This window comes from Choloepus didactylus, chromosome 20 (assembly GCF_015220235.1).
Source record: "Choloepus didactylus isolate mChoDid1 chromosome 20, mChoDid1.pri, whole genome shotgun sequence".
Taxonomy (NCBI): Eukaryota; Metazoa; Chordata; class Mammalia; order Pilosa; family Megalonychidae; genus Choloepus; species Choloepus didactylus.
The window spans coordinates 36,586,414-36,730,592 of NC_051326.1; the positions used below are offsets into that span (position 1 = coordinate 36,586,414).

General features: G+C 44.4%; 1 protein-coding gene across 4 annotated transcripts; it reads left to right on the forward strand.

Moving 5' to 3' along the window:
* Positions 1-7,602: 7,602 nt before the first annotated feature.
* BLK (BLK proto-oncogene, Src family tyrosine kinase) lies at positions 7,603-84,672 on the forward strand. Of its 4 annotated transcripts, XM_037812720.1 has the most exons (15): positions 7,603-7,801; positions 27,355-28,883; positions 29,262-29,316; positions 64,013-64,121; positions 66,519-66,570; positions 68,431-68,524; positions 69,562-69,660; positions 70,577-70,680; positions 74,995-75,141; positions 75,565-75,717; positions 76,922-77,101; positions 78,299-78,375; positions 81,387-81,537; positions 82,782-82,913; positions 83,751-84,672. In XM_037812720.1, exons 4-15 carry the CDS (start codon positions 64,014-64,016, stop codon positions 83,954-83,956), a joined length of 1,503 nt encoding a protein of 500 aa, XP_037668648.1. In that variant the 5' UTR covers positions 7,603-7,801; positions 27,355-28,883; positions 29,262-29,316; position 64,013; the 3' UTR covers positions 83,957-84,672. The 4 variants fall into 4 exon arrangements, with proteins under 4 accessions (XP_037668648.1, XP_037668647.1, XP_037668649.1 ...); XM_037812719.1 differs by lacking the exons at positions 27,355-28,883; positions 29,262-29,316; XM_037812721.1 differs by lacking the exons at positions 7,603-7,801; positions 27,355-28,883; positions 29,262-29,316 and adding an exon at positions 32,897-32,920.
* Positions 84,673-144,179: the final 59,507 nt, after the last annotated feature.

The following is a 144,179-nucleotide window of genomic DNA, read 5'->3' on the forward strand; positions in this document are numbered from 1 at the left end:
TTACCCTTGAGCTGGTCAGAACTCCAGAGAAGACTTTTCCACTCTCCTGCTTGGAGACATAAGCCTGGGTGCCTGTGCTTTGGATGCACATGAGGAAGAAAGCTGGAGTTGGGGGTTCCCAACCTTGGGTAGGCAGATACTCATTTATTCCCTGATTTCAGTATGGTACCCATGCCCTCAATTGTGTGTGGAGTCTCCCAGCCCAGAGTACCTTCTATTGTAACCTCACAAGACAGTAAACATCCAGGTCTGCTGGTGTGGGGAGGGGCAAGTGCCAAGCTATAGTGGGTAAGGAAGGAAAAGGGAAGGGAGTAGGGTTTAATGGCTTCTTTTTTAAAAACTGATGTTCCAATTCACCTTAGACTCCACCAGTCTGAGAACTACCTTGGGTAATGGGCGTTAGTTATAGGGAAGCACACAGGAGACAGATGAAGGCAGGTAACTGATGCATGAGCAGTCCACACAGTTGGGGCAATTGTAGGAACTAAGAATTGCCACGGTAACCTTCCTAGGAAGCAGACCATGGGAGCTTCATGACCCTCTATCCAGCATTTATAATTCTCATTGCAGGGTCTCTCATCATTCTCAAACTAATTCTTCTGGAATTGGCTTCAAGTTCCAAGATAAAGATGCCCACCAGGTACTGGTATAAAAAGGTAGCAGAATGAGCAGATCATCATGATAATTGCAGTCAAGATTTTGACGACTAGAGCATTTTTTTAATATTATCACTCTTTGGAAAGTATTACTTTAATAAAGGACTTTTCTTGTTACACAGAACTAGTAGCTATCCCTCACCATACTATCCCAAAAGGTTACTTTTTTTTTTAATTTTTATTTTTTATTAGAGAAGTTGTAGGTTTTCAGAAAAATCATGCATAAAATACAGTGTTATGCATTTTATATTACCATATATTGTATGTTGTGTATAGTGTATGTTACATATATTATATCACCGTATATATCTGATTAATAACACCTTACATTAGTGTGGTACACTTGCTGCAATTGATGAAAGAACATCTTTATAATTATACTATAAATTATAGTCCATTGTGTTGTATAGTCCTATGCATATTTTTAAAAACTTCTATGCTAATAACATATATCCAACCTAAAATTTCCCCTTTAAACCACTTTCTCATATACACTTCAGTATTGTTAATTATGTTCAGTGTTGTGCTGCTATCACACTGTTTCTTAAGCAATCTTTCACCAAACATGCTGTTTTTAGCATATCTTTACTTCTGATTCCTAAACCTCTAGGTATTCTTTGATGAAAATAGGTCTTCTCTTTTCTTTTCATCAGTTTAACTAAAGGTTTATCAAAACTGTCTTTTGATTTAATTGATAAACTCTTCTTATTTCTTTGCTGTCTATTTTATTGATTGCTGCTCTGATCTTTGTTTCTTTTCTTCTACTTACTTTGGATTTAATTTTCTCTTTTTGATATGTTTCGGTCTAGATATATCACTCTGTTGTTTTCTAGTTGTCTCATCTCATTTTTGTTCCTCTGTTTCTCCTTTTTTGCCTATTTTCATACTAAAAATAATTTTGGTACGCCATTTTAATTCTGTTTACTTTTTAACTATGTTTCTTTACATTTTTTTCCATAGTGGTTGCTATACAGATTACAAGATGCATCTTCAACTCATCACAATCTACTTTAAATTAATACTGATCTATTTTTGGTAAAAATTAGAAACTTTGCGTTAATATAGCTCCATTTTCTTACCTCTCCTCCTCTGTGCAATTATTGTCAAAGATTTTTAATACATGCCGTAAACACACAATATGGTGCTAAAATTTCTGCTTTGAATAATCACGTTTTGAAAAAGCTGAGAAGAAATAATGTATACATATATATTATATTTTATATTTATATTATTATATTATTTATTTACCTACTTGCCATTCCAAGTGCTTCTCATTCCTTTCTGTGAACTGGTTTACCATCTGGTATCATTTTCTTTCGGCCTGAAGGATTTCCTTTAGTTTTTCTTGCACTGTAAGTCTGAAGGAAACAAATTTTTCTCAGTTTTATCTGGAAAAGTATTTATTTCAGCCTCCATTTTTGAAGGATGGTTTTACTGTAAAATAAATTCTTAGATCACTGTGCCACTTTGGATATATTATGTCCCCCCAAAAGCCATGTTTTGTTTTTGTTTTTTTTAAATTCAGTTTTATTGAGAAATATTCACATACCATATAATCATCCATGGTGTACAATCAACTGTTCACAGTACCATCTTATAGTTGTGTATTCATCACCCCAATCTATTTTTGAACATTTTCCTTACACCAGAAAGGAATCAGTCAGAATAAAAAAAAAAAAAAAAAAAAAAAAAAAAAAAAAAAAAAACCCAGATCACACACAACCCCATCCCACCCTATTTTTCATTTAGGTTTTGTCCCCATTTTTTCTATTCATCTATCCATATACTAGATAAAGGGAGTGTGATCCACAGGGTTTTCACAATCACACTGTCACCCCTTGTAAGCTACATTGTTATACAATCATCTTCAAGAGTCAAGGCTACTGGGTTGGAGTTTGGTAGTTTCAGTTATTTACTTCCAGCTATTCCATATATTAAAACCTAAAAAGTGTTATCTATATAGTGCATAAGAGTGTCCACCAGAGTGACCTCTCGACTCCATTTGAAATCTCTCAGCCACTGAAGCTTTATTTCGTTTCATTTTGCATCCCCCTTTTGGTCAAGATGTTCTCAATTCCACGATGCTGGGTCCAGATTCATCCCTGGGAGTCATATCCTGCGTTGCCAGGGAGATTTACACCCCTAGGAGTCAGGTCCCATGTAGAGGGGAGGGCAGTGAGATCACCCACCAAGGTGGCTTAGTTAGAGAGAGAGGGCCACATCTGAGCAACAAAGAGGCACTCAGGGAGACTAAAAGCCATGTTTTTTAAAGCAATCTTACGGGAGCAGATTTATTAATCTTTTTCATTAGGGGGTGACCTCTTGATTGAATGTTTCCATGGAGATTTGACCTCACCCATGCAGGATAGGCCTTGATTAGTTTACTGGAGTCCTTTAAACAGAGTTCACACAGAGACAGCTGGGAAGGACATTTTGGATAGCAGATGAGAGAGACTTTTGGAGAGATACTTGGGAGCTGACAGAGATGTTCAGAGATGCTTGGAGTTGTAGATAGAAGGACGTTTAGAGATGCCAGGCTAAGGATGCACAGGAGCTGAGAAAGGAGCTGAAACATAACCCAGGACCAGCAGATGCCAGCCATGCGCCTTCCCAGCTGACAGAGGTGTTTTGGATGCCATTGGCCTTTCTTCAGTGAAGGTATCCTCATGTTGATGCCTTAGTTTGGACACTTTTATGGCCTCAGAACTGTGAATTTGTAACTGAAAAAATCCCCTTTATAAAAGCCAATGCATTTCTGGTATTTGGCATAATGGGAGCACTAGCAAACCAGAACAGTCACCGTCTTTTTTCTCTTTCAGCATTTTAAATATATCATTTCATCATTGTTTTTGATGAGAAGTCAAACATTAATTATATTGTTTTTGCTCTGAATGTGATACATCTTTTCTCTTGCTGTTTGCAAGATATCTCTTTTCTTTGTTTCCAGCATTTTGACAACAATGTGTCTAGGTGTTGTTTTCTTTATGCTTATCTTACTTCAGCTTCATTCAGTTTCTTAACTCTGTAAATTAATATTATTCACTAATATTAGGAAATTTTCAACCCTTTTTTTCTTCAGATAATGTTCCTGTGACTTTTTCTCTCTCTTCACCTTTTGGTACTCCTCTTGCATTTATGTTTGAACATTTTACATTGTCTGATAGGTGTCTAAGTTCGTTTTTCATAAATCTTTTTGCTCTCTGTTCTTTGGATTTGACAACTTTTATTGCTCTATCTTTGAATTGACAGGTTCTGTCTTCTACCATATCAGATCTGATGTTGAATCCATCTAGTAAATTTTCTATTTTAATTTTTAGTTCCATAAATTCCATATGATTCTTTTTACAGTTTACATTTTCCTGTTGAGATTTTTTATTTGTTGGCCCACTGTTAATGTATTTTCCTTTAAATCCTTGAATATAACTGCTGCTTTGAAGTCTTTGTCTGCTAAATCCAACATCAGAGCCCACTTGGAGCCAGAATCTATTGACTGCATTTTTTTTTCTGAGTATGATCAACGCTTTCCTATATCTTTGCATGCCTAGTAATTTCTAGTTGAAAACTGGACATTGTAGTGACTCTGAATTCTGTTTTATTTTCATGGAAGTTATGGATTTTTTTTGTTTTATTAACTTTTTCCTGGGCTTAAGTTGCAGAATCATTCTCCTCCATGGTGTGCAGCCACTAATATCACTGCTCAATTGATATTTTTACTATTTTACTTTGTTTTTAAACCTGGTTCTCCATAGGTCTCCTCTGTTCCTGCATTGTTTGTTGGTCAGGCAGACATTATATTCAGACACCTCGAGCACATAAGTCTTCCACCCTCTGCTGTCTGAGCCATGTGCAGCTGGAAGAACGCATTCAAATCCACAGGAAATTCTCAGGTCTCCCTTGGCTTTCACTGTCCCATTTTCCCACTCATGCATATTTTAGCAGGTAGCAAGGGATGCATGGAGAGTTTATTTCAGCCCTTTCATGCCACTCTTATTTCCAAGATTTCCCCCACTAAATGTCTGGCTAAACTTCTGCCTGTCCTGAAACCAGTAAAGCTTTAGTTTTTTGCTTCCTGTCTAGAACTGACTCTGTGACCTTTAACCTGTAAAACTGTAGGCTTTCATTTCCCCACCCAGACCACCTTTAGCTGGTAAAGCTGCTGGCTTTCTCTGAGAGCCCGCAAACCAAGTCCACCATTCCCACTAGCAAACTTGGTTTGCAACATCCAATCTAAGGGGTAGAAGGATCCCCAGGCGAAGAAGGACAAAGACTCATAGCCATTCTGATGCAGTAGCAGTTTTTCAAGTTTAAAACAGTTCTCAATTTGTTTTTCTGCTGTCCTTTGGTCATTTTCCAGTGTCCTGAAATTGTTGTTTTTGACAATATTGTCTACAATTATCTTTATTTACTTCAAAGGAAAGTTGTTCAAACTTCTTACACTACCATTCCTGAAGTGAATCTTGGACTGCATTATTTTAATATTTCATCCACTCAAATATTCTATCACCTACAGCTTTTGATTTTGATCAGAGATGTACAGCTGTGAAGAGGCTGCTGTAGGGACATGGAAGGAGAGCTCTGAATTTTGCATAAGTTACCTCAAATGTGCAAAAATAAGTGGGGGAGCCAGTGAGGCTGAACACCAAACTGGGAGTTTTAGAACTGAGGTCTAGTCTCCGTCCAGCCCTGAGAGGCCTCTCTGAGGTTCCCTAACAAAAGTCTCTAACAAAGGACACCCCTAGCCTTACCTAGCATGCCTCACTGCTTCCCATCTTCTCCCCCGGGTCCTTTCCCTGCTTCCCCTCTGCCTGTCTCATGGATTCTGTGACTCTCTGGGGGTGAAAATGGCAGAAACTAACTTTCACTTCTGCTCAGACACCTGGGGCCCAAGAGTGAGGTCATTTCCTTGTTCTCATTTGACTGGCTGCTGGAATCCATTTTGTTTTCATTTTTGTTATCCAACCCCTGTCAGTTTGGGGCAGACAGAAAGGGGAAGGTTTTTTTCCAGGTCACACAAAAGCCAGCACACCTGAACCTCCCTGCAAACCCCCTCACCCCCTCTGCCTCCAACCTTAAATAGATAAGCCAGAGTCAGATTTGGATTTCCTCCTCTTTCTATAGATATCCTCTGTAGCCTTGTGTCCAAATACATAAAATTTGTTCCAAAATCATACACGTTAGCCCCATTGACAAAACATTCAGGCAGCACTGCAGGATCCTTGTTCAGTAAAATGTTCAGCCCAGTAAAAGGATGCCTCTGAGAGTTTTCAGGATTCTTAGTCACAAGTTCCATTCAAAGCCGTCTCCTTAGTTAATTGCTGCCTCCTGCATGCTAATACTCTGCCTTGTTGAGCCTTCTGTGCTGCACTTAGCAGACTGCCATTGCAATTGCCTGTTTGCTGGGCCCCCTTCCCCAGCTCCTGAAGGCTGTATCCCTCAGAGGAGGACCACTCTTATTTATTTCTGTATCCCTAACCTCTAGTGTTGTGCATGCTGAGCAGGTAGGCAGTCAAAAACTGTTGTTGTGTTCACTGAATTGAAGTAACAGACCTGGTACTCTCATCTCAAATGAGTAACTTTTTAAATCATAAATTTAAGGAGTTTGAGATTCTTTCAACTTGTATTTAATGCTTAGATACAACTATTGGGTGTCATCAGGTATATATAATAATAAATTAATAATAGGACCATTATTGAGCACATTCAGCATTCTGAACACTGTTCTGGGCACTTTGCTACCAAGGACGGAAGAAAGACAAAGCAGTTTTAAAGGTCAGATTTGGGGCTTGAATTAGGCATATTAATGTCAGCTACCAGTTTTTTAGAATTTACTATGTGCTAAATACTACAATAGATATTTTTTACACATTTATCCATTTATTCCCACAAAAGTCTTTTGGGAAAGTGAGCAGACTGTTTCCAAGTTGCCTTAAAACTCAAGAACTCTATGCTGCAATTGCTCTTTCCTGAAAGCTCTTTCCTACCATAAATTCACAATGAATTATTGGCTTGGTCCAAAAATCTGAGGAATGAAAGTGCATGGGGAAACTGAGATTCTGAACTGTGATCCTAGGCCAAGAGTAGAAGCACATCTGTCTGACCCCCACACCCAACCTCAGTATTCTCAGACAATAAAGGGGGTAGAGGAACCTACCCTTTGGCCCTTGGTGATTCTGCTGGATCGGAGAGCAGGTGACCCACAGTGGCCCACAGCGGCCTGAGGTCATCTCAGTCCCTTCTTATTCCTGTCAGTCTCTCAAATTGTATAAGACAGAACACCACCTCAAAACTGTAGATGTTGGGGTCCTTTTCTCCATTGCCTCCAAAGTTCTCTGCTCCCTGAGTTTTCATAGCCAGGTGAAGAGTCTCGTTTGAAGAGGCTCTGAGATCAGAATCAGCATTAGCATTTATCAAGAGCCAATTCCGTGTCCATCATTCACACCCATTTTGCCATTTAATGCCCAGAGGATCCTGTGAGCTAGGTATTATTAGCACCATTTAAAAGACAAAACAAAAACAAGGCTGAGAGTAGCTTGCTCTGGCTCACACAGATGGCAATTGACAGAACTGAAGCCCTTCCCATTATGCCAGGCAGTATTCGTCAGCAAGGCAGTGTGAAATATCTTATAGAAATTAGATTGGAGGTTTTCTAACTCTGCAAATCTTGGGGCAGGAAAGACACCAACCATATTGTTAAAAAACCAAAATCCCATAAGAAAGCGTTTTGGTGGCAAAGGGGCAGTGTGACAAACGTGGCTCAGAGCCAAGAAATGATCGGCTGTCCTTGGCCCTTCTTCACCAGGTTTTCTTGGGCAGAGGGATCTGATGGCCCCAGGGAGCCCCACAGGTGCTTCTGAAGCCCTGGGCTGGAGGGGCGGGGCTCATGTCGAGCGCTGAGCTTGCTCCTTGGGGCAGCTGGTGCAGCCCAGATCACAGACCGTGGAAGCTGCCACCTCTGCCTGTTGCCTGCTGTCGACAGGAAACCACCAGCTACATAAACTGATTGAGATGAGAAGAATTCATCTGGAGATGTGCTTTTTCTTTAGGATTGCATCAGGGGATGCTGGTTATAACTAGAAGGCCCCTCCACCGTCAGTGCCGTCAGGATTAGAAGAGACATGGTGAAAAGCCACTGAAGCACTGCCAAGGTAAGGCCCTGCATCTTCCGGTTTCTTGACCACCTCATTTCTTTAAATTGGGCAAATGGTGCTCTGAGGCCCAGAGATGGGAGGACCAGGCAGGAGCACCGTGATGGAGATAATCACTAGAGATGGAGGGAATCTGTGGTCTTTGCTGCAGCTGTGAACAGATTGCCACATCATTGGTTTGTTTCTATTTTAGAGAGCTTGTTTGATTTTAAAGAGTTCTCTGTCTAGGGTAGAGTCTGCTTCCTGGTCTTTCTAAGCCGGAAAGTGCAGAGAATACGCCACAGAGGAAAGAAAGGACGTGAGTTATGGGACAGAGAGACTGGGATGGAAACTCGGCTCTGCCAGCTAAACCGAGGCTTGAGGCAAATTACTCCACCTCCCTATAAAAGATGGTAATGATACCTACTGGGCAGAGCTGATAGAGGGTTAGCAGTGTCTTATGGGGAGTGCATGGCTCAAGATAAATGATAGGTTGTTGTGAGTTGTGGTTGTTGGTTTTGTTTTATTTATGTATTTATTTTAATGAGGCTGCTCCAGTTTTCAGACCTTGAGAGGAGGTGGGACAGACTAGATTGAATGATGACCTTTTTGGCTGAGATATCTGTTTTGCCAAGAAAGGACAACTGTGAAAAGGAAAGAACAGTTGACAATATATATTTCAAAGGGATTTTTTTAATTCTAGGGGCTTTGACAAACTTTCGCATCATTTTCTAATTTGCCATTGGTTTCATCCTCAATGACTCACATTACCAAGGAAATAAAAAATTGCTGTAATTATGTTTTGGGTAGTTACGTAGAAGAATTCTGTATAATACTTGTAGATACTACTCCTTGCAGGAGGTGGAGTTTAATTTCCCTTCCCTTCAGTGTGGGTTAGATTTAGAATAGAGCATGGGAAGGGAAAACAGTAACTCTGTAGGAACCTGGCAGACATCACCTTAACCAAGTGGTCAAGGTTAAGATTACCGATGACCAATCATGAACCCTTTGATACAACGTGATGAGGACACTTCACCTCTGCAATATTCTTCTCTCAAACCCATAAACCTAGTCTAATCATAGGAAACACCAGACAAATCCAATTTGAGGGACTTTTTACAAATTACCTGACCTTCAAAAACTGTCAAGGTCATGCAAAACAAGGGAAGACTGAGAAACTGTCACATACCAGAGGAGACTAAGGAGAAATGAACTCGGAATGCAATGTGGGCTCCTGGAACAGAAAAAGGACATTAGTGGAAAACTTGGTGAAATCTCAATAAAGGCTGTAGTTTAGTTAACAGTATTGTACCAATGTTGATTTCCTAGTTTTGTCAAATGTACCATGGTCAGTAGGATATTAACATTAGGGGAGGGAATTCTCTGTACTAACTTTATAACTTTTCTGTAAATCTGAAATTATTCCAAAATTAAGTTAAGAAAATTATACCCATCGTGACTTAAAGCGAAAGTGGTCAAAATCAGGATTCTTGGGAAAAACTGGCATCTGTGACCCGGTGATTTTATGCCCTCTATTTGAATATTCCCAAAGACCATCGCAGGCCTTGCATTTTTACTTTTCTTCCTCCCACCCCCCACCATATGCCGGATGGGATGGCTCTGTATTTCCCTCTCTTTGTGGCATTTCTTATCAGCTATTTTTTCATTCAGCACACGTTTGAACCCTCACTGTGCCTGGAGGCACATGACTAAACACACCCAAGTCTTCCCAGCAAAGCTCCCTGAGCTGGGGCGGGCTCTTGATCCCCAAGCTCATGCCCAGCCACTCAAACCTGACCCCCTTGGGTAAGGATGCAGGTCGGGCAGGGGTCAGTGAGCATCCACCCCCCCTGCATGGAGTACAGCACCCCCATCAGGTGAAAATCTGTGCCAGCCAAGCAGCTGTGAGTTGAAGGGTAGGAGTGGCTGCAAAACACTTCTTCCCTGCATGGGAAGTTCGGCAGGAGGGATATAGAGTGGGTACTCAAAGAGCCAGCACCTGTTTGCGTGATAGCCCTGGCCTGGGAACCCTAGCCACAGCAGCAGTAGGTGCCAGCCGTCTGCAGCCAGCATCCTGCTTATCAGGCTCAGGTGTATGGAGAGATAACACCAAGCCAAGGAAGCCTGAACCACCCCCTCACTCCCCCACAACCGCCTCCACCTCCGGGCTCAGCAGAACAGGTGTGTCCTTGTTTAAAGGTGACGCCTCTCGCAGATTACAGAAATGCTTCCGAAACAGATGGGAAAGAAGAAAGAATTATAAAGTCATAGGGAGATAGCAATTAGATGAAAATCACAACACTTAGATGAAAGTCACAACAGCTGGGACTAAAATATCTGCCCTGTCAATCTCCTGCACCCCCCACTGCCAACCCATGTGCTTTGCTTACACAAGCCAATCACTGTTCCTGGAATACATGACACCTTTTCTCCTGCTAGTCCCTTTGCCTGGGGACTACTTTCTCATCTAAGCAAATCCTACTTGTTCTAATGTTCAGGGCCAGTTCCAGTATCTTCTCGTCTGTCTCCAGTGCCCCAATCCACCGATGTTCCCATGAAACTCCAGCACATGCTTAGGCTTGGATGAGAGCTCTTGTTTGCAGTTGGCCTCTCCCACTGGACCTGGGCTCCTCCAGGAGAGGGACACATCCCACACTTTTCTCCGTGCCCTAATACCCCGCACAGTGCCTGGCACACGGTGGGACTCCATCAAATGGTGCTTGAGTGAGAGAAACACAGACAAACCCTTGCATGCAAGTGAAGATTGATTCTTGAAGAAGAAAGGACAAAGGAGGAAAAAGCATGTAAAATTCAATCAGTCTCTATTTCTTTGCTGACACATCATGGCATTGTAAGAATTCAATGCAAAAGCCCTAATTCTTGGTTGAGTCTAAAGTGAAGAACAGGCAGTATTTCCATTCTTCCAGATCCCATTTAATTCTCAAATGGGAGGGTGTAGGATATATAAGACTCACCAGGGGAGTGCTTGTAGATTGAAAAGGCATGTTCAGTATTATAAATCCTTGATTTATTTTTATTCAATATTTATTTTGAAATCTCCAAAAGGAGAGTGTGATTTTCTTACGTTTCTCAAAGGAGGAAATAGATCTTTAAAAGCTTGAGCAAGGTGAATCTAGGTATTTTGCAATTTTCCCTGGGTTCAAGCAGGTCAGCGTGTTTGGGTCTCAGCGCTGGGGCCATTCGTGAATTGCGTTCACTGACTCAGCCTTGGAAATGTCTTTCTCGACGTGGGCACGCTGGCATTGGGCTTGGGCTTAAGGCGACTGCAAGAAACAGAGGTGGGGAACCCATTAAGGCATTTATTGCTGAGCTGCTGAGGCCGTGGCCCACCACTCCATCCGGGACCCCCTATAGGAGAATTTCAGACTCTAGACCCAGGAAATCCACGCTTCTGTCTGGCAATGCATGTCCTACAGACACTGTAACTATTCAAACTGATAATTTTCCACTCGTTGCTTTAGGTTCTAGGAAACATAAAGCCCAGTTGGCTTCTAATCATTAGCCATTGTGCAGCCGCTCACAGTCTGTTTTTCTGTGCACCAGTTTTGTGCAGTTTTTTTTTAATTAAATTCAGTTTTATTGAAATATATTCACATACCATACAGTCATCCATGGTGTACAATCAGCTGTTCACAGTACCATCATATAGTTATGCTTTCATCACCCCAATCTATTTTTGAACATTTTCCTTACATCGGAAAGAATCAGAATAAGAATAAAAAATAAAAGTAAAAAACAACACCCAAATTATCCCCCCATCCCACCCTATTTTTCATTTAGTTTTTGTCCCCGTTTTTCTACTCATCTGTCCATACAGTAAAGGGAATGCGATCCACAAGGTTTTCACAATCACACTGTCACCCCTTGTAAGTTACATTGTTACACAGTCGTCTTCAAGAGTCCGGACTACTGGGTTGGAGTTTGACAGTTTCAGGTATTTACTTGTAGCTATTCCAACACATTAAAACCTAAAAGGTGTTATCTATATAGTGCATAAGAATGTCCACCAGAGTGACCTCTCGACTCCATTTGAAATCTCTCAGCCACTGAAACTTTATTTTGTTTCATTTTGCTTCCTTCTTTTGGTCAAGAAGATGTTCTCAACCCCACGATGCCGGGTCCAGAGTCATCTCTGGGAGTCATATCCTGCACTGTCAGGTCTCATGTAGGAGGGAGGGCAGTGAGATCACCTGCCAAGGTGGCTTAGTTAGAGATGTGCCCAGTTTTATTTTTCTGCCCTAACTTACCATTTTTTTTTACCTGGTTTTCACTCCTATTGTATTTTATGTATTTTCATAAGTGGCCCCAAATCTTTTTGGAAATACCAGGAAATGAATACACATATAAACAAAAATAAGAGAGCATTTCTGAAAATGCCTGGTGTGGATGTTCATTTGGAATTGGGAGCCAGCCTATGCTGAATAGTATCACTGGAATTCTATTATAGTTATACAAATAGCCTTAGTTTCACTTGCTTATTTTCACAGATATTCTGCATTACAAAAATTACATATAATTATTTCATTTTAATATTCTTTCTATTCTTGCCATTTCCGTCATGCAACCAGATTTTTAGAAATAAAATAAATTCGTTTTTAAAGAAAGTATCTCACATAATGATAGGATCAAAAAGAGTAACCCATTTTCAATATTTCAGTTAAGTGTCTTCATGGGAAAAGCTGACCTCTCCTTTTTCTACAAATTAACATAGAAAGAGTTATTTCCATTTTGTGGTGTCTGTCTGTGTATCTGATGTCTCCTTGGCACATTTTGGTGCTGAGGGGAAGTGTTAGGTCAAGATAGGTATCTTATCGAGGACAGCAGTGGTAATACCAGTAAATGTTTAACAAGAAGCTTTCTGGGAAAATTAGGACACATATGTACATACACACATAAAGTTATCATAAATTTTACTAACATAAAGGATGTGTAGCCCATAATCTACAAATAATAACAAAATGTACAATATTCTTTATTATATATTCCATATGACCAATTGGTCCTCATAGAATGCTTTCACCAATTTTTGTGAAACGCTCTTAACCATAGCCAAGCTGTGGCTGCAAATGATGGACAAATGGACTGTTGGCATGAACATTGGGTAATATTTTCATTTATGTTAGAGAGTTAGGCCAAAGTGAAAACACAAAAGATGTAAATTGGAACTGTGCTCATTAGTCCCCGCCATGAGTGACTTTTTGCCAAATTGAATAGTTTTTAAATACTCAAAAGACTTCCTCAATATTTTGTGCTATTCAGAGTATAACTGCTACAGACAGTACACACTTTAAAGTTTAATCTGCATTGTTAACATTTTCTCTATCACTTAGGTCTAGAAAATCCACAAAACAAACCAACCCCAGATTCATAGCATTTACCTATTTCTTGGTATAAATTCTCTCACTATGGCCAATTTCAAGTCACCAGCGTTCCATGGCTAATCGTGGAGCTGGGTAGAGTTGCTGTAGCATGTCTTCATGTAGTACTCTCACCCCACCGAGGCCAGAGACATAAATCACCTCAAGAGCATAAATAAGAGTAAAATGTAATCAAATAATTAGGAAGTGATGAGGTTTGTGTATTTATCACCTGTGTTAAACAGAATTTATTTAATTGTAATTTTATATAATTTATTTTTTATAATGCATGTGCCTAACAACCAGCACACAAAATTCCTGAAAATATAACAGTTGGCTCTTAAAAAACAGTACAAGCTGACCCCAGCACACCGCTGACTGAGAGGCAGAATATCTTTTTATTTTTCCAAAATTTTTTTAAGCACCATTCTCAATCTTGAAATAAAGTTCTAAAGATACCCAGTTAAAGAGATTTTTATATCTACTCATGTTACTTTGAACTATTTTTCTCCCTCTAGAAGCCGTCATCCTTCTAAAGCTCATGCCATCCAGTTCTAGTACACGCAACCCCCTCCCCACACACACACACACATACTTTTAAAAAATATACTTTTCATTTTAAAATTTCCAAAATTTACAAATACTGTATGCTCACCAGCCACCAACTCCCATTTCCCTGCTTCCAGAAGCCTCTAATCTACTCTCTGTGAGAGGCTGCTGAGCAGGGAGGAAAGCAGAATGACCCGAGTGCTGAGCCTGACAGAGGAGGCCCAGGTGCCCGCTGGCCCTGCTGTGTGCTCGGTGGCAGGCAAAGGGGAGGGTCCCGGCCCCAGATGGAGACCTCTCTCCCCACAGTCATCCCGCCCCTGCCCAGGGGCTGCCAGCTGGCCACCTGGCTCCTAACCAGGAAGGCTCGAGGCTGCAGACAGGGGAAGGATCCATTCTGCAATTCTCCCATGGAGAAGGGCTGCTTTTCTGTGTTCTCCTGAACCAGAGTTTCCTCCTCCATCCTGTGCTCGAGAACCCTGTAGGTGACCCTCTCCCGAGAGGTCTTTGCTCCCGTGCCAGCTTGAGGGAAGAGGCCGAGCGATTCCTGGTGGACCAGGGCTCAGCACGGAGTTTGAAATGATCAGAGGGGGCTCTTTGTTGACTGTGTGAGGGCTGAGACGGCGAGGAGACCCCTACCTACTCGTGCCTCCTCCTGATGACCAGCCGAGTGGCCCACAGAGGAGGGAATAGAGACCCTGTGTCTGTTCTGCTGCCTCACCCCAGCTGCAGCTGCCCCCTCACTGGGCTGTCAGGGAAAGGGACCCGCTGCCTTCCTCCCTTCCTGGTCCAGTGCATCTTCCTAGGCTCTTTCCCTCCACACTGGTACCGAGACCAGTGCCCTCTGGGAACCAGGAGGCTGAAAGCGAAAATTACAGCGTGAGGGGCTCCCGGCTCAGAGAAGAGGGGCAGTGCCTTGCAAGCAACGTCTCCGCAGCCTCCCTCTCACGCTCGGCCCCAGCCTTTAGGGAGATCTCATTTGCTTCCCCGTGCTTACCTCCCAGAAGGGCCACGCTCCTTTGTGGAGTAGGAAAGAGTGTGAAACCTTTTACCACGAAGCCCCTTGATGAGAGCGAGTGGTGGTTTGCGTGGACGCTGAGAGGCTACGCCATTCATTTTCAACGGCATCAACCCCCATTTTAAAACCGGGTGCCCCTAACTGCTGCTTTCCCACGAAACCACTCTCTTGTCATGTGCACTCCACCCTCACCTTCTTATTTATTTTTGGATTGTCAGAAAATCCAAAATATGCACAGCCCGCCACAGAAAGACTGCCTGTATGTACAAAAATTGGCAGTGTGGATATTTGGTCTTTCCTCTCCTGTTGAAAACCCACTGACAAATGAGTGAAAAGGGCAGAAATAAAGAATGGGGGAGAAATATGCGCCTTTAACAGCTGTTTTTGCCCATATGTATAATGCTGTCATAAAAAATTTGGATTTAAAATCTTAGTTGTTAAATACTTTAGTTAAATGCAGGTAGAAGTAGCTACTAGCTTGGCCCCACTAGAGAAAGCGCTCAAAAAACGTTGATACTGGTGGTTTGCTCCTCAAGGACCCATCTAAGTGGCCGCGAAGTGCAGTCCCCCACCCTCACTCCCGGGGGACATTAGGCCTGAAAAGGGAGTGTGGTAGTTTCAGCACTGGGTACACTGGAGCTTCACCAGCAAATGGCACTGGGGGTAAGGGAGTCCACTTTGCAGCCTGTCTTAGGGAGTTTATAATTAGGAAAAAAAAAAGGTGGGGGCATCTCTGTAGCCATATCCCAGGCAGGGAGTTACTGCTCTAGGGCACGCACCCACACGCACACATGCACACACACGCGCACACACGCACATCCCTGTAAAAGGCAACAGCAAACCACCCACTGCAACAAATACCATCGCCAACAAAAGTAAACTAATAACTCCCTACTATAAAGAGATTCCCAAGCCTCATCATTTGGTAGAAATACAATTGCTGGAAAGTTATATATCTCAAAGTTATTATTATTTCTATTATATTATTTCTATTATACAAAGTTTCCTGCTCCTCTGCCTTCAACTATTCCAAATGGGTTGTGAGAAGGGAGATTGTGCCCACTTCCCATTCCATTCAGGCCAGTCCCAGCAGAGCAGGTTTGTAGCTGGCAGTTCAACCCTGGGGTAGTGGGGGGTGAGGGGGAGTTGGGGCAGTGTGAGAAAGCACCACAGAGCCGCAAGCAGTGGAGGACGAAGGAGACAACGAAGATGCCAGACCTTGTGTCTCTCCCTCCCAGCTGTAGGGACACAGAAGAAGCTGAATCTGAAATCCTTGGATCCTACCTCATCGTTTACACCTCTGGCAAGAATGACTAATGACCTGGGCATTTCCTGGAGAAGGCTTTGTTCCTCATAGAAGAAATCGAAGTGTGGGGGAAGCAGGAGTTTTAGCAAAGGCAGAGGAAGACCTGGAACGTTGGCATCTAGATGAAGAACCTGACCACAGCCTTCATCCCGTTCCCCTGAGCGAGGGCCAAGCTGTGACTACGTCTGTCCCCCCTTCCTCGCATTTATCCCCAATCTTCATTGGCTTAGTTCAGGTCCCCCATACCCCTGGCCTACGCAATTGCCACATCCTCTGAACTCACCTCTCTGCCTTTAGTCTCTTCCATTCCAATTCTCCGACATGTGGCTGGCAAGGTCTTTCTGAAACTCAATATGGCTGTATCACCCCCATAGGGTCAAACTTTTGCTGACTCCTGAAAACAAAGTCCAAGCCTCCTGTCGAGGCCTCCAGAGATGCCCACAGTCTGGCTCTCCTTTTCCAGCTTCTCTCCCAATGACCTTCCCTAGCACTCTGGGCCCAGCCCAGCCAGCCTTGGAGCTCCATCACATCCAGAGCTTTTGCCAAATGCTTCTCTCTGCCCAAAATGCCCTCCTCCCCCAAAGAACTCCTATTTGTACTTGAAGGTCCAGTCCCAGTGTCTTAGCCTCCTTGAAGCCTTCTTATCTTTGTTCCTCTCTGCCCTGCCCCCAGCCTACCCCGGCTTGACTGATAGCTTCTTCTCGGCAGAAGCATGAGGGAGAGTTGAAAGGACTTTGGGCTTTGTGCCAGGTGGACGTGGCTCTCCATCCAGTTCCCCGTTCACACAACCCGGTAGTATAACCAGTTCCCAGTCACACACCCAGAATGGCCGGGGTGTGTTCCTGAGGTCACACAGATCTAGTGGCCACCCTGGCCCTGAGGCCTAGGCCTCCTCACCCCTCACTGCTCTCTGGCCATCTGTCTGCCAGGCCAGGGGGTGTATCCCTCTAAAGCAGCTTCGAAACAGTCTGCTTGCAAATCTAAGGGGAGGGCAACTCAAATGCTGCATAAAAAGGGAGCTTTTTGTCTGATTTCTTTATTCTCTTTTACCTTCCCAAGGTCATGCAGCAAGAGAATGCTCAGGAATATGTATTTGGTTTATTTATCATTTTTTTAAAAAAATGTGTTAGCAAGAATAATGATGCTAAGTGGAATCTTCAAAATTGTTGACAATGACACTAGCTTCATAGAAAATGGAAGAGTCAGTCAAGCAAGTTTATTACCAATGTGTTTCTAGTCTTTGGAAGAATGTCTGGTGGGTTCAGGTAAATCTGACAGAGTGTAGATTCATGTGTGCTGGGTATGAACCTGTCTGCAACTCAGTTTGTGAAAAATATAACATCTATTCTAATACCTTAATTCCTGCAGGAGGAGTGGAAACCAACCCCAGTCAGTTCAGTGTTCTCCCCCTTTTCTCCAGGGTTGGTCCAAGTTCAGGGGGCGGGGGGGTGGAGTTTAATGATTCTCAGGACCCTGGGGGTGGTTTCCCTGCTGTGTGTCATTAATTCATTCAGGCTCCTGCTGAGATGTCTCATTCCAGTCTTGGCCCTGGCCAAGTCCTTTCCCAGAACTTCCGTGCCACATCTCGGGGTGTGGGAATCCTGACGCCATCCTGTGCCACACCAAGCTGTGAAGATCTCTGTGATGCCACCTCAAACCCATCTGCCTAGACTGACTCAGCATTTTTCTTGGCTGGTCCATGTCCATGTCCTCTGGTCTAGGCCAAGAATTGCCTTTTGTTTCTACTTTCTGCTTCCCTGTGTCAGCAAGTACAGAATAATCTCAACCCTGTGACTGGGCTCAAGTGTGGGGAGGGAGCAAAATGACAGACAAATAGAAGAAAGAAGAAAAATCCATTAATATCTCAAAGAACAGGTACCTGCTCTACATGCTGACAGAATGTGTAAACAACTTTGGGCTCGTTGCTTTGATCGTTTTTCTAAAATATAGTACAAATGTAAATGTATATATTATGAACTCTGTTTATAAAGTTACTGGGTTGTAGGGACACGTTTGGAATGGGAAGAGTGAAGGTGCCAAGGGAGTCCAGGTGGAATTAGGGATGAGGGATGGTTTGTAAATTAGGTGGAGTTGAGGGGAAGGGTGGCAGGGATTTTAGAAGAAGAAAGCACACAGGATGGCCTTCCTACCTGTGGTAAAACCCTTTCCCTGTGAATGAGTCTAGATCTGCAGTGAAGCTGACCTGGAGCACCCTGGGGAGGTTGAGATGCTGATGGATGCAAGTGGCTCCCGCCAAGAAGCGGGATATTAGTCTGAAGAGGAGCAGGTGTGGCTGCCTGATTAGAGGTGAAGACACCACCCATATTTCTAGGCTGCTGGGAGCTTTTCAAGGGCAGGGAAAGTCAATCCTTTAAAGGATCTTTAAAGGAACAAGAACCTGGTTACACCAAAGAAGGTAAAAGCTCCAGCTCAGGAGGCTAGTGGAGTGCTTGGAAATTAGAGCTGGCTAATCAGAGAATGCCTGTGGGCAGAGTTGAGGGTTTAGGGAGATTCAAGGATCCTTTTATCTTTATATAAGATAAAGCTGAGTGGTGCCGTAAATCAACCAGGCCTAGGGGTACGGATAGGACGGTGACCTCAAACTAGGACTGCAGGAGAAGCCTGAAACCAGGATGGGGAAGAAACTAGAAGAGCTGGGAAGAGATTGCTGAAGGGTATTGGCCTGTGCTAAGCTTGGTTTGTCCCAGAGATTGAGTTTCTACAACTGGGAGCTGACCTCACCATCTTAGGTGGTTCCCTTGTTCTCTCCGGACTTTAGATTTTAACTTTGAAAAGCATGACAGGTAGACTAAGTGGTCTCTGAATATTCCCTCCAGTCAATCCTTTGATGGCTTACTTGGCATATTATGCATTCTGATGCTGGTCAATTACGGAATAGCTGCCATTACTTCTATTTGTCCCTCCCCACACTTCAGCCCAAGTAATGTGCCAGGAAATTTTCCGAGAAATGTCCTAGGTGCTTTGTGCGTGTGAATTCATGTGATCCCCCAAACAGGCCGTTGATTCAGTTGTCAGGAACCGGCCCAAGGTCCCAGGGCTGGTGAGGACCAGAGTTGAGACTCAGTCAGGTCTGTGTGACTCCAAAGCCAGTGCTCTTAACTCTCCGTTAGTTGGTCTTCCTTAACCACCCACTGTGTCCAGGGCATTCACCCGGGCTCTACAGCAAGGCAGGAGTAACTTGTCATTGAGGTGATGGTGAAACATGCACCGTGAAATCTTGCACAGCTTTCAGACATCTGCACAATAATCGAGTGGCAATCACGGGATAAAGACCCAGGATCTCAGAGTGGTGTCACTCACATGGGTACCATGTGTTGGGTGACTGGAAGGCATCTGGGAAAATCTATGACTAGGAAACTTCTATTCTGCTAGGAGGCCTCTGGCACAGTTTGCCTGAAGAAATGGCCTTCTAGAGAATGTCCCTTTTTTCCTGTGGGACAATTGCATGGCAGCCTTCTGTTTTGCCTTTCTTAAAGAACATCATCCCTGTCTGCTCAGTAAGTCAAGCCTTGTCATCATCTTTGCTTTCTCCGTTGTTCCCCACATCTGTTGACCTTACATCTGAAATGCTTTTAGGATCAGTCCACTCCCTCTGCCTTATAGTCTCCTGGCCCTGGAATTCTTACTAGTCAATTGGTATTTATTGTCTATGCTTGGTAAATCAGTCACAGTACTAAGACCTGAAAGCACAGAAATGAGGAAGATGGTATAGAGAAGGGTGTATAAACACATAATTTCTATACAAATCAGACTTTGAGGAGAATTATCACAGAAGTTCCAGCGTGCTTTGGAAGCTAGCTTATCCAGAGGCCAGAGAAGTCTTCTCAGAGTGGCTGGAGGGGCTTTCACGGGGTTCAGGGGAAAAGCCTGCCTGCTGGCTGAGGGTTTCGGGAAGGAAATGCAGCTGGGTGCAGGATGCGAGCCCCTCTCGTTGCTCTGACGATTCATATCCCCCCCAGCTGCGGGCGCGGGAGCGTCAAGATGACAGAGAGTCGGTTAGGTGCTCAGCCTGGGGGAAGTGAATTTGGCCCCTGAGGTAGAGCTGTGATGCAGCTTGCACTGCTTTTATTTAGGAAGCTTCATATTCATGGTTAATGTGCTGATCTGGGCATTAATGAGGTCACTGTGGCTTCCTGATATTTGAGGCTGCTAAACCTCCAGCAGGTTAAAATGCAGGAAGATTTTAGATAATTTTCTCATGATGGCTCTTGCTCCTCTCTGGGAAGAGCGAACCTCACAGCTCTCATAGGGATGTTAGGGCACCCCTATTTGTTTCTAGCAACAATAAATGGTAGCAGAAAGCCCGGCTGGGCCCCAACTTTGCAGGGGAATGGAATCTAATGCTGTCCCACCACTAACTGGTTGTGGCCCTGCATAAATCATTTCCTTCTGACTCTGCATGAGCTTATTCGTAGATGACATGAATCCAGAAAATCAGGGGCTCAGATCAATTTACACGTGGAAATTCATCGCTTGCATGAACCAGTCTCTCAATGAGCCCAGTGATGACCTAAACTTTGTAGGGTCTGATAGGAACCAGTTCGGGAGCTGGAAATGATGAGTGTGCTCTGATGCTCTTTTAAATAATTCAGCCTTGGGTTTTGTGGTTGTCTGGGTCTGGGGGACCTCTGACCCAGGCTGCCATGGCCAGGCTTGCCTTCTCTTAGCCTAATCATGAGGGAAGCCACAGAAGGAGCTGGAGCTGGTTAGAGGAGACTGACCGCAGCCATTTGGAAGAACAAGCAGATTTTCAAATTTTTCATTTGTCTCCTTGCTTTAAAACTATAATAATTATATAATACTAAAGGAAATTTTGGAAAAAAAAAACAAAACCAAGCCATCAACAATTCTACTGACCTCACATTTTTACATAAGAGCTATTAGTCTTTGTTATGATAATGCACAGTATTTCATTGCTGGAGTGATGGGCACATAGCACTTTGGATTCAGCTCCCCTTCCCTTTCTTCTTTCTAGTATGAAATGAGCATCTTTCCCATGGCTACATGGTCTTCAAAATGATCGTTTTAGAGACTGCATAATATTTCGTTGTGTTCGTTTTATTTAGCCGTTGCAACCGGACATTTAGTTTGCTTTCGATTTTTCACCATTACAGAGGGCTATGATTAACAACAAAATAACTTGCAGCTTGCAAAGTGGTTCTGAACTATGTCATACAGCTGGAGGCTCTTCTTTCCTAACACCACCAAGGAACGACAATTACACAGGAATATGAAATGATCACTTGGTGGGTGGAGTAGGGTGGACTTTGAATTGCCTTTTAAGTCATGGTGATAGTGGCCCTGAGTTTTTCATACTGTCTCATCTAGCTCCCTGGCAACCATATTTTGCTGGCCAAAGCTACTGATGTGGTCTTTGGCCACAGAATAGACCTTCCTCTCTGTGAAATGAAATGACTCAGAAGGAAACAAAATCCCATGGCCTTGGTTTCATTTGACCCATAGGCTAAACCAAGGGTTCTTTTTTCTTTTTAATTTCAGTTTTATTGAAATATATTCATATACCATACATCCACGGTGTACATCATATAGTTATGCATTCATCACCCCAATCAATTTTTGAACATTTTCCTTACTCCAAAAAGAATAAAAATAAGAATAAAAATAAAAGTAAAAAAGAATGCCCAAAGCATTCCATCCCCCCCAATCCCACCCTATTTTTCATTTAGTTTTGCTCCCATTTTTCTACTCATCTGTCTATACACTAAAGTGCATGTGAGCCACAAGGTTTTCACAATCAGTCACCCCATATAAGCTATATAGTTATACAATCGTCTTTAAGAATCAAGGATACTGAATTGCAGTTCAACAGTTTCAGGTATTTCCTTCTAGCTATTCTAATACGCTAAAAAGTTAACCTCTAGAATGACCTCTCAACTCGTTTGAAATCTCTCAGCCACCGAAGCTATATTTTGTTTCATTTAGCTTCCCCCTTTTGTTCCAGAAGTCTTGCTCAATCCCTCGATGCTGGGTCCAGGATCATCCCTGGGAGTCCTGTCCCACGTTGCCAGGGAGATTGACAACCCTGGGAGTTATGTCCCATGTAGGGGGGAGGGCAACTGAGTTCAACTGCCTCATTAAACCAGGGGTTCTTAAAAAAGAGGCCGAGGAATTGTGTAGGGCTTTACAGGGGGATCCTGAACTGGGTGCAAGATTTGGCAAATATGTATGTGAGCATATTTCCTGGGGATAGCACCTGTAATTTCATCAGATTCTCAAAGGAGACTGTGACCCCAAAAATGTAAAAAAATAACTTGTCTAGCATGCTCTTTCCTTCCCTCCTTTTTTCCCTCCTGTATTCTGGGGTTGAAATGAAAGAATGTTAAATCCAGTAATGGTATGGGGAACAAATTGTCCCTATTCTGAGGATGAGAAAGGCAAAGCTGCAGAGACTATAGTGAGTGTATGGGAAAGCTAGGATGTGAACCCAAGTCGGGATCATGGCAAAGTCTGGGTGCCCATCCACTGAAGTGCCTCATGGTAAAAGGGTTGCTCCTATATTTTCTTCTTAAACCAAAGCTGATTGCTAATGTGTTACAAGTAGATTTTGCTATGATTATGGCCATCTGTAGTTCTTAACAAATGGAAATGTTTTGGTATTTTTTTAATGGATTTCACACTAGGGAGTCAGGCTGACAGACACATTTGGGATGGTTTCATTGTTCTTTCTTACTACGAGTATTAGTAACCGTAGGAGGTAAACTGCATTTGTCCAAATACTTAAGGCTTAAGGAGCCAAAGAAACTTAAAAATTCAGGAGATTTCAGCCTATTGATTTTCTGAATACAGTTGGGCCTTTCTCTTCAAGCAGATGCTTTTGTTAACAACAAAATATGTGGCACCAGTGAGTGACTTTGACTTCCTAAATGTGTTTGATTTCCTTTCTCTCTTAGTAATCCTGTTCTGAATCTCACTAAACTCAAAAGTGAGCATCCCTGGAAGCAAAGAGAATGGGGCATGATTCAATTTCATTTCTCTTGGCTTCCTCTGTGAATATCTACTATGTTAACCACTTATTATTATTACTGAAAATTGACAGCTGCTACAGGGGAAAGATTTCCTGAAATAGAGGAAACAATCATGCAATAAAAGAGAGCAAATTATATTTTCATGTGGGCATCTCAGATGTATTGCTACATTAGACGTCAGATCAATAAGCCTCATTACCTGAAAGTATTGGTTAATGGTAAACCAGTATATAAAAGAACAGCTTTTTTGGTTTGACTGATAATATCTTTCTCCCATTGTCCTGGTAAATTAAACTCTTTACTCTTTATGGCAATAGGATGTGTGGGGATGTGTTTTTCTTATGTTTGTGCCTGCCATGATTAATTGATTGATCCATTCATTCATTCTTTCAAAGAAGAGAAAGATTTACTGTATAACTACTATTTTCCAAGTACTGAGGTGGGCTCTGAAAGTTGAAAGAAGAAAAAAAGAAAAATAGCTCTTACCCTTGAGGAGCTCACAGTCTGGTTTAGAAGGCAGACATTAGACAGCAAGACCAATACACTGCGATTTCTGCAATGCTGGGGGTCTGTAAGAAGGACGGTGGGCACAGAGGATGGAGTGACTTCAATGGGTGCTGGGTGCTGGGAAGGGCTCCCCAGAGTTGATAATTCATGGTCTGAGTCTTCAAAGGAGACTAGGAATTCATCAGGCAGACCCAGGAAGGACACCAAAGAATATAATGTTGAATTTTGGCTGTTTTCCAGAATTTATCATTTCTTAACATGGTCTAATCAGTATCATCATTAGCATGTAAAAATTCCTGCTCAAACCCTGCACTGAAATCACTCTGACAACACGCCAGTTCTCTGGCATGTTTGTGGGTGGTTTCAAAGACAAAGGGTTCTAAATTTTTAGATTTTATGACTTTGGTCTCAACAGAAATTTTTATATGGGACTTCATAATTTACAAATTACTTTTGCATATATTATTTAATTTAATCCTTTAAGGCAAGCAGAAAATAGATTTCTATCCCTATTTTATAGATAAAACAAGTAAAACTCAAAGAGCTTTAAAAATCTGCCAAAATCCCATAGGCTTCTAAATTGGTAAATGTAATTATTTCTTGATGACTCCAGCATCACCACTATAATATGTAATTGTGCCATGCTAGAATAACAACGATTAACATTTATTGAGTGCTTACTAGGTGCCAGGCACTATTCTAAATACTTTGTATACTTTAGCTTATTGATGGCAAAATTATTCAGGAACTTGCTTTCATAAAAGCTTTTTTGGCTTTTTTTTTTTTTTTTTTTTTGACTTTGCCTTATCTTATAGTAAATTGAGTCCAGATTATTCACTTTGAAGGACTTCTGGGCAATATAACATGATTGTCTTTCTAAAAAAGTAATTATTCAGCAGAGGCTGAAGCAAGGTTCTCTTGAAATTATTTTTGCCCCTGAGACAATCCTTACTTTCACTGTTTTACCATTCTACCTGATCTCTCTCCTCTGCCCGGCCTCCTGGATCAGGCCTCTGGCAATGAACTCAGCGGCACACACCTAGATCCAGGGCTCCTCCTTCATGCATCGGACACTGGGTCTCTCTGAGGCTGGGTGAACACACACTGTGGTTGGCTTTGGAACTGAGACCTCCCAGATCTTAAAGTGGGTTTCAACAGATGCGGAGGTGGGGATGACAGAGCAACGGAAGGAAGATGAGATGGACTGGAATGAAGATAGAGGTGATTCATGCAGAGGGAGCGTTGAGAGGGGAAGGGAAACCAGACAATCATCCCTAATGGGAAATCTCTCCATGCCATCACCCTGGGCTCCTTTGGGACACTAGAATACAGGAGTTGGACCATCAACGTGCTCCATCTTCATTTTGGCAGCTCTGAGCAGAGTCCAAGTTATCACCTAGACATTGTTGTCCCTCAGCACCTCCCTAGATCTGCAGGAGAATCAGGGACCCACTGAATGTAGGGCTGGAGAGAGCTGGGAGATCATCCATCCAAAGCCTTCATTGTACAGACGAGGGGACAGAAGCAGATCAGTACTGAATTGATCACCAATGATTCAGTGAGGCCCTTCAGGCACTACAAGATCTTAAAGTAACTTCCAAATACAGTCAGGATGGGCTTGGAATGGGTTGGGGGCATTTATTCAAGCAAAGTCAGTTGCATATGGTATATGGACACTCTTATGAACAAGGCTTTTTATAACCAGAGCAGCCTACTACCTGGCCAAGCTGCACTATGCCTTGAAAAGCATTCAACTCATTGGCCTGCCTTTGTGAACAAAGCACGTGATTGGAATTTTTTATGGGTCACAGTAGGTATGGTATTTTAATCATCTTGACCTGGATAAAACCTGTAATGACCTAGGATCTGCTGAGATGTCTACCTTTTCTAAACTGCTGGTACAATGGGCCATTTTATTTTAGTTGCTCAGGAAATAACTCCAGGGAAATCCTGATTTTTTAGTGAATAGAGTCTGGGCAAATTCTCTTTCCTTGATCACCATGAGCACTCGGCCAACTGCTGAATCAAATGGTCATTCCAATTCAGCATAAAAGCACAACTAATAAAATAGGGTTTGGTCTTCTATGAGGTGATGCCATCCACTGCTCAGCCATTAACCAGTTAAATTTGAGAAAACTCAGCTGTCCCTTTAAGAAGGACGCCTTTAGGTCTTAGTCTCAGTCAAATGGCATATCATAAGCAGAGCACTTAACATGGGAGGAAGAGTGTCTGGGAAGCAAAGGCAGAACCACCACAATGCCCTCCTTTAGGATGCCTGAGACCACATAGGAAACCCCAGGTTGCCAAGCCTTATAAGGCCGCCAGAATTGAGGGCCCTTCCAGAGCACTGAGTTTCCCTGGGGAAGCGGCCCTGGCTGCAGGCAGCTGCCCTCATGGGCCTTCTCACCCACCCACCCCCTGTGACTGTCCCCTCTTCCCCTTTCTGGGCCGTTTGAGATCCCCACTGGGTGGATCACTGTCTCCTGGTGGGTTTGCCCACGGGGGCTGCAGGTTGGCTGAGGAATGCCCCTGCGCAGCAGGGATGACCTGGGGTATGAGGGGTTTCTGCTTCAACCCTGGCTGTGCATCAGAATCCCCTGGGAGGAGGACAGTTAAAAAATACAGATTCCCGGCCCTGCCTTGGCCTTTTGGTATCATCCAGGGAACCCAGGAAGCTGTTAGACTCCCAGATCATTTCTAATTCCACCAGCCAGCAACCTCCACCCACACAGAAATTGGGAGCCACAGACCTCAGCCCCCTTTCTGTTCCTGGCCAGTTCCCATTCCAGGGACATGCACACGTGGTCTCCGCCTCCTCTGGAGCCCCCTCCTCTGCCTTCCCTCTCCATTATGCACTGGGAATCCTTCCCTGATGCATCCCAAATACAAATGCCCACAGTTGATGGTGTGTTTATAACTCCCTGCTGCACGGGTCTGTATGTGTTGATTTATTTGCCAGGAGGCCTCACGAGATGGCAAGCTGTCTGATGAGGGAGAGAGGGCCCCCCTGTGAGCCGCCGGGTGGAGGGGGCTGCCTGCAGGGTGAAGATGGGAGACAGTGGCACCAGACAGGGCTGGGTTTGGGTCCTGCCTGACTCCTTACCTGGCCAGGGACCTGGGGCAAACTTTACCTCTGTCATCTACACCTTCTTATTTGAAAAGTGGGGCCATCAACCCTGCCTTCCCAGGTGGTTGTGCCGTTTAAATGAGAGCGGAAATAGTGCCACGAGGCCCCGGCTTCTCCCCCTCGCCCCTGGGGCTGGGCTGAGGCGCCTGGAGCACTTCCCTCTTTTTTACTTCTGTGCTTTCTGTCACCCTGATCTGGGTATCTGTCGTTATTTTCTCTCCTCCCTAACATTTTGTTTGGCTTTATTCTTTTTCTAACTTCTTAAGCTGGTCACTTACCTGCTTAATTTTCAACCTTTTGTCTTTTCTAATATCTGTAGAGGCATTTAAAATACACCTTTAACTTAAAAGTGCCACTTTAGCTTTGACACTTCTTTCTACATCGTATTATACATAGTTTTGTTGTAAATGCCATGTGGTTGGCAGAATATAAACTCCTTGAGGTGCTTTACTCACCACGTTTTCTTTAGGGCAGTGTTTTTCAAATTGGGAGCCCCGACATTTTAGTTGTTTATAAAATGTATTTAGTGGGTCATGGCACTTTTAAAAGTGAAATAGAATAGGATAGAAAATACCCATTGCTTCAGGTAAGAGTAAGAAATGTTTCATGAACCTTTTGTTTTATTGGCACCCACATGCCAATAACGTGTGTGCATATGAGCACGTGGGTATGTTCTATCTTGCAGATGTACAAGGTGTTCCTTACCGATGGCCACAGTGAAAAAGAAAAAAAGTTTGACACACGCTGCCGTGAACCACCCTAGACCACGCGGCTCGGGGAGATGCTCCCAGCCTCTGAGGTTCATGGGTCCCCTCCCTTCCCCTGTGGTGCACCGCGCAGAGCGGCTGCTGTTGCTTTATCATTACTTGCCGAGGATGCTCCTGATCTATTCTGGAAACATTCACCAATCATCCATTGAGTGAAAGATAACCAGCAGGTATTACACATTCACCATCTTCTCCCATTTTCCCAAAAACCAAAACCAGAAAACCCCGTGGATGTGGAGGAGAAGGGAAAATAGCAATTATATACTCAGTAACTTTGGAAGGATGGAAGGAAGGAGGCAAGCAAGAAAAGAAGGAAGGCAAGTGAGAGGGGGCAGATAGATGTGGTGTAGATTTCTAAAAGACTTGCAGATTGCTTATTTATAAACCCTCCCTGATTCCATGAGGCTAAGAGGCTCACTGGAGGCCTTACCAAGCCTTGAACTTGGATCTGGAGATCACAGGCCTATTCTGCAAAACCAACAGGGAAGAGGATGCCGTTCTGGGCCTTCATGAGACTAGTGCTTGAAGTGGGGCAGAAGCTTGGTTTCGACCATTTAAAGTTTGAGATGTTTCCTAGAAACCTAAGTGCCAGTGTCAGCGGAGACATTGTCAGCTAGTTTTCTGAACTCTACCAGCCCTTTCTCTGGCCCTTGTGAGAGTCAGGGACCTCCCTCCCACCAAGCACACCTGGAGCCTCCAGATGCCTCTAGGCTCATGCCCTCCTCCTCCTCACCTGCCTTTCTGAGTGGTACCTGAGTGAGAGCCTTCCTCAGGTGTGCAGATGGGAACAGGAACACGTGGGAGCAGGAGACAGCCACGCGGCCCATGACAAGGCAGGAAGCTGCTTCAGCTCCCGAGGATCGTGCTCCTTTTCCAGCCAGGCCAGAAGGCTTGGAGGCTGCTGGAAGCAGTGAGCCAGCTGTCAGTGGGCCTGCCCGCCTGTGGTGCAGCCCCTGGTTCTGTGGTCTGAGCTCCTGGCCCTGTTACATGGTGGAAGCCTAGTCTCTACGAACCCAAGAGTTTGAACCCGAATCAAAGGGCATCTCTCAGACCTCAGATTGACTCCTCTAAAGCCACAGAAGTACATTTTCCCCTGTAGCATCAACTGCACCTCAGCCCTGTGCCATTGAGGCAAGAGGGTTGGAGCTTCAGAAACAATTAGAAAAATATATGGGCAAGGACTTGCTTGGTTGGACTGATTTGTTATTAAGTGCAATGGATCCCAGCCTCTCAGAACTCACTTTACAGAAGAGGAAACCAAAGCGGGGAGAGGATGAGAGAATGCTCAGGGCACATAGCCTGTTCATGGTTGAATCAGGACTAGAACCCAGTTCTCCCGATTTCCAGATGAGCTGTCTGCCCCCGCCACCCTTGGGCTTCACACCGAGACTGGAGACTCTGTATCCACAAGGTACAGACTGACTTTCAAGTCCAGGCTTCAGCTAAGGTGAGACAACAGCTGATTGCTCTTTAGGCAGTGGGCAGACCAGATTGAATATTCACTTCTGTGTGAAGTACACTCGATTTTTTAAAAACTTGCCTGTCAAACCTGCTGGATTCTGGGTTCCAATACTGAACACAGATATCCCATAGCAGGGGACGAAGCAGCAGAAGATTCTAATTCTTCAGGAGGGTTGAAGGCTACGTCTTGCCCCTCCACAAGACAGCCCCTCCCATATTTGAAGACCACTGTCACACTGTCCTTGACATCTCACCATTTCCATCCCCGTCCTTGCATTTCCACTGACAACACTCTTGTTCTAGCCACAGTCACCTCTCACCTCATCTACTGCAGTAACCTCATAACTCGTCTCCCTGCTTCCAGGCTCGTACCCTGCGAGCTCGTCTCTGCACAGCAGCCAGAGAGCTCTTTTTAAAAGGTAAGTCTGCCCCTGCTTAAACCATCCAAAGGTTTAACACAGCATTTTGAAAGAAAGCCAAACTCCTTTCCCTGAGGATCTCTTTATCCTCCCCTCCTCCCGCCCTCCCGGGCACACTGTGCTCCAGACACGCGGAAACATGCCCGGGGCAATCTGTCTTGCTGTTCCCTCTGCCCTTCCAGAACTTGGAAAAGCTGCCTCTTTCTTGTGGTTCAGATCTCAGTTCAACTATCCCCCCAGGAGAGGTCTTTCCTCCTCTCCTGAATAACCTTATGCCTCTGCAGTTATTTGATCCCATCATCCTGCCTTATTTTCTTCACAGCACTTACCGCTATTGAAAATTGTCTTTCATTTATTTTTCTTGTTTACCGTCCATCCCTCCCTTCAGTCCCCTGCACCGCGTGAATGAGAATGTGTGCTCCTTGGAGCAGGAACCTGGAGGGTCTGGTGTATATGTGTATATCATGTATTTATATATATATGTTTGTGTGTGGATATATACACTGTAGAAGAAAAAATTTTAATCGTGCTTATAATAAGTTTGGAGGACATGAAAAGGTTTAGGATATAGTTTTAAGTGATAAGAGGAATACAAAGTGCATGGCCAGCATAATAATTGTTAATATTATTTAGAGGCTCAATGCCCAGGCACCATGACAGGCACTTTACTCATATTTCCTAATTCTTGCAACAACCCTGTGAGGTAATTATTATTATCTTAATTTTACCAACCGGGAAGGTGAGACTTAAAGAAATTAAGGAAGTTGACAAAGGCAGTACAGTTTATAAATTGTAAATCAAGATTTGAATCCATGGCTGTCTTACTCAAAAGACTCCATTTTAAACCATATTTCCTACTGGTATGAGCTTTGTAAGAAATTTATAAACATGTATATTGCCCCCCTAAAAGACTAACAAGAAATGATATTTTTTCTTTATATTTTCCTATATTTAATTCTTATTATAATCAGCACAGATTACTTTTATATAAAGTTTAAAATTTGATTAAAAATAAATTGTCCCCCTCCACAAAATATTATAGAGAAATTTGACTTACCTATATAAAAGCAAAAGTACTTTAAAAAAAAAAAAAGCATTATGTGTCTAACGTGATAATTATGTTATGACTGAGTAGAGTTACTTCCATGACGAAAGGAGAATTTAACGTTAAGAAACATATTAGTGCAATTTATTACATCAGTAAGTCAAAATAGAAAAGTAATTGTTGGCTGTCCTGATAGGTATTTTAGAAGACCTTCAATAGAATTCAGCTACATTCCTGTAAGAGCTCCTTGTAATCTAGAGAAAAAGGAAACTTCCTAGATATCTATTTCAAGCCAACAGCCAAATTCAGGATTTTTACCTTTGTTTTGGAAATTCTAGCCAAACAGAGTAATACAATATCTACATAAAGAACAGGCATAACATGATCTATTTGCCTTCCTGGGAATTCTAAGACAAGTAACTGAAAAACTACTAGAACTAATAAGAGAATTCAACTAAGATGGACACTGACAAAATTAACATACAAAAATCTATAGCTTTCGTTTTCCAGTAGTAACATTAGCAATACCAATTCTCTGAAAATAACCTGTGAATTTAAATGCAATACCAATCAAAATAAATGCAAGATTTTTTAACTTGTCAAAACTATTCTTAAGGCATATTACAAAAATGAATGAGAAAGAATAGTGAAGAAAGGTTTGAAGAGAAGAAATTACACTGTATCATTAAATGGGAACAATTCGTATGTGTGGTTGTGTGCAGGAACAAATAGAGAGTCCAGAAACAGCCCACGACTATGTGGGAATTTAGTAAGTGATAATGGAGGCCTTTCAAATCACTGGAGAAAGATGGGTTATTTTTTGTTAATTGTGTATTGTATAATATTGGATTTTGATTTTATAAATATTTATTGAAGAGCTACTATTTTTCGGATGCTAACTATTCTCTGTCTCTAATGTGTCAATGAATGAAATGGTGAGGGACTCAATATTTGGGAACTTACATTATAGTGGGGTGAGGTAGACATAACAGACACAGTCAACTTTATAAGTAAATAAATTCTGTAATGTCTTAGAAGATGTTAAGCACCATGCAAAAGGGAAAAGCAGAGCAGGGTAAGGGGGACAACCTGGGAGAAATGGAGTTGCAATTTAAATAGGGTGCTCAGGGGAGGCCTCATGGAAAAAGTCACATTTGAGCAAAGACTGGAAAGAGGCAGATGGTAAGGCCGATGGACACACTTGGGAGAAGGGCAGTTCCGGGCGAGGGAAGAGCCAACGGGAGGGCTCTAAGGCAGGAGCACCCCTGGGCTGCGTGGGGAACAGCACCGAGGCCAGTGTGGCCACAGCGGAGTGGACAAGGGAGCTGGCAGTAGGAGAGGAGGTCAAAGAAGTCAAAGGTGGGCCAGAGCTTGGGAGGCCTGGGCAGCCATTGTGAGGACTGTGGCTTTTGCTCTGAGCAAAATGGGAGTCACCATGGGGTTTGGAGCAGAGGAAGGATGTGACCTGATTTACAGTTTTAAGGGATCATGATGGTTCTTGAGGAGCAGTGGGATAAAGGTAGAAGACGGGAGACTGATTAGAGGCTTTTCTAGTGGAGAGGTAGAAGTGATGACAGTGCAGACCCAGGTGGGCACAGTGGAGGTTGTGAGACGTACTCAGCTGCTGGACTTAGTTGGAAGGTACTGCCAGCAGGATCTCCAGGCAGTCAGGATGTGGAGTGTGAGTGCAGGAGAGTCAGGCAGGGCTCCAACGGTTCTGGACTGAGCAACTGTAGGATAGAGGAAGACTGCTAATGGAGTAAGCTTGAGAGGGGAGACCAGGAATTCAGTCTGGGACGTTGTTGGGTTTCAGTTGTCTATTAAATATCCAAGGAGACGGGCTGAATAATCTGCTGTGTGTGAGACTGGTACTCAGAGCAGAGGTATGTACACATTGAGAAACTGAGAGTTGTCTGCACACAGATGGTATTTAAGCCATGAGACTGGATAAAATTACCAGGCGATTGTGGGTGGAGAAGTCAGGGGAACCAAGAACCAAGTGCTGGGTACTCTAATATTTAAAGCGGGCCAAGGGGGAGGAACAGCATACAAAAGCATGTATGTAATATATACGTAAGGAAAACAGAGTAACAAAGTGAACACGGATGGACTCATGAACCAACTTAAGAAGTTAAATGTCACTGTAGTGGTTTGGCTGCTCTGTCCTCCAGAAGAACATGTTCTTCAACTTAATCCATTCTGTAGGTGTGGACCCATTGGAAATAAGATCTCTTTAAGATGTTGCCTCAGTTAAGGTGGGGCCCAAATAGATCAGGTTGGCTTTAATCTGCATTACTGGAGTCCTTTATAAGCAGAGCAAAAGTCAGACAGGGAGAAAAAAAAAAAAAAAAAAAAGGCCAGAGGGAAAGGCCAGAAGCTAAAAGTCAACAGAACCTGGCAGAGAAAGGAGAAGCCAGGAGAGGCCACCATGTGCGTTGCCACGTGACAGAAAAGCCAAGGACCAAGGATGACTGGCAGCCAGTCCCAGAATGCCACAGTCTTCTGGAAGAAAGCATCACCTTGAGGACATCTTGATTTCTGACTTCTAACCTCAAAACAGTAAGCTAATGAAATCCCATGGTGTAAGCCTATCCATTGCATTGGTAATTGCATGGTATTTGCTTTGGCAGCCAGGAAACGAAAACAATTACCATATATACCATATACCTATGTCTCAAAAACTTTGTTGTATCACATATATATAAACAATATGTTGTTTAGTTTTGTTTGATTTTGAGCTTAATTAACATGTTAATCCATATGTAGTCTTCTTGGAGTTTTTTCACTCAGTATTTTATTTCCAGATTTTTTTTTTATTATTAACAATGCTGCTATATGATGATTCTTTTACGTGAGTCATAGGGCACTTGCCTCCTATATACCTAATAGGAGAATTACTGTGTTTCAGAGTATGGAAGTATTCATATCCCTTCATTTTCCAAAGTGAATTTGTATCCATTTACACTTCCTCCAGTGTATAATTTGTTGCAAATCTTAGCTAATACTGTTGTTGGATTTCTTAATTCTATAGCCAATTTAGTGGCTATAGAATGGTATCTTATTTGATCTTAATTGTATTTCTCAGATTACTAATGAAGTTGAGCATATTGGCATGTTTTATCAACATTGGTGTTTCCTCTTCTGTGAAATGAGTATTAATGACTTTTGCCCATTTTTTTATTGGGTTGTTTATCTTTTTCTTTTCAAGTTGTAAGAGTGCTTTTATATAGCGCAGATAGTAATTATTTGTTGGAAATACCTTCTCCAAGAGTGTAGCTTGTGTTTTTACTTTCTGTGGTGTCTTTTGATGAACAGAAAAGTTTAATGTTAATGTAAGTAAATTTATCAGGATTTTATGGTTTGCATCTTGTGTTGTATATATGTGTACATATGTTCTATATATGTATCAGGTTCAAAAGATATTCTTCTATCTTTAAATCTTTAATGAATTTCAAATAGATAGTTTAAGATGTCTGTGAGGTAAGGATTTTCTATATGGAAAACCACAGTCCCAGCGTCATTTGTTGACTGGATCATCATTTCCCTGATGATCCTTCTCTCCTGACATTTATCATATTTCCATGAGTGTGCAGGTCTGTTGGGGGCCCTCTAATCTGATTCCTTGGTCGAATTGTATATTCCTTTGCCAATACCACTCTTAAGTACTACAGCTTTTAGTGTATTTTGATATATGTAGAGGACGCCTCTCTGTTTTATTCTTTTTCTTCAGAGATATCTTTACTGTTCTTGGGTCTTTCTTTGCTCATCCATAAAACCTCAGAACTAGCTTGTAAATTTCCTTAAAAACACCTGTTGGAATTTGACTGAAAATAACATTCAATTTTTGAATTTTGGTAGGAGAATGTACAACTTGGTGGTATTAGGTTTTCCTAGTCATAATCAATGTATATATCTCCTTTTATCTAGAAGCTTTTTAAATATCTTTCAATAAATTTATATATCTCCATACAAATTTGCATACCTTTTGTTAATTTATTTCTAGGAAAATTATATTTCTGGTCTATATTTAAAATGAATACTTTTATAAAAAGCTACATTTCTGTGTGGTCAAAGGATATGAATAGGTAATACACAGAGGAAGAAACCCATATAACCAATAAGCATCACAAAAGTAATTAAGGAAAAACAAATTAAAACAAAAAAGAGTCCATTTACCATCCATCAGATTAGTAAAAATTAATGCCTTAAATCATTTTTTTAAAACTTTATTTTTGTTTTGGTAAGAATATGTGGGAGATGAGTACTCTCAGGTATTGCTGGTGGAAGTGTAAATTGGTAAAAATCATTCTGGAGACCATTTTGGCAATCTGTGGTAAGGCTGAAGGAGCACATCCTACTGTCCTGTAAGTCCACAAAGTAAATTAAAGTAATGTTGTTCTGAGAAACTGTCACATACGTACCCAAGGAGACATATAATAGGAGGTTCATCACAGTGCTATTTGTCATTAGGAAAAAGTGGAGACAATGTTGCTTAGTAGAAAATGGATGAATAAAACAAGGCATATTCATTTAATGGAACAGGATAAAGCAAAAAAAAAAAAAAAGAAAAATTTGGGATATAGGTATCAAAATGAAGAAGTCTCAAAGACACAATATTGGGTGGAAAAAAAGTAAGTTGCAAAAGGTTGCAAACATTATGAAGCCATTTTTGTAAATGTTTAAAACATACAAAACTGTATATATTGCTTATGGCTGCTTATATATATATGTCATAGAAGTACAAAAACATACACAGCAATAACACTTGCTAACTTTGAGATAACGGTTACTTTTGGAGAGAGAGGAGAAAATAATAAGGGATCAAGCTTTAGTTGTATCTGTGACATAAAAAGAGAGGGGAGAGGAGAGAAAGAGAAATGAAGCACATGTAACAAAATATTAATATCTGTTTGATATTGGTGCTGTTTACATTAATTTTGTGCTTTTTGTACATTTAAAATATTCATAGTTAATAATGAACATGTTTTTAAAAAGTTGTATATTTCTATAATCTTGGGAGTAGGGAAGATATTTGTGTAAACACCAAAAGCAAAGATTGATAAGAAAGATTAATAAATTGACTAGATAAAATATAAACTTTTATACATAATAAACACTATAGGCAGAGTTAAAAAGCAAAAGATAAATTGAGAAAACTATTTACAACATATATGACAGATTTACATGTAAATTAAATATATTTATCACATAGTTTTATACATCATTAAGAAAATGATAAACACCTCAATGTAAAAATGAGCCAAAGACATGTTCAATCAAATCATAGCAAGAGAAATACAAATGGTTAATAAGTACATGAGAAATATTAATAGAAAGAAAAATAAATTAAATGGTGGGGTTTATCATTTTTCATTTATCAGATTGACAAAGATTTCTTTTTTTAATTTGATAAAAGCCATTGGGGTGGAGCTGGGCAATGAGCCTTCTTTATCGTGGTGAGAATGTAAATCAGGTTACCTTCGCAGAAGTTGATTTAGCAATACAGACCAGAATCATTTAAAACGTGCATATTTTTATGGAGGCTTTGACTTGTAGAACTGGGAGAATGGGTAAAGAGTTGGCAAAGGCTATATAGCTTGTTGGAAAACAGCTTGAGATGCAATGGGAAATCCAGATGGACAGAAAATCTAGGCCAGAATCATTTGTATCCTATCTCTAACTCAAACTTGATCCTGTGGATCCCCTGTGTTTCACTTGCATCAGGAATTCGTCTCTGCCTGTTTATTTATGTGATTCAGCCATGTGGAAAAACCCTACTGTCTCTTCTCCTTTTTCTCAAAGTCCTATTTTTCCTTCAAGGACCTGCTCACATCCCATATCATCCAACATACATTCCCAGTTCTGCCCAGTTGCATGCTTTTCTCTCTGATGTGGACTATTTTTCTTTTTCCAGAAAACAGAAGCATGTATTACGGTGTCTTAGTTTGCCAGTCCTGCTCTGACAAATACCACAGGCTGCTTGGCTTAAACAACAGAAATTGATTGTCTCACAGTTCGGGAGGCTAGAATTCCAAACTCCAGGTGTTAGCAGGATGACTCTTGGCCCACGTCTGTGGTTTTCTGGTGGTTGCTTGCCAGCTGTCCATAACTCAGTCTCAGTCTTCGTCACCTGGCCATGGCCATCTCTCTCTCTCTGTCTCCTCCTACTGTGTCCAAACTCTTCTGCTTATAATGGCTCCATCATGTTGGATCCAGGCTCATGCTGTTCATTGTAGCCTCTCCTTAACTGATGACATCTTCAGTGACCCCGTTTACAAATGGGGTCCACACCCAAAGGTCTGGGGGTTAAGACTTGAAAGTGCTTTTTGGAAAGCAGGGATAATTTTCTTATTATATTTGCTATCCCTAGACTGTTTTGCACCAAAGACGCACACTGTATATGCTTGTCAAATGTATTATCTTAAAGGTGGTTAGAAAAATAAAACTAGGGATTATGTAAAAGTTCAGCAATGTAGACACATTTAAACATATCTGTGTGCATGTATAATATTAGATATATTAGAATAAAAATGAGCATATATCTTTAAATATTGGACATGCAGCTAAATATATATTTTACAAGGATGTTTATTTCAGGTTTGTTTATAATCATCAAAGGTTAAAAATAACTTATTTGACCAATAGTGGTTAAATGAACTAATGGTAAATCTGTACAATGCAGGCTGTGCAGTTAATATTGCTTTCAAAATTGCATTTACTTATATACAGTTTACTGCTCACTGAAATAAGCAAGTTATAATACAATATAAAGAGTAGGCCCCATTTTTAAAAGTGTATATGTATATATAAAAATTCTGGAAACACATATACTAAAATATTCATAGTAGTTTTCCATGAATGTTAATACTGTGAGTGATTTCTATTTTTTTCTTTGCATAGATCTAAATGATCTGATTTTCTATCCATCTGTATTATTTGTTCAACAACAAAAAAATTAGGTTAAAAAAATAAAAGATAACTTTTTAATAAATTAATTTAGAAAAGATAAAAAGAATAATAACCTATGTTAGAGAAAGTGCAGGGAAATATGTACTCATATCCTGCTGCATGAAATTTCGGAAGGACAATTTGACAAAATGTATCAGAAGCTTTCAAAATGTAATGCTCTTTCGCCTAGCAATTCCACTTCTAGGATTTTAACCTCAGTAGAAATTAATCAAGGACATGGGCAAGGATAATGTACCTGAGCAAAGGAAATCTTTGCAGCTTTGTTTGTGACATTGAAACATTGGAAACAACATGGATATGTAACAAAAGGAATGGATAAAACAAGTGTGGAACAGTCTTAAGATAGGATGCTCTGCAGTCTTAAACGTGATTCTACAGACAAAACAAGTAATGCCTGGAAAAGATGACCATGATAGACTTTTTTAAAAGCAGGTCACAAAACAGGATGTGGATAATGATCTCATTTTTGCTTTTTTTTTTTTTTTTAAATGGTAATGGAAAGATACATACCAGAATGTAAATAGTGGTTAACTCTGGATGGTGTGGTAGGTAATTTTTATCTTCCTTTCTATTTTCTGAATTTCCTATAATAAAAGCAAATTGCTTGAGGAAGGAGGAAAGTATATTTAATGTGATTCATAAGTGGAGGCTCAGTTCTCCAAGCAGGGACTGAACACCTAAAGGCTCGGTTTTTGTCTGGTACCTCTGCTTTTCTCTAACATTGCTCAGGGGGACACTGCCCTAATTTTTTTTAGGTAATTGCCTGTTTTTTTCCTTCTAACTTCACATTTTATAAAGTCATTAAGCAATATAAACTTATTATTTTTTGTTTGATTCAACCCATACACAGATAAGTAAAGCAAGAAGTTAATGTCCTCCAATCCCTTTGCCTGCAAATTCCACACCCCAGAGAGGGACAGTGTAAGTCTGATTACACCAAAGGCTTCCAGACATTTTCTTTTCATATGCAAATATATTTGCACACTCCCTTTTCTTTTATACAATCAGGAGGAACTATTTTACAACACATTCTGCAGTTTACTCATTCAGTTGACAATAATACATTATGGGTATTTTCTTGGTCAGTTCAGATTTCTTTATGAATTTATTTATCTGTCCATTTATTTACTTAGTTAGGATTTATTATTATAAAAGTTACCCATGGATATTGTTTCTAAAAATCTGAGAAGCCCACAAGGGGATAAACTGAAAAATAAAAGTGTGCCTTCCCTCCCCCCACCACCACCTGAGGCCTGCTCCCCAGAAGCAGACAATAACAGTTATTTTAAAATCTCCTTTTGGTTCCCTTCACAACTTTAATAACTACTAATATGTTTATTTTACATATATCTCAGTGCTAGTTATATTGATCACCACTATGAAAGACTCAGAATGCATAATGCTACCTCCTACTATCGCTTTCTACCTATCTCCTCACCTCTCCAAACCCTGTTTTATAGTTTTTAATCCTTCTAGTGATTGACTATATGATTTTAAATAATACATTTAAATCTTTATGTCTTGATTTATCAAACTTAGACAGAATCCGTTGACAATCCTCTCACACATACACTCTTTCCATCTCATTCTTATTTTCTGTTATATTATTATTTTATGTATTTAAGGCTTAAAACATTTATATTTTCTTCTGTGGCTACAGTAACTTTACTTTGTCTCATCAATTGGTTAATACTCAAAATTTTAAAAATTGAAAAGCAGTCATTGCAATAATATGATGATGTAAATTTTTTTCCTATAGAAATAGAGTAATTGGATAAATAGAGAAGCATATATATAATTTTATATGTCATTAAAATTTGTCATTTGAAGGAGAATTTCCCAAGTATCAAGATTTAATGAAACCTCTATTTTCCTCTATTGATTTGGGATCACACTCAGCTGCCACTATTTCTAATATCTCATTCTATACTCTTTCTTGGGTACTGTATTTTCATTTTTTTCTTCAGTGCATCTTGGCATAATTTATTTTCCCTAGTGTATATTTCTGTGCCTATGAATGCAAGGGGAGCCTTCATTGACTTTAAGATTTAATTTAGAATGTCTAGGCAGGAAGGGCCTTTTTTTTTTTTTTTAAACCATGTTACAGTATTCAACATACAAAAGAATATGCAATGTTCAACATCCTTCAATGACTCCCAAATGTTGTCTTTCAAAAATCAGTTTTAATGACATATAAATAACATTCAACAAAATTTACCCATTTTAGGTGTACAATTATGAGTTTTCATAAATACCTATACTTGTGTAACCCCACCACAATTAAATCATAGACCATTTCTATTACCCCAGAAAGCTTCCTTAAGCCCTTTTTGTATTCGGTCCCCTTGCACCACCACCCTGCCCTGGCTCCTGGAAAACACTCATCTGCTTTCAGTTACAATAGTTTTGCCTTATGTAGAATTCCATGTAAATGGAGTCACACAGTATGTATTCATTTGTCTTTACCTTCTTTCTCTTAGCACAGTGCTTTCGAGATTCCTCAGTGTTGTTGCAGGTATGGATAGTCTGTTACAACCACTCTTTGTTTATCCATTCAGCAGTTAATGGACATTTCAGTTGTTTCCAGTTTGAGGCTAATATAAATAAGCTGCTATGATCATACATGTACAAAACTTTCTGTAGATCATTGGATCAGAAGTTCCCAAACTATTTTTCTGTTGCATTTCACATTGCCATCAGCATTGCATGAGTGTTCAAGTTCCTCCAAATCCTTCCCAATATTTAGTTTAATCAGTCTTTTGATTTTAGTGATTCTAGTGGATGTTTAGTGGTATCTCATTGTGGTTTTAATTGCCATTTCCCTAGTGACTAATATATTGAGCACTTTTTCATGCGCTTGTTTGCCACTCATACAGCTCAAGTTTTTTTTTTCAAATTGAATTTTTGTCTTCTTTTATTGAGTTGTAAAAGTCGTTTATGTATTCTTATATCAGATATATTTTCCAAATATGTTTTCCCAGTCTGTAGTTTATGCATTCATTTTCTTAATGGTGTCCTTTGGAGTTCAGAAGTTTTTAATTATGAAAAAGTCCAATTTATCAATTTTTCTTTTATAATTTGTGCTTTCCTAAATTAGAAATGTTTTGCCTAAGCCAGAATCACAAATATTTTCTCCCACATTTTCTTCTAAAAGTGATAACTTTACCTCTTACATCAGGGTCTCCAATACATGTTGAGTTGATTATTGTGTTTGGTGTGATTTAAGAGTAGAGATTTATAATTTTTTTCTTTTCTGCATATGGATATCCAGTTGCTTCAGAATCATGTGTGGGGTAAATGATCCTTTCCCATACAATTGACTTGGAATGTTTATAAAATTATTTGACCGTATCTGTTTTATTCTATTTCGTTTCTCTGAGCCATATGTCTATCTTTAGCCAATTCCACACTGTCCTCATTGCTATAGCTTTAGAGTAATTCTGAAAAAAAGGCAATGTAAATCCTCCAACTTTGTTTTACTTTTCCAAAATCATTTTGGCTATTTTAAGTCCTATTTTTCCATATAAAATTTAGAATTTGCTTGTCAGTTCCCTTCTTTTCCTAGTTTTCTGAAAGTTTTTAATCATCAGTGGATGTTGAGTTTTGTCAAGTGCATTTGCTGTATCTTTTAAGATAATCATGCAGTGTTTCTTTTCAAGTATTTTGTTATGGTGAATTACAAAGATTAATTTTCAAGTGTTAAACCAATTTGCATTCCCACATTATTGTGTAATATTCCATGTTATGCTTTTTAAGTATTACTGGTTTGGATTTGTTAAAAATTTAAGAGAGACCTTTTGCATCCATGTTCATGAGGGATACTTTGTTTTCTTATAACCCCTCTCTGATTTTGTGTAGAATTGGTGTTATTCCTCCTTAAATAGACAATAGATTTCATTAGTGAAGCCATCTTAGTAGTGGCTTTATTTATACATATTTAATTTATCGGTATACATATTTAATTTGTCAATTCTCCCTTCAAATAATATCACATATGGTGAAACAATCTGACAATAGCATACTTCCGTCTCCTCTCTCCCATTCTTTGTGCTGTTGTTATACATTTCACTTCAATATATGCTATATGCCCCACAATACATTGTTACTATTTTTGTTTTAAACAATGATCAAAGAGATTAAAAATTAGAGAAATAATCTTTTATTTTTAACCACAAAATTATCATTTCTGCCATCCTTTGTATAGATCCAGATCTCTATCTGTTATCACTTTCCTAAATAACTTTAAAATTTCTTGTTGTTCAGTTCTGCTAAGATGAATTATCTCAGCTTTTGTTGGTCTGGAGAAGTCTTTATTTTGCCATCATTTTTTAAAGATACTCTCACTGGATATAGAATTCTGGGTTGATTTTTTTCTTTCCTTGATTTATAGATTCTGGTCCATTGTCATCCGGCTTTCATAGTTTCCTAGTTTCTGACAAGAAATCTGTGGTCGTTTTAATTTTTGTTCTTCTATATATAATGTCTTTTCCTTCTAGCTGCTTTTAAGATGTGTCTCTTTATCATCGATTTTTCTTAGTTTTATTATGATAAACTTCTGGATTTTTTCATTCTTGGAGTTCCTTGGATCTTTGGATTTAAGTTTGCATCAAATTTGGGATTTCCACTTGCCATTTCTTCAAATAATTTTTCTCTTCCATCCCCTTTCTGATAGTCTAGCTACATGTTTTTTGATGAATTAATATTGTTCCACAGGTCACTGATGTTCTGTTCCTTTTTATTTGTTCAGTTTGTTTCTCTCTGTGCTTCACTTTGGATAGTTTCTAAGGCTATGTCTAGAAGAAGCTCAATGATCTTTTCTTCTGCCATCTCTAATGTATTGTTAATCCTATTCAAAGTACTTTTAAAATTTCAGATATTATGAGTTTCATTTCTAAAATTTCCATTTAAGTGTTTTTAATATCTTCCTTTTCTCTTCTCATTGTGTTCTTGTTTTCAGTTATATTCTTGAGCTTATTTATGTAATTGTAATAGCTATTTTAAGGTTCCAGTCTACTAACTTAATAATGTCTATAATTTCTGGTTCTGCTTCTATTGATTGATTTTTCTCCTGGTTGAGAGGTATATTTTCCTGTTTCATTGCATGCCTAGTAACTTTTGATTGGATGCCAGACATTGTAAATATTACAGTGCTGAATGATGAATATTGCTGTGTTTCTCTAAAGAGTGTTAGACTGTTCTGGCACACTAAGTTCCTAGGGTATCAATTTGATCATTTCAATGTGTGCTCTTAAGCTGTATTATTGTATGTTCAGAGTAGTCTTTTGGGGGGCAAATTTAGTTGCTCTACTAAGGCAATACCCTTCAAATGACTTTACCAAATGCTCTGTGTATTATGAAGTCTCTCTACTCAGGCTGAATGGGAATTTGCACTATTTCCAGCTTTGTGTGAGCTCTGGGAATTGATCAACTTATTGCTTTCTGGTGTTTCTTTCTGCTTGTTTCACACATGCACACATCATTACTCAAGGGAGGTCAAATATTTGAGGGGGCCCCTCTTTAGATCTGTGGCTCTCTCTTCCGCTTCCTCTCTGTTTCTCTTTCTCTCTCTCTCTCATCAGTTTCCTATTGTCCAGTATTCTTCCTCAGAAATTCTATCCAGCATGGCCTGTTATACTCTGATTTCTGTTCCCTCAACTACTGTGCTCTGTTTTGGTTTTTCCTCACTGATTTTTGACTTGGGAACTGCTTTCTGGCAGTATTTGGGGCAATCATAGGGTTTAGGCTCACCTCGTCTGCTTCCCTTCCCTCAGAAAATACAGTCCTACACAGCCTGTTGTTATCCAATACCTGAAAATGGTAGTCTGTCCAATTTTCTAGTTGGTTGATGGGGAGGGGGAGATTACTGTAGCATTAAATATTAATGGGTGTAAGTGGAGATATTTAAAAGTATATACAATATATGGTTGGTGAATTTTCTGAATTGCTATATGTTCAAAAATTTCTTGGCCCTCACAGAGGATTGCCATTTTACTAAATATCAGATGGCTCTTCCAATTTTGAGATTCATTTTTTTGATTCTTGGATATTTCTTTTATTATTTATATTATATTCCCTTTCATCTACTGTCTTTATTCTCTCTCTCTCTTTTTTTTGTACTCTAATTTTATGCATGGTGGAACTTGTAGCGCTATTTTCCTTTTTTCAATTTCTCTCACGAGTTTGCCCAAATATAGTCTTTTTACAGTATTTTCCATATTTTCTTGACTTTATATTACAGATCACCAACTTGAACTTCCCCCATGCCCATCTTATTATTTTTATATCACAATTTTAATTTGCAAAATTGTACATTTTTCTAATTATTCCTTTTTGGCATCAATCTATTCCTTTTTAATTGCATACTATTCTTTAGAATGTCTCTGAGGATGCTAATTATTGTTGGGTTGTGGTATTTTAGTTATTTTGTGAATTTCCTGTTTGTTCAATTTGGTTCTCTTTAATGTTGTTCATTTTCTTACAATTCTTTTGACCCTTGGTTGACTGCGATATTTATGGATAAAGCACTGCACATTTCTTTATTGATAGTCAATGTAGGTTTCCTCTGCAGTGGCGTAGGACTGTTTCCCCATAGGGCCTCTTCCCTTAATGGAAGGACTGGTTGTGCATTTTGTGTAAGATGTGTAGGCTCTTCTGAGGGTGTAAGAAATAGATAAGAAGGTAACAAGATTAGCTTTTTAAAAACAAAAAAGGGAAATAAGGTATATAATGCTAAAGTGCCTGGCACCAATAATCACATTAGCTGTTATTATTGTTGGTGGTAGTAATAGTAGCGGTTCTCAGATTTGTGAACTTATCGTCAACTGGAACTTCTAAGAATTTTTCAGACAAAAAATGCTACATTAATGAATCATCCACTATATGCCAGCCCCTTATATAGAGTATCTCTACTACTTATAGTAAGTATGCAAGATAGGCATATTATTTGCATTGTACAGATAAGGCACAATGTCAAATATTGTCAAACTTCTACCAGGTGTCAAATCCAGGATTCAGCGTAGTTTTGTGAGGTTCCAAATTCACCACACTCACTGTGATAGCCTTCAGCAACTCCTCTTGGGTCATGTTTCTCTCCTATGGTGCTACTGGTTGTTTAATTGAGCCTAAATTGCGTGCTTTTCTGTTCTTATTTTAGTCCACTTGTTGGTTTCAGGCCAACTTGAGAGATCTTCTCAAATTCTGGCTCTATTAGTTTTCCTTCTCACTTTATACCTTCTCAAAATTTAATGAATGAGAGTTTTATGTCTGCATACAAATTGATGATATAATATTGATTAATTAAAACTGACAATAGAGCCCTAAAATATATCACTACAGACCTTCCTTATTGTGTGATTAATCTATTATTCAGCACCATTTGGTAAGGTTGCCCACTCAGATAAGTCTGCCTGGCCCCGTGATAATAAAACAGGCCCAGACTGAGAATTACAATAATAATAAATGAAAGAATAACATGAAAATCTCCGAGACTCTCATCCTTTTCTAAAATCCTACTATTCTAACCCATTTTTACTTATTTATCATTTATATATAATTTTCTAGTTATTTTCACATCCTTCAAAGATGTCATCACAAGTGCTATATTTTCATTACTTCACATACTTTGGCATAGAATAGAATAAGTGAGACCCAAGAGCTGATAAAATTTGCTTTTGAATGTAATTTCTGTAACTTAATGTGTGGTCTTGTGCAAGTGCTTTAACCTCACTGAGCCTTAATTTCTTCATCTGTAAAATGGGAACAAATATGTTTGCTGTTAGGGCTAGATTTAATTACACTTACATTTTATTAGCTATAATACATGTAAAGCACATAGCTTGGTGCCCAGCTTTGTGTAGCAAGGAGCATGAGGCACTTTCCTAAAAATTATTATTATTCATGATTTTATCTAATGGGCAAATCCTACAACAAAGAGTTTTGCAAGTTAATTTTAAATCTCTGTGTTTTTAGCTGGACATCTGCCTCTAGGTCTGCTCAGTACTTACAGTTAGCCCAGATCTAGGACTATCAGTTATTTTTTTCTTTCTTTTTCTGTTTATAACCTTTTCAAACTTCATGAGATTGAAGCATAAAATCGAGCCAATATTTCCAGTCCAAATATTCTCCCACACCCTTAAACCTAATGGAGGCTGCTTCTTTTCACAACCTCCTTTTTTTATATACATTTCTCCTTTGGTTTGTGCTTAACAAACATTGGAAAGGTGGCACAGGAGAGCTGAACGATGGAGAGTACCTTTTTAAGGAATTCAAGTCATGAACAGATGTGTATCTGGAATAAGATACCTTGTGAGCCTCAGTAAAAAAGAACAAGGCTTTGATATCAGAGATGTGACTCAAATGCCCTCCCGTTCTACACTTCAAAATTTCTTCTCCTTTCTGTATTCAGTCTCCTATCTGTTGGATGTGGGGATGTGGAGGATGATGATGATGATGGTGATAAAAATGATGAGTCTGTCTCTCTCTCAGGGTTGTTTTAAGACTCATAACATACATACCGTGTGAGAAAATGCTTTGTAAACTGACAAGTACCATAGAGATGCGAGTTGTTATTATAGGAAGGTAACTGATATCCCCCATGTCAACAAACTATGCATACATATATTAATGTGTGAGGAAAGGTTGTAGAAAGGGCAGGAAAAATTCATTTTATTTAGAAAAAAGAGGATCACTGGCAGTAAAATCTACCAGCATTTTAAATGAGGGAGTCATATGAAAAGAAACCCAAAGTTATTGCAGGACTATCTTTTAATCCTTTTTTCAAATCATACTCCAGAAATGCAACCAAATATATGAAATGACTTAATGAAAGGGGGTCTATGACCTGCCTACATCAGCCTCACCTGGAGCTTTTGTTAAAAATGTAGATTCTGTCTGGACCCAGCAGCATGGGATTGAGAATATCTTCTTGACCAAAAGGAGGCTGCAAAATGAAACAAATTGGAGTTTCAGTGGCTGAGAGATTTCAAATGGAGTCGAGAGGTCATTCTGATGGACTTTCTTATGCACTATACAGATAACGCTTTTGAAGTTTTGATGTATTAGAATAGCTAGAAGTAAATACCTGAAACTACCAAACTCCAACCCAGTAGCCTTGACTCTTGAAGACGATTGTATAACAACGTAGATTACAAGGGGTGACAGTGCGATCGTGAAAACCTTGTGGATCTCATTCCCTTTATCTAGTGTATGGATGGATGAGTAGAAAAACGGGGAAAAAAACTAAATGAAAAATAGGGTGGGATGGGGGGGATGATTTGGATGTTCTTTTTTACTTTTATTTTTTATTCTTACTCTGATCCTTTCTGATGTAAGGAAAATGTTCAAAAATAGATTGGGGTGATGAATGCACAACCGTATGATGGTACTGTGAACAGTTGATTGTACACCATGGATGATTGTATGGTATGTGAATTTATTTCAATAAAGCTGAATTTAATTTTAAAAGCATTCAGATCCTGGAGCCGGACCCTGGACCTGTACATCAGACCTGCTGGAGGTGGGGCTTGGGGGCCTGTGAGGTCCCTGGCAGCCATAATGCTAACTAAGGTTTGAGAACTATTGTGGTAAGAGGCAGCACTTTACTTCTTAGTAATGTAGTAGTAAAGCTACTTCCATTAAGAAGTAGTAAGCTTATAATTTAAATGTTTTGTTTAATTTTTATAGATGAAAACAATGGAAAAAAATTTTTAACTGAAAGATAGGCTAAAGACCCATAGTCCATTAACCAAAATACAACTACTATTAACATTTTGGCATAGCAGTAACATACTTTAATTATCAGGGTTTTTAAAAAATACAAATTTACATAGTGTCTTTAAAAAAAAAAAGGAACTTTATTCTCAGGCCAGTAATTATCACAAGAATTTAGGTAACATCACAGTGCCATTTGTCTGCATAATTGCCTAACAAATTTCCAGCTTTTCTATGTCAGCAGAATCGAATGTAGGTGTAGTGATCCTGAATAGAAGTGATTTCTCCCTGTTCAGCTCACAAATCACTTTCACCTGGATCTTTCTTCTGTGACGTTTTGCCTACCTTGGATTGTCCTAATTTGGGTGTAGGTCTTACATCTTCATCTTACCATGAGGGCAGAGTCCTTACTTGCTTCCTGTCTACGACTTTCACTGTGCCTGACCCAGTATGTGATTGACAGGTGTGAAGTTTGTGAGTGAATGAACAAAAGGATATAGAATTATAAGAGCAAAAACCTTGTGATTGTTTTATGTTCACATGTGAAGAGATTAATACTGGGGCAAAGGTGAGATAGTTTCAGTCAAGTTGTCAATGATCCTGAAGTTGAGACAAGAAAAATCGGTTTCAATTCAAGTTCTTTTGGCCTCTTCTTTATTTCAGAGTCCTAGGCCTATCACTGTACTTTTCTCATCTGAGAAATGGGGATCGCACTAATGGATTTGTATGGGGAAAGGACTTGGAATGACTGGATATTAACAAATTGCCTCATGAGTGATCTTATCAATAGGAACTTGGCGTCTCTTCATGAACGCTGACCCCCACGATGACCCTCAGGTTTGCCGATAGGCTCCCTGTTCCCCCTGGATGCTAGACACGTCAGTAGCCCACCTGTCCACTCACCTGTGTCTGGCAGGTCAAGTGAGAAAGGTAAAGCTTTCAGTTAGTAACATAGCAAGGATTCCAGATCACAGATTTAAAGGTCAGTCAGAACTTGATTTAAACCTGGCTCCACTGTTTACTAGCTGTGTGACCTTCAGCAAATTGCTTCATCTCTTTAAGTCCCATCTCATCTGTCAACAGGGGGTAGAAATGCCTATCTTACAGTTACCAATGTAGTTATATAGTAAATAGTTATCCATAACTACTTGTGTATGTGGAATAATAGTAAAATATTTATTAAATACGATGGGCCAGGTACTTTTCTAAGATGTACTAACAGCACGTTAGAGCATGCAGCAACTAATTTAATCCTTACAACACTCAAGGGGTAGAGTTAAGTAATTTATCCAAGGACAGACAGTAGAAAATTCCAACCTCAAAATTCACATCTCCCGTGCTACATATACTCTCTGAAATAGGACAATGTATGAAAGGGTGTATGATTCAGTGTCTTGCAAATAGGAAACACTTAACACATGATAGCACCTGCTATTTTAAAAAATAAACCAGGATCAACCTGATTTCCCTGTCATGAAACCATATGCATTCCAGGATTGGTTTGATATATGTGAGTTTTTTTAAACAAATTACCCCCCGCCTCTATGGTAACGTGCATGGTTTCTGGAACACCAGTGCAGACAGTGGGACTCAGAAAGCTAAACGCTTCCCTGGGCTGCACGGTAGCTTGCCTCTCCACATTGGCCTTAACCCCTTTCTGCACATATGCTCACTCCCATCACCAGACCCTCAGACCTAATGGATCCTGGGACCACCTTCTGGCACTACAAAGCTCTAGTGAGAGAAAGTGTCACCCAAGCACCAAAGGTTATCCTTTAGTTAATATTTATTACCTGCCATCTATGTTATCCATTACTCTCATCTTGTTTGAGTCACATGACAACTGTGTGAATTATATAGAGGCTATTTGTCCTTGACTTTTATAAAACCTACATATTCACACATTATATGTCAACAGCCCCAAACATTTCCCACATGTTGAATTTGGACGTGAGCACATCTGCTGGCGAATGGATGTTTCCAGCCATCACATGGTGGTCCTGCCCAACCAGCAACAGTTTGGTCTTGGCAGGACAACCATTGTCATCAGTGCAGTAGTGTTTGCGCAATTGTTTTGATATTTTGGTGCTTTTTCCCCTTATTTTACACAACAGTCTGCTATATTGGAATTAAGCCCATAGCAATGGAAAAGCACATCATCAAAATACTTCTGTGAAAGGCTGAAAACATATTGTGAAGATTTGCCAAATAGGCAAAATGTAATTGAGAATTTTATGATATTGTTTCATTCTGCAGAAACAGAACTCTCCCTACCCCCCACCCCCACCACAATAGAAAAGTCAGTTGTTGGACATTCACTGCTGAGTACGTCTTTTCAGGAATGCCTTATCATTTCTTACCTCCCCATTCTATACACATAATGAGACTGAGACTCAGGGAGGTTAGGTGATTTGTCCAAGTTTGCATAGCCAGTGAGGGGCTTGATTTTGAACTCAGGTTCCTTCCCGTTGGGTCAGGGAGAGGCTGTCTGAATCTCCGCCCACAATTCCAGGGGCCCCAGGAGCTCTACCTAAGGTTCCTGGCTGGACAGGAGAGCTACAGAGCAGGTGGCAGCCCCAAGAGGGGAGACAGGGTGCTCTGAAACTGAGCTTCAACTGTGTTCCTAAGGGAGACAGAGCTCCAGGAGGGGCCACGTGTCCGCCTGCCTGAGGCGCCAAGTTCTGGGCAGCACTGGGGGCAGAGAACAGCCTCCAGCCCCCTCACGGGAAGCAGCCCAGCTCTGGACTTAGGAGTCTTGGGTTCTAGCTGGCTCTGCCCCATCCTTTTCCTTCAACTGTAAGTGAAGATAATTGTAACCAACTTATCGATGTTATCATGAATATCAAACAGATGACATATGTCAAGTGTTTTTCAATTTGTGAAATACCAGCAAAATGTAAATAAAGGGTTTCTAGTTTCTCTATTTTTAATTGCTGCCTCCACCACATCCCCTGTTTGGCCAAGGCTGTGTTTCAAGCTTTCTGCATCTCCCCTGGGGCAACATTGCCTTGGCTGCCCTGGGGGAGGTCTGCTTAGGGGTCTAATCCATTTCAAAGAAACCAACAGCTCTTCACCCACCCCCACCTACACACACTTTTCTCACCCTTGCTAGCTCCCCACTTCATGCTCACATACAAACACACTGCTAACACATGGCGTCCCCCATCTCTCTCTCTCACACACACTCACGCGCACACACACACATTCACACCCTTTCATCCTTTTCCACTGGAAAGGAGCCGTGTCTGCTGAGCGCAGCAAAATAACCTGGAACTACATGCTGCATTTTGCTTTTGCATGGATTTCTGCACTTACTGGCTCTGTTCAACCTGAAACTGCTAAAATATCACCCGGGTTTGGCAGCTGGAGCAGCAGTCACAGCTCTAATAGGCAGCCTCCTGAGTAACGCCAGTCTCCAGTCAGAACCACTGGGATAGAGGGATCCTTGGAGAGCTTACACATTCATAGACCCGCGGGAAATCATCTGTATGCACTGCTAAGCAGTCAAAAGACAAGAAAGTATATGGAGTGGGTGATTTGTTCTTAGGGATTTCAGTTTCTGTAAAGGTAATTAAATGTTCAGTTATATTATTTAAATGGACAGAAGTATTTGCCCAAGAAGCTTAAAATCGGTGACAGCAGGGATGACCAGATTGAGGAAGATGACAGGACTGGTCATTTGGGTAGCAGCGCGAGTCCAAGCTGGGAAAAATGCGGGAGCTGCTCCCTCCTGGCCCTTCTTTGTGACAAGCGGGCTGGGAGAGGTCAGGGAAGCTCAGGCGGCGCGATGCGGACACCCACAAGAACCGGGGGCTGGCCCTGGCCCCAGCCGTAGGCCTCCTCTCTTGCTGGGCAAGTCATTCACATTTTCTTTTTCTTTTTCTGATTATCCAATACTATTTGCCTACTAATAAAAAATTCAAAGGATATATACAATTCCAAGAAAGCAAGTAAAAGTCACATGAAGTCCAATCACCTGAAATAAATATTAACATTTTAGGAAATATATTTTGGGGGGCAACTGCTTTACATTTACACACACAAATACACAGTTTTTAAAAACAACTCTCTCTCTCTCATACACACACACATACTCACATTCACACCCTTCCATCTCACCGCTGGAAGGGGGTCGTGTCTGCTGAACTCAGCAAAGCAACAAGGAACTATCCGGGACTAGCGCATGTTGCAATTTGCTTTTGCATAGACTTCTGCACCTCCTGGCTCCACCCAACCTTTGTCACATATCCTGGAACCTATGTGCATGCTTGCCATTCTGCTCCACTGACTATTTTTGTCTATTCTTATTCCAATTTCATGCCGTTTTGATTACAGTCTTCTTCTCCATAATTGTAAAGGTAGGTTCAGACTCTGTTCCATACTGTGAGCCTTAAGATAATTCTATTCAGTTGAAAGTTATATAATTGAAAGTATACTCAGTTTATATTAGGGATGAGAACGAACTCATAGTCAAGAGAAGAGATTTAAATCATTACAAGATGCTACTACATAAAACTTTCTGGCCACAAATTGGGCAATACAGAGGAAATCTAAAATCTCCTATCAATTATATAAATCATCAAAATGGATACAAAGACAAGGAAAAACATGAATAGATTAATTCCCATTGAAGAGATTGGAAACGTATTTAAGGAGCTACTATTTAAAAGGGCCCCAAAAACAGATTTAATTTCTGAGCTCTATGTAACCTTTAAAGAACAGATAATTCCAATGTTATTAAATTAGTCAAGACCATAGAAAAAATCCAGAGGGCCCCCAAATATATTTTACGAAGGGATAATAATCTTAATGCTTATACCTCATAGACAAATCTCATTTGGAAATATAGATTCTAATTCTAAATAAAATATTAGGAAGTAAGATCGATCCATGTGTCAAAAAGAATAAGACCCTGTAACCAAAGAGCTTTTATTCCAGGAATGCACAGATGTTTCAATATTAGAAAATTTATCAATATAATTATTACATCAACAAATTGAGGAAGAAAAATTATTATATTAATAGATACTAAATAGGCACCTGATGAAATTCAGTAGGCATTCCTACCTAATACAGGCTCATAACCCCTTATCCAATATTCTGAAATCCAAATATCTCTGAAAACTAAAATATCACTTTTAAATTTGGCACCCTAATTCATTTGATGGTAAAAAGTTGATTTGAATTAACAAGAAAGAAACTACTTAAATACAGAAAGCATTGTTCTTTACAAATGTAGAGTATGATATGATCTATATTTAAGGCATATTCAAAAAACACTTGTGCATTTCTTGTTACCATAGCTCTCTGTCCTATATTCAAAACTATTATAAACTTTTTCTTTTTTCAAGGTGAGTTTGAGGAGAAATGATAGAATGTGTGTACTTTAAACTGTCTGGAAGAAATGTATTACTGCTTCATTGAATCTAAGACACCACTAATTGGAAGTCTAGCACTTACTTTATGTATCACTGAAATTTTTTAATGATGTTGCCAATTATATTATGAGTCATCATCAATTGTAAGAGTATCCTGATATCAGAGATGTTAAAATGTGAAAAAGTGCATCTCAGCATCAGTGAAATATGGTGTGTATATCCAAAGGAAATGACCACTTGCAACAAAGCCTTTAATACATGCATCCTGCTCCAAGTTCCTTCCTCTTCCTTTATAAACTCATAAACCTTGAGGGTGGGCCAGAGGTGAGGCTGTAAAGTGTGTCTGCTCTACGGTCAGACTGACCACACACCAGCCCCGGCTTTGCCACTAACTGTTTGACCAAGGATAAGCTATTTCATGTCTCAAACCTCAGTACAGGAATACCTCATTTTATTGCACTTCACACATATTGCATTTTTCACAAATTGAAGGCTTGTGACGACCCTGAGTCAAGCAAGTCTATTGGCACCATTTTTCCAGCAGAATGTGCTCACTTTGTGTCTCTGAGTCACTTTGGTAATTCTCTCAATAATTCAAACTTTTTCATTATTATTATATCTGTTATGGTGATCTCTGACCTGTGATGTTACTACTATAATTGTTTTGGGGTGTCATGTTAGACAGCAAACTGAATTGTTAATGAGTGTGTGTTCTGACTGCTCCTCTGACCACCCGATCCCCATCCCTCTCCCTTTCCTTGGGCCACCCTATTCCCTGAGACACAACAATATTGAAATTAGGCAAATTAGTAACCCTACAGTGGCGTCTAAGTGTTCAAGTGAAAGGAAGGGTTGCATATCTCACTTTAAATCAGAAGCTAGAAATGATTAAGCTTAGTGAGGAAGGCATGTCAAAATTCAAGATAGGCTGAAAGCTGGGCCTCTTGTTCCAAACAGTTAGTCAAGTTGTGAATGCAAAGGAAAAGTTCTTGAAGGAAATTAAAAGTGCTACTCCAGCGCACACACGAATGATAAGAAAGTGGAGCAGCCTTCTCGCTGATATGGAGAATGTCTGAGTGATCTGGATAGAAGATCAAACAGCCACAACATTCCTTTAAGCCAAAACCTGATGCAGAGCAAGACCCTAACTCTGTTCAATTCTATGAAGGCTGAGCGAGGTGTGGAACTGAAGAAGAGAAGTTTGAAACCAGCAGAGGTTGGTTCATGAGGTTTAAGGAAAGAAGCCATCTCCATAATATCAAAGTACAACGTGAAGCAGCAAGTGCCAATGGAGAAACTGCAGCAAGTTATCCAGAAGATCTAGCTAAGATCACTGATGAAGGTAGCTGCACTAAATAACAGATTTTCAATGTAGACAAACAGCCTTATATTGGAAGAACATATTGTCTAGGACTTTCTTGGCTAGAGAAAAGAAGTCAATGCCTGGCTTCAACGCTTCAATGGACAGGCTGACTCTTTTGTTAGGGGCTAATGCAGCTGGGAGTTTAAGTCAAAACCAATGCTCATTTACCATTCTGAAAATCCTGGGGCCCTTAAGAATTATGCTAAATTGACTTTGCCTGTGCTCTAGAAATGAAACAACAAAGCCTGAATGATAGCACATCTGTTTACAGCATGGTTGACTGAATATTTTAAGCCTAAAGTTGAGATTTACTACTCAGAAAAAAAGATTCCTTTCAAAATATTACTGCTCATTGACAATGCACCTGCTCACCCAAGAGCTCTGATGATGTACAAGATTTGTGTTGTTTTCACTCCTGCTAGCACAACATCCATTCTGCAGCCCATGGATCAAGGAGTCATTCTGAATTTCAAGTCTTATTATTGAAGAAATACATTTCATAAGGATATAGCTGCCATAGATAATGATTCCTCTGATGGATCTGGCAAAGTCAATTGAAAACCTTCTGGAAAGGATTCACCATTCTAGATGTCATTAAGAACATTCATGATTCATGGGAAGAGGTCAAAATATCAACACTAACAAGAGTTTGGAAGAAGTTGATTCCAACACTCCTGGATGACTTTGAGGGGTTCAAGACTTCAGTGGAGGACATAACTGCAAGTGTGATTGAAATAGCAAGAGAACTAGAATTAGAAATGGAGCCTGAAGATGTGACTAAATTGTTACAATCTCATGATAAGACTTGAACAGATGAGAAGTTGCTTCTTATGGATGAGCAAAGAAAGTGGTTTCTTGAGATGGAATCTACTCTGGTGAAGATGGTGTGAACGTTGTTGAAATGACAAAAATGATTTAGCATAGTACATACATTTTAACGAAACAGTGGCAGGATTTGAGAGGGTTGACTCCAATTTTGAAAGAACTTCTAGTGTAGGTAAATTGCTATAAAACAACATCGCATGCTACAGAGAAATATTTTGTGAAAGGAAGAGTCAATTGATACAGCAACATTCATCATTGTCTTATTTTAAGAAATTGCCCCAGCCACCCCAAACGTCAGCAAGCACCACCCTCATTGGTCAGCATCTGTCAACATGGAGGCAAGACCCTCCACCAGCAAAAAGATTACAACTTGCTGAAGGCTCTGATGACAATTGACATTTTTAGCAACAAAGTATTTTTAAAATTAATATATGTACATTTTTTAGACATAATGCTATTGCACACCTAATAGACTACAGTATAGTGTGAACATAACTTTTGTGTACACTTGGGAAACCAAAAATATGCATGATTCGCGTTATTGCGTTATTTGCTTCATGGCAGTGGTCTGCAATATTTCCTATACTGGAACAGTCAAAACACCTACTCACATTTGTTTTATAGAATTGAAAGAATCGTACAAGATAGGGTTTGTAAAATGCTGGCAAAGAGTAAGCCCCTCCTCCACAGCACCTGCTGGGATGAGGATGACATCGTTATGGGGGAGGGGTGACGGCGGTGGACGCTAGGGTCTTTCCCACGTCTGTTACCCTAAGATTCTTTTTTTTTTTTTTTTTACAAAACAAATTGTACTTTCGATTGTTTACAGTACCATTACATAGTTGTACATTCATCACCTAAATCAATCCCTGACACCTTCATTAGCACACACACAAAAATAACAAGAATAATAATTAGAGTGAAAAAGAGCAATTGAAGTAAAAAAGAACACTGGGTACCTTTGTCTGTTTGTTTCCTTCCCCTACTTTTCTACACATCCATCCATAAACTAGACAAAGTGGTGTTTGGTCCTTATGGCTTTCCCAATCCCATTGTCACCCCTCATAAGCTACATTTTTATACAACTGTCTTCGAGATTCATGGGTTCTGGGTTGTAGTTTGATAGTTTCAGGTATCCACCACCAGCTACCCCAATTCTTTAGAACCTAAAAAGGGTTGTCTAAAGTGTGCATAAGAGTGCCCACCAGAGTGACCTCTCGGCTCCTTTTGGAATCTCTCTGCCACTGAAGCTTATTTCATTTCCTGTCACATCCCCCTTTTGGTCAAGAAGATGTTCTCCGTCCCACGGTGCCAGGTCTACATTCCTCCCTGGGAGTCATATTCCACGTTGCCAGGGAGATTCACTTCCCTGGGTGTCTGATCCCACGTAGGGGGGAGGGCAGTGATTTCACCTTTCAAGTTGGCTTAGCCAGAGAGAGAGGGCCACATCTGAGCAACAAAGAGGCATTCAGGAGGAGACTCTTAGGCACAAATACAGGGAGGCCTAGCCTCTCCTTTGCAGCAACCGTCTTCCCAAGGGTAAAACTTATGGTAGAGGGCTCAACCCATCAAACCACCAGTCCCCTATGTCTGTGGTCATGTTAGCAACCATGGAGGTGGGGTAGGCGAATACCCCTGCATTCTCCACAGGCTCCTCAAGGGGGCACTACATCTTTTTTTTTTTTTTTTTTTTTTTAACTTTCCCTTCTTTTTTCAAATCACCTGTATGAAAAAAAAAGTTAAAAAGAAAACAAACATACAATAAAAGAGCATTTCAAAGAGACCATAGCAAGGGAGTAAGAAAAAGACAACTAACCTAAGATAACTGCTTAACTTCCAACATGTTCCTACTTTACCCCAAGAAAGTTACCTAATATAGCAACATTTCAGTGAACTTGTTCCTACTACAACCATCAGAAATTAACAGACCATAGTCATTTCTGGGCATCCCCAGAACGTTAAATAGCTTATCTGTTCTTCCTGGATTATTGTTCCCCCTTCCTTAATTGCTCTCTACTGCTAGTTCCCCTACATTCTACATTATAAACCATTTGTTTTACATTTTTCAAAGTTCACATTAGTGGTAGCATATAATATTTCTCTTTTTGTGCCTGGCTTATTTCGCTCAGCATTATGTCTTCAAGGTTCATCCATGTTGTCATATGTTTCACCAGATCGTTCCTTCTTACTGCCGCGTAGTATTCCATCGTGTGTATATACCACATTTTATTTATCCACTCATCTGTTGAAGGACATTTGGGTTGTTTCCATCTCTTGGCAATTGTGAATAATGCTGCTATGAACATTGGCGTGCAGATATCTGTTCGTGTCACTGCTTTCCGATCTTCCGGGTATATACCGAGGAGTGCAATCGCTGGATCGAATGGTAGCTCTATATCTAGTTTTCTAAGGAACTGCCAGACTGACTTCTAGAGTGGCTGAACCATTATACAGTCCCACCAACAATGAATAAGAGTTCCAATTTCTCCACATCCCCTCCAGCATTTGTAGTTTCCTGTTTGTTTAATGGCAGCCATTCTAACCGGTGTTAGATGGTATCTCATTGTGGTCTTAATTTGCATCTCTCTAATAGCTAGTGAAGCTGAACATTTTTTCATGTGTTTCTTGGTCATTTGTATTTCCTCTTCAGAGAACTGTCTTTTCATATCTTTTGCCCATTTTATAATTGGGCTGTCTGTACTATTGTCATTGAGTTGTAGGATTTCTTTGTATATGCAAGATATCAGTCTTTTGTCAGATACATGGTTTCCAAAAATTTTTTCCCATTGAGTTGGCTGCCTCTTTACCTTTTGAGAAATTCCTTTGAGGTGCAGAAACTTCTAAGCTTGAGGAGTTCCCATTTATCTATTTTCTCTTTTGTTGCTTGTGCTTTGGGTGTAAAGTCTAGGAAGTGGCCTCCTAATACAAGGTCTTGAAGATGTTTTCCTACATTATCTTCTAGGAGTTTTATGGTACTTTCTTTTATATTGAGATCTTTGGTCCATTTTGAGTTAATTTTTGTGTAGGGGGTGAGGTAGGGGTCCTCTTTCATTCTTTTGGATATGGATATCCAACTCTCCCAGCCCCATTTGTTGAAAAGACCATTATGGCTCAGTTCGGTGACTTTGGGGGCCTTATCAAAGATCAGTCGGCCATAGATCTGAGGGTCTATCTCTGAATTCTCAATTCGATTCCATTGATCTATATGTCTATCTTTGTGCCAGTACCATGCTGTCTTGGCAACTGTGGCTTTATAATAAGCTTCAAAGTCAGGGAGTGTAAGTCCTCCCACTTCGTTTTTCTTTTTTAGAGTGTCTTTAGCAATTCGAGGCATCTTCCCTTTCCAAATAAATTTGATAACTAGCTTTTCCAAGTCTGCAAAGTAGGTTGTTGGAATTTTGATTGGGATTGCATTGAATCTGTAGATGAGTTTGGGTAGAATTGACATCTTAATGACATTTAGCCTTCCTATCCATGAACATGGAATATTTTTCCATCTTTTAAGGTCCCCTTCTATTTCTTTTAGTAGAGTTATGTAGTTTTCTTTGTATAGGTCTTTTACATCTTTGGTTAAGTTGATTCCTAGGTACTTGTTTTTTTAGTTGCTATTGAAAATGGTATCTTTTTCTTGAGTGTCTCTTCAGTTTGTTCATTTCTAGCATATAGAAACATTACTGACTTATGTGCATTAATCTTGTATCCCGCTACTTTGCTAAATTTGTTTATTAGCTCTAGTAGGTGTATCGTTGATTTCTCAGGGTTTTCTAGATATAAGATCATATCATCTGCAAACAATGACAGTTTTACTTCTTCTTTTCCAATTTGGATGCCTTTTATTTCTTTGTCTTGCCGGATTGCCCTGGCTAGCACTTCCAGCACAATGTTGAATAACAGTGGTGACAGCGGGCATCCTTGTCTTGTTCCTGATCTTAGAGGGAGGGCTTTCAGTCTCTCACCATTGAGTACTATGCTGGCTGTGGGTTTTTCATATATGCTCTTTATCATGTTGAGGAAGTTTCCTTCAATTCCTACCTTTTGAAGTGTTTTTATCAAAAAGGGATGTTGGATTTTGTCAAATGCTTTTTCAGCATCTATTGAGATGATCAATTGATTTTTTCCTTTCGAGTTTTTAATGTGTTGTAATACATTGATTGTTTTTCTGATGTTGAACCATCCTTGCATGCCTGGAATGAACCCCACTTGGTCATGGTGTATGATTTTTTTAATGTGTCTTTGGATTCGATTTGCAAGTATTTTGTTGAGGATTTTTGCATCTATATTCATTAGGGAGATTGGCCGGTAGTTTTCCTTTTTTGTAGCATCTTTGCCTGGTTTTGGTATTAGATTGATGTTAGCTTCATAAAATGAGTTAGGTAGTGTTCCATTTTTTTCAATGTTTTGAAAGAGTTTGAGTAAGATTGGTGTCAGTTCTTTCTGGAAAGTTTGGTAGAATTCCCCTGTGAAGCCATCTGGCCCTGGGCATTTATTTGTGGGAAGATTTTTGATGACTGATTGGATCTCTTTGCTTGTGATGGGTTGGTTGAGGTCTTCTATTTCTTCTCTGGTCAGTCTAGGTTGTTCATATGTTTCCAGGAAATTGTCCATTTCTTCTACATTATCCAGTTTGTTGCCATACAGTTGTTCATAATATCCTCTTATAATTTTTTTAATTTCTTCAGGATCTGCAGTTATGTCACCTTTTTCATTCATTATTTTGTTTATATGGGTCTTCTCTCTTTTTGATTTTGTCAGTCTAGCTAGGGGCTTGTCAATCTTGTTGATCTTCTCAAAGAACCAACTTTTGGTGATATTTATCCTTTCTATTGTTTTTTTGTTCTCTATGTCATTTATTTCTGCTTTAATCCTTGTTATTTCTTTTCTTCTACTTGGTTTAGGATTGGTTTGCTGTTCATTTTCTAGCTTCTTCAGTTGATCCATTAGTTCTTTGATTTTGGCTCTTTCTTCCTTTTTAATATATGCGTTTAGTGCTATAAATTTCCCCCTTAGCACTGCTTTTGCTGCATCCCATAGGTTTTGGTATGTTGTGTTCTCATTTTCATTCGTCTCTATATATTTAGCAATTTCTCTTGCTATTTCTTCTTTAACCCACTGATTGTTTAGGAGTGTGTTGTTTAACCTCCAGGTATTTGTGAATTTTCTAAGTCTCTGATGGTTATTGACTTCTAATTGTATTCCATTGTGGTCAGAGAATGTGCTTTGAATAATTTCAATCTTTTTAAATTTATTGAGGCTTGTTTTATGTCCCAGCATATGATCTATTCTGGAGAAAGTTCCGTGAGCACTAGAAAAGTATGTGTATCCTGGTGATTTGGGATGTAATGTCCTGTAGATGTCTGTTAAATCTAATTCATTTATCAGATTGTTTAGGTTTTCAATTTCCTTATTGGTCTTCTGTCTGGTTGATCTATCTATAGGAGAGAGTGATGTGTTGAAGTCTCCCACAATTATTGTGGAAACATCAATTGCTTCCTTTAGTTTTGCCAATGTTTCTCTCATGTATTTTGTGGCACCTTGATTGGGTGCATAGACATTTACGATTGTTATTTCTTCTTGCTGAATTGCCCCTTTTATTAGTATGTAGTGGCCTTCTTTGTCTCTCAAAACATCCCTGCATTTGAAGTCTATTTTATCTGAGATTAATATTGCTACACCTGCTTTCTTTTGGCTGTGGCTTGCATGAAATATTTTTTTCCATCCTTTCACTTTCAATTTCTTTGTGTCCCTGTGTCTAAGATGAGTCTCTTGTATGCAACATATTGATGGTTCATTTTTTTTGATCCATTCTGCGAATCTATATCTTTTAATTGGGGAGTTTAATCCATTTACATTCAACGTTAAAACCGTGAAGGCATTTCTTGAATCGGCCATCTTATCCTTTGGATTATGTTTGCCATATTTTTCCCTCTCTCTATTAATATCCTTTATTGTACCCATACCGAATCTCTTTAGTACTGAACCTTTCTCCAAGTCTCTCTGTCCTGTCTTTGTTTCTCTGTCTGTAGGGCTCCCTTTAGTATCTCCAGTAGGGCAGGTCTCTTGTTAGCAAATTCTCTCAGCATTTCTTTGTCTGTGAAAAATTTAAGCTCTCCCTCAAATTTGAAGGAGAGCTTTGCTGGATAAAGTATTCTTGGCTGGAAATTCCTCTCTCTCAGAATTTTAAATATATCGTGCCATTGCCTTCTCGCCTCCATGGTGGCTGCTGAGTAGTCACTACTTAGTCTTATGCTGTTTCCTTTGTATGTGGTGAATTGCTTTTCTCTTGCTGCTTTCAGAAGTTGCTCCTTCTCTTCTATGTTTGACAGTGTGATCAGTATATGTCTCGGAGTGGGTTTTTTTGGATTTATTCTATTTGGAGTTCGCTGAGCATTTATGATTTGTGTATTTATGTTGTTTAGAAGATTTGGGAAGTTTTCCCCAACAATTTCTTTAAATACTCTTCCTAGACCTTTACCCTTTTCTTCCCCTTCTGGGACACCAATGAGTCTTATATTCGGACGCTTCATATTATCTATCATATCCCTGAGGTCCATTTCGAGTTTTTCAATTTTTTTCCCCATTCTTTCTTTTATGCTTTCATTTTCCATTCTGTCATCTTCCAGGTCACTGATTCGTTGTTCAACTTCCTCTAGTCTTGTACTATGAGTGTCCAGAATCTTTTTAATTTGGTCAACAGTTTCTTTAATTTCCATAAGATCATCCATTTTTTTATTTAGTCTTGCAATGTCTTCTTTATGCTCTTCTAGGGTCTTCTTGATTTCCTTCATATCCCGTACTAGGGTCTCATTGTTCATCTTTAGTTCTTTGAGTAGCTGCTCTAGGTGTGTCTCTTCTGGTCTTTTGATTTGGGTGCTTGGGCTTGGGTTATCCATATCGTCTGGTTTTTTCATATGCTTTATAATTTTCTGTTGTTTTTGGCCTCGTGGCATTTGCTGTCCTTGATAGGGTTCTTTTAGGGTTTGTAGACCAGTTGAAGTCCTTATCTCTAATTTATCAGATCTACAGCTTCGTGGAGTACACTTTCTCTAACTAACCAGCAGGTGGCGTCCACGAGCCACCTGTTCTCCACAAGCCAGATCTCCCCTGCTTAGCCTTTTTGGTGAGTGGGGGAGTGAGTCTTGTGGGGCCCAATTGGTGTCCCAAGCTTGCGTGTGTAGTTGGTGTTGCCTGCCCTGTATGTGGGGCGTGTTTCTGGGCAGTCGGGGAGGGGGGCTGGCCCTAACAATCAAATCTCCCTGATGATCCTAGAGTTTTAAAGCTACTGCAATAGTCTAATCCTTCAGTTCAGTCCTGCCACAGTTTGTCTCTGCCATTGACCCACAAGTCTTTGGTATTGGCGTATGGCTCCTGAGACTTGCAAGTGGGCCCCTCTTCCAGGCTGTGCACCCCGGGTCCTCTGTTGAGGGATGACTGTGCTATGTCACAGGTGAGTGCCGTCCCCCCAGGGCAGTTCTGGGCTGCTGGGCTGTGTTGGGAGGCTCCCAGTCTGCTCAAATGATGGCTGAATGGGGCTCTGTTAATTCACACTGCTCCCCCTTCCCAGCTCTGGGACATTCAGCTGAGGTTGCAGGGAAGGCTAATGTCCACGCCCAGTTTTGTGGTGTGTGCCTGTTATTTGAAGCACTTCCGTCACACTGGGTTGTCTGGGGCAGCTCCGGGCTATGGGGCTGGCGATGGGCAGGAGTGTTTCCTGTCCACCAGGATGGTGGCTGTGAGCGGACACCCCCCTTTTCTTGGGAAGTTGTGTTGTTTAGTGAATTTTCTCAGCCACTGGATTATTGCCTTTTGTCTCAGAGCTCTCTTATTTCTGCTCTTGACTTGACGTGCCCAAATTTCAATTCTTTGAAGCTTTCTGTATTGAGCTTCTTAGAGTAATTGTTTTAGAAAAAGCAAAAAGGATTTAAAAAAAAAAAAAAAAAAAAAAAAAAACGGCCCTCCTCAGAGATCTAATGGGTTATTGAAATGCTAATAGACAAAGCAACCAGGGCCATTAAGGAAAGGTGCCCTGGGCAGAGAGATCAGCCTTGCTTCGGGATTTGCATATGCGCCTCAAGGCCTGATCTCCGCCCTTCCCCTTTCTGTGTTCACCAGAACTCCAAAAATCCTCTGCTTTTACTTTGGAGCTTCTCGTGTTGTTTTCCTTCTATGCCCGTCTCCTCTCTGCTGGGCTGGCTGCTCTCAGAGTCTCTGGTGTCTGGCCTCAGTCTATCTATGGTTGGAGTTTGAATCAGTAGAATGAGTTTCCGATGAGAGCAGCCACTGCAATTCTCCCTTCTCCTTCCTGGAGCTGACAGCCCCTCCTCCCCCGGGACTGAGCCTGGCAGGGAGGGGCGCGGGTCCCCTGGCCGCAAAAACTTACAGATTTCGCTGATCTCAGCAGTTCCACGTTTTCATGAGTGTTGTATGAAGTATGCCCAAAGACAGATTGCTCTGTGGTGTCCAGTCCACGCAGTTCCTGGCTTTTTACCTACTTTCCTGGAGGAGTAACTAAAACATACAGCTCACCAGTCTGCCATCTTGCCCCGCCTCTCCGCTTGTTCGTTTTTTAAGGAACGTTTTTGGGCCTCCCGCCACCGTCCAATGGCGGAGGGGCAGGGCAAGCTGAGCAAGCCGCGGCAAAGCCGGTCCCCACCCTGGACCCGGTTCCCGAGCCAGGCACCAGCGGCCTTTAAATGCCGCCCAGGGCCGCGCGGCCGTGGCCACCTTCGACCTCGAGGCTCGCGCCGCCCTCCCCTCCTACCCTAAGATTCTTTACCCAAGAAAAATGTTTACCACATTTTCTTACTTCTAAAGAAGAATCCCTGATATTATTGAGAAGTGTCAGTTGGCCTTAGACACCTGTAGTAACAGTCTGCCCTGAATTTATAGCATCTTAGCTGAAAATCTAGCTGGAAAAAACCTTAGACAGGCTATGGCAAAGCCCCCGCCTTTTAGGAAGTGGCACATATGGGCCCAGAGGGGAAAGTCAACCTTCCCAAGGGACACAGCCAGCTGCAAATGAAGACTAAACCCCAGACCACCAGAGACACATGGGCTAGGTTCTTTCTAGAATCCCACATGGCCTCCCTGCCAAGGCCCCTGGCCCACAGGACTGGGATCCACCCCAGCTGTTTCTGGCAGTTGCCTCAGACCAGATGATCTGTGCATCCTAAATCCCATCATTCCTCCTCTCGGGGCTACTTCTTCCCGCACTGGGGAAAAGGGGGATGCAAGATTGGATCGCCCGACCCCCTCTTAACTCCATAATGGGACTCTGAGCTCTTCCCTGCCCCCACTTCCACCCCACCTCTCTAACTGGCCACCTTGAAGAGGAAATTGGGAGAGCCCGTCTGTACAGAGCATTTGAAGACCTACTTGTCTCACGTCATTCTGCTATTTGCTCTCCGACAGGATGGGAGTGGTGAGCAGCAAAAAGCAGGTCAAGGAGAAGGGTAAGGGCCGATGGAGTCCTGTGAAGGTCAAAAGCCAGGGCAAGGAGCCTCCGCCGCTGCCGCCCGTGGTGAGTGATGGGCTCCCCGGGAGCGGGGAGCGAGAGCGGGAGGAGGGAAGGGGGCGCACACACGCGGCTCCCTGGGGGCAGCTGCCTGTCTCCACCCTGCCCCAGAGCCATCTCGAGAGAATTCAGGGCTCTGGGAATAGGCCCCCGCACCCCCACCCCAGCAGCCTTCAGTGTGCCCCGAAAGTAGAACGTTTTGCAGCCTGAGCTCTGGAGCTAGACTGAGTTTAAATCTACTCGCTGTGTGCTTTGAAGCAATTTCCTTACTTCTCTATGCCTCCGTTTCCGCATCTGTAAAATGGGTTTAATAAAAGTACCCTCCTCATAGGGATGGAACGAGCTCAATGCGATAATGTATCGCGCATACAGGGCGGTAATGTACTGCTTCTAGCCCGGGACCAGGCGCACGGTTCGTCCCCGATAGTTGTCGGCCAGTTTTCATTTCTCAAGGGCAGCCTTGAAGCGAAAAAGAAATAAAAAAGGTTGAGGGGAGGACGTGTTGATAAGGTCCCAGGACGTTTAGTAAAATCTTCTGCCCCCACCCCGACCCCGACCCCGACCCAGAAACGCCGGATTATCACTATGCACTGCCTGGCGTCATCGACGGCGTTTCAAAGAGCCCGCTCCGGGGGCCTGAAGTCTCACGGCTGCGTGGTGCGTAGCCTCACCTCCCCAGCAGGCTCTCAAGCTTTCCTGGATCCCCGTGGGCATTTTAAAAGAAAACTTTCCAAAGGAAAGAAAAAATGAAATTTCCAAAAAAAAAAAGTTTTATTGTTAGGGGATTCATTTTTTTATGTTATGCAGTTCTGGTTTATTTACAAAGATGTTAGCATCCTTTGACAGCCACGGCTTTTCTCTAAGGTGCATTTCACATAACTGTTCACGTCCCCCTTTTCCGGACCACACCCAACCCCTTCGGCTTGGGGTGGTTGGCCTTCCTGCCTGGAGCCTGCTGTCCTGCCCAAGGTGGGGATTGTCGTTCCCATTTCACAGATGAGCCCGGCATCTCATCCATCCACCGCCCGATTTAGCACAGGGCTTGGCACATAACAAGAGGTTTGTGAAAAATAAATGATCAAACGGGCAAACGTGGACTTAGAGAGACAGAGTAATTTACCCCAAGTTATATGCTAATAAGTAGTAGAGCCTGGATTGCTTTTTAATTTAAAAGAAGTAACATCATATATATTAATTATGCAAAGATTAAATTATAGTAACTCATTAATCTACTATCCAGAAATAACCAGTTAGCCTGTCAGAGCTCCTGCCTCAGACCCTTTGACTCGGCATTATCTATATGCTGTGCTTATATTTTTAATGGAGCCACATTACACATAAAATGTTTACAAAATTCTACTTCAAGATTGCATTTAATAAAAACGGAATACAAACAAAAGAATGTTTATGACACATAAGTCAGATGGAAAGAATAACAATAAAATGAGTGCCTGGTATCCACCCCCATCTTAAGAAATAGAAAATTACCAGCGCCTTTGGAGCTCCCTGCTCCTCCCCAGCCTGCCTCCTGGCTCTGAGGACCCACTGTCTGGAATGTGTTTATCATTCCTTAACTTTGCTTTTCCAGTTTGTCGTATATATATATATATTCCTAAACAATATTTAGTTAAATTTTGCACATGTAAACTTTAAATCAGTGGAATCAGACAGCATGTATTCTTCTGAAACTTGGTTTCCAGCTCCACACTGTGTGTGTGAGATTTGTCCACTTTGTTGCATGTAGCTGTAGTTCATTAATTTCTTCACCTGCAAATTGTTTCATTGCATGAACCTACCACAGTTTGTTTGATCTCCTGAAATTGCTCACCAGGATTATTTCCGTGTTTTAAAATTTTTTATAAATTAGCATTATTTTTTGCTAGGAGCATTCTCACACATATCTTCTGGTACACGTATACAAAAGTTTCTCTTCCGGGTTATATACCTAGGAATATATTTGTTGAGTTTCAGGAAACACATGCTTTTTAAATATTTTCCGTGGCAACAAATACCCTTTTGTAACTTCATCTTTTTAATGGTAGATCCAGGATTTTAACCCAGGTGCTTGGGCTTTTCCCTCCACTCCACAGCTGTCTTATTAAACCTCTCCAGGCACTCTTGCAAGTTGGGGCATCTCCACACATCCGTTTTCTAATCATATGTGTGGTCGGTGCAAAGATGGAAGATAGTCTGAGCTGGGGGTGAGAGTGGCCTTGATACCCTGAGGAGATGCTACAGCAAGTGCAGAATTTACCTGTGCAACCTCCAGAAGTGGCTGCCTTTGTTCCAGCAGAGCAGATCATCAGAGATAATCTAGTTGACATGCTCAACAGTTTCATTTCCCTCGGCCGTGCCTGGTGTGCAGGGCATTGAACTAACATACAGTGTGCGTTTCTGTTCAAGGTTGTCTTCAACTGCCTTACTCCTCCATCTCCTGACACACACCCGGACCAAGGTAAGAGGGAGTGGTTTGGGAATTTACAGCTCTGCAGACCCTCTCCCTTCGGCTTTATGGAGTCAGGGCAACAGTTGGGAGCAGCCTTCCTTGAGAAGACAGGGCATGGGTCTTCTGGGGTTGGAGAAGGGAAGACTGGGCAGGGGAGGGTGAGAGCAGCAAGACGTGTGGCTCAGCTCTGTCCCTGGCTTCACCTGCTCCTTGGGAGTCTCTCCTGGAACCAAGCACGATGTCCTTCAGTGTGTCTGAGCATGGATGGGATTTAAAAAAAAAAAAAAAAACTTTACAAAAACTAATAAAAATTAGTTAAACAATTATAAAAGAGAGCAAAAAGTAAAGAATTAGAGGAAATATAAACAGCTTCATCCAATCCAAGTTTTCAAAGATACTAGCTCCCAACCTCAGAGGGCCAGGACCAATTGCTCTGCCTCCTTCCCTTCCAGCCCTAAGTATGTTCCGTGTGGTGGCACCATCTTGTTTCCCACCACTTCCCCAGCCCACTTGGAAAGGTTGCCTGCCTGCACTAACCACCCAGGCCACCCTCCATCACCCCCGCTCCATTTCTAATCTAATGCACTGGTGGTGGTGACATAACGAGTGACTTCATCCTTCCTGACTCAGGAGATGAGATCTTGGGGGAGACTCACCCCACTCAGAGCCCACTCATGGGTGTTCAGAATCAGTGATAAGGAAGCAGAATCCCCTTTAAACCCCCAGCAACCTCATAACCCAATTTATACACAACAGGAATCTCTGCCTTGGCCAGCCAGGGTTTCATTCATTAATTCACTCGCACATTGTCCATTGAACACACAGTGTGCAGAGCCTGGCTCTGTTCAAGGACTGGGGAAGAATAAAAATGAATGACATGAATTCTTCCTGAGAGAGCTCAGAGTCTGTGAAACTCATAAGCAACACTCTGTAGCCAGCTTCGTGACCTCACATGGTGTGTCTTACCTGCTGGCGATCACAGTTATCTAACCTCAGAGGAAAGCCTCTTCTTCCTGGCAGGTGGGTTCACATCTCCAGGAAATAAGCCAAGGGTAAGGAAAGAACTTGACCCTTCAACTGGAGGGAACCATGGCCCTCTAAAACGACCCCTGCTTTCACACAGAGGTGAGGTGACTAGCTGAGCCATCTCCTCCCAGGGAAGTTAAGTGGTCTCCAGGTGACCTTTTCCAGGTGGACCCTTTGTCTCCCCAAGCTGTGCAGAAGAGCTCTCATCATTAGCTGCCAAACTCTCTTCCCACCTCTGTTCCAGGCACTGCAGAGGGCAGCAAGTTAGAGGGTACGGCAGGACCAGGGTGCCACCAGCCCAGAGCACTAAAGCTGCCAGGTTGCAAGACCGCTGCACCTTGGGGACAGTGGTTGGATAGGGCACGTGGGGAAGGCGAAGGCAGAGGAAGAGCACTCGCTTCAGAGGCAGGGTGCAGGGAGAGGGCAGCGGAGGAACCAGCCGACACTGGTCCCCAAACTTGAGTGTGCCACCATCAGTCGCCTCACAAAGGCTGTGTGGGTCCTGCTCATCAACCTGGATCTTCTGACTGTCGATTCCCTTACACAATAGTCCTGCCCGATCCTTAGGGTTTCTAAGTGGGTTCCAGAGGGAAGATGGGGTGGGCTCTGAGGGACAGCTCACCCCTGATCCAGACAGCAAAGTCAGAGGTCTAACTGCCTGACAGGAACTCCCCCTTCAGCACTGGAGGGGGAGAAGGTTCACCACGGCGTCCCCTCTGTCTTGGCCTGTTCCTCACCCTCTTTGGAGCCAGAATATGGCTCACACAACACAAACAGCACCCTGCTCCCTCCTGGCACTCTAGTAGGCTCAAGGGGTGGCCATCTTTTCCTTGTTCATCCTAGAGGAGCACTTTGTGGTGGCGCTGTATGATTATAACGCGGTGAATGACCGAGACCTGCAGATGCTGAAGGGAGAGAAGCTGCAGATCCTGAAGGAGTAAGTTTCTGGAATGTTGTCCCCGGGTCAGAGGTCTCTGCAGCTCTCTATCCCAGCTGCACTCCCACCCATCCATCCCCCTCACCTCACTGCACCCCACCACTCTCCTCCATGACTGACACTAGAATATCTTCACTGTCCTGCTTCCCAACCCAATCATCCAGCATTTTCTTAAATTTGACCTAAATGCCTTCCTTCCATGTACCTTTCTGAAGTCTTTTTGATGAGGTGGTTTCCATTCACTTCCTCCTGCTTTGCCTGTTGAAATCCTACTCATCCTTCAAAACCCTCAGATGTCACCTCCTCCATGCAGTCCTCCTGCCTCCTTCATCTGTTCCCACAGCACTTGGCTTGCTGCTCCATAGAGTGTTGTATTTGAGTCAGTTGTATCTGTGTTCATCTCCCTCACTAGACAGAAAGCTCAGCAAGATTCTAAAGGAGAAAACAGTTTTAGCTTATTTCAGGAGGCCCTTCCCAGAAACCTCACCAAAGTCTGCTCTATCTAAAATGTCGGGCTTGTTCTGTGGAACACTGAGGGCCTAATTTTGTTCTTGAAGTTCTGCGATGGCTTTGAGCCATAAGCATTAAACCCCTGGGCTGCCCCCTTCATCCTTTCCTCATCAGCCCCCCTCTTTGGATTTTTCCCAGGCCAGTCTCAACTCACTCACTAAATTCTGAAGTGTTCTGCAATTTTGCCCCATTAATCAAGAGGAAGGGCTGTCCACTAGAAGATGGGGTCCTCTTGGGTTTGTCAGGCTGCCTAGATAAACTCTTCTCCCTAGAGGCTGCATCGTTCCCCTCCCAGTGCCTACACCAGGAGCCCCTTCGGCCTGTTGGGTGCCCAATAAATTAGAAATAACCCAGATAGCCACTGCATCACTAAGCAACTGCACAAGTTACTGCTCACTTGCCAGGCTGTCTATTTCTGAGAATTCTGTCTCCCAGGGATGAGATCATATTGTTGGGGACTGTGAGCTGCCCCTGAGAAAGGCCCAGAGGAGTCATCGTGTTTTTGTTTTTCCCCTTCTCTCCCTTAGAACTGGAGACTGGTGGTTGGCCAAATCACTCGTCACTGGAAGGGAAGGCTATGTGCCCAGCAACTTTGTTGCCCGAGTAGAGACCCTGGAAGTGGAAAAGTAAGTGGACACATGAAAGGCCCTTTTAGCTAGAGCCAGCAATCACTGCTTCTGCTCCGGGCAGGAGCTGGAGAGCGGGCCAGAAAGGGAACCCACGTGAACCCAGGAGGAGGAACCAGAAAAGTAATTGCAACTGCCAGGAAAGGACAATTTCCGGGCCCAAGACAGCACTTAAACCACTGTGTGATGCTGAGGAGCAGCTTCCCTGCTCTCCGCCTCATGCCTCCCATCTGTAGAAGGAGAGCAAATGTGACTTTCCTGGCTTGTCCCGATAAGAACATCCCCAATCTCAGGACGGCCCTGCAAGCCCAGAGTGGGGCGGTGTGGTCAGCGCACATGCACATTCTTCCGGCACATTCCCTGTTCAGGAGTGACAGCTGCTGTGGGAGGGCTCTGGTCCAGTCAGCCCCCGCCCGGCCTGGCACCTCAGTGGGGTCTTTCCCAGCCCAGTGTGCCGGGCAGTGTGGCTTCCACACCGAAGAGGCCTGTGCAGCCCCAGCGTGCCCGAGCTGGGGACACAGCCAGAGCCTGGGCTCCAAGAGTCTCTGTCCGTTGGTCCATTTCAGACTCCAGCCTCAGGAGACGGGCAGTGTGAGCTCACGAGATGCAGCTGGGGCTTTGGGCGGAGGGTGCACAGGTGCATTTTTCCAAAGCAAAATTAGCAAAGGTCACCCAAATAACGTTCTCATTTTATTGAAAGAAAACAGTAAATCCACATACTGATGGGAAAGGGGAAGGGCACAGGGACTGAGTTTGTCAAGACATGGGGAGCAGCAGAGCAGGGTTAACTGGGGAACAGAAACAAGATATTTTATATACTGGGGGGAGGGGTGAAGCTTAGGAGGGAGACTTGGATAACAATATTCCGAGAAGCACAGCCACTAGCCGAGGTTTGCCTGTCTTTTCCCTCTTCCAGATGGTTCTTTAGATCAATTAACCGGAAAGATGCGGAGAGGCAGCTTCTGGCTCCAATCAATAAGGTCGGCTCATTCCTTATAAGAGAGAGTGAAACAAATAAAGGTACACATGCTCCCACCCTCCCTTCCCTGTCCAGCCCCCCGGGAAGCCCCTACCAGAGGCCTCCCGTGTGAGGGAGGGGCCGCCAGCCAAGAGACCCCAGCAACTTCAGGACCCCGAGTCTCCCTCCCAATTCATGTCCTGCCTGGACAGCTCAGCTAGTGACCAACAGTTGGTCTGGGTGTCCCACCTCCCTCATGTTGGTCTCCCAGTTCCCGGGCTGTAGGTCTGCCTGGGTCCTCAGGTAGCGGGCCAGTGATACTGCCATTCCCACCACCAGCCCAGGCTCACAGGTTGCCGCCCACCCCTGGTGGTCTGTGTGCTTGGCCATGCGTCCCCTCTGGGTCAGCAGGAGCACGGAGTCTGCTGGGGACAGAGGGTGGCTGGTATAACCCAGAGGCCTTAATCTCCAGCTGCGTCTAGAATCAAAGGATTTGGGAACTGAAAGAATCCTTAGAGATCATCTCAGCTAGTGCTTGGAAACTTGGACGCTTACAGGATCCTGTCCCATAACATAAGTTTTAAAATGTGGCCTGTGGCTGGGGGCAAAAGAATAGAGAGTGAGGGGCTGTGGAGAACTGGACAGACCATACTCCATCTCAAAGCATCCATGAATTCAGCAAGTCATGAGTAAACATTTCCAACACCATCTCTCAGGCTGCTCGTTTGGGGTTTGGGATTTTTTCCTTCTGTCTCTCTTTCATGTAAAGCTTTCTTAACGTCTTAATGCTCATTTTATTGTAAAATACAAAACACATAAAGATTACATAAATATTAACTAAGTACACAATTATAAATTATAAATAGAAAGTAATCTTTAGTAAACCAACCCAGGCTAAGAAATAGAACATTCCAGCCCTCAGGAAAGCCCCTCCCTGCTCCCCCACTTTATGCCACTTCCTGATCAACCTCCCTCCCCCCACCGAGGTGACCATTATCCTTAATTTTATGGAAATCCCTCCTTGTTTTTCTTCATGGATTTACCACCCATGTTTTGTGTGTTTTTCAGCTTTATACAGATGGAGTCATACGGTTTTTATCTTTTTTTGTGTCTTGCTTCTTTCAGTCAACACTGTTTGTGGGATACTTCCCCTTGTTGAGTAGGGCAATAGTCTGTTCACTGTCATTTTTATACAGAATTCAGTGTGTAAATATTCCATAACTTACTTATCCATTCTGCTGTGGGTAGACATTAGGTTGCTTCTGGTTCAGGACTATTCTGAACATGCTGCTATGAACCTGACTCTCTCTGCCACTAGTTCTCAACCGCTGAGATACCAGCACAACCTCCATTTGAAAGATGAGGAAACTGAGCCCCAGAGAGCAGAAGTGACTTGTCCAAGGCCCACAGTGAGCAAGCGTCAGAGCCCGAAGTGTCAGTGGCCACATAAGAGGCTCGGAATCTCCACATGCTCTAAAATGTGTCGAGTTGGCCTAACCTGGGGTGACCTCGGGGAGTGTCCCAAGCAGAGTGAAGGAAGCTTTTGCACACCAGGAAGCTACACATGGGGCCTGTTACATCCTTGAGAGGAGATGATGGAGGGGACATGGGAGGAGGAAGGGGAGAGGGGGCGGCTGGACTGTGAGTTTGGTTCCCTGTAGTCTGAGCAGTAAGAAAGGACAGGGTTTTATGCCCAGTAGGAACCCCGCACTGGGCTGTCCCTCAGCTGCATTCATGGCTAGAGAACTGCGGGGAGTGGGGCAGCATCAGACAAGCAAAAGCTGGGGCGAAGAGAACTGCTTGCAATACATTGTGAAGTTCTGGGGAAATTGCTCAGCTTTGTTTGCCCCTCAAAAGGCCAGGGCCAGGTTGGGGAATAAGGGGTGCATTGTGAAGTTAGGATGCTCTGTGCAGAATTCCCTGAAAATGCACAAGTAAATTCATTAAATTTAAAATATATATATGGGGAGGGACTGCCAATCATTATTTTATGTAAAATGTTGGTTTGGACAAGCCCTAGCAAGCACTAGGGATTAAAGAAAGTTCATAAGAAAAAGATAAAATAGTGGGAAAATCCTGTCCAACTGCTTTTTCCTACATATTAGGTTATTACCACTCTTCAATTTTAATGGCAGAGCACCTCTGTCCAAGAAACAACTTGGGAATAACTGGGGATGATTTTGATGTCTTGTTGTTGTTGTTGCAGAAAATTTTCAAACATATACGGAAGTAGAGAGAAGAGTATAATGGAACCCCTTGTACCCAACACCCAGCTTTGACAATTGTCACTACAGCCAATCACTTCAATTTATATCCCCACCACCCACCTCCCCATTATTTTGAAGCAAATCCCAGATATGTATTTTCACCCTAGAGAGGATGCTTTATTCATTGCCTATTGATAAGGCCCCAACATGGAGGACGAAGGGGTTCTGCAAAGGTTGGGGTATCTCTTCCTGTCCATTCCCACCCCAGGGGGCTGGCCCAAGGTGGGTATTAGCCAGATGGAGCTGGGGCTGCAGCACTGTCCACGCATCAATATCCCCCCACATCCCCCCCTCAGAACTCCAAAACAAGACCTCTCAGTCTGCATCCCCAAGCCACAGCCAGTGGATGCCAGAGAGGGCCAGAAGGCACTGGAGCCCGTGGGAAGGAACACGGTCTATGTCCAAAGGCAGGGGAGCAAGGCCTAGTGTGGCCTCCAGGAAGTCCCTTAGCCTATCAGGACTCAGTTCTTTGGCATCTACGTGAGGATCAAACTAGTTAAACAGTCCAAAGGCAGATGGTTCTTCCCACATTAATCCATCTTGATCTCTGAGAACAAAGCCCTGCGCGCAAAGTAGACTCTGAACAGACCACGGAGGCAGGTGCATCCAGGTTTTGTGAACCTGACACTTAAAGGATCCAGAGACTCTCTTTAAGAAAAATACAAACTTGGGAAAACAATTTAGGGAAAGGATCTTGGAAAAGCCCAGGTAAGTGAGGGACCCTAAAGTGCAAACTTCAGCAGCTTCATGGTAAATTCAACTCTGAGTGGAGGGCTCTTCTTGTCTTATTACACGTCACCTCACTGGGTTGTCAGCCTACGAAATGGGGAGAAAAGCCCTTTTCTGCACATGGAGGTGTAAACATGAATGAACTCACTAGAGCCAAGCTCTTTGGTTCTTTGCAAGCTGGAGGGCCTGGCTGCACCAAGCCGGGGCTGGAAGGGATAGTTTGCAGCATCCCAGCTGGAGCTGGGGGCCTGGGGTGTGGGTGTGGCAACGGCAAGGTGCGCTGGCTGGAAGGATGGCCTCTCAGCATCCTCTTTTACAAATAAGTGATGAAAGAGGCACATTTGCTAAGAGAGACAGGAGGGGAAAACAGAGTGATGGGTCTGACAGGCAAGGAAAGATGCATGAAGACAAAGAAGACAGATGAAAAAGTGGCCACACTCCAGAGAAAAGGCTGTCCAAGCCTGTCCCCTGGTGGGGGCATGTGGTATTGGTCTTGTAGGCTGGCCTCAAGGGGAGGCCCCTGGGGAGAGAGGGGCTCAGTCCCCAAGCCTGCAGCAAAGTAGCAGACACTGTGGGCAAGCAATATCCCCCTTCTGCACATCAGCATCCTCATCGCCCAAATAGGAGTTGGGAGAGGGTCCATGGTCCCCAGAGAGCTGGACAGAGGCAGCTATAAAAACATCCTGTTAATGGAAAGAAGTTTCTCAACTTGAAACTTCTACCTTTGAAATTGGCCTTAAACCTCAGCATCTGCTACCACTTGTCTCTAGGAAAAGATTAACATAGATTACAAAACATATGGACAAACAACAAATGAATATGAACAGAAACTCTGGGAAGTAGCTTATTTATTATGCTTCCCTCCATGGGCACAGGGGCTGGAGTTGTGATTAGCCACAGCATGTGGGAGTGGAGACAGTCCTTTCCACCAGAAAAGAAATAAATAAATGAATAAATAAGCAAATAAAGCTTCCAGTCCCTACAACACCCCTACGTGTCTCAATATTCCCTGGAAAGAGTCCCAGAATGACCAGGTGGTTGAGTCCAGAGCCAGCGTGTTTGCCAAGAGATTTCCTGCCTGCTCCAGAGGTCTGAGGTTCCATGCTGAGTTTTGGGGGGGACTTTGGGGTGAAAGTCAAGGACAGAGTCAAGGTGGAGCTGACAGGGCAGACTTCCAGGAGGGCTGAAGTTGAGAGGAGAGAAAATGTCATTTATGATGGAAAAGGTTAAAATGGACAGTAGAATTTGGGGAATTTTTTTTATTTGTCTGTCTGTTTGTTTGTTTCCCCCAAGGAATTGGCAGTGAAGCCCAAATCCCAATCCTGATATTTCCCCTTGTGCCTTACTTCTCTCATGTGTGTATCCTTATTCACCCTCCAGGTGCCTTTTCCCTGTCGGTGAAGGATGTCACCCCCCAGGGGGAGGTGATCAAGCACTATAAGATCCGCTCCCTGGACGAAGGAGGCTATTACATCTCTCCCAGGATCGCCTTCCCCTCGCTCCAGGCCCTGGTGCAGCACTATTCTAGTAAGAACCGGGCCTCCACTGTGGGGCGAGGGGCTGTGCAGAGGAGCCCTGGAATCCCTCTTTCACTAAGTTCCCAAGATTGTGTGAATCATTGTGTGCCACAGTGGAAGGGGGTTGTCCCAAGGTTGGACTTCAGAGATTGCTCAGCATAAAGATTCAGAGTCAGTGACCCTAATCCCCTCTGTTGGCTTTGCATGCAGCCACTTGGAGAGTAGCAAGTATTTTAAGTCTAAATGCCCTTAGAGGAAGCAGATCAGGGATAACATGTACTGCTTTACACCAAGCAAAGTAAAAGAGCTGAGGGTGGGGAGAGGGGGGAGCGGAGAGGGACACAGCTGGGAAGAGACAGCTCCCAGGTGAGAGATGTGAGTCTCTGGCTGCCCTGGTAACCTCCCGACCCCATATTTTTTTTCCCTGATGCAGACAGAGGGGATGGCTTATGCCAGAGGCTCACGCTGCCCTGTGTGAGCCTGGCTCCTCAGAACCCCTGGGCCCAGGATGAGTGGGAAATCCCCCGGCAGTCTCTCAAACTGGTCCGGAAACTCGGGTCTGGGCAGTTTGGTGACGTCTGGATGGGTGAGTATGAGGCATGCCGGGAGCCGCTCTTTCTGCCCCGCGTCCCGATGGTACCCATTTTACAGATGCGGTGATCAAGGCACAGCACACTGAAGTGCCTTCCCCACAGTCACTAATGGAGGGAACAGAATCCAGCTCTCCCGACCCCTAGTTCCGTTCCCTCCCTCCTCCTTCTCTGCACGGTGCTGGCTTTGCCGTTGACTCTATATGAGTTTGACCGTATTGCTAACTTCTCTTAGCTCTAGCTGACCCATAAGCAGACAGTATGTTTTACATGAAACAGTGAACCAGGAGTCCCAAGAGGCTGACGACAGATTGAGGCTAACCACTGGCCGGCTGTGTGACTTTGGCCAAGTCACTTATCTTCCATGTTCCGATGTCGTCATCTGTAAATTGCAGCTGATGTCTGCTCCCCTACTGCCCATTGGCACTATCAGAATCTAAAATATGGTGCTTTCTTTTTTTCCTGGTACAGTCATGGCTCTGGGGCAAGATTTCAGGATAGGCTAGTGATGCCTTTCCAAATCCACATGCACCCCAGGACCCACACGTGGGAAGCCTCTGGCTAGAGCTCCACCAGGGAGCTCCTCTGGGAGGGGAAAGTCTGAGTCACTGTTTGTCTTTCGCTCTTGGGTGTGGATGCGGGATCTAATAGATTGAGGTGGGAATCTGGAGATGGGTAATTTATGGAGTGGGAAAGGGGCATCAAAAGGAGGTAAGGCAGTCCCCAAACCACCTCTGCCTCCTTTACAATTTTGAGGTGCTTTTTTCCATAATTAAGCAATTATGTAGTAGAAGCAGCTCATTATGTAGGGGGGGGGTGGTAGAGATAGGAGAGAAGCTACATGAAAGACGAAACAGAGGCAGCCCTAGGCCCTGGGCAGGGGACAAGGAGGTGACATAGCTTCCCCTCCCGGGTAGGCCACGTTCCTCAACTGCCTGAGGCTCCATTGCAACAACGGAGCCTGAAATGGGTTCAACATCCTTACACATGGTGAGGCCTGGCACATATAGCCACCCTCAGAAGCTGCACATTCCAGCCCAGGGCTACTTCCTAGGCAGGCCTCTCTGGCTTTAGTTTCTCACCTATAGGACGGGAATGACACCTGAAAGCTTATGGAGATTTTGGTTACAAGGTTCATCTCCAATTACCTCTCAGTCTTCTCAATGGCTTCTTAATTCTTCCTCCGTCCCCTGGACTCAGGGTATTACAAAAACAACATGAAGGTGGCCATCAAGACTTTGAAGGAGGGAACTATGTCTCCAGAAGACTTCCTGGGCGAGGCCAACATGATGAAAACCCTCCAGCATGAGAGACTGGTCCGTCTCTACGCCGTGGTCACCAAGGAACCCATCTACATCGTGACCGAGTACATGGCCAGAGGTGGTGCCCTCTGCACGACTTCATCCCTGGGTCTAGGGCTGGGGCTCTGGTGGGGGGTGGGGGTGGGGGTGCTCCAGGCCTAGAGAGCGTAGAAGTCTGAGGCTGATCCAGCTGCAAGGGGGATTGGCTGGCCAGGGGATCACCAAAGGGGCTGGCTGACCCATGGGCTGGATCTGTTAGCCAATGTCCTGTGGCTCTAGAAGGTTGCCGGTGGGGAGGGGGGGATAGAAACAGGAGCTCTGTCCTCAGTTCAGGAACAGTTCAACCAACATTTTTGGAGTGTCCCTTCTGGGCCCAGCACTGCTTAGTGCCTAGTGGAGAAGACAGGTCATTGCAAAGTCAAAAGAGCAATAATCTGGGCATTGGGAGATGGAGTTCTAGTCCCAGTTCTACTACTTACCAGCCATGGGGCTACAACTGTATGGATATTTTACAACATGTATGAAAAAAGAATTTGGACTATATGGCCTCTGAGGTTCACCGTGTGGCCAAGTTCTCACGGGGACAGTGAGCCTGGAGTCTGGCCTGCATCTTTGGTGGTGGGGAAACAAACCCCTAACTGCAGTCTCAGCCTTTGACCTCCTTCTCACCCTATTTGTAGGATCATTTTGTGGCCAAGCTAATATAGTTCCTTAAAAACTGTCAAAAGGGCGCCACACAGTGGCTCCCCCTGCTGGCCGCTGAGTGCACCTCAGCTGAGCTTCCCTCCTTGGATGCAATGGAGGAAGGCATCTGTCCTCTGTACCAAACCCCGGGGACAGTTCTCTCCATTTTCATGTTTTCTTACTAATCTTTTATCCTCAGGGGCAGAGTCTCTCTATCAAGGGAGCAAGGAAGACTCGTGGGAAAGTCATGTCAGGAAAGAGCACTAAACCTAGAGTCAAAAGAGCAGGTTCTCTTACCCCCTTCTGACTTGGCTGGGTGACCTCCGGCAGTTCCCTCAACCTGGCTGAGCCCTGACTGCCTCTGGACAGCTGGGAGCATGTTAGCTGCTTCCTGGGCTGCTGCGAGGATTGAGGCTGGAATTTCTGTGAAGTATACAGCACTCTGTGTCCATGGGTGAATTCCTTCTGGGTGTACCAAGAGATCCAAGAGAGTGACCACCTATGAGCCAGGGCAGCCCACACCTGGAAGTGGCTGACACGGCCAGGATTGAGTCATTTTGCAGACGTGGCATTGCAACTTCTCTTTTCTTAGGATGCTTACTGGATTTCTTGAAGACGGATGAAGGTAGCCGGTTGACCCTCCCAAGACTGATCGACATGTCGGCCCAGGTTTGTGGACTACCAAGCGCAGAGGGGGCCGGAGAGTATAATGGGGCACCCTTGTACTGGCACAGCCCCCAGGCCCTCTCATCCATACCATGTGGCTTAACAAAGTCAACTATTTAGAGGTTTTACCAGGTAGATTTAGGTTGGGCTGCAAAGGACAGAAAACCCAAATTAATAATAACAAATGTGTCAACTTCCAGAGGTGGGCAGTTTGGAGCAGGTAGGTGGCTCTGCTCCACAGAGTCACCAGGGACCCAGGCTTCTCCATCCTGCTGGATATTTTATTTTATTGTCCTAGATGGCTGCTCAAGCTTTAACATCAGGTCCTCTTTTTGGTCAGCAGGAAGAAGGAAGGAGGGAAGAAAGCCCACCTTCTTCCCCATAGGGTCATGTCCCACTACACTTGTTCTTATACCCCACTGGCCGCTGTCACATTGCCATGCCCAGCTGCAAGGGAGTCTGGGAAATGTGGTCTTCATTCCAAGAAGCCATAATAGGGTGAAGTGTGTTCTATTGCTAAGGAAGAAAGGGAGACGGATATGTGAGAGGCCCAGTCATCTTTGCCACAGAGTTAACAAGAGTTCCATTTAACCCAGTAGGCAAGTGTGTTTCATTGTGACCTTATTTATTTCTTGGATGGTGTCCACAAATGTCTTCTGAGGTTGTGATCCTGAAAACATTGGTCCCATCCTAGGAACCCTAAGTCCTGGTGCAGCCCTGGGACTTGGTCCCAGGCTGACGGGCATGCACAAGCTACACTCAGGTGTGAGGGACATCATTTCCTCTGAGCTCTAGACAATCCCTCACTTCTAGTATCTGGGACCTGCATGCACCTTCTCTTCTGCCTCTGGGCTGGTCCTCCTTGCTCCTTTGATTCACATGCAGAACTTTCCAGGCTTTGTGAGGTGAAGAACAGAATGGAGATAAGGGATCTTTCTTCTCTGGGGAATTTAGCTGACGGCTCTGACTGGCAAGAAAACTCATGACCCTGAGTGTGTGTGTGTGTTAAAACTGAAACTCTCAGCAGAAAATCCTTGGTCTGTGGTCAGCTTGTAAGACATATAAATACACACATCCATCCGGCGATGGGGAGGAGACCTGCCTCACCCACCAGTCCACATCGCCCTTCCTCAGCTCCTCTGGCTTTATCTGCCATGAGTATCGATGTGGGAATTGATATCATGACACCTTTTTTCCACTGAGGTGAGCAGAGACGGGGCTTTGAGCAGGCTGGGGAGATGGTTTCAGAAAAGTAATGCTGGTAAAGGTTTCAAACCACAAGACAGTGATAAGCCTGTTTCTTCCTCCTTCTCCCCACCCCTCCTCCTTCCTCCCTACTCCTCTTCCTCCTCCCTCCTCCCTCCCTCCCTCTTCCCTCCTCCTCCTCCCCCACCTTTCTCCTTTTCCTTCTCCTTCTTCATCTTTCTTCTTCTCTTATTCAATCTCTACTCCAACCCCTTGGAAAATCTTAGGTCACCCAGGGGTGTCTGAGTTTAATACCTAGATGTGGTCAAGAGCCTGGATGTTAGGAAACCAGAAAATCAGAACCTCCCAAGTGACCAGCTTCTAAAACCACAGTCTAGTCACATCAGCTCCTCACCATACCCCACGACGCCCCCACAAAGCTTTTCTGGGCTCTCCTTTACCTGCCCTACAGGACGAAATGCAAACCCGCCAAGGCCCTTTCTCCAAGGCCAGCTCAGGCCCACCCCAGGAGACACGTCCATCCACCACCCTCTGGGCTCCGTTGGCAGTCACACGGCCCTCGTCCCTGTTCCCTGATGCCCCGTGCCCCGGCACCCCGCTGCTCAGGCGGCTCCCTCTGCCCAGTCCACCTTTGACTCTCTCCCCACCTGGCAGAATCCCGATCAGCCTGCATGACCCAAGTCAAATGACCCGTGTGGCATCTCTGTGACGTTTTTCCTGGACGGGAAACTAGTAGAGGGCACTTAGCTCATGGTCTCCTCCTTGGCCTTGTGCTTATTAGCTTCTTCTGCTTGAAAGCAGTTCTGGATCATACTCATTTTTTTTTTAATTTCTAGCAGCATTCAATAAGTATTTGTTAATGGAACGAGTACTGTTAAAGGCTGTCCAGATGTCAGATTTTTAGTATTCAGCACCTCACCTTACAAATAAATGTATATTGATTACATAATTTAATGAAGGAATAAACAAGTGGATGAATGGATGGGTGGGTAGATTCAAGAATAAACTAATGCAAATGGGAAGATAAAGGGAAGTGAAATCAGTTCCAATACTGGCTTCTTGCAGTAGCAGGTCTGTGGAGTTCAATTTATTCTCTGTTCTCTGTCTGTCTCAGTTTCTTCAGGGAGCACAGTGAATAATGCCTTCGTTAGGTTCCTTGGCTAAAAGCAGCACAAACATATTCCTGGCCCAGTGCTGGTGATCCAGGGGACAGAGACAAGGTCTCTTCTTTTCCTGCCTCTGATTCCATTTGGATTCTGCCCACGCTGACTGAGTGCCCACCATGGGGCAGATGTTGGGATGGGCCTTTGCCACATGTCATCTCATCTAACTCTCTCCTCACCTGTGTGCCCTGAAGACCACTTCCCCCATGTTCCTTCCTGCCCCTTCCTTTTCTTCTCCCCCCCACCCCCCACTCAGGAGACCTTTCTTTTCTCCTGCCTTTGTTTTGTTGTCTTCCCCTCCTGCAGACATTTGAAGGAGAGAAGGAGAAGGGGTGTAGGTAGCCTTGTGTCACTGATGACAACGGGCTGGGTTTCTGCCATTCTGGACTTCTAGGGGACTGGGATTTATTCACTTGAAGAGCAACTTAATCCATCTTTCTACTCCAGCAATACACACACACACACAAGCTTTCCTCTCCCAGCTCTGCAAGAGGAAGGAGGCTGGTCCAACAGACACGCTGGTGGGCATAGGCAGGGGTGGGGCAGAGTTATTGCTCTTACTGCAGAGTGGGCAAGGACACTGGGTAGGCTCAGTCCTTGCTTGGAGGGCACCACACTGCCCTTCGCTGTGACCTGTTCCCTCAGATCGCTGAAGGAATGGCATACATTGAACAAAGGAACTCAATCCACCGTGACCTGAGGGCAGCCAACATCCTGGTGTCTGAGACCCTGTGCTGCAAAATTGCTGACTTTGGCTTGGCCCGGATCATCGACAGTGAATACACTGCCCAGGAGGGTGAGCAGAGATCCAAAGTGCAAGGATGCCTTTGGGCCTTACCTTCTCCAACTCCCCAGGGTCCCCTTGGACTTCTCCTTGACACTATCTAGCACAGCCCTGTGTGCAAAGATCTCAGAGCTGTGTGGGTCTTCGATTTTGGCCTTACCTCAATGTAGAACAGCATTTCCTGAAATATGTTCTGCAGGATACTAGTGCCTCAAGATGCTCCACTGAGGAATGGCTCTGTGATGAAGAGAATTTGGAGACACTGCACACTCCATTCCCCTCCTGGGGATTCCCAGTGCACGTCAGCATTTTAAAGGCACTGAGAAGTCCCAGAGCAAATAAATGGTTTACATTTGTTTCACCTGCTATCTCCCAAACTAATTTGAGTCCAAAATACTTTTTCCTGTTAGGTTCTATTAACATTTCACATAACTAAAATTTCTCAAAACACACTTTGGAAAACACTGCTCTCAAGTTTGAGCAGCAAAACTTTATATCTGGATGAGAGTTCTCACTGTGCACCTCTGCTATACTTTGTTAGTATAACTGAGGTAAAATCCCCTTCACAAGAGGATTTGAAGTGGTCACGTACATTTATCAACCAACCAACCAGCCAATATTAGCTGAGTATAATAATCAGTTGTTAGAGAAGAAGGGTGGATATGGCTCGTTCCCTCTGGGTACTTTGCGCTGGCTGGAGAGACCAAGAAACAAGGCAAGGTGGGAGCCAACCAAGTGCTGAGTTAAGTGGTCAGCCCTGAATGCTGAGGAGAGCTGCAGCCATCAGAGGGGACTACCCCAGTGCAGCAGGATTTGAATTCCTTCCTCACAATGACCCTGGGAAGTATGTAAGTCATGCATCATCGTTTCCATTTTGCAGATAAGTTGAAATGGCTTGCCCAAGTCCTGGGTCCCCTGTTATTAAACAAGGTCCATGCAAGGTGCAAAAGGGCTGCTCTGTCCCAGATGGAAACATGTTGGTTTCCCAGTGAGACCCACTTGCTCTCTTTTTAAATCACCCAAAGAGAGTGATGGGTGAGTGGTATTTATTGCCCATATTATCCTTTCGTGTGGAAAACCAGTGTCTGCATTTCCATAGTCGTGTTTTTAGTGTCTTCGTATCTCCACGGACGCATCTCTACTGTGTCTGGCTAGCCACGGCAGCTGGGGCAGGGTGGGGGGGCAGGAGGGGCAGGGAGGGGGGCAGGTAGCAGGCAGCCGTCACCTTACAAAGCTGTTCATGGCTCTCCCCACAGGTGCCAAGTTCCCCATCAAGTGGACCGCCCCCGAGGCCATCCACTTTGGGGTGTTCACCATCAAAGCAGACGTGTGGTCATTCGGCGTCCTCCTGATGGAGATTGTCACTTACGGGCGTGTGCCCTACCCAGGTGGGCAGCTGCTCCCCACAGCCTCTCGCCACGCTCCCTGCCTTTCTGGGATTGCTCTGAAGGCAGATACTCCATCCCTCAGCGCCCAGGGCTGTCCACATACTTGTCAGAATGGGGTCCCAGCTGTCAGGACAGAGACATGGTATCCTGCTGGGGGGTGAAGGGTGGGGGGCTTTCAGCATTTCTTTTGGCAACAGTTATGTCCTCTCCTTCCAGCAAGGGTTAGTGAGCCCCAAAACTGGAATTGACGGAAAGGTCAGGGTTGGAACACAAGTTACTCCCAACTAGTGTCTTCTCAGTTGGAGACAGGTTTCCCTGCCTTGGCCTGACCCCATGTATTCCAGAGAACCCCATCCTGAGGCAGCACAACTGCAAAATCAAGACCCCATCCCCACCCCATCCCGATCCAAAAGCGCGGGGGCAGCTTAGCCGGCCTGTAGCATCTCCCTTTCTCTGCCCATCTGCCCGTTAGTGAGTTTTCATGGGGTACCCTGCCCAGATGCGTGATGCGTCCTGGGGAAATCACAGGTAATCTAAACAAGGTACCCTCACCTGAGGACTCCAGCATTGAGGAGAAACTGGGCAGCTGCCTTTCCAGCTGTCCTCCAAGGCTGACTACCCTTAGTTGATTGAATAGATCCCAGCGATTAAAAATAGATAAATAAATAAAGAGATGCTTGCAGCAGCTGAGCAGACCAACAGGTAATGTGCAAAGCAGGAGAGGCTGGGTCTGTGCTTGGACGCGACGTGCACCTCCCTCTGTGCTCGCCCGCGGGCCCCGGCGGCTTTTGGGATTCCGCCGCGCCGCCCTCACGCGCGCTCTCCCTCCCGCCCCAGGCATGAGCAACCCCGAGGTCATCCGCCACCTGGAGCGCGGCTACCGCATGCCGCGCCCGGAGTCGTGCCCGCCCGAGCTGTACAGCGGCGTGATCGCCGAGTGCTGGCGGAGCCGGCCGGAGGAGCGGCCCACCTTCGAGTTCCTGCAGTCGGTGCTCGAGGACTTCTACACGGCCACCGAGCGGCAGTACGAGCTCCAGCCCTAGGCCCCCGCCCGGCCCTGCGAGGGACGCGCGCCAGGAGGCGATGGCACCACCGGGCTGAGCTTCAGGTGGAGGGAAATGGTCCCTGACCTTTGGACAGACCGTTAGGATTCGCTAGGCATTTTCGTATCCGGGCCCTAGGACAACCTTGAAAAGCAGGGAGGGATTATTGTCCCAATTTCGCAGAAGAGGACACGGGAGGATAGAGGCGGTGCAGGAGATGGGTACAGCACGGGCTCTGCAGCCAGGCTGCTGGGATCCGATCTCAACCTCACCAGTCACTGGCTGTGTGCCTTTGGACAAGTTACTGCGCCTCTCTGTGCCTCTGTTTTCTCATTTCTAAAGAGGAGGGGGGAGGGGGAGACAATAAGAGTACCTACCTCATATGTTCCTGAGGATTAAATCAATTAATCTGGGTTAGGAGTTCAGAACAGTGCCTGGCACATGCTAAGCACTGTGAAGTGACTGTCATATCAGAAGGGGACTCAGGTCTTCCAACCAAGGCTTCCTGGTAGTGGCACCAAAGCTGAGAAGTCAGGCTGCAGGTGGCTCCCTTTCTGCCACTACCAGAAGCTGGCCTCTGAAGATCAGAACCGAATCCTCCCAGAGGTCTGTGGAGAAGCTCCACCTCTGACTGGCTCCCGGAAGGATAAACAGCCCACCTAGGGTGCGCTCCAGCACTTTGGGACTTTTCTTAATAAAATCACACGAGTCTGGTCTTTTCAGTGTCATTACCAGTGATAAGCCGGGACACAGCAGGTATGGTGTACGCGGTGACATGGTTGGTGCCTCTAGGGAGTCCCTGAGTGGCATCAGGTTTCCAGGGGAAACCAAGTCCCCAGCCCCATGACAGCTGGGCAGACCCAACTGTCACTGCCTTTTAGGAGAGACCTGAGCAGGGCCAGCAGGTGGCGCCCTCGCCCTAGAAATCCTTAGCCTCCGGGTCTGAGTCGGAATCTTTGCTCAACATAGCTCCAGAATTAACGATGGGAGCGAGTGTATATTGATTGGGTGTTCCAGTCTGCAAAGATGAAAAAAAACAAGCTCCCTGCCCCTGGAATCCATGGGGACCAAGTGCATCAACAAATGAGCGGATGACCATGGGCTGGCAACACAAACATTCACTGGTAACACTAACATCCGTTGGTAACACTAACATTCATTGGCAACACTGTCACATTCCGTGGAGGCTTCCCACTGTTCTAAACACTTGTCATGTTTGATTATAATCCTTGGACAACCCAAAGAGGTGGAAATATTGCTATCCCCATTTACAAATGAGGACACCGTGGCCCAGGGTTCAGGTGATGTTCACAAGGCTACACAGCTACATAAGCAGCAGGATGTGGCTGTGGACCCAAGCAGTGGGTAGGAAACGATTGCTGGTCGCTGCCTCGGTGAGGGACGGCTGGGGTGAGAGAACCTTACAGAGTTCTCATCTGCTGGGGCACAGAGGAAAGTGACTGAAGGCGAAAAGGTTACACATTTGTATACTACTTGCTATTTATAGAGTACTTTCATGTACAATCTGTCAATTGATTCTCAAATGTGTTTGCAGTCCTCATTATGACTCAGTTTTACAAATGAGGAAACTGACAGAGTCCCCATTGCCACCATGACCAGGCTTGTCCCAAGGCCCTTAGCTGGTAAGTGCTGAATCTGGGATTTGAAACCTGCTCTTTGCCTCCAAAGCCCCTTGCCATGACAGCCACATAGGCAGAGCACAATGACCTCAGGAGTAGGGGTGGGATGGGGGTGTGGGAGAAGGGTCTGGAAAGGTAGAGCAGGGGCAGGTGTGGTGAGCCTCCCTGAAGAGTTGCCGGTTGGCGCCACGGAAGGCTTTTAGGCAGGTGAGTGAGGTGGGCAGATCAGAGTTTGGACAGATCTCCCTGCCGCTGGTGGAAGATGGTGGAGGTAGAGAGGAAGGGAAACCAGTCCGATGGGGGCAGTAGGGACTCGAGAGAATTCCAGGGCTTCTGTCCTTCCCCAGGACTGAAGGAATCTTGTGGAGGTGGTTAATAAACCTCTCAGAAATGAAAACACAGCTCAGTCCTCCAGGCCCAGTGCCCACACTCCCCAGTGCCCTCAGGCCTCCTGGACAGACAAGGTTGAAGGAAGAAGGAATTTCTGGGAATTGGGGCTGCCTAGCCATGAACCTGGGGCAAAGGGGGACATGGCTGATGGGAATTAAGCAGGTGTTCAGAGCACTGGAGAGACTACTGCACCTGAAGATGGGGCACCAGGCAGAGAGAATCCAAGCCCAAGGGGCCCACGGCTGGGAAGGGCTGTGGTGACCCTCTCTAGGGGCCCTGAGAGAACCTAAGGACTCTTCCCGCAGTAGGGGTGGGCACGGCTATAGTCAATAAGATGAAGAATGAGTTCCTCCTTCCAGCTTTCCTGGAACTTGGGCCAGGGCACCTCCTCCCTGTACCCTCTGTGACCCCAGAAATGGCAGAAAGGGCTCTGAAGGGGCTTCCTGTGACTTGGGTTCTAGGCCTACCCACTGTCCACTGGCTGCAAGACCAGGTACTGGCTCATTATCTTTCTGGACCCCACTGCCTTCCCCTATAGGCGAAGGGGGTTACAATTCTTCACAAACATCACAATTCATGAAAATAACCATAGGTCCTGGTTTTTAAGTGCTGGTTCCTAGAGCTCTCCCTCAGAGACTCCGATCCAGTGGGCCAAAGGCAGAATTCTGGAAACTTCATCTTTCATAAGCATCCTAAGTGGCTCTGGTGAAGGCCATTCTCAGCTTAGACCAGTGGTTCTCAAACCTGGCTGCACATTAGAATCATGGTGGGGGAGGGTGTGCATTTAAAAGCCGGTGCCAGCATTCCACAACCAATTGTCTAGGTCCTGGCCTGGGCATCTGAATATTTTAAATGTCCTCAGCTGAAATTAATGTTCAGTTGGGACTGAGAGCCACAGGATTAGGCTGTGTGAGGTTTGGAAGTACTCCTTCCCACAAAGACTGGCCCCATGTCACCTGAGGTCCTCTTTAACTCCAGAGGCTGTCTGATGTTCGGGTCCTGGAAATCTCAGCGACTATAAAAGGGACCCGCAAGATCCATTTTCAGAGAGACACCCAGGCAAGGCAGATACATTCCCCTTCTCCACCTCCTACTCCCAAGTTTTCCTGGAGAAGAGGCTGGTGCCATATCATGAAGCAGAAGTTAGAGTTTTTCCCACTAGGAGGCACGCTTGCCTTAGCGGTTTTCCTTAGTGGGTTCCTGGTCGTCTCATATAAAAAAGTTTATAAAGGACAAAGAGCCTTCCCTTTCCCAGCCAGGAAGTGTGAGAATGTGTGGGAAGATAGAAAGAACGGGCAAAAGAGCTCGGCACCATGGAAGATGGAGAAGCAGCCACATTTCCTGCTCTTCAAATCTGCCTTCTGAGCTAGGGGGGAGGTTCATGCATATGGGGGAGGGTAGTCTCCCAACCATAAATCTGCACGTGTGAGATTATTAGAAAAGCAGGCCCATGCCTGAAGCATCCGGGGCTTAAGTTTGCTGTCGCCCCACCCAGAACGTTGGTGAGGAGCGTGGCCGCAGGACTTCAGTCCCCAGGCCGCTTCCTGGCTATGATGGGGGGTGAGCTTTCCCTTTGTCCCGCCCTCCCCAGAGCCAGCACACACTTGCAGCATCACTATGAAGGTCTTTGGGGTCAGATAGATCTCGGCTCTAGCACTTCCTCTCACAGGATGTGTGACTTTGGATACTTGGTTTAACTGCTCTGAAGCTCAGTTTCCTCTTCTGCAAAATGAGAATAATAGTGACACCTACAGCACAGGGTTTAAGTGTGATAGTAGATGTGAGGCATTTAGCACAGAGCCTGGCTTACAGCAAATGCCCAGAAATGTTAGCTCTGGTTATTGGGATTACAGCCCCCAAAGAAAGACCTTCCAAAACGCTGCACCCTGTGCTTCCCAAACCCTTAGCTGGGCTTCCTCTGCCTCCTGTGATAGCTCTCCTCTCTCAGGCTTCTTTCTGTACCCCCACAGCCTTTGTCCTCTGCTTGTTGCTGTGAGTTTTGTTTTGTCTGCTTTCAAACTCTTCCAACCTCAGGGCCGAAGTGTGAAAAGAGCACACATGGTCTGAAGTCAAGGACCTAAGTTTACCGGACACTTTCTAGCTATGCGCCTTGGGTGAGTAAATCAGTTCCCCTGAGCCTCAATTTTCTCATCTGTAAACAATGGAGAATAATGCCTCCCTCATAGTGGTATTTTTTTAAGGATTTAAAATGTACTTTGAAAAGAGAATATTAACACAGAATGTAATAATTATTTTTTCTTTCCTATCTTCCCCGGCTTCCAGGCAATGTATTCTTGTGACTTGTTGACTGTTTTCAAAAACAAGAATGATTTGGTGAATAAACTTCCCATTTAAAATTAGAAAGCCCCAAAGCTAAGCTGGAATCCTAGCTTTAAGCAAACTCATATAAAACCTCAAGATTTACATGGAAGATAAAACTGCCTTTAATGATATATTCAATGATAGGTTCCGGCACGTATTCCTTTAGGCACTTAAAACTAGAACTCGTTTGTCTCACAGTGTCATTTTAATAGTAATAACCCAAATTTCTTCAAATTTGGTCCCCACGGGGTCTCAGCCCTCTTTGAAATGCCCTTGGGTGCTGGAATAAGCCTCTGCCATTCCGCTGTTGCCCACGAGGGGGCGCCATGTGCCTGGCCGAGGGGCAGACGCCCCTGGGGAAAGGGACAGGCTTCCTCCTCTTGTGTCAGACTCTCCAAGGGCCCCGTGCGGTGATGCTTGGACCCCAGTGTGTTACAGAACCTTTTTGGGAAGTAGTCCTTTCAATTTCCCGCCTGGATGAGTCTGCCCCAGCGTGGCTTCTGATCTTCAAGGAGCTCGGCCAAAGCTCTCACCGCACGTCCCGGGGGGCGCACGCAGGGGCCCCGCCCTCAAAATGTTCAGAAAGATATTCTCAGGGACACAGTCGCCACGTCACAGAGGCATGCAAGAACCGTGTCTAGGTCTGGGCACTCCAGCCGCAGAGGTGACAAGGAGAGAGAGCAGAGCGCAGTGTCCATCGTGGCCCACAGACAGATCCTGGAACGCAGGAGACACCTGAGCCTTTGACATGAGGCTTGTCAGCACATCTCACCGCAAAGCGGAGCTTGTAAAGTCTTCTGAATTATTAAAGAAAGATGGAACCCTGTTACCATGTTAAGAATCTTATAGAGCTGGAGAGGACTTTAATAATCTGTCACCATTTATTGAGAATAATGTGAATACAACCCTGAGAGGTGGGTCCCATAATCCTCATTTTACAGATGAGGAAACTTGGTCACAGAGAGGGTAAGTAACTGGCCCAAGGTTGCACAGCTGGTAAACGGTGAGTGAGGACTCATCACCAACTAGAGAGAATCTGGTCTAGATGTTTCAAACTGTGCCTCTTGGAGCATTAGGGATTCTATAGCAGACCCTCTGGAGAAGGAAGCAGACACTGGGGTGGGGGTGGAGAGAATAAGAATGTGGATTTCAAGACTCACCCTACCCCCACTTCAAACATAGCAATTCCTCTTGCAGCTACCTTGTAAGGGTTTATTTGAACAGAGTGTAGCTTCAACATTTTTGGAAAATCACCACCTTTTCCATCTCACAAATGGGAAACTGAGGCCTAGATAAGAGATTTGCCCAAGGACACTCCTTGGCTGAGCTGCCTCCAAATTCCCAGGCCTCCAGGCTCCATCCACACGGGCTCACCTCGGTTTCCTCGTGGGCAAATCTAGTTGCCTTCAGGATTTTCTGAAAATAAAAATCCTTACATTTAAGAACGCTGTAAATCAGATTAGTTGGTTCACTGAACATCCCATTCCCTAACCAAGCCACAATAGCCATTTACTTAAGGGAGTATAGAGTTTTTAAAACAGTTACTCATAAGAAGGGACACAGCACTTGACAGCATGTAAAGTGATTCCACGCGCGTTGCCTCAAGCACTCCTCAGAGCAGCCTCTTGGGTGTGCGACCCTCTTCATCTAGTTCATTCTCAGAAAGAGGAAGGTGGAGAGGCTGAGTATATTGCTCACCATCGTATCCTTACAAAGTGGCAGAGCCAGAATTCAAAACCTGGGCTCGTAGCTCTGCCCCCAGCACACGCGTGACCCAGCAAGGGGTGCTGCAATTAGAAGTGCTCTTGAGAACCTGAGGAACAGAGTGGACATAACCCCCAAGAGCTTGTTGAGTAGCCCTTGTGGGGCAATCCTTTTAATAAGGTTAAGCAAACGGTTCAGAGAGGATGACAGGAAGGTTTGGGGAAAGCCTGGTGGAACAGACGTGAGGAAGAGAAACATCTGGCCTTGACAGGGCCACCAGGCTTACTGGATTCCCATCCATTCGTCGGTTACAGCAGTCCTTGGAGAGGTGAAGTGCCACCAAGCCCCTGTGCATGAGATCAGGGCCTTTACTGATGATGCATCTAGTAACAACTCCACCTGACATCCGCTGTAGATCTGAAATAGCCATCAGGGAATGGCCAGGACATCACGGAGAAAAATTAAAATGCGTGGGCAGAATAGTGGGTGCATGCAGAAAATGTCTGACCAGCTTACTAAGAGACTTTGTGACCTCTCAGGCCCCTGATTGAACCTAAAGAGATGCAGTGATGAGTAAGACAAGACCCCTACTCCCAAGGAGCTTTGAATGTGCCCTTATTCAACAGAAACATGAATGCCACCCGTGTCCCCAAACAAGGATGCTAGTAACAATGACAGTGATAACAAGGCCACCTAACTGTGTGTGTGCCAGCCATGGTGCCTATGCATCACATACACAGTCTCACCCAGTCCTCACCACGACCCTCAGAAGAAGATTCTGTTACTGTTCCCATTTTGTAGATGAGAAAACTGAGGCTCCAAAAGGTGAAGTCATCTGCCAATGTCACATTGCTGGGGAGTGGCCAGCCTGGGGTGCAAGCCCCCGTCTGTCTGAGCCCAGGCCTGAGCTTCTCCCACCCCTCGGTAGAGCCCCCTCCAGCGAGAGCTTCCTGGGAGAGGAAGGGAGCTAAGTGCTTTGAGACTGAGCTGGAGCTTGACCCCAGAAACCAATGTCAGGCAATGTTTGGTCACCTCTTATTGGCTGTGGAACACTGGCAAGTTATTTAACCTATGAGCCTGATTTTCAGCATCTTTAAAATGGACCCAGACACACCTATCTTCAAGAGAAGTTGGGGATGACCTGAGATGATGTATATAAAGTTTCAGCTACAGGGTGGTGTGTGCAGTAGGCTGTCAATACACATTCTACTCCCTTCCCCCAAATGCACTTGGAAGCCAAGGCCCAGGCCAGATAGCCCCTTCCCTGGGCTGGGGGTGGGAGCCCAACCCCCTGGAACCTCTGTTTCCCACTTCCCACCCCGATTCCATTCCACCTCCATTTTCAATCAGCAGCTCAGCTCCCTGGGCTAACAGGTCCCTGTGGGCAGCAGAGGCTGACAGGAGCTGATGGGAGCCAGTCCCAGAGGGTCTGAAGGCAGATTACTGAGGACTGATGAGGTGAAAAGGGATTGCTGCCCCCCGAGCTGACAGCATCACCTGGGAGGAAGGGCAGACAGGAAGGCAAGAGGGGACCTCTCTCGGCCTAATGTCTCCCTGGAAGAGCAAGGGGTCCATCTAGGTGTGTCTGTTGGAGCCTTCCCCTTCTGTGCCAAGGTCACGCTGCTGCTCTCGGTTAAAATTAGCCTTCTGTTCATTGCCTTGGACCAAGAATAGCCTTTTCCCGTGAACCACCAGGCCCCGACCAGGCACAGATGGGGGCTGGGCTGTGTGCCTCCTGCTCGCCACTGAGCAAACAGAATACAAGCCTGCTGTACCAGAGGCTGGAGAGAGGGGTGGGGTGTGTGCATGTGTGTCGGTGTGTGTGTTTGTGTGTGCACAGTGGGCATAACTACCCAAACCAGGGCATCTGGGAAGGAGACATAATCATGAAATTGTACAAACGTGTCATTCTTGGTACTGTTCCTGGGTCATGTCGTTTCTTTCTTACCTCCAAGATACCATATAATACTCATTTCTAGTCCTTACCTTTAAACAGTAGGGCTACCCCACCCCATACACCATAGCCTAGATTAAGGAGAATGTGAAGCACTTCTTGAATCCCAGGTGATGCATGAATATTTGTTGAGTGAGTGGGCAAATGATAAATCAAGACAAGAAATGGCTGGGCCACTACCTTCTGCTGAGCCGAGCTGTGTCTTTTTCCCACTGTGTCCCCAGCCCCTATCACAGAAAGTGCTCAATGGTTATTTGTTGAATACAGAAATAAACAGGATACAGGATGTTGGAAGCAAGGTAGAAAAAAAAAAAGAATGAATGAAAGAAACAGGGGATCAGTCACTATTTTACTTTGTCCACATCATGCCTGATTCCGCGTCCTCACTTGTGGGGTGGATGTACTGATCAGCGGCCTTGCCAGGAATGGATGAGGCGATGCCTCTCAAGTACTTAGCAGAATGCCCGGCACACAATCGGCATTCAGCAAATGGTGGTTGTCATTAATTTACCAGATTTCAGTGGATAAAACAAACAGGAGCACTGTGCTCCAGGGCGCAGCTGCTAATCCTGCAGAGGAGAACCTCAGTGAAGGACACTGTAAACAAAGTTAAAAGTAAGTGTCAGACGGGGAGAAAATATTTGCAGTACCTGTATAATAGACAAAGGATTACTGCAGAGAAAACCTAAGGCGTTCTTCCTGTTCCTAAACAAACCAAAAGACAAATGGATGAATGATAAGAATGGGCACTACACAGAAAGAAAAATACAAACAGCTAATAAACATAGAAAAAGGGGCTCAACTGCACCAGAAACTGGAAAAACGCAAATTAAATAGTAATGTGGAATGTTTTACCCATGTGAATGGCTAAACGGCAATACTGCTAACACCCAATATTGGTGAAGATGTGAGAAAATGGTTGCTGTCATAAAAATGTTGATGGATGTCTAATTTGATAAAGTCTTTCTGGAGAGCATTTTTGACAGTAATGATCAAAATTTTAAAATGCATATACTCACTGATGGAGCAGTTGCATTTCTGGAAACTTATCCTGCAGTATAACACGCCCTTGTCCTCAGAGATATATGTACAATAATCTTCATTGAAGTATGTTTGTAATTGCAAAAAATTAGAAACAACTTAAAGGTACAATAATGGGGGAAGATTTAAGTAAATTATGGCACATCTATTTTATGTAGTACTATTCTGTCATTAAAAATGAACAGGGCACCTCTAAAGGTGGACGTATGGAAACATGTCCAAGAATTATCATGTGGAAAAAAAATGCAGAAAAATACATATTTTTACATACACATGCGTATCATTTTATATTTATTACACACACATTTATATGTATGCAAACGTGTAGAAAGGGACCGAATGATGCCACTAAACAGAATCAACCGTAACCTCAGGGGAGGGACGTGGGCCGGGAGAGAATGGGGCAGAGGCGGACGAGTGAGACCCTTTGCAATTCACTCTGTCCTGCTGTTTGATTTTTTGCATCTTTTAGGATGAGAATGCATTAATGCATTTGGAGAAGAAAAAAGCCAGGCGGGCCCGTCACTGATGGATTGTTCGGTGCAACTGTGCCTGGTGGCAGAGAATGGATGACATGAGCCCCGGAGGACGAGTCCCGCCCTGGGGCTCCAGGCGGCCTCCCGACGCGGGGCCTCCTTCGCCGCAGCTCCCCCTTCATTCCGGTCCGTTTCCGCTCCCGATAGCGCCCTCCCGCAGGTAGGACCCGCAGCCGACGCGGGCTGGGCGCAGGCTGCTATCAGCGCCTCCGCCGGCCAGGCCAGCCCTGCCCAGCGCCTTTCATGCGCCCGCGCGGGCCGCTCCCGGGACGGTCCATCACGCGGCTTATCGTCGCCGTGCGCAGGCGGCCGCGGCGCGTCAACACCGGCGGGGAGGGCGGCCGCGGGCACCCAGAAGCGGGGACCCCCTGGCGGGCGGGGGAGTCCGCGGGGTTTGCAGGCGACCCAAGCCCCTCCCCGTAGCCCAGTCCAGCATCTTAACTGAGGGTGACAACTTCCCACCAGCAGAGGCTCCTCAACAATTATGATGTCCCGGTGTGAAAGAATTCTTTAGATGATCCTCTCTTTCTGTACGAACAGTAATAGCTCCTACCGTTAATTGAGTCCCTGCTATGGGCCAGCAGTTGCTATGGTAGGCGGTTTACATGCTTGTTTTGTTTCTGTTTTATTAATCTTTGCAACCGTGCTAACAGGTAGGTACTGGGATGCCCACTTAATAGATGAAGAAATACAGATATTAAGTGACTGAGTTCACCAGCAAATAAACAACCAAAGCAGGATTTGAACCCAGGTCTGTGTGACTGCAAAGCAAAGTGGATGGTCCTCTGCTTGACTTCTTCCTGGAAAGCAAAAGGTCCAAGTGGACCCAGCCAGGAATTGTCCCTGGCGTCTCTCATCCCAGCTGTGACCCACTCTGTCTCCTTATCCTTGGCATTGGAAGGGGCCAAGAAGCTGTCAGACAAACAACATTGAGCCCCATTAATTGAGAATTTGTGTCTTCTCCTGGCTTTGGGGGGAAGTGGATGGGGTGGGAAAAGCACTTTAGGGTCTCAGAGACTTGGCTGGACTTCATGGTGTGGCAGACATCTGTGATCTTTGGCTGTGTCACTTGCCAGCCTCAGTTTTCTCATCTGTAAAATAGGTTTAAGAACAATACCTGTAGGAGTACATTAGATGTCAAATGTACGTCAAGCCCTTAGATGTCAGGTAAATGGAAGTCAAGCACCTAGAACCCAGCTTAGCACATAGTGAGCACTCAGGAATTGTGGTATTATTATTGGTGCCATTTTATGGATCTCAGTTTCTTCATTTGTACAATTAAGAGGAAATATTAGATGATCTTTTAGATCTCTTCCAATTCTATCTATAATTCTGACAAGCCAAATGAAGTTTTCCTTGATACTCTTCTTGAAGAAGTAGGTTTTGCCAAACCAGTGTAAGTGAGACTGGTGGGGAGATATTTCACCTGATTGGGAGAAAAACAATTTGCAAAGTCTTCCAGAACCTAGTGAACCCTACAGAATGTGCCCACCATGAATCTTCTACTCTTTTAAAGCAAATCCTGGACACTGCTCCATTAAGCTATCTTGAGTTACTTTATGTTCCTGAAAGTAATGGGACAAGCTTGTTTCCATGAGTGTGGGCTCACTTTTACCTCTCTCAGAAGGGTTGACATGACTGTAAGGATGCCCTGTTATATGGCATCTCAGAGAATTCTGAGGGAGCTTGGGATCTTTGGAGCTTTGGAAATTTTTGGATAAAATCTCTTGAGCTTAGGGAGCAGGAATTGCTGGTCTTTGGAGAAGCTGATTGGATTTTCAGAGATGTATCATCTGCTCCTGGCTCTATGCCTACTTGTTTATGAAACCACAGCTCCCTGCCATGTTCTAATGCCATTTATGAGTGGAGGAAGCAGTTCCAGCTCTTGATGTAGAAAAGACTCTAGACTGTCAGAACTGGTGGGGCCAGAGTTCTCCTAATCACCTCTGCCTGGGATGAAATCCTGCCGCAACCCCTGGTGACTTTGGGTAAGTTACCTAAATTCTCTGTTGCCTCAGTTTTCTCTTAATAAAAATTATAATAGTTCAGTCTTCTAGGGCTATTGTGAACACTTAGAGCAGGACCTGGCATTTAGGAAGCTCTCACCCAGTGTCCCCTAGACCTTAAGGACAATGATCAGAATTTAATGGAGCTGATTTGGGAAAACTTTACCAACTTCCTGGTTCTCACAGAGCCTGGATCATTTCCCAGGGCAGTTGGAAGTGGCGGGGAACCCCTGCCAGGGGTCCAGGAAAGAATCAAAGAGGGTGGGTGTGTCACGGAGGTGGGGGAGTTATGGGAGAGTGGGTGTGTCACGAGACTGGGTGTGGGCATGTTATGGGGGGAGTGGGTCATGCGAGGTGAGTATGTCATGCGTGTGTGGGGAGATGAGTGTGTCTTGAGGGTAGGTATACCATAAGGGAAGAATGGATGGTTGTGTTCTGGGGGTGGATCTGTTGGGGGTGGGTGTATTTTGCGGAGTGGGTGTGTCATAGAGGGGTAGGTGTGCCACGAAGGGGGTATCTTAGAGGCAAGACTTGGCACAGAGGACAGCAATCCCCTCAACCCAGAGCCCCCCACCAGCAGGCTTAAATGTGTTTGTGGGATCTCTGACCAAACAAGACCAAACAAGGCAAAGGAAATGGATGGTGAGAGGCTGAACTGGACGTGGGAGGTCTGGCAAAGGCTTTAATCACCTGCAGGGTCACCTAAGGCAGTGGAGTTGGATAGGAGTGGCTGATGTTGAAGCAGTCAATTCTGGGACCCTACCTTTGAGGAGACGCTGTCTGAGTTAAACATCGTTCTTGGTGATTCAGATGCAACCAACACGTATTTACTGAGCATTAACTGAGTGCCTAGCGTGGAGCTAGACATTTCACACATAAATCATTGTGTTTAATGTCATAAAAACCTGGTAAGGAACAGTGTGACTGTGTGATTGTGAAAATCTCATGGCTCATACTCCCTTTATCCAGTGTATGGACAGATGAGTAGAAAAATGGGGACAAAAAGTAAATGAATAAGGATGGGATGTTTTGGGTGCTCTTTTTTACTTAAAGTTTTATTCTTAGTCTTTTTTTTTCAGTAATGAAAATGTTAAAAAATTAATTGTGATGAATGCACAACTATATAACAGTACTGTGAATGACTATACACTTTGCATGATTGTATGGTATGTGAATATATCTCAATAATGTTGAATAAAATAAAAAAAAAAAAACAGTAAGGGAGGGACAGTGATGAAACCGAGGCTCAGGGGAGTTGGTGAATTGCCCAAGGTCACATGGCTTTTGACTTCCAGTCCATTACCCTTTCCACTATTCCACAGCTGGTGAGCTTTGCAGATGGGCTGGGGCCCGGGTCCTCCCAGCACAGCTGGCTCTGGAGAACACTTTGCCAAGAACAAAGTCAGCTGGGTGAGACAGGACTAAGGGTTCCAATCAGAGACTTTCCAAAAAATTCTCCTGGGACAGTGTGGCCCTCTCAAGTATTCGTTTGGACCATATGAAGCTTCCAATCAGAAGTGATTGAATACTAGCAATTTCATATAGTTCAATCTAATGGTATTGGGGGAAAAAATCTCTCAAAAAAGACCACGAAAACCATGAAAACGCCCTTCTCTTGAAGTCTGGGATAGAAGTTCTCCAGAAAGGCCAGGCTATGGAAGGCAGGGTCTGCAGCAAACGACCTCTGCATAGCTCAAGGATCCTATGTGGTTTGTCTCTTGAGTCTAATTGTAACTGTGACCAACATCACTGGGAAAATAGCTGGGACTCGGGCAACTTGACAACCACCACCACCCAACCAGAGGACAAGCCCCTTCCCCTGTGGCCGGACAGGCTCTAACACGAAGGTCCTGTGGATTAGCTTTGTCCCATCGGGGGAGTGGGGCTGGGGGGAGATGGGTTGTGCTCAACCTACCCACAGACCTGGAGAACATTCCATCCTCTCAGGAATTGTGTAATTCCTGATCACAGATACTGAGGTCAAGTCTCTTGTGGGAATTCAAGTGGACTTGGGTCCAGGGCAGTGGGGCGAGGCCAGGGCTCGGGAGGGCTCGGGAGGCCGACACCCCCAGATTAAAATCCTGGCTCTGTCACTTACCTGGGGGAGAGCCACTCCAGGCAAGTTATCTAACCTCTTTCTGCTGTATTCCTCAGTTTCTTCAGCTACAAAATCCATGTAATAGTGGCAATGCCTCACAGGGTTATTATGAGGATAAATGGGATAATGTTTATAAAGGTGTTCACTGTTATTTTGATTCCTGTCAATTGAGGGAGCAGGCATTTATTCAGCCCCCACTGTGTGGCTGGGGCTGGCCCAAGGGCCTGAGGGATCCCTCCCTACAGTTCCCTCCTTTGCTTCACCCCCTCCTGCCTTGTCTGGGCTACATCGTTGGTGGTCCTAGGCCCACCAGGACTGTCTCCCCTGTGATAACTCTGGGTTCACGGGGGTCAACCTGGGGCCAGCAGCTGGTCAAGCCTCGCGCCACCTCACTGCACTCCCTGCTGATGCGAGGGGCGGTCTGAGGCTCTGGGGCTCTCATCGCAGAGAAGATGATGTAAACACCGGGGCCAACAAGGCAGCATCTGTAGTGAATCTGGAGGAGCCAGGGAGGCACCGCTCCCCCGGCTGGGAGAGGTAGGCTACGTGGGGTCCGGGAGCCACAGCCCGGGGGAAGGGTCCCGCAGTGAATGGCAGCTTTCCAGCCCAGGAGGGCCCGGCCAAAGGACCCAGCACCCCACAATCTGTGTCCTATTCCTTTGCCCAAGGCACCCTCTGCATGTGGTACATTAAGGGATGTTCTCTGAGGCCTCATCCCCTAAAAATATTGTCCCTATGGCTCCTCTACTTACTCCTAGCATTCCCCCATTTACTCCCTTGGATTCCAATCCATGGGACCTCTCTGAACCTTGGTTTCCTCTTCTGCAAATGGCAGATAATACATTTTCCCTACTTACAAGGGAATGGCTGTAAGAATTAGATTATTCATGCCCAGTGCGGTGATGCGACACAAAGAAACACTCATTAAAAGTTAGCACCACATGGGAACCCTGTATTTTATGCATGGTTATCCTGTAAATGCCTAACTATAAAAAGAAAAAATAAATAAATAAAAACTAAAAATAAAATTAGTACCTTCTGCCTGTGAGTTCTGCTCTCTCCAAAATTCCTTTTCCAAAATGCTAAGATCCCTGGTTTGGACAACACGGAACCCTGTGGCATTTTTTGGAGAAAGGATATCAGCCTTCCTGGGCAATAGAATCACAGAACTTTGAAGCTCAAAGGACCCTTCAGGGTATGCTAGCCCGGTCCCCATTTTGCTACTTTACAAAGGACTGTGGGGCTTGTGGTCAAGACATGGCTTGGGTTAGATTTCTACTTACTAGTTGTGTCATTTTGAGCAGGGCTCCTGACCTCCTTGAGCATTCCCTAGCATTCCCCCATTTACTCCCAGTGTCCTCATCATAACGTGGGGTGGTAATACCTGCTCTGCCAAGCTCACCTAAATGAGATGCAGTACAAGAAAATGCTTTTGTAAAGGTAAAGTTCTCATTAGTTATTTGCAATGTTTTCAGAGGCCCAGGTAGGCCATTTTTCCCCTAAGGTCCTAATATTTAGATGCCCCCTGAGGTGCTCTTTCTCCCTCCGTGGTTGGGGGAACCTCCTGTGGTAGAAGGGGTGAGTTGGCCACAACCGGGGACCTGGGATGAGCAGGCCCAGGGTTGGATCCGGGCTCCACCAATAGTGAGGCTAATTTGATATTAAGAGCTGACGTTTACAAGCTGCTTGCTGTGAGTGCTAGTTTCCATCCCCAACTCCCCACATGGTTAGCTCACCTCATCCCATTATCCCCATCTTGAAGATAGTACCAGCTCCCTCCATGGCCTTCCACATGCAGGACAGGACAGGCATTGTGCTGTGCTCTAGTGACACTAACACAACAAGACAGGGTCCCTGCCGGTCAGTGGATTTTGATTTAATAATAATAATAATAATAATAATAATATAAAATGATTAAAATAATAATAATAATAATAATAATAATGACCACAGAAATAATGGTGAAAGTACCATTTCTTAAGTACTTACTATGTCCCAGGGCTTACTATACCTGTGAAGTAGTAGGTCTCGTTATTTAATTCTAACCTAATGAAGTAGGTCCCATCTGTATCCCCATTTTAGAGATGAAAAAAACTTAGAGGAATTAATTAAGCTAACAGCTGGCTGAGTTTGGACAAGTCAGGTCCTTCTGGCATCAAATTTCTTGCTCTTCTTTCTTCCTTTTTTTCCTAAATATTTCCTAAATATTCTTCTCATTTCCTTAACATTGTTGATTAAACCCCACTCCATGCACATTTTCCAAACATCTATAATTCTAAAACTTTGAGCCATTCATTTTGGCCTCCTATAAAGTACTGCCCTGTTTCCTTGTAAAGGTATTCAGTGGAAGTCTTTCCACTACCAAAGTCGAAAAGTCTTTCAGGATAGGTTGTCTCCTCTTTTCTTTCTGAATTCTGCCAGCTTCTGAGCTCCATTGTCAGGCCCTGGGTGAGGCAGGTTAAAGACATGGTAGGGACAGAGAAGATGTGGAATTTACAGCCCCCTGGTGAGCATCCTTTCCCCCAAGGATAATGCCCCTTCCTACCAAGCCTCTCCCTCCAATTTCAGTGACGTCACAGGGGATATCCAGATACTCTGTATACACCACTTCCCTGTTCTACCTACTCAACAAACCCATCCTTAATTCACTCATTCATGAATGAAGAAAGAGAAAGGGAGGGAGGAAGGGCAGGAGGGAGGGAGGGTTTGGATGCATTATGTCTGGGGGAATCCATATGAACTCCTAGGAATCACCACCCAGTTTCCTAAAGTTGCCAACGACCCACATGTAAGCTCCACGAGAGCAGTCTGTTTTGTTCCCTCCTGTATCTCTAGCACCCAAAACAGTGCTTGGCATATGTAAGTGCCCAGCAAATGTTTATTAAATGAGTTAAATTTATAGTTCTTTTATGCCTGTCTTCCCAAAGCCCATGTTGGTTCTGGGTCTCTGGCTCAAAGACTTTTTCCAGGCTTTATCTTCTCCATTCTCACTGTTCCTTAGCCTGGTGTCCCCAGCTTTTTTTATATTGCCTCTGCCCTGTCCCCTTCCTCTTACTTTCATGCTGTACTGGATTCGGACCTTTCATCCCAGCAGGGCCCTTGCTCCCAGCCTCTGCTCCTGTGGGGGATTTGGGAGAGTTGAAGAGTCATTAAATAATTGTCTCATGATTAAGAAGTTGAAATCTTCAGATAGTTAAAAACACTTCAGTTTTGATCTCTCCTTGGTCAGGACTATTAATAAGAGTCTTTGTTGAAAGATTTACATTTCCTCTCATTTCATTTCCCCTGCACACATCCTAGAATAATTAGCAAAAAAACAGGTGGCAAGAGATCGTCAGATGGAAACATCAGGGGTCTGGGTAATCACCAAATTGATCAACCAGGACCTGAGTTTCAGGTACTCACAATGACTAGTCCTGTGGTTTTGAAGGCTGTACTATATAAGAATTCTAGAACCAGGGTGAAGTCCAGAGGTTTTCCATTTTAGCAGCCTGCTATCCATGCTGCTTACACTTACAGTAGTTTCTACAAGAAAAAAGCAAGCAGAAGGTCTTGCACGTGCCTTCATCATCTTACTTCCTTTATTGTGATGACCTGGCCTCACCCTCCTTGAGATGAAGTGGAAAGTCTCAAGGTCATTTCATTTTCTGCTTTACATTTCCTACATGAAGTCATCTCTCTACCCACTGAAGTTGCAAGATTCAGCTCTGATGGTTTCAGGATCTGCCTTGGCCTCTCTCATCTTCTATTTCCTGTCTCTCAAATCTCCTAGAATGAGGCTGGAGCCACTAAACACTTACATAGGCAGACACTTGATGCATAACATCCTAACATGCCTAGTGTGATTTGAGGATACCTCCTCCTCCTCCTGGAAATGATGCATGGTTACAGCTATTATAAACTTTAAGTTTAATGTTAAAGTTGGCACCTAACTTGGAAAAGAAAGGTAGCACTCAAAAATTTTTGTTGAACAATTTACCTTTGTTTCAGAATTTGGGACGGCCTTATGGATGTTTGAAGAGAGCCTGCCATATTGCCCACTCCTGTGTCCACTGGACCTGGAGCAGTGCTTGGGACGTGGCCTGCCCTCAGCAAATATTTGATGAATGAATGAATGGAGAAAGCCAAAGTGCAAATACCTGCTTGTGCTCTAGGGCTACTGATTCCCATCTCCCATTCCACTCACCATCTTCCCTTCTCCATGGTTTTCAGAGAGTGGTGGGAGGTAAGCAGACTCGGTTCTGATGCCAGAAGTGGAAGGGATCTTCAGGAGTCATTTTGTTCATCCTCTTTCCCCCAGGAGTAAATGTACCAGGCAATCAGTGTCTATAATCGTTAAGGCCGCCAAAGAAAGAATCTCTCTAACCCGCCCTGGGTCATGTTTTTAACATTCTATGATTGATGGAGCATTCTTCCTTGGAATAATCCATGTCTTTTCTGCTATGATTTAAACCTGCCCCCACCCACTCAATTCTTTTCCCCTGGAGAAATGTGAGGGGGAGCTCTGGAAGATAAGTGAGAGATGCCATGTAGGCTAAGGGAGGAGAAAAGTGGGTAAATACTTAAATACTATCAGCCCAGACAAACTTTTATTAGAATTAGTGAGGTATATTCTCTCCTAGAGATAGATTCTTTGACCTCAGAAGACCCCCTTACCAAGTCTGGGAATTCTCTGAGTCTACAAGGCCACACAGGGATAGCCCCAAGGAGCTCAGACTCCATGAGTTGCCATTTAGGAGCCTCTCTTTGATAAATGTGTTTCTAAGGAGAAGTGAGGCTGATTAGTAATTGCTGATCTCATCAAACCTGGAGAAATAATAATGCAGCAAAAAGAGACAGAAGAAAATATTAACAAATAATATAAAATCTCACACTAGGCAAATAATTTCCATCTGGTAACAAGAAGAAAAGGGGTTGCTGACTAAGGGAATGGCTTGGTTGAAAATAAAAAGAAATGATGAGACTGGTCCCTATCTCCCAACATCCTGTTGCCTCATTTGAATTTCAATAAGTTTTCCATAGATCTTAAATATTATGGATAATAAGCATCATTAGCATAAGAATACAAAAATAAGTATAGCAGATGCATCATTAATTAAACATATGAGCAGAATATACATCACTATGGCCACGGTGGCTTACTCCCAGGGGAGTAATCATACTTCTCTCTTCCAGCAATTCTGCTTCATGAAAGAATGGGTAAAGGAATTATAGCAGAGCTTCTCAAAGTATGTGCCCTAGAGCACTATGTAATGGTAGACTCCTTGAGAAAAGGAAGTGGTGATCAAGTAGGTTTGGGAAGTGCTTTAAAGTATATCTGCCTCTGGATATTAATACATTTAAAGATTTGGAAAACACTCCAATAAAGAAATCTATTATTCTTTGCTTAATTTAGCATTTCTCCAAATTAATTTTTAATAAAAACCTTTGTCACTAATACCTGGCATTCCATGGAAACAGAATTTCTTAGAACACATTTAGGCAAAAACTTGATTATATCACTCAAATACCCTTGAATTACCCAATGTATTCATTAAACAGTCAAAGTTCATTCATAAAGACTGGCTGTGTCGATCAGGTACAAGTTATTCAGAAGTGAATGAGCCATAGTTCTTGTTCACCAGAAACTCACAATTTATAGAGGATGCTACAAACAATTGGTTTAGTGGGGTGGGGGGTGGGGTATAATTCAACAAAACAACTGAAGAAGAAAACACAAGGAATGACAGGAACACAGAGAGAGAATACCAAACCTAAGTTAGACAATGAGGGAGGACTTCCTATCAGAAATTATATTTGAACTAAGCCTTGAAATCAAGTAGAATTAGCAAGGCTGATACTGGGAGAAAGATGTTCTACTTGTGCAGAGGTTCAGAAACATGAGCAAAAAGAGCTTCTACAGAGGATAGAAAGGGATTCTCTGTGACTAGAGAAAAGGGTGCACATGAAGGAAGGGGGAGAGGAGAGTCTGGAGAAGTTGGGAAAGATCATGGTATCTACCATCTTAAGGAGTTTGGATTTCATACTAAAGACAATGCAGTACCAAGGAAGGTTCTAAGCATGTGGTTGTCACTTACTGTCACTCCTTGTGATATTAATGGCACAGAGGTTTAACTGCGATAGCATTGGGCCAGATCAGGAAGAGCAGATGCTGAAGACACAACCCTACCACAGCAGATGGGAGGGACTTCAGATAGCTCAGCTGGACATACAATCTTAGGCAAAGGAAGCATTCAGGTAACCAGTTTTTTATCAGAGAAGTCAACAGAGGGAAAACCCACAGCAGACATAATTTGCTAGATAGGCAGTGGATCATCAGAAATTCTGTCACAAGGGTGTAGGGCCTCTGATGTGGGACTGGAGGACAAGACTCCAATCTGGATGGTGGGGGCAGAGAGTGGAAATACAAGAGTAATGCAGGGAAGTATTTTTAAAAGAGTAATGTAGGGGGGTAGTAGTTAGGTTATTAAAATAAGCCCTTTATTACAAGGGAACAAGAGGGGAGCCCACATACGGGAATTGGTGTATGACTGAAAACAGTATCAAGGACAAAATCAAAAGCTCTGATAATACAGTAATAATAATAAGATCAGAGGGAGACTGGCAATAAGATTGACTTAAGACTAAACAAATATTAAAAATGGAGCTCCTTGAAACACTAGTGACTAGGATCAAAATTGGTCTCACAGTGGCAAAGTGCCTCAGCTTTGAAGTCGAAGAGTTTCATGAAAACTAGAAACTAGACAAGTCCTGACACTTAAGAACTGCGCCTTGCTTCCACAGGTCCTACCCATGTAGAGACTTTTCTGCTCCCAGCAGATCAGGTTTCCTAACTGTAGATAGCAACAAAACTGTTCTTGTCTAGTGCTGCCATCTGGTGGCTGGCAATAAAAACAACGTCTCTTTCCCGCCATCTCCCCATTTATCTTCTGAAGGAATTTTTTACATACTATGCTTTCACTTCTTTCCTACATTCTATGGTTCTCTGATCAAAATTAGTTAACTACACATCAAACACTTGCTCATGTATACGTATGTCCTCTTTTAACTCCTGCATCTCTCCCTCAGCTATTGCTCAGTTACCTCTGAGGAAATTTCTCTCCCTTTCCCCTTGCTTTCCCCTGCTCTTTTCTTCATTGGGGTGGAGGGGGTGGAGAGATGCAAAAAAAAAGTGACCTCAATCATAAGATTAGAGATAGTGAGAGATCCATATTAATGAAAAGAAAATGGATTAGGTTGGCAGTTAAGCACAATTTTTAAGAACAGTGCCATCAATCTCCATAGAACAGCATCTTTAGATACACAGAAGCTTTCCTCAGATGAATGCAAAGGTCTCCATCTATTTCTTCCCCCTCTTCGAATCAAACCTATCTTTCTTCATTTGGGCAAGGAAAATTATGACTTTATAAAATTTGTCATTTTGTTTCATTTAAACTATGAGTTTGCTATAGCATTCACTTTTTTAAATATATGGTATTTTAGACAATGGGTTAAATAGATTTGGGTTTTTTGGTTATTGAAAGTATTACACTGTTTCTACAAGAAAGTGCTTTACTTGTTCCAAATGAACCAGTCCTTAAGTAAGGGCTGCCTGTGTTATCACTTCCTTAGCTTAAGGTTGAAACAAGGTCTCCAGGGATAGATGGATCAGCAGGTCCCAGCCAAAACTTTTATTTCACATGATGAAGAAATCAGGGGACTCACTGATTGAATTTCTCTCCCTAGAAATACTACCATGAACTCTGTGCCAGACAAAGGGCCACAGGAACAGAGAAGACAGAGCTATTGTGAGAGCCATTTACTCTCTTAGCAATTACTTCACACCCCTGAGTGGGGCAGTCTACAAAACTAAAGACAGTGTAACCCTGGCAATTCAAAAGGTGGGACCTCTAGGCATTTGCCATTTCCAAGTGAGACTTCCAATATGAAGCCAGTCTGATTAGCCAACAGAGACCATACGGTTACCATGAGGCTCTATTGGAATGTACACAAGTTATAAAACCAGAATAATATTTGCAGGCACAGGTTCAGCTCACTAGCTTGTATTGCAGTTTCTTGACCTACATGCTATGCTCTTTGTGCAGAAGGAGCAGTGTTCCTGGGTCTCTCTCTCTCTCTCTCTCTCACACACACACACACACACACACACACAGTCTTGCACATTCTCACATAAACCCTCCCTTATTTGGGGACAAATTGTGGCCTGTGTTCTCCCACAGGCTGGGAAAACTTCAAGACCCCTCAAGCATAATTTGCCCCTCTATTTGTAAGGTAACCCCCAGAAAGCCAAGGGGAATGGACAGATTTGAGCAGTCACCCCAGGGAAGGTTTTCCACTCAGTGGGACTCAAGAGAGCATGCTGCTCTAGCGCTCAGGGGAAGAACTGGGGTACATGGGTGGCCGGTCAAATTGTAGGCAAACCCTACAATCTTGTGATTTTTTTTTTTTAAAAAAAAGAAACATTGAAAAGGCAAGAGGCTTTTTTCCCCTCATTCCTTTTCTCTACCCTCCTTTCTCTCAGGCTTCCCCACGCCTCAGTCTATGCCTGGCTTTCTCTCAGCTAGTGGTGATTCCAGAATGGCTTCATAGAAGGGCTTTGGGTCCTTGGAAGGATGGTCTTGATTCTGCATCTTTGGCCCAGCATTTTCTATGAGGTTGAGAAAACATGAACTGTCCCTATCAAAGATTGGGAGTTGCTGATGGAGAGTGGGGGGCCTAATCCTCCAGGTCCCCCATGGTGGGGCCCCTGCTCTGTTCCTCTCCCACGTTCCTCTTCCGTCCCAGCACCGGGGCAGCCGGTTGCTCCCACTCAGGGCCGCTCTCCTCCGCTTCACTCCCCACAGCTCTCAGGTCCCACAGGGTGGCTATCTGGCTGCCCCATCAGCTGGACAAAGCGTTTGTCAGCTTTAATGGATGTAAAACTCCCAGTTCCAATGTGTTTTATGCATCCCTGAGGGGCTTTGATCTCCTTGTCTGCGTACATAAATGAGAGGATTACCGAGACATCCAGAACATGGCACCAAAAAAATGTCTTTCACCGAGGTGCTTTCGCCTCCAGAAGATAAGAGTAATAAGCTGCAATCCCCAAGAGCCATTAAGGCCCAAAGCCCGAGGGTAACCTCACTTAGGGTGAAATGGTTTAGGAAGACTGGCCGAGAAGGATCTCTGTGTCATTATTCCCCCATATTGTTTATATCAGGGTGATGTGGATAAAGAAACCGGTCACTTTTGGCATTGCTTTACCTCCCTGAAGATTACAAGCAACTGTGGCTGACATTTGCCAAGTTTTCTTTGACTGACATTGTGGTGGCGTATGGTTACTGTCAGGGATTTCTGGAGGTGGGGGTTGGAGTAGGACACTGCGGGTGGGGACTGGTATTTTTAGGACACTTGGAGCCCTCAGCTGGATATAGGCCAGTTCACAGACTGCTAAGAAGCTGCAGTGTCACTCACTCCGGCCTTGCTCCATCTCCTAAGGGAGAAAGGAAGGACAAAAGGGAAACTGGGGAATATAGGACCATTCTCTGTCCAGTGTGGATGCTGAAGGCCAGTGTTTGGAGAAAGGGGTTCTTTGAATGCACACCCAAACTTTCAAGATGGCAGCCTACGTCAGATGACCAGCCAAGAGGTGGGGTGGGGAGCAACCAGCAGTGAGGTGGGAGGGAGCCTTATAAGTTGTTCAGCTGAGAAAACAGCAGCTCCAATCCTGATTCTCTGTCCTTCAGTTGTCGAATAAAACCTACTCTATCCACTGATATATTTATCACAAGCCTAAATGTACTAGATATTTTGCTAGGGACAGGTGATTTGATGATGAATGTGGCATATTTCTTCCCTGAATGAGCTCAAGATCTTGTCATCATTTTCCTTTTAGTAAAATAACCATTATAGGCTCTCTCAGTTGGAAGAGATCCTTATAAGCCACCTAACCCAATCCCAGCTAATGTGTGTATACCTTCTACAGTATCACAAAGAGATAATCACCGGGTCCAAGCTTGACTACTTCTGGTCTCAGGCACCTCACTACCATAAATCTTTGACACTTTGTATTACTGTAAAGTTCTTCCTGTGTTAAACCAAAGTTTACTTTCCTATAGCTCCTATTTCTCAGTCTTACTCTTCATCTCCAGGGCCAATCAAAAAAAAATGCAACCCCACTTCCATAGACCTTGTGTAGAGGAGTCTCTATCCTAGGGGCAGGTCATACTCCACATCTACCAAACAATGAAGTAAAATTAGATGATGTCTAAGATACATCCCTCACCCTACCCCGAGTGACCACTAACTCCAACAGGGCCTTTGTGCAAAACTGAAAAACGAGTCTTTCCCCCAGACGCGTTACTGCCATCTGCTGGAGCACTGTCATAGTGCTTTCGTGTGGTGCCCAGCCAGCACGTCACCACGTGGGGACTCTGGCTCCTCTCAGCCCCCTGCCTGGGGACCCTCTATTTCCCTCACTTCACCATGGGACCAAGCTTTCCAGCTCAGGAGACTCAGTGCTGGAAGGGGATCTGTCAAAAGTCAAAAGTCAAGGTGATTTTTTAAAAATATTTTTTGAAAAGCAAACAAAAAATTCCCGGGACTCTGGAGCCATCTTTTCCAAAATTTGGAAAGCATCTCACATTCCCAGAGTCTCCTTTCCTTGTCTCCTCCTTTTGAGTTTTTTTCCTGCTTTGGTTCTAATTTCTAGGACCCCACCCCTACTGCTTGCTCAGGAGTGGATGAAGAAGGTCTAAAGTAATAGAACAGGCCTGTATGATGGCTACCCAATAAAGAGGACACCAGTTTTTAATTTCACCACCCTGAGACACCCAGCTGAGAACTTGGGAGAGTCAGGCTCAAGTCATTCTCAGTGCTTCAGGATCTGAGAACTGAGCTGGGCCCAGAGTGGGGAGAAGACACCCAATCCCTGCCCTCCAGGAGCTTCCAAGCCAGCACAGTGTCCAACCTGGACTTGACATAGACATTTCCTTCTTGGGAGAAAAAGCCATTCTGTTGGTCTGATTTATTCCATTATTTCCAGCAAGTGACTTTCACTGCCAGCAATACGATACCCAGGTCCCAGTGGCCCAGACTTCCAGCCGTGTGCAGACCTTTGCTCGCTGACCTGTTTAAGTCTCCTGGGAATGCTGGCTGGGGGGTGGGAAGAGGGTGTGTGTTCCCAGTGAGAGTTCCCAGATGACTTTCAGCCTCCATTCCTGGATGTGTTCTGTGGCTACTCAGGTTCCTGGAAGAGGTGAGACCTGAGATAGGTAGATCTGGAGATTGGAGATTTGGCAGGGACAAAAAGATGGGAATGGCATGACCAAAGACATCGTGTCCTTATTCAGGACCAGAAGTAGAGTTTAATTCTTTTGTGTGACCAATTAACAGGGGAAAGTCACTCAACATCTCTAAGCCTCAGTCTCCTCATCCTCTCTCATTAAAGAGTGACGAGAAGCAAACGAAACAGCATATGTGAAAGTGCTTTGTAAGCCACAGGTGTGTGAGATGGTTGTGGTGATGCTGTTGCTGGCAGGTGCAATGAAAAGAACTTGGTCTGTGGAGTCACTGAGATGTGGATTCAAATCCCAACTTCTCCACACACTGTGTGCGCCTTGAACGAGTTACTCAACTTCTCAGTTTTGGTTACTCTCATTTATTGAACAGGATCAATGTTACTACCCTCGAAAAATGCATCAGGCAGGGTCCAACCAGGAAAAAGAAATCCACTCCAAGTATTTTGAACAGTGGGATTTTAAACTGAATAATTGGTTATACAAGTGATGGAATAAATGAGAAGCAAAACAAAAGACAGTGAGGCAACCCAGAGCCTGGTCACAGCAGGAAGACATCACCCTAGGGCTTGAGGGACAGAGGAGGAGGCTGTGTCACTGAAGTCCAAAAACCAGAATGACCCAGAAGAAACTGGGGCCAGGGTGGGCCTGTCCAGAGTTTGCAAAAGTTTGGATTGAGGACAAACAGGTGCAGGACTGAAACCCAGTCCACTCCTTTTTCTATTCAGCATCCATCCTCACCCTTGTAGCAGTGTTTAACTATCAAACAACAGCTCCAACTCTGCCTAACATGGGGCAACTTTCCATCATCAGCCACACCCAACTGGAAGCCAGAGGGCACAAGAAGCCCCCTAACATCCTTGCAGGTCAGCTCTGGGATCAGGGACCAGGGAGAAGAAAAGAAGAGCGTGGACTTGGAAGGGCAAATGGAAGATATCGTGCACATCATACATGCGAGGAGTTACCGTCCTCCTGGGCATACAGTGGGGGGCTGGAACCCACCTAGGTCCTCAGGCTCCTCTATGATCTTCACTAGTCTGGTCCAGCCCTGGATTGGAGCCATGAAAGTGAGACAGGTGAGTCTGGCCCAATCCCTGGGCTGGGCTGGGGCTGAAGAACTTGCAGTCAGTTCTTTGGCATGGGCCTGATGCTCCTCCCTATGGAAGGGGCCTGACCTCCTTCCTTGCCAGAAGTCTGACTCCCATGAAGTCCCAACCCAGATGATTCACCCTGTAGGGCACTTCACCCTCAGCTTCAGCCTGGGCATCCTCCCTGGCAGGCTCGCTCAAGGACTCTTGACCAACTATCATCTCCCCACCTCTCGGTCCCTTCCACACCACACGTAATGCACTCCAGGTCTCTTTCCACCTAACCATTCCCTGCTTGCAATTGTTCTCTGATGGGGCTTCCCCAAGGTGGTTCATGGGCTCACTCTGAAAGATGGTCTCCTACAGCACTGTGTTGGAGAAGGGCAAAGTTCTGTCACCTTCCTCAATCCCTTCAACCTGTCTAAGCTGCCATCCTCTTCCAGGATGTCACCACAGCAAGGGGAAGCTGGGACACGCCATCTTACCACCTGTTTCCTTGCTTCTCTCTCCCTTTTCTTTAATCCTCCAGGAGGCTGAAAGAGAGCACATTTCCCTTCCTCTCTCTTTGACCAGGATACCCCCCAGTAATACCCTCTTCCTTGCTGAGATGGCATCTGCCTCCACATTTCCAAGACAGTAAAGGTGGATGAAGTGATGGGAGAGGGAAGTCAGCTGACCAATAAAGGAACATAAATCAGGGGGTATTTCAAAAATTTAATTCCCTTGAAGGTGATGGCATTTGAGCTAAGCCTTGAAGTGCTTTGGGAAATTCCAGGTAGAAGAGGTAGCTTGAGTGAGAGCAGGGAAGCAGGAAGTGAGTTCAGCAACAGGGAAACTGAGCCAGGTGACCAGACACAAAGGCACAGGGTCTCATGGCCTGTTAAGAAACTTCCCGCTCATCCAAGTTTGAGATTTCCATGGCTGAACTATCTTCTCTTAAGGTAGTTTCAAGGATTCGCAAACAATTTGGGCACTTTCTGCCTAAACACACTGAGGCAATGGTTCTCTTTTACTTGGAGATGGTATAAGATGTCCTTGAATGAAAGTCTTGGAGAGCCAGGAATTCACAGGTAGCCCTCAGCTTACAAAGGGCCTTCACCCACAAACATCCAACAGCGGAACCTACTTTCTTGGCTGTTTGAATACCCGGCACTAACTGGGACCACAACTTTCCTGCCCTCAGCATTCCCTGTCTAAGCCAGTCATGCTCCTTTCCTCTCCACACTCAAAGCTTCCTTCTTCCCAGGCTGAGCTGTGTTCTGAATGGGAACTTGACCTGAGCCATCTGTCCCCTACAAGCCAAATCAACAGCCATCACTGGGGACCAGCACACCAGGCATCCGCCTGCATAGCTCCTCTGTGGATTGTTTGGCTTTGGTGGGCCATCTCATGGATGTAGAGTTAGAAGACCTGGATTTGAGTTCCAGCTGCAATGTTGGGTGTCCTTGGACGCGTCACATAGATGCTCTGATCCACAGTTTCCTCATCTGTAACACGGGAAAGGTATACCTGTCCTGCCTTTTTCACCAGACCATTTCAGAGACCGAAATGAGATAATAGATATAGGGCATTACTGATCATAAATTAGCTGGCAAATATGAAGGATTATTATTACTTTTATGGGCACTTTGTGTTCATATTATTATTTCTAAAGAAAAGTTCTAAGTCCCAGACAACCAACTGTAAAACAATCTTCTCTCTGTTGGACAGACAGACCATCCTCAAGGCAGAGGAATGAATTAGGAGGGTCCTTAGATTCCATGGAGTCTTTAAAATATGTCTATTTCAGTCACTGAGGTACTGTTTTAAATTTCTGAAATGCCGGAGAAGCAAACGCAGCCTCTCACCACGAGTAGCTGCCTCCCCGCCGTCTCCTTGAACCTGTCCTCCCGGAGTCGGCCTCGTCCCTCGGGGCAGGGTAGACCAGGGCCCCCTCCCGCGGCCGCACAGGCTCGAGGCCTGGTGCTTGGACGGAGGCCAGCCCCGAGCTGGAGGAGAACAGCACGGCTCTCCTTCAAGCATTTGAGCCAATTAGAAAGACAAATTACTGCCAGCTTATCTCTCCCTTCTCCTCTCCCCCTATTTCCCTTTCCACCCCCATACTTTGGACCCTCCCCTCCAGGGAAATGGGGCTAGGGACTGCTGGGCAGGCGGAGTTTTCCTTCTGGAACAACCAGGCTCCCCCTCACCTTCTCCCTCCCACCCACCCCCCAACTGCCCCTGGGGCCTTTCAAGGTCCGTGACAGATGGAGCGTCTTCCACCTCCCCTTAGAGCTTCCGAGTGTCCCTGAGACCTCGGGCTGGAAGGGAGGGCAGGGAGGGGGCGGAGAGGATTGGGAGAAAGGGAAGCAGGAAAGCCACGGGCTGGAAAGATGGGGGGAGTATTCTCTTGGTGGGGGAGGGAAGTGTTGAAAAAAGCTTTGGTGCTTATTTTTAAGCTCTAGCCTTGAGGCCTAGAGCTTCAACAGAAGGTTCTATTTCCCGAGGAGCATTTCATTCATTTACTCCAACCATGACCCCATCCCTGCCTTGAAGGAGGGCCAGCCTGCCCAGGAGGCTGCTAGAGTGGAAAAAGCGAGAACTTCAGAGGCAGAAAGACCGGGTCTAATCCAGCCTCTGGCCCCAGCTGGCTCTGGGGACACAAGACACATCCCGGGAGCCCCCTGAGTCTGTGTGCACATTTGTCAAGTTCCTCTCTCACGGGAAGTTTAGAAGGATTAAATGACAGGCCGGGCGTTAAGCGCCCAGCCCAGCACCGGGCACGTAGGAGGCATGTCGTTAATGTCTCTAGAGTCCTGTCCCCATTGTGGCAACCCCAAGATATTTATTCTAACTGCTCTAGGGCTCAGAACTTCACCTCCTGTCATAATTCATTTAAGGGTGTCACAAGCATCATCTTTAAAAAGTTTATCCTGAACTCGTCAACTGGGAAAAGAAAACCTTTGTTACCATCACCCCCTGATGAACTCCTCCGTCCTTCAAAACCCAGTACCACGGTCACCTCGCTGGCTGTGACCTTCTCCACCACTCTCCCAGCACCTCGCTCACACTGTGGTGTGGTCACTGCTCTGTTCAGTTCATGAGTATGCTTGAGAGCCTGCCATGTGCCAGGCACCCTGCCAGTTCCAGGGCATACCTTGGTGAGTGCGATGAACAAAATCCCTGCTCTCCTGCAACTGATATTCAAGTTGGAGAAAACCCACGGACAAAAATTTTTTTTAATAAGCAACTTGCCTGTGTCCCTTGCCTAGACAGTAAACTCCTTGTCTTATTCCTCTATCTTTTAAGAAAATGCATTGTGTCTGGCAGAGTGTGAGTGCAGCAGATGTTAATTCTTCCCTCCAGAACAAACTTGGTTTCCAAGGATTAGCTCCCCTAGGAAGGTGACGGAGGGCCGTTCGCAGGCCCTGTTGGTGGCCAAGGTCCACTGCTCCATGGGTCTGAACAGTTCTGAGCTCCCTGTTTCATGGACACACCAGTAGACTCAACAGCCGCCCCCGATATGGATAAAGTTCCACCGGGCTCTCGCTGCCTCCAAGAAGGAGAGAACATCAAAGAGAGGTTTGACCTGCTTCCTAACATCAGGCTGTGCCTCCAGGCCACCCAGTAAGGGTTCAGCCCCAAAAAGGCTGCGAATGCAGGCTGCAAGGGAGGCCCACTGTCAGTCAGGAACCACCTCCTGAGCAGTGGAGACGCCTCCCGGAGGACCCCAGAGGAAGGAGCCAGGCAGGAGCTGATTTCCTTCCTGTTCACGGCTGCAGCCAACTTTTTGGAGAGGAGCATTTTGGGTAACGTTCAGCTCAGCCAAGACACAGAGTCCTTGTCTTCCTAGAATGCTGGACCTGAAAAGGAGTTCAGAGATCAGCCGTCAATAGAGAAGGCCACTGAGACCCAAAGTGGGGAAGGGTCAAATTTTAGACCAATAGGATCTCAGGAATCATCTGCTTTAGGGATGGGCGACTCATGGATTTTAGGCCCCTGTCCCACTTCTAGCATACACCACTAATCAATTATGGCACTCTCCATACTGAACCCAGACAAGACCCCGTCTTTTCAACACGTGTCTCCAGGTGCCAACTGCTGAGCTGGCATGCAAGATGATGACGATGCTAATAATTATGATGGCGTAAATGATCACTACATACTGAGCACTTGTTATGTGTTGAGCAACTGTGCTGAGTCTCCGTGCATTGTCCCATTTGATTCTCACAACGCTGGGAGGCAGGTTATTTTATTATACCCATTTTGTTGACAAGGAAAAGGAGATTTAGACAGGTATGGTAACTTGCCCAAGGTCACACAGATTCTAATGCTTGCCCAAGCCTTTTGCTCTAGGCCAGTAAGGAGGGAGGACAGATGTGCAGGGAGGCCCGGGAGTCAGCCTCAGGGCTTATTCAGAGCCACAGGGCAGCAACATGCCTTCTCAGAACTCTCCACAGCTTCTTCTCTATACCTGGCATTCATCATGCAACCCAGAATAATGTTACCTGCCATTTATTAAACATTTACTGTGCTTCAGGTACAGTGCCGGGAACTTGGCATACATTATCTCATTTTCATCCTCAAAGAAGTCCTATGAAGTAGACATTATGACCTTTATTTCACAGGTGGAGAAGCTCAGGGTCCAGGAAATTAACTAGCTTGCACATGGTCACACAGCTAGAGTCCGTGGCAGCATCAGCATATGAACTCAGGTGTCTGACTCCCAAGTCCATGCTCTTTTTTTTTCCATGACATTGTGCTTCCTCTCTGGACTGGTAACCACTGGTGGGAGGTATTGGTGAAAGACCAGAGAGACCCACATCTGTGAGCCCAAGAGCTGCTGCCAGCAAAGTCTCTGGCTCCTTGGAGAGATGAGGCACCTGGGGCAAGGAAAGGAATTGCCCAGTCCCCAACCCAGCATGTATACTCACAATGGACTCCCCATCCTTCCAGCCGCTGTTCATCTCAAACAGCTGGGCTGTAAGCATATTGAGTGCAGGCACTTTGTCCCAAAGCTACCGGGTCCCAGATGTCCTGTGCTACATGGTATGTTGGAGAAAAAGTGTCCTAGAGCCAATGTCAGAAGAGGTGATTGAAGTCAACTCTGCCACCAACTGGCTGCAAGATCTTGAACAATCACATAACTTCTGGGCATCAGTTTCACCCGAGAAACGAAAAGCACCAGACTCTCCTCTCAGGCTGTTGTGGAGATGATGTACAGGCCCAGAGCACAGCCTTGAAAGCCAGAGGGCTTGGTCCCTGATTCAAACTCCACCAATTACTAGCCGAGCAACCATTTGACTTTGCTGAGCCTCAATTTCTTCAACTGCAAGATGGGAGTATGAGTGACTGAATCTTCCTCACCTCTTTACTGTGCAGATCAAATGGAGCACTGTCTATGATTATACTCTGTAAATCCCAGGCAGATGGTAATTGCCACATGCTCAATAAATAGCCACCACCTGACAAAGCAAACCCTTAGTCCCAAAGTAGCAATGCCGATGGCCCCAAACGAACCACTATAAAATTTTTCCACATTCCCCTGGTCCTGCAAATATCCTTGTGCCTTTTCAGGGTTTAGACAGTTGGACTCTAGGAACAGGCTCTTAGGCCCTTGTCCCACGTGGGCTATTTCTCAGGCCATCCCCTTAAATGCACAACAAACTACTAGACTCTTCTGGCTCTACCCGAGCAGCTGCAGTCTGCTGCCTGTGAAGTCTCGGTGCCCTTGAGAGGGTAGCTTGCCAGTGCAAGTTTAGTCTGAAATTCCTTTCTGAGGCCTCCCCCTGCCCCAGAGCCTGCAGCCTTGAAGATGTTGCATGCTGTGTGGGCTGGACCAGGTGAAAGTAACTGGGAGAGAAACAGGAGCAAGAGACAGAGACTGCGAGCTCACTGATAGTCAGGGGTCAAGGCCAGAAAACACAAGCAGACCTGAGGCCTTCAGTATCCCTCTTCTGGTTGAAGCAATTGTTAGTTGAAGGATGCTGATGAATAAAAACAAGTCTTTTCTCGGGCTCCTTCATCTTCAAACCTCAGATCACTTTCCAAATATAAGTGGCTCTTGCATCCACTATCCTGGAAAACAGGAAACTCCCTGATGACTCCGGCTTAGAAATGTTTAGGCCTTTGCCCTTTTCCCACCAGCATCTTCTAGAGCCTGGCTCCTTGGGGTCATTCTCCTCCACTCACCAACACCACAGCCCTTCCAGGTTTTAACGACCAGGGTGACCGCCCCTTGCTTCATGCCAGCTTAAAATTCCATTCGAGAGACACAATTTACCCAGCCACTGTTTGCCAGGCACCAGGCTGGATGGTGAGGGACCAATGACAAAAAAGACATAGTCCCTGCCCTCAAGGAGCTCACACTTGAATATGGGAATCAGACAAGTTCAAGGAGAAAATTCCTTTACAAGGGTTCAAAAGGTGCACTGAGGACGGGATGATTCATGATATGGGAACGTCAAGGAAGACTCTCAGAGAATGTGAAATCTGAGCAAATTGTAGACGAATGGAAAAGGCCAGGCAATTTAGCAGGTGAATAAAGAGAAGTGGGGGCTCAGCAAAGGAACCTGTATGTGCAACATCACTGAGGCTTGAAGAAACACAGAAAGTTTGGGAAATTACCATCTTACAGAAGCAAATAAAGTACAAACTGGAGTGGGTAGTGGGAAACTGTGCAACCTCTCTGACCTTGGTTTCTCCATCTGTAAAATGGGGATAATAATACTTCGTGAGATGGATATAAGGATCCACTGAGACAATGGGGAAAAAGTATTTTATGGCAAAGCACTCACAAATGTTACTTCAAAAAAGGTCATCATAAACCCTTAATTTTGAATTCTACTCACCCACCCCCCACTGTAATCCTCATTTAGCATGGGCATCAATTAAACCAGGCCAGACCTGATTTTTTTAAAATAAATTTTTATTTTACAGTAGACTTCGATTTACAGAAAAGTTACAAAGATGTAACATCCAATTTCCCCTACTATTAACATGTTACATTAGTATGGTATGTTTGTCACAATTAATAAACCAACATTGATACATTATTGCTAACTAAAGTCCATACTTTATTCACATTTCCTTAATTTTTCCCTAATGTCCTTTTTGTGTTCCAAGATCCCATCCAGGATTGCACATGACATTTCTTTGTCATGTCTCCTTAGGCTTACCTTGGCTGCAACAGTTCTGACCTGATTTTTTTATTCTGAAGATACAGCATTTGCCAAGTACGAATGTACAGAAGTGGGGGCTGGGGAAAGAGTTGGAGGATTGTATAACTTTTCTGTGAAAAATGCCATATTTTCAGCATTGTATCATTTGGCTTATCAACAACTCATGCCCTGGTTACAAATGAGACTTATCTGTTCACGGAAGGAGTCCTAAAGGCCTGTTTGTTATACTCTCAGTTCATTTTACCCTTTGCACTAAAAGATAACTGGTTTATACTTATATGAAAATATATGTATGTGTGCCTATATGAACACACACACACACACACACAATGTTAGAAATCTCCCCATGCACCGGCCTGAATCCTTTTCCCTTCCCTTCTCCAGCTGCAGGTGTCCTGACCACTTTGGACCATCTGAGCCCTCTCATCCACTGTCTCTAGCTGGCACCGTTTCTGAGGCCTTGATGACTATCAGGATGGGAGAAGGTGACGAGGGCAGCATGTGTCCAGGGGCTTTCATTCATTCCCTCGGAAGACTCCTACTGTAGCTCAAGAGCCCAAACCCAACATCCACACGGCGGGTCACATTAGATGCTTCTGCTCAGGGCCTAACTGGGTGGCCTTGGAGGTGGGTGGGGTGGGGCAGGGGAAGTTACTGACTGTTCCTCACCAACAGGGTGGAGGAATGTCCCTGCAGGCCCTCCCTCCCAGGCTGCTGCAGGGATCAGCTCCCCAGGTTGCCTGTGAAAGTCTTGATAAAGGGCAAGCCTCTCATTGGTTTGCCAAGACAGCAATCTCTGTTTGGGAGCTGAGGGCCAAGGAATGCTAGGTTCTAGGACTCAGTCCATTCACAGGTTTCCCGTCAGAATGACAAGGAACCAAAAAAGAGAACTTGCAGTAGATACAATATTTATGAGCCTGAAGCACTGAAAAACAGCAAATCTGCTCCCCACCTAACCAAAAGGGGCATAAGGCCTCATGTAATCATAATGTCACACTTTCATATTTTTTATTATTTACATTAAAAATATTTTTTAATGCCTCACATCATTGTAAACAAATTCAACAAGCAGACAAAGTGAAAAATCCACCTTGACCATTGCTCAATCCCTATCCCCTCCCCAAAGTTAACCAGCCCACATCATCAGCTTAGTGTGTTTCTTTAGAGGCCTTTTGCAATGCATTTATATGCTTATATTGGGTAAATTTAGAAATATAGTATATACTTTAAAGTAGGGTTTCTAAACTAAGGATACAGTAGGGTTTACATAACTATTTGCTTACAGAATTTGGGGTTCATTCCAACGTTTTTCTATTACAAACAATGCTACAATTAAAATGTGTCCTCTTTTTTGTTTTGTAGACAAGGCTGAAGAGTACCCATGTCCCCATTGGGACCAGATGACAGCAAGGGGCAGTACTTCCTATGCACATTTGCCTAGTGCAGCTTATGCAAAGTGACAATACACCCAATGCCCTATTTTCTTCCCCAAGCCATGTCTACTTCTACCAAACAGCTAACAAATCACTGAAAAGGCTGGCATTGGTCAACACGGTGCTCAGCCCTAATTCTTTATCTAACCTGAAGCTTGCCATAGAGGTCATAGGGATTGTATTGCTTCTGTGCAGCTGCCATAACCAACGTGGCAGCTTAAAACAACAGAAATCCATTTCCTAACAGCTATGGAGGACAGAAGTCTGAAATCAGGGTGTTGGCAGGGCCATGTTCCCATGCCCCCACCCACCGAAGGCTCTGGGGAAGATCTTTGCCTCTTCCAGTTTCTGATGGCTCAAGGTACTTCTAGGTTTGTGGCTGCATCCCTCCAATTTCTGCCTCCATCTTCACAAGACCTTCTCCTCTGTGTCTTCTCCTCTTCTGTTTCTCATAAAGGCCCTTGTCATTTGATTTAGAGCCTGCCCAGGTAATCTGGGATGATCTCACTCCAAGATCCTCAACTTACTCTCACCTGCAAACACTCTTTTTCCAAATAAGGTCACATTCATGGGTTCTAGGGGTTAGAACATGGGCATATGGTTTGGGGTCCACATTCAACCCACTACAGATCATTAGCTTAGTCTTCCACTACATGATGAGAGCACCCTTCATGCCACTTAGTTACCAATGCTGTGGAGAAAAATAAAGCAGGAAAAGAGAAACAGGGAGTGCCAGGATAGGGGTAGGGTTGCTATTTTAAATAGGGTGGCTAGGGAAGGCCTCTATGGTAACACCATGTTTGACCAAAGAATTGTGGAAGTCAGGGAGCAAGTCTGGGGGGAAAACATCCCAAGCAGAGGGAATAACATGTGCAGATTTGGTTGTTTGGGCATCTGTGTACCCTTGGTACTTTGTTCTTATTGTTGTAATAATTTACCACATTACTTTTATTTTAACTATATACACATTGGTCTCCCAGACTAGACTGTGAGTTCCTTGAAGACAGAGACTATAGCTTTCTGCTTGTAACATCCCCAGCACTTAGCATAATGCTGAATGCACGTCCATGTTCAGTAAATATTTGATGAGAAAGCAAATTAATGACTAAATTATGAAGTGACACATGGCTTAAATGAGCTGTCCAAGGTCACATAGATACTCAGGAACAATACTGAGACTAGAACACCAGAACTTTGGTTCTCATGAGAAAACAAGGTGATGCATCCCACTGGAAACTCATTTTCTAGTCGGTTCTCTTTAAAGAGACACATGACCACATGATAGGACACAGCCACAGCCCTGGGCCTTATTGAATAAGAATGTCTTTACTGCTCTAACTTCAGGAAACATTTCATAAATGGGTGGTCACGGCACCAAGGAAGAACAGACAAAATAAAAAAATTGGGTGTCTCTTGAAAGTAGACCAGTTTCCAAAGAACAATCACCAAAGAAGCCAAGTGACTTGTGGAAGGAGGTGGGGGGAGACACAGTGATATGCAAGGTTGGACGGTATGATCATCTGGTTATCAGCAAGAACAATAGTGGTTTAAGAGTAAGCCTTGAACCAACTTGGAGCCTGGGTCTCAGGGCCATCAGTGGACAGCATCAAGTGAGCTCAGGTTAAAGAAAGGGCACCGCATTCTAAGTCAGGTAGGCAATGTTTCATGAGGTCCAAAGTAAGGGAAGGCCAGAAGACCAAGGACACAAGTAGAAGGATAGAGGGCCAATTGATTATAGAGAACACAGGTCAAAGCAATTGCAGGACCTTGGATAGCGCCACAGTAGGCTTTGCTGAGGGATGTTGGATGACTGGGCTTCCAGCCTACAAGTCCCAAGGGTTAGCAACCGGATCCACCTCTCAGAGGGAACTCAGATTTAAAAGTCTCTAACTGCTTTGTTATGAGGGATAGAGGTGGTACTACTCTCTGAACACATTTTCCAAAAGCAGTGCCTTTTTCAGCATTTTTAAGGTGTTGTGTTGACATGAGTGATGGTTACTTAAGCCATGGTGAAACACTTGAGAGAAATGGTTAGAGGAAGGGTCTTAGGGGTACTCCATCTTTCCCACCCACCAATGATGCATACCCAACTCCATGCTGGGCCGGCCTGACTCACCTCCTCCAGCTGTTGGACCCTGATGCCTTGGGAGAGCAGCGATCTTCACCTGTCTAGGAATCCCCAGAAATCTCAAGGCCTTGCCAGTGCATTTGTACTTGTGGTGTGTTGGAATGAGCATGGATTTTGTAACCATTTAGCAGCAGATTAGCTTCGCTGAGCCTCTATTTTGCCACTTGTAAAATGGGGTAATAACATCTTGCAGAATAATTGCAAGGATCAGTCAAGCTAGATAAAGTGCCTGAAATGGGTGGAGGATCCATAAGAAATCACTGTTGTTATGATTGAGACCATCTCATGTCACACTAGGAATCTATCACACACCTCTCAGAGTTGGCATTGTCCTCAGCAGAATTTTCATTCCTGCCATATCCCACCAAAGCTGGAGTCCAGGCAGGATCTTGACACATGATAGGAACAAACAGCCAGGAGATGGGAGTAGAATTTAAAACAGCCAGTGGAAAAAGAATTTACATGCTTAAGAAGTACTTCATGCACTAATAAAATATAGCATATGTGCAAAGCAAGAGCTGCATAGCCTTGGAAAATAGCAGAAGAGGAACTCAATGATGGCACAATCTGGCCAGAATTTCTGCCCCTAGATTCAAACCAGAGAATTCCTTTGGCAAGCCCACTTCCAATAAACATAAAAATTCTAGTAGGATTGTTCATGAGCAAAAATTTTATCCCCTAAATGGAAGAGAAGCCTGGATGCTGGAATCAGATCTGGATTCAAATTTTGTCTGTGGCTTTCACTAACTCTATGGCCTTGGGCAAGTTACATAACCTCACTGGGCCTCAGTTTCCTTATCTGCAAAATGAAAGGATCCCACCTACTTTGAAGAGTTATGGTGCATAGTAACAGAGAAAACGTGTCTACAAAATGTTCCTGGCAGATAATAAATACTCAACAATTGTTAGCTACTTCTCCTTCCTCAAATAGGTGTGAATATCAAGTTTTTGAGAGGAAAAAAAACCTTTTAGGTTTTGTTGTAATTTCCCAAGTGAGCTGGACCAAGTTGTCTTACTTCTCATAGGTAAAAATAGACACACAGAGATGGAAGAACCTTAGCAGTTATGTTTTTCAATACTCCTATTTTCATGAGGAAAATAAAGCAATGACACCCTAGAGGTGAAGCCACCTTCTGTTTATAACTCCTTTTGTTGCAAGTAACCAAAACTCAACTTAGACCAGGTCAAGGAAGAAGTAAAATGTTTGGGAAATCAGGCACAGCTAGATCCCAACTCACAGGAATTATCAGAACTTGCTCACTTTCAACTCACTTTCACCACCTCTTAGCGATAATTCCCTTTGACCGTTGGCACCATTTTCTCCTACAGCTGACAAGCTTTCTCCATACAGGTGGAAAGGGGGTTAATGACCTCTAGATTTATATTATCAGCTTATTAATCCCAGTAAGAATTTTTCTCTCCCAATAACCTATATAAATTCCAGGGAACGACACTAATGGCCCTGTTTGCATCATGTACCAACCCCTCTAACAGAGGAATGGAGTACGGTAATTGGATAAGCATCTAATGGGTTGGGTTCCATCAGGACCTCCTAGTGGTTGCAAAAGGAAGGGAAACAGGGAAAAATGAAAACGACATAGATCCATTACGTTTGCCACTGGTAGGGTGAGAACTCAAGTTTCCTGGGTGCTAATCTATTATTTTCTACCGCCCTCCATCATCTCACATTCCCAGGCTTCTGGTAGACTTTATTTACCCAGTGGTGAAAATGGATCCATGCTACTTCAATCCCTTTGGAAATCTGGGGGTCCACAGCTCACATTTGGGGGCCAGCCAACCTGAATTTGCCTTGAAATCAGTCTGTAGCCACAGTCAAGAATGTAATCTGGGGCTTCTTAATACTCATCCATAATTACCCTAGCTAACTTGCCCTACACATCTATGAAGTGTGCTGGGAGCAGTATTCTTTTCACTCTCCTAGCAGTGTTGTCCTCTCTGCTGCCAACAAGACACTAAGCTATATCTCCAATAAGGAATTCAGAAGCCTCTCACCTAGGCATTGAACGGTCAGGGAGTCTTATCTTCTCCTGCATCTGGACATGTCTCTATAATAAAACATACTAGACTGATATTTTAAATTGATTATTCATGAAACTAGTGTTATCTTTACTGTTTCTAGAAATTCTAGTATGGTCAATTGAACACCCTGCTCCAGTTGAAATGGCCAAATGGACTTCGGGACTAGCTGGTTTCAACTGGTAGCCAACCCACATTGAGCTCTTGGATTTTAGTGTCACAAAATGGTGGAGCTGGAAGGAGCCATAGAGACTGTCCAGTCTAATTCATTTTACAGAAGAAGAAATTGAGGAAAAGAGAGAGAACCTAATCACATTAGTTCAGGGCAGAAGCTGTCAACACCATTTGTCCAACAAATACTGAGCACAGGCTATGGGCCAAGTGCTGGGCTAGGAGTAGGGCAACAATCACGAAGGGAATGTGGCCGCAGCTCACACTTCAGCTCTCCTTGTTCTCCTTCCATTGCCTCTCGTGTCCTGGAGGACACCAGACCTGCAAGCCTTCTGTCTCCCATCGACCAGCAGTGGGGAGGGTTGGCTGGCCTGGGGGTGAGCAGTTGGGTCCCCTGATCCCCACAGGCACCCCTCTCCACTCCCCATAACAAACTGTTGGCGCACTCAGGAGACTCCTCTTTGGCCAGCTGTTCCATGTCTATTTGAAGAGCTGAAATTCTAATAAGGATGATTTATGAGTCTCTGAGCGAGGGGAATGGAAGCCGCACTTTCCCCTGACATAGAGCCTGGTCCCGGGGGGTGCCGGGATGAGTAATGCTCGCCCATGGGGCAAAGGGCTCTTGTCTGAGTCAAGGAATGATTTAGCTCTTCAGGGAGCCAGCGTTTCCCTCCAATAAGTCACCCTCCCCAAGCAAAGGAGTGGTATCCCAGGCCTCAGCAGGGTCTGCGCCCACCCCAAGGCAGGAGGCGCCTCGGGAGGAGTCAGCATGGATGTGCAGGTCCTGGCGGTCAGCCTCCCGTGGCCGGGGCCGGTGCCAAAGGGAACAGCCCTGCATCCTGAGTGTCGGGCCGGGGCTGCTCCGGGCTGCTGAAGGGAGACCCAGTGGAAGAGGAAACAGACGCCTTCTGGGTGATTCCCAGGGCCAAGTCAGCCCAGGGAGTAAAGGACAAAACAGCATTTGAATTCAGGATGAGAAGAACTTTCCAACAATCAGATTTGCCAATAAAGAACAAACCCTCTCCCGAAGGGATGAGATCCCCATCAGAAGAAGTATTACAACGAAGTGGATGCTCAGAAGAGAACGGAACCTTGGACTTCTTACGGACTTGGTCCAGATGACTTGGAAATTAACAGGTTGTCTGAGCATTGGAGAACTTAGGCTAAACTTGAGAGAAAAATGGAAAATCAAACTCTGGGACTATGTACCAGTCCAGATCCCCTCTTAGCCTGAGATGGCACCCAGGGAAATGTTGCAAGGTCCTTGCAAAACAGATGCAAAATTTATGCAGCTTCCTAGATCACACTCCTACAAAGCAGCTCTCCCTGATAACTTTCCTGAGGTAATAATAATAATGATGACTAATAGCTATTGAGTATATACTTTGTGTATTATATGCAATGTTCCTTAAAACCCACCACAAACCTGGGAGACAGGTGCTACTATCATCCCCCTTTACAGTTGAGGAAAACTGAGACTCAATATGATTCAGTATCTTGATACAGAGATTTCTACAGAGCTCACACTCTTACCCAGTAGATCAAGAGTAGATGACTCTTTCTCTATAGATCGAAGGGCAGGAGGGGTGGGGATGGAGGTGGTATAAAGGTGACATTTGACTGGGCCTTCAAGGAACATGGAGCTCTAGCTATGAATCAAGATTTTGTACTTACAGGTCACTACTTAACTTCTCTACACCTGTCTCTTCGTCTGTAATCCGGGGAGGGGGGGGTGTGATAATCACACCTGACTCCTGGGTTTGACACACATAACATGATCAGCACAGAGCCTGGCACAGAGAAAGTGCTAACTATCAGCTCTCATTGTTAGTCTTTCTCTCCCCACTCGAACTCCGAGAGCACTTAGTTTTAACCCTTCTCACTGCACTTAGCAAATTTCGACCATGCATTAGAGCCCTTTAGTTCAGTCCAGTGGCCTCCCCCCATCCCACAAATTATAAGCGATTTGAGATCAGAGGTCATATCTTGTTGTCTCTGGGCCTCCAGCAGCACTGCAGGAAGTGTGCAGTAAATGCCTGAGTGAACGGCAAAATAATAAATGGATGCATGATGCTCTTTGACCAAAAAAAAACAAAACTCCCACAGCCACAATCAGAACCACAGCCACAGCCAGGGAGAGGAAGGTCTGTGACGACGCCATTAGCGAGGAAGGCCGGAGCTCTGTCCTCAGCCCCATCCTTGACTCAGACAGCCAGACGACTGTTTCTGGCTGGGCTGATTTCAGAAAGGATAAGAGGGAGCAGGCGGCTTTCCTGAGGAGACAGTCTTGGGCCTGCAGGGTGCTGGCCCCTTGCAGACAGGCCGGGAGGAAGTGGCGGCCCTGGGCCTCCAGGCCTCGGGGCTCCGCGGCTCCTGAGGATGGGCCGGACTGTGGAAAACTGGAGCCTGTGAAAAAATGAGACTGGGAAATGGGAGTCAAGGAGCCAAGGGAAATGGCAGATCTGTTAACAGGCTGTTTTTGCTTTTGTCTCTGGAGAAGGAAAAGGATGGAGAGTCAAGAGAGTAGAGTCACAGGCCAGCTTCCTGCCCTGCCCGCCCAGGGTGGGATTGCACCAGACAATGGCTGATAGGAGTGGAAACGGGGAGACAAGATAAAGGGGAGGCCGGGACACAGACAGCAGACCCGCGGAGCCAGGGAGGAGCGGCCGCAGGGATGAGGAAGACAGTGGGGAAACGCGGAGGAAGTCTCCGCTGAGAGGTGGAGAAAGGCCTCACCACGTTGGAACTATCAGCTGCCAAACTGGCCCAGGGCCTTCCATGGAGGAGCAGGCTGAGAGGCGGCAGGGCCTAACCAGACAGCCAACACCTGTTCTCCAGCAAGTTCCTAACCATCCTACAGGGGGCTGGGTTATTAGAAATCTATCTTACCTGTGGTTGTTTGAGAAGAGGAATAGAGATGCTGCAGGTTAAGAGGCTGGTGCAAAGTAGGTGCTCAATTAAATGACCATCTGCTCTCCTTCCTTGAAGGTGGCTTCAGGAGCAGCCTAGTTCCTCCATATTATCTCCCCAGAGCAAAAGGCTTTTAAAGCAACTGCTGGGAAGAAGACTCAGGCAGTGGCTCTCTGGGTACCAGGGGTCTCCTCTGGCTTTGGGCACAGAGACAAATTGGAAAGCCTGCATTTCTGGTGTGAACCATGCTTCTTCATGAGCTGTTTACAGCTCTGTGTACGCTGTTCCCCTCTTTACAGTCCCTCCTGAGAAAGAGCCTGGTCTTGTCCCACCCATGCCCAGGGAGCCACAGCCCAGGCATGGTGTGTATGGAATTTCTGACCTGGTCACCTGGGAGTATGACAGTTTCGCCCGCTACCTCTTCACAGAACCAGGCAAGGTGCTGAGCTGAGACCTCAGCCACCACCCATGAGACAGCAGAGAATCGGGGAAGGGCCCTGGGTGGGGGTCTGCTTCTTTCTTTGTGGATGACCCAACAATCATTTTCCTTTCTGATCCTCAGTTTCCTCTGCTGTTCTTCATAGCTTCCAAGATCTCTTCCAGCTCATGATGGAGACTGAGCTGTGGGAAAGACTGTGCAGCTCCTTTGCCATCACAAATCTCTGTTTTCTCTATCCAGGGTGGCCTGCCTTCTTGGATTTAAATCCTATCACTTCTCCCCCTCTATGAAACCTGCCTAAGCAACTCAGAGCACAGCCCATTCTCCCCAGAATCACTGATCTTTGCCCAGTACCCTGGCCTTTATCTGCTTATTCATTCATTCACACATATCCGTGGGCTAGCCACCATGCTAAGAGACAGAAATACAGTGAGAACAAGATCGACACTTTCCCTGCCCTTGTGGAACTTACAGTCTAGTGGTGAAGACAAGAAATGAAAAAATAGTAGTTACAAAATCTGGTAAGGGTTCAGGAATAATAATAATTGGGGAGGGGTGCTAATTTGGATTGAGTGGTCAAAGAAGAAAATCGTCTACAATTAATTCATAAGACTAAGTCATTTCCCCATCTAGGTCATATGCTACTTGAGTAATTGTTATCTCACATGCAAAACTACAGATAACAATGGAGAAAGGAGAGAGAGGAAAGATGAAGGAAAGAGACCGAAGGGAGAAAGGAGAAAGGGAACAATTTTAAAGAGACAAACAAGGCATTGTATGCAAATAGTATTTGTAGAGCCCTGGACCTCTGATAACTCTCTAAACTAAATTGTTTGTTCTGCAAAGGGAGGAGGCACTAAAATTTGCATAAAAATTTTTCAAGTAAACCCTCTAATTTCCTGAAAATAATCACTGAGATCATCGAAGCTTAAGGAGCATAAATAGTTGAGCAAAGGGACACCCTGAAAAGGCTGCCTGGAACCAAAGGAGTGTGTGCGCCAAACAAGAAACTCAAAAGGAAGGAAATCCCCACTCCCTGAAAAACAAAATGTGACAGGTCTGGAAAAACTGTGAGGTAGATGGCTTGTCTTCAGTTTCTATACCCACCTTCCTCTTGTACTGGCCCCTTCTTCCCTTGGTATTTTTTAGTCCATTTCTGGCACTCTCAGAAGAGAGCATGTAAGTTACTAAGTGTTCATGACCTTGTGTGTTGGACCACCCAGAATTATTTGCACCTTAAAACGGGACAGATTGAATGCTGACTGGTGGAATTTTACCCTATCGCTAGAGGAGAAATTTAAGATCTACAAGGGCCCTTCCAGGCCTTTAGGATAAGAGAATTGACTTTGCTTAAATTTGCCCTTGAAAGAGTCTTCTATTCACTTTGCACATTCTTTTTGCCTCCCTTGCTCTCATTCTCAGTCTTCAGCCTTTGGAACTTCCAAGGGAGGACCCTACAAGGCAACAGAAACGGTCCCTATGGGGCCTGGAATTGGAGCCAGGACAGTGCACACTGTCCTAGACTTCTGGTCACCTCAGTCTTGGTCTCTGGGCCAAGACCTCCAAGCCAAGGACGGTAGTGCTCAGTAGAATCTGGCAAGAACCACACAGTAAAGATCATAACGAAGTGGATGGACTCTGCCCCTATCTTCTAAGCCTCTCTCCTCCCCAGGAATGTATGCTTAGGAGACAAAGTCAAGTGCTTTATTTACAGTAGTTGATACTATGGAAAAGGCCTGGGTTTGGATTCAAAATACCTGTGTTTGTGTTATAGGTCTCCATGAGCCCCAGTTTCTTTAGTTATAAAACAGGCATAATTGAGTACTCATGCTGAGCCTCCCAGGTTCTAGGAGGAATCAAATGAGCTGGCCTTCTCATGTGGACTCCTGAACTTCAGCGGCTGTGCTGGTTGTGAGTGAGGGGAGTGGGAGCACGTGGAGGCGGGATGCGATGGAGGGGCATCCACGGCTGTGGTCAGCAGCGCCTCTGTGGGCCATGATGAGGGGAGCTGGGCACTCAGCAGCCCAACAGTGTGTCATCAGGCAGGTTGTTAACCTCTCAAGATTCCGCGGAGAGGAGACTGGCTTGCAGAAGTTTTGCTTGAGTTAAATTAGATTACTGTGTTGGGACCACTTTGGTTTGTGTAATGTCTACCTTAGAATGGAGCTCGCCAACCTTGTTCCAAGGAGCGCATCAAAACATAGGTATTAAATATATAAATTTTTTTTACATAATATGTAACTTTTGACTTCATGGAGAACAGAACTCTCCAAATGCTACAATATGCTATTTCATTTTTAAATTTGAGTTAAGAACTTGAGGCTCAATGGGCTCATTTTCCCTCTTGCAGCCCAACACAGGCTGGCTTAGCCTGCAGAGAAACTCCTCCTCCTCTCTGCCTGACTCCCCCAAGGAGGGGCACCAAAGACTTACCTGCAATATCCACTAGCATCGCTTTTCCTCAGCCCTGCTCACCATTTCCCCAAACCAGGCTTTGTGCCAAGAGCCCACAAATAGCTTTACTAAAGACAGTCACTATTTACAGAGCGCAGCTATGTGCCAGGCACTGAGCTAAGCCTCTTAACTATTTCATTTAAGCCCTCACTACAACCCCTTGAGAAGCTACCTTATTATACCTGTTTAATCTATGAGAAAGCTGAGTCTTGCAAAGATAATTTTCTCAAGCAAACCGCGGCTAAGCCCACTCCATCCCAGAGTGCTCCACTTTCTCTCTTAATCAGATTCCCCAGAGGCGCGCACACACACACACACACACACACACACAGTCCCCTTGTGTTCCGACCTCCACTCTGAGCTAACATGATCAGAGAAGGGAGTGGGTTCAATGGTAAGCACAGATCCGATTTTTAAGACTTTCCTTTAGGAGCTAGCACAACTGGGAACTAGGGGGCAGGAGGCAGGGAATGGGAATGAAGTAGACGAGAAGATGGTGGTGAGTTCACTATCTACTCTCAGACGAGCCTTCCCAGCTGTGTGCCCTTCGGTTTAATCTCTTGCATATTTATTGAGCTCCAACTAAGAATAGGCTCTGATAGGGCCTTCTAGGGCTGCAGGAGATTCAGGGAAGGATGAAAATACATGGCCCCTACCCACCGAGCCCACCATCTACCAGAGCGAAAAGGCAGTTTTCCAAAATCCCATACCCCCCAGCACAGTGGGATGGAAACGCCCACGGGGTCCCCTGACATCTCCCCTACCCACCCCCACCCCCCACAGCATTTTAGCTCTGAGAGAAGCCAGCACTTGGGCACCTACCCAGAAAGAGAGAGAAAAGCCCACCATTGTGGTCCTACCGGTGCTCCCCCTCCCCAGGGGCCTGTTGCAAGGAGGAAAGCGGTGAATTCTCGTGAGAATTCTGATAAATGAGCTCCTCCACCCCTCCCCCTCCCCAAATTAAAGCGAGCTGTCCAAGTGCCGGTTTGCAGAAACCACTTCCAAGCCAGGCATTACATCAACATTTCAGTTGATAAGGAGATGGACAATGGGGTGTTAGACTAATAGAAAAACAGTGCTGGATAAGGCCGGCTCCTGATACCCAGGTTGATGTGAAATACCATTGTCTGTCCGCTGTCAGCTGAGTCCCAGGCGATAGGGATTCCAGCGGCCACAGGCGGCTCCGAGGTCAGCACGCGGCTGGGGGAGGGGCGGTCCCGCCGGCGGTCCCGGGGCCTCCCGAAGGGCGGGGATGGGGGCTGCGGGCCCCTGGGTGGGGTGCAGGAGGGGCCTGAGAAGGGCGCGGGAGGTGAGGACGGCTCCTGTCTGGGCGCCTCGGAGCCCAGCTCCGTGTGCAGGCGCTGGCTCAGGGCCCTGCAGGGAGGCCACGGGGGAGGCAGGGCGAGTTTTGCGGGATCTTGACAGCAACTGGGAGTGGCAAATGGAGGAGGAACATTCGTGCCCTGTGCCCGAGCGATTGGTTAAAGTATTTCCCTCACCGTGACTCGAGCTCCTAGAAGCCTGCAATATGATGTGGAAACTGCTGTGCACAGTTTTTGCCTGAACTGGGAAAAATACCCCGTTAGGCGGAAACCGAGCACAAGCAGCCGGCAGCTGCTCTCCGTGCTGTTTGCACAATGCTTGCTGGCTTGTGTTGAAAACCCCCCACGGGTGTACCTGATTCGTTGGTTTTCATAGAAATGTTTAAATTTTTATCAGAGTAATATGTGCACATAGGTTTTTACATATACTGTATATACATTTTAAAAATCAATTAGTATTAAAAGAATGTTTCACAAGAACAACAAAACTGGTTTCCTGCCAGCCACCCTTCCATCCCCATCCCCTAATCTGTCCAGTTCTGCTCCCCAGGGGCAACCAAACCACTGTCACCTCCTACCCACTGCTTCTGGTATTTGCTTTTTTATTTCTGAATCATATGCTTATGCTGCTATGTCTTCACTTATCAATTTTAGGCATTATCTAATGGCTTTCTTATATAATAAGTGAGAACTTAGCAACTGTACACTGCCCCCCTTCACTTTCTCTCCCTTAGCCTTCCAGTATAGTTATGATATTTGAGTAAAATAATAAGCAGTGATTATTCTGACAATAAAAATATTGCTGTAACCCCCGTTTCCTGAACCTTGTGTCCTCTACTTTCTTGAATTACTCCTTTGTCTTGCTGGAGCACCTCCTCCAGTAACTTCCTGAGAAAGGGTACATTTTTAATTCGGTTAAGTGTTGAACTCTAGGTTGGAAGATTAATATTAGTATTTCGTAAGGACTGCTTCATTGTCTTCTAGCTTGCATTTTGTTCTGGAGAAGATGGACACCATTCCGATTCCTGATTCTTTGTATGGGACTGTATTGTTTTTTCTCTGGGAGCCCTCAGGAACTTCTCTCTAACCCTGTTGTTGGAAAGTTTCAGGATGATATTACTTAGCATGAATAAGGTGCAATTGGAGAGTTTATAATTTTTATAGATCTCACAGTAAACAAAATTCCCTTACAATATATAAATCTATTTTTTTAGTTTTGTACATTTGAAAATGCCTGAAGTTTTGTTTTGTTTTTTGACTAATTTGGAGGGAGAAAATGTCGATAAGGTGAACCCAGGATTTGAGTTCCTGTGTCAGCAGCTGGGCCCATAAAAACCCACAAGAAATCAGCTGCCAGTTTTGAAAACTCATATGGTCATCCAACACTTAGGTGAAAGGGTCTGGCTGCTCCAAGTTCCTAGAAATTTTGCTTCCCTAAGAGAACTACCCTTGGTGTGCTTCAGGGGAGGGGGCTTCCCTTATGGGACCCTACCTGCCTGGACCACACTCATTCCTGTGAACAGCACGATGCTCCCTTATAATATGTTTCTTCCAGAGAATTGGGGTGTGTGAGGAACCCACCCAGGGAAGGCGGCCAGGCTCCTTCCTACCTCCCTCCCTGCTCCTGCATCCTCCCGTCCCTACATCCCTCAACTCCCTGAGACTCACGGGAAGACAGAGGGTCTGCAGCCACTAGCTGTGTTTACAAAAAGCCCACAATATTCTAACCATCTTCTCCAAGTCACTCAGTCTAAAGCCTGTGAGCCATCCTCAGTCCCTCAAGCCTCATGTCCAATCTCTTGGCATAGCCTGTCAATTTTTTATCTAAAGCCTTTCTCTGAAGCCCCATGGCCCCTGCCTGGGTACGCGCCATCACTGTCTCACATTTGGGCGATTACAGTAGCCCCCAGCTGGCTTTTCAGCCCCAACTGGCCCCTCTCCATTCCATCCCTCACACTATTGCCTAAACGATCTTTCCAGAATGTCACTCTAATCATTGCCAATCCCTGCTGAAAAACCTTAAAGGCTGTTTATTGTCAAATTCCAAACTCCTTAGCTAAGTATTCAGACCCCACCTGCCTCTCCAGGTTTGTTTTCCACCTTCCTCTCTACAGAGCCCAAGCTGAATCTCAGATTTTTCCTGCGGATCTTGCCTGAAATGCCCTCACCCCTTGGTGAAGTTCACATCCTTAAATGTCATATGCTCCTTATCGCTATTCTTTACCCCCTTCCCTAGAAAGGGTCTATTGCTCTCTTCTCTGCTTCTACAAAATTTCTGGAAAATATCTATTTGCCCTTAAAATCACCCTATCCTGTAGTGATGGCTCATGTCTCTTCTTCATGATGATCTTCTCAAGGCAATAGCATGTCTTCCATTCCTGCATCTTTAGTGCCTAGCCCAGCCTTAGCACATTGCTGGCACTTAATAAATGTCTATTGAATCTGTTTAATTAGACTGAAATATGTGGTTCCTGACCACATGTGGTTTACTATCAAAAAATGGTTAGCTGTTTACATAAAATCCAAGATATTTTTCCAAATATCAAGACAAAGATTTTCTTTTAAATAATTTATCAGCAGCAAGAGTGGGTGGCGGCTCAATCAATGCATGTTCACTGAACATCTGCAGAACTGAAGGTATGCTCCCAAACACACACTGAGTGCACCCTCTTTTTCACCATCTCTGAATATGAATTCTGGCCACTTCCATTCCTCCTCAAGAACAGGAGACAAAATTATTGACATGAAAATGCATGGAAATTAGCAGCCCTTCTCACTTTAAGCCAGAAATAATGGGTAGTAGCAATAGCTATGATTTGCTAAATTTCTTCTTATTTAGTAACCTAAAAATGGCGCTACACTGTGACTATAACCCTTCCTCCACTTTTTCTTATGAGAAATAGATTAAAATATGGTTCCTACATCCAAACGTTTCATATCTACATGAAATTAAGTATCACTACCCCAATGAAGCCTTCTTCAACCCCACCCCACCCCGACTTGGTTTAGTAACCCTATTACCTCCTCCACATCACCATGAACTTTCTCCTCCACCTGTCTTCGCTTGAGACAAGAACTCTGTAAGGGCTGCAGCAATGTTGTTTGACTCACTGTTATAACCTTGGCAGATGGCATACAAAATGGATGTATGGAGGATGGGAGACAGCTGAGAGCCCTGGCATTTGGCCTGCTCCCTACCTGTTGACTTTACTCACCTCGGCCCTGTCTTGCTTGGTTCTGCTGTCCATGCTGCTCCGACTTCCCCTGTATATTCAGGCTGTATCTTCCTGCTCCATTCGGCCCTCTTGTTCTCCCCAGCTCTGCTTCAGCTCCCCTCTTTAGCTAAAGGCCAGGGCTAATGTCATTACTATCTTCTAAGCATTTTGCTTATTGATGACTCCAAGTTCCTAAGTATTTGTTGGCTTTCCCCGAATGCCCTAGCTTTGAGTTCACCTCTAAGATTATGGCAGACTAAGGAAGACATCACACCAAATTCCTACCATCCTCCCTAAGATCTGCCTGAGAGTCCCTCTACTGCCAAATGAGGCTCAGAATAGGATACTCTCACTAATGATTCATATCAATCTGTATTCTCAGGTACAAGGGGAGAAGAACAATCTAAATCAATATAAATGGGAAAAGAGGGAAACTGTGGGTCCCTAAATTTGGGCAGTCTGGACTATAATGATATCAGGCAAAGCTGAAATATAGCAACATATAGTGAAAAGTCCATTTGTTCCTCTCTCCATACGCAGCCTTTGCTTGCCTCATACAGTTGTCATTCACAAAAAGGCTTTCCATATGGTAGGAAAAATGATCATAAGCATCTTGGGCTTAAGTTCTTACAGTTCATGATCCAAAAGGAAGTGAGACTCTTCCAGTATCCATGTGTCAGATCTTATAGGATTTTGATTGGCTCTACTCTGGTCACATGCCCAACAATCTGAACCTATCACCATGTGAGGGGAGGGTAATAAGCCATTGGAATTGGATCTGCCGAGGTCAGATGCCAACTTGAAGGCCTTTGTGTTTGATATCCCATCAGAACCATGTGAAGTTGGGGAGTGTGAGCGCTTGCTGGCAGAAAAATCCTGCCCTTCACAGCCGTCCATTCAATAGCTATCTCATGAGCACCTTCTCAGAATAGAGCACTGTACTAAGCTTTATGGGAGAAACAAAGATGAGTCAGACTCTCTTGCATAAGAGTCTTAGAGTTAGTCAGAGACTTAGTTATATACATAAATATCTATAGTAGAATATCATTGGGCCCTAAAGGCACAGACAGAGTGTGCTGGAGGCCATAGGAGGGAGAGATCCAAGGAGTCATTTGTGGGAGCCATAATCCGGAAATCTTGGTAGTTAATTGAATGAGGTTCAGGGTGAAGGAGTGTCAACTGTCCACCCAAGGCATGACTTTCTGTAGTCTTTCCAGGCATTCATGATGCGGTTTTTTGTCTTTTGTTTTCAGGTCCAATCTCCCCTCCTTCTGCCATTCTTTGACCTCCTGGAACCACCCAGCCCATGTCAGTCCCCTGGTTTTTCCCTTTATATTCCACTGAGTTGGTCCATCCAATGGCCATCTACTTTCTGCCACCATCTTTACAGTCACTGCTTTAACTGATTCCTGAGCTCCACAAGGGACCTGGATAGTGCTTTGACCCCAGGCTTTGTTCTAGGGGTGTCCTCTTCCAAATGCTTCAGCCTCTCACCCTGAACTTCTACTTGGTCCTTAGTCAACGAGAACTCTCTCTCCAATCACATTTGACCTGCTGCCTGTGGAAACCCAGTCTCCTAGGATATCCTTCCCTTCATCCCATCACATCTCTGAGCCCTAGATTCCATCCGAAGTGTTGAGCTTTTTATAAAAGAAAGAAAGTGGGTGCAGCTGGATGGAAAGGGACAATGCTACTTGGAGGCAAGGGCCTATCTGGCTTAAATATTTTCCCGTCTTAATGGCTCTTTGAGTGAATGAATTCTTTTTTATTACAGGAAGTGTTTCCAGTTCATGTAAGACTCACCCAAGCCATGGCAGGAGGCAGCTTGCTGTAGCAGAATGATCCTCGGAGGAAGAACCTGGAGACCTGGGTTCTGGTTCTGGCTTTGCTACCAACTTTCTTGGTGTCATTTGCCAATCATATATTATTTAGGTATTGCTTTATTCTTCTGCAAAATGGAGACTCAAGTGTATGGGGCTTAAACTTATGTTTTCTGCTTGGAGGGGTACCTGAAGCTTTTGGATAAGCTCACCCTGAAAAAGGCTTGGGACCCCAGATTGAAGGACAGGTGCCAGCGAGGTGGCTGCCAGACTGCTCGCCTCACCCCCTCACCTAGACTCCACCGTCACAGCTCCCTGGTTCTGTTCTCTCCTCCCTGGGTCGTCAGTAAAGGTGTTGTGCCGGCAAGAGCCAAATTGGCTGGAGGGAGTGCAGTCTGGGCTATGGAGAAATTTAGAGGGACTCTGACTGTCATTGAATTATGTTTGATATTTTCTAGCACTTAGACGTCTCATATATTAGATGACAAGGATTCATTTGTTAAAAAACATTTATAGGAAACTATTGTCTGCTAGTCACTTCTCTGAGTGCTATTGGTGATATACAGACAAATTAACTATGGGTCCTGCCCTCTGGTAATCAGTTTCACATTTGAATATTTTTCATGGGAAATTTTAATTATTGTGAAAGCCTCTACTTTTTTGATGCTTTGTGTATTGCTTTCAGTTTTTTGAATTGCTACTGTACATATAAATAATCTTACAGGAAAACAAGGCCCTGAACATAAAACATCAACTACTTATACATTGAGTTGCACCTCTCATATCCAGCAATTTAGTGCAAGCTATGTTGAATGATTGAAATCTGGGTGTACTTGCTATTGTGTGTTTGCTTGCTTAACTTGATGTTATTCCATAAAAAACATTTCCCTTCAGGGACATAGTTTAAATTCTTTAATGTGTGTGCTATAGTGCCATCATCTTAATAGTCAGTCTACATCTGTCTCCTCCTTGTCTGCATTTCTACTCTAACTGCCCTCCATATAATGTCCCAGTGTTGGTGTATGTATGGATGGATCATCAGGAGGCTATTGGGTACAGGATGGTAGCCTATATAAGGGTGGAGGACAGGAGATGGATTGCCTATGGCAAGGACATATATAAAGAGAGGTATCAAGAATGACGCCTAGATTTCCGGCCTACACCACTGTATGGTCCATGGTCCCATGCCTTGAGTTAAGGAACACAAAGGAAACCAGGTTTGCGGGAGAACAGGGTCACCACTTACTCAATGGTGTCCCCTAGAGTTGTGTATTGTGGGAGTCCTGGGGAAGATTATGGATTCAGTTTTAGACAGTTAAGTTTGAGGTGTCTTTGAGGCACCCAAATGACATCACTAAGTAGGAGATGAAGCACAAAGAAGTCAAGGCTGGAGACAAATGGATGGTGGTAGAAACAGTGGGTCTGAATGAGATTGCAAAGGGAGAGAGTATAGAGGGAGAAGAGAACCTAAGCTTTGACCTTGAGGAGCACCAACATTTAAAAACCCTGGAGGGAGGATATCTTGCAAAGGGGTCTAAGTAGTGACCAGAGTAGTCACAGGAAAACAAGGAGCACATGGAAGGACAGAAGCAAAGGAAGAGAATGCATCAAAGCAGAGGAGGGAACTGCCAACAATATCTACTGCTACTGAGAGGGCAAGATGAAGAGAGAAAATGCCCATCAGATTTAGTGACAGGGAGTGACCTTAATAAGAGCTGCTTCACTGGCATGGTGACCCGAAGCAAGACGGAATTGAGCTAGGGAGCAAGTGAGGAAATGGACAGAGAAAGTTGAGGGAACTCACTTGAGAAGTTTGGTTCCCAAATGTCACCTATTCTCAGGGCTTTCCCATCTTCACTGACCACTTCACCCCTCTGCATCCCACATATTCACCAAAGAAGGGGCTGACCTAAATACAATGATCATCTTTTTCAAGCACAAACATCAAAATCAGTGTATAAAATAAGAAAAAGAAGACTGGGCACTTATAGGGACAAATAGTCAAAACAGGACTGGGTGACACCATTTCTCTAGCCATCCCCTCTGATTCTCTTGAGTTAAGATGGGTTCAGAGCCCTTTAGTCTGGGGAATGGAAGGCACTGGCACACCTCTGAGGGCGATATGGGAGGTGAGCCTGGATAGGGAAGGGTGAGGAGTAAAGGGGGCAACAGAAAAACAGATGCTCCACTTCCTTACAAAGATAGACCTAATCCAAGAAGCCCCTGAGAGGTCATTAGTGCCAGTGGAGGGGACCTGGGTCTCACCAATTTATTCATTCCAGGAACTGCAGAGGGGTGAGGGAAGTCAGGCAGAACTGCTCCCCTGCATCTGCTGCGGGCCCGAGGGGAGGCACGGCTGGGTTGGGAAGGATGAAGAGGGTGGAGAAGAAGGGCCACAGAAATAATTACTTGAGCTGGCAGCCTGCCTCAGCTAGAGAGTGACCCCTGAGACCCCAAGGTAGAAAAGAGCCGAGGGTTCCTTTAATGGCCACAGGTGTTGGAGTAGAAAATTTTCCATGGAAAGGGGGCTGTTCCACATGATTAAAATAACTCCTTGGGTCCTCTTGGCAAGCTCCGACCCTGTTTTTTTTTAACACTTTGCAGCATGTCCTTCAACTCCTGTCAGAGGCTGTTGGAGGATAAACAGTAAAAGAAATTCCTTTTCTTTTCACACACACTAATAAGGAAGGAGAGGGAGAAGGTGGGAGCCCAGGGCAGTCTGGGGAGGCAGAGGCAGGGCATCGGGTTTTTGCTGAAGACTGTGAGGGCCGCTGGGGGACACAGGATGAAATGGGCCATACTGGAAGTAAAAATCTTACCCAGAACTCAGAAACCAGTTGGAAAGAGGCAGCGTTATGTACAGAGTGATCGTCAGCAAAGCAAGACTCCTGGTTGTGTGCTGTTTACAGGGAAAGCTGGAAATGGAGAGCGCAGGATCAGGGGCTCAGGGGTGGCCTTGCGGTTGTACCCAGCATGGCCTCACAGCAAGGCCGGTTGGGTCTCAGTGGGGAGTGAAGACAGGGTGATGTGTGGTGAGGAAGGCTGGAGAAGCTACTCTGCAATAAGAAGACAACTGACTACCCCCTGGGATGGTTTGGAGGCTGTACCCACTGAAGAGAGAAGTCAAGACAAGATGCTCCATTTCTCATTGTCTGAACAAGTTATTGGACGCCTCGCTGCTTTGGCTCCCTATCTATAAAAAGGGGTTGCCATGAGGATTGAATGAGGTATTCCATGGAAAGCACTTGGCACATGAACAGCACATAATAAACGCTAATGATGATGATGGTGATATGCTGTCAGTCCTCATTCAATCCAAGAACTCCATGATTCTCAACCATTCTAGTGTCCCCCAGTCTTAATTTTACTTGGGTTTCCTTTAGTCGTGGACTAGATGTTACATGCAATCTCCTCTCTCTTCCCTGTAGTGGGTCCATTTAGTCCCTAGGAGTGGGTGGTGAGGTGACCCTGCTTCCAGTGAAGAAAAGTTGGTAGAGCATTTTTTGCTGCTGCTGTTGTGACAATATTACTCTTGGGTAAAAGCAAACCATGGCCTTTTCCCACTACCTTATTTCCTACAATATGCTCTCTGCCCCTGCTCTATCAGGAAGATGTGGGGGTCCTCAATCCCTCTCCCTCTGCCATGCCCAGCTCTACCAGGGTTCCCAGTCCCTATCACGGGCCTGGGCTGTGACAGGTGGAGTCAGAGCTGCCTGTCCTTGACCCCAGGGCAGTCTTTCCTGGTCCCTCTCTAGGTGGCCTTTCCTGACTATCTCAGGCCTCACTGACCCTCTTTCCCTCTGAGCTCCAACCCTCTCCAGATGGCTGTTTCTCAAAATATGATCTGAGGTCACCTACATCAGACTCCTCTGGAAAACTGTTGGAGAAGCAGATTCATGACTCCTGATTAGGATCCCTGGGAAGGGGCCAGGGAATCTGCATTTGTAATAATTCCAACAGAGGATTCTTAAGATTTGTCTGTACCACACCTGATCATCCATCACCCCCATCATCCTTCTGCCAAATGTGCAGGACTGAAGCACATCACAGAGTGTATCCTGTGGTAGGGGCTCAAATAGATGCTAGATCAATAAAATCTTATCACAGTTTTGGTCATGATTCTTCTTGAATCTCATGAAACCAAAGTGTGGAATGTAGAGTTAAGTTCTCATGAACAACCAGAACTGGGGTCTACGGAGCTATTAGGAAAAAAAGGCAGCAGGATTGTAAGTGTGGACTCTGTAATCTGAGAAGATAGGGTTCCAGTCTGCCACTAACCAGCTGTGCATGTTTGGGCAAGTTTCTTAATTTCTTTAAGCCTCATTTTTCCCATCTATAAAAACAGGATCATAATAATACTAACCTCTCAGGACTGCAATGAGGGCTGATTTAGATAATGCATATTGCAAAAGTGTTCCCAAGATGAGAGGCAAGATGGCGGCATAGAGAGGAGTGGAAGCTAAGCAGTTCCCCTGGAACAACTACAAAAAACCAGAAACAACTAGTAAATAATCCAGAATAACTGCGGGGGGACAAACAAGACCATCCACCTCATCACACACCAACCTGAATTGGGAGGAATGCCCGAGAACACAGCATAAAATCTGTAAGTAAAACCTGTGGAACCAAGTCGTGAGACCCCCTCCCCCATAGCCCGAGCTGTGGAGCCGCGTGGTGCCACAGAGAAGCTCTCTCCTAGCAAGCGAATACAGCTCAGCTGAGCTCCAACTGGGGTTTTAAGTAGCGAGTGTGAACTGCTCACTACAGGTACGCAGCCCCAAAAAACAGACAGAGGCTTTGGGTTACGACTGACCTGGGAGAGCCGGAGGGTTGCCTTGACTGGGTCTGAAGGGGACTATCTGTTTCTTTTTTGGCTCAGTGGAGAAAGCCCCAGTCATATTCAGTTTCCAGGGCTGTGACTCGGGGAAGGGTGGAGACACCACAAGCAGAGAGCGAGACCATTGAAATGCTAATGACCTCCACCTGGGGGCTCTGTCTTCTCTAGGAGGAAAGGGGTGGGGCCCTTTCCATTCAGAACCAGACCCCAGAGCCTGGGGGAACTCGGCCATACCTCCTCACACCAGTCAAGAATTATAGGCTAACAGGCATCACCTGCTGGGCAGAAAAGCACAGTGACCCGAGGCATCAAAGGGTGGAGCAATTTTCTAAGACACACCCACAGGGAAACCAGATACTGAATATTTCTTCCCTCTGTTCTGGTCTGGGAAAACCTGATTTGGATAAACAAGGAAACCATGACTAGACAACAAAAAATTACAACCTACACTAAGAAAAACAAAGTTATGGCCCAGTCAAAGGAACAAACGTACACTTCAACTGAGATACAGGAATTTAAACAACTACTGCTAAATCAATTCAAAAAGTTTAGAGAAGATATTGCAAAAGAGATAGAGGCTGTAAAGGAAGCACTGGACCTGTATACGGCAGAAATCAAAAGTTCAAAAAACCTACTGGTAGAATCTATGGAAATGAAAGGCACAACACAAGAGATGAAAGACACAATGGAAACATACAACAACAGATCTCAAGAGGCAGAAGAAAACACTCAGGAACTGGAGAACAAAACACCTGAAAGCCTACACACAAAGGAGCAGATGGAGAAAAGAATGAAAAAATATGAGCAACGTCTCCGGGAACTCAAAGATGAAACAAAGTACAATAATGTACGTATCATTGGTGTCCCAGAAGGAGAAGAGAGGGGAAAGGGGGCAGAAGCAATAATAGAGGAAATAATTCATGAAAATTTCCCATCTCTTAAGAAAGACATAAAATTACAGATCCAAGAAGCGCAACGTACTCCAAACAGAAGAGATATGAATAGGCCTACGCCAAGACACTTAATAATCAGATTATCAAATGTCAAAGACAAAGAGAGAATCCTGAAAGCAGCAAGAGAAAAGCAATCCATTACATACAAAGGAAGCTTAATAAGACTATGTGCGGATCTCTCAGTAGAAACCATGGAGGCAAGAAGGAAGTGGTGTGATATGTTTAAGATACTGAAAGAGAAAAACCACCAACCAAGAATCCTGTATCCAGCAAAGCTGTCCTTCAAATATGAGGGAGAGCTCAAAATATTTTCTGACAAACAGACAATGAGAGACTTTGTGAACAAGATACCTGCCCTACAGGAAATACTAAAGGGAGCACTACAGGGTGATAGAAGACAGGAGTGTGTGGTTTGGAACACAATTTTGGGAGATGGTAGCACAACAATGTAAGTACACTGAACAAAGGTAACTATGAATACGGTTGAGAGAGGAAGATGGGGAGCAAGTGAGACACCACAAGAAAGGAGGAAAGATAATGACTGGGACTGTGTAACTTGGTGAAATCTAGAGTATTCAACAATTGTGATAAAATGTACAAATATGTTCTTTTACGAGGGAGAACAAGCAAATGTCAACCTTGCAAGGTGTTAAAAATGGGGAGGCATTGGGGGAGGGATGCAATCAGCATAAACTAGAGACTGTAACTAATAGAATCATTGTATTATGCTTCCTTTAATGTAACAAAGGTGATATACTAAGGTAAATGCAGATAAGAGGGGGGGATAGGAGAGGCATGTTAGACACTTGACATTGGTGGTATTGTCTGATTCTTAATGGTGGGTAATGTCCATGATCAACTGTACAAATACTAGAAATCACTTCATGAACCAGAACAAATGTATGACAATACAATTAGAAGTTAATAATAGAGGGACATATAGGAAAGAACTATATACCTATTACAAACTATATACTACAGTTAGTAGTATTTCAACATTTTTTCATAAACAGTAACAAACGTACTATATCAATACTAGGAGTCAACAATTGAGGGGGGTTGGTTAGGGATAGGGGAGGATTAGAGTTTCCTTTTCTTTTTTTTTTCTTTTTTCATCTTTCACTTTATTTCTTGTCTGGAGTAATGAAAAGTTTCTAAAAATTGAACAAAAATTAAGTGTGATGGATGCACAGCTGTATGAGGGTACCCAGGGGCAAGTGATTGTACACTTTGGATCTTTGGATAATTGTATGGTATCTGAACAATCTCAATAAAAATGAAAACAAAAAAACAAAAAAAAAAAAAACAAACAAACAAAAAAAAGATATAATCATAACTGTTAAAAAAAAAAAAAAAAAAAAAAATGTGTTCCCAATCTCCCTGGCAATGTGGGACATGACTCCCAGGGATGAGCTGGGTCCCGGCATTGTGGGATTGAGAAAGCCTTCTTGACCAAAATGGGGAAGAGAAAGGAAACAAAATGTAGTTTCAGTAGCTGAGAGATCTCAAATGGAGTCAAACGGTCATTCTGGAGGCTGTTCTTATGCGCTATATAGATATCCCTTTGTAGTTTGTAGTGTATTGGAATATCTAGGAGCAAATACCTAAAACTGTTGAACTGCAATCCAGTAGCCTTGATTCTTGAAGACAATTGTTTAACTATATAGCTTACATGGTGTGGCCATGTGATTGTGAAAACCTTGTGGCTCATACTCCCTTTATCCAGTATATGGACAGATGAATAGAAAAATGGGGGCAAAATTAAATTAATAATGAGGGAGATGTGGGGATGGGATGTTTTGGGTGTTCTTCGTTACTTTAATTTTTATTCTATTTTTATTTATTTATTTTATTTTTGGAGTAATGAAAATATTCAATCATTGATTATGGTGATGAATGCGCAACTATATGGTGATATTCTGGACAATTGATTGTACACTTTGGATGATTGTATGGTAATGTGAATATATCTCAATTAAAAAAATGGAAAAAAAAAAAGTGCCCCTAAGCCCAGGCTGCAGGCTCCCAGGCTCTGGTTCTCTCCGCGCACACGTCTGCTTCCTTCTTCTCTCTCAGCAGACTGGCTCCTTCTGCTCCTCCCTGGATTGCATTTCTTAAGAGCCAAACACTCCAGAAAAGGAGATGCATCTCTCTTAGCATTTCAGAGACAAGAATCTGAAGGGCCCTGTAGGGTCCATACAATTGAAATCGCCTCCAGTAAAGAATGCGGAATCAAGATGTACAAACACAACGACCATTCCATCCCCACAACACCCCACCAAGCAGGAAAACAGTTCTCAGAGGGGAAGGTGGAGGGTAGTGGCAGGCTGGGCAGGCACCCCCACTGGTATCCACTATGACTCCCCAGAAATAAACATTTCCCCCAGTCCTAAATGCAAGGCTGCTTTCTATCTCCAATATCCTTCCCTTCACATCTTACCAGAATTGAGTTCTTCAGTCTCTTCTCCTGGATCTGTCCCATGTTCTCACAAACCCTTCCCACTGGGATGGTTCTTCAAAGCTACCATGTGCCCTCCACTGTGGGGGATCCCCACGTTTAAGTCCTACCCTCAAGATGCTCACAATCTGGTTGGCGATATCAAAGCAACACATACAAACTGGCTGGAGCCATGACTCAGAAGGCACCATAGAGGCTGGAGCTTTCAGGGAGAGCTTCCTGGAGGAGGAGGATCTTGAAGGCTGGGGAGCAGCTGGGGGAGGTTGGGCGTACATTCTGGGCAGGTGCCAGAGGCATGGAAAAGCAACTCTGATCAGCTGCCCAGGTGGCAATGATTGCAGGGAAAAGGGGGTGACAGGAGGAGAAGGGCAACAGGTCAGTCTCAGCAGGTGCTGTCCTTTATGGAGCGCCAGCGTGGCCAAGCATGGGCCTTCAGCCTGCACACTGAGGCTTGATGCGCCAGGGCCTCCCTCCGGCCCTGCTGGGCCAACCCAGCCGTCCGGGCTCCCCGAGGTCCAGGGGCTGCCTCACTGCTCAGCCTGTGGAAGGCCACTTGGCAGGCTGGTTGCCGAGAGACGGCCCTGGAGGCTGGGGCTGGGATTAGCCGAGTGGCCCTGTTTGCTCTCCTTGCTGGGAGGAGAGGACTTTGGTCTCAGCTTATCAAACTGCCCCAGGTTTGAAAGCCCCAGGAATGCAGCCTTGGGCAAATGTGCAGGTTCACAGGACACCCATTAATCAAACATTTCCCTTCTCTCCACCCCTAATAACCTGACCCCACTTCACACACACACACACACACACACCCCACATTCCCACTGCACTTTCATATGG

Excerpts from the sequence above, each read along its gene's own strand:
- BLK (XM_037812718.1), top strand. Across the intron at positions 77,102-78,298 it reads GACCGAGTACATGGCCAGAG|GATGCTTACTGGATTTCTTG; the intron begins GTGGTGCCCTCT and ends CTCTTTTCTTAG. Across the intron at positions 82,914-83,750 it reads CGGGCGTGTGCCCTACCCAG|GCATGAGCAACCCCGAGGTC; the intron begins GTGGGCAGCTGC and ends CTCCCGCCCCAG.